Source organism: Lactuca serriola, chromosome 7 (genome assembly GCF_051521515.1).
Source record: "Lactuca serriola cultivar US96UC23 chromosome 7, Lser_US96UC23_V15, whole genome shotgun sequence".
NCBI lineage: Eukaryota > Viridiplantae > Streptophyta > Magnoliopsida > Asterales > Asteraceae > Lactuca > Lactuca serriola.
Window position 1 is genome coordinate 33,790,855 of NC_136414.1, and position 144,179 is coordinate 33,935,033.

The following is a 144,179-nucleotide window of genomic DNA, read 5'->3' on the forward strand; positions in this document are numbered from 1 at the left end:
TTTAATTGATCAGTTGGTCATTTTTCATGAATAGGTAATTGGTTGAGCTGATATTCGGAGCAGTGTCCTGTTCAGCTATCTTTTCAGACTGAGATGTCACACCCCGCTAAAGCAAAAACATGAAGGGTGATAGGCTAATGACTCACAACACAAGGTAAATAGGATTACCAACCATAATTATTATTTATTTTATGTTTACATCATATTCGAAACAATATTATATTTTAGTCCATACTGCATATTCCAGTAAATAACAAGATCAATAAACATAAATCATTGTGGCGTCTTAAACTGGCTCACTGACCATTTCCTGAAAAGCATGAAAAACAGAGGGTCAACTATAAAACAATTGGTGAGTTTACTGGTTTATAAAGGTACATCATTTCAGTAAGAAAATATAGATTTGTTCAACAAAAGTTCCAACTCAAAATGAGTGTTGAATGCCAAAGCACTCCATTCACAACCAAGCCTAACGACCGTTCATGCCCCATTCCATCCTGTCCATGGTTCCCATGATGCCAGATCATGGAAATATGCATTCACAGTTATGGGTGAGTGGGGACTGTGTACCCCAAATAACGATATCCATAAGACCATCGGCTCGAAATACGCTTTAATAGGTTGTAGTTCGGTTCTCAAGGACTTAACATACAAAGTTCATATCAAGAGTTCATAGCATAAGTTCATAGCACAAGTTCATAACAGAAAGTTCATAAAAGAGTATCGTTCAAAGTTCATCAAGTTCATAAAACAATATCGTTCCTAGTTCATTAAGTTCATAAAACAAGGCTCAGAAAGTTCACAAAATAGAGTTCAACAAGTTCATAAAACAAAGTCCCACGAGTTAATAAAATAGTACGGATAGCTCGTAAAACAGTAGCATTCTTTCAACCCTAAAACATGATAATAGTAAAAAAGGGCTGTAAATACACGTAAGGGAAAGTTTGCGGTTCACGTGTCGCGGTTTGAGGTCGCCGGGTTCGGTCCCTACTAGCGTCCTACAAAACAATGAGTTTCTAGTAAGTCATTGATCACTAGCCAACTAGTGATGTTAAAAAGTTCACAAAGTTTGTTCGGTTCATTATCGGTAAATATTGGATCGTGGTGCCATGTGTTCAAACATCCACAAAGACATGAAGATGAACACCAAAAATTACAAAAATATATTTTCTGGTTCTAACAAAGAGTATGGTTGTTCATAATTTTTATAGTAACTTTTAAAAGTTATTTGATATTTATTTGTAATTTAAGCCTAAATAATATGAAAAGTTAGAAATAAACATTAAACAATTGTAAAATTCCCAAATTAATTTGTACAGGCTCTAATAATAATCCCATAACTGGGAAAAATATTGGTTTGTGTATTTGAGTAATAAGACCCAGTTTTGTAAATTCATGCTCTAATTCAATGAAAATTTTGAATAAAATACCAACCAGTGACCAAAATGTATGAAAATTTAGGTGGCATCTTTATTTCGTACATAAATTTGTTCTATAATATTTCAAATTTTTATCTCATCTGTAAGTATTTATTTTTGAATTTTTAGCCATTAAATCCTTATTTTTGTAGAAAAATAAAGAATTTGTTCTAGCGCTAGGGGTTTTATAGAGCTGAATGGGGGTATTCAACCGCAACAAGTTATGAAATGTAGCACTAGAAAATACATAAGTTCCAAATGCAGCTGAAAGTTCAATAATTTATGTAGAAACCTATATAGCGTTTTAGTTCATCAAAATTTCGTTCTTCCGAGAATGATGTGCCAAGTTCCTAAAATAATTTTCTCCAAATTTATTGTGGGGTTTAAGGGTCTTGATCATGTAATGTGAAACTAGTGGTCACAGAAAAGTGTTGTTTGAGAAACTGTTTTGTAAAAATCGTCAAATATCGAATTCTTAATTTTTTATAGTGAGACCACTTGGGTTCGAAAGCTAACTCAGGGTGCTAGTCTTCAGAAAAAGAATATCGTGATTTAGTCAAGAAATAAGTAAGTTATGACCTTATAAACTCGACCAAACAAATCTTACAAAATATTGGAGAGTAAAACTCATGAAAATATAGTTCAAACTCCTATTTTACCTAATGATGTCGGTTTATTTTGCTTAGATTGAGATAGAAAAATATTATATTAAAGATATTCTGCAGAATACTTGTTTCTAACCATTTTACCTTACATGCAACCAAGCTAGAAGAGACTAAACTTTTTAAAAATCTATTTTTGGTGCTAGATAAGGCTTGCATGTGCTCGCCTTTGCTCTTGACTTTGGTTTGATCATGGATCATCACCATTTACATAAAATGCAAAAAAAATAAATAAATAAATAAATAATTGGTGGTGATCTACCAACATCAAGATCAAACAAAGGTTCTTTGCAAGAACATGCCTTAGAAATCAAATTTCAGAATGAGAAAGTGAGTAGATAAGGTGTCTAAGTCTATAACTATATTTGGTATGTACTTGCCCCGATTTAACATCGTCCATTTGGGTTTTCACTTCACCAGAACAATTTGGACTTTTAAGAAGAGGATATGTATGATTTATTAATATATTATAAGTTAAAATATATTAATATGAAATCATATTATTTAATTAGTATTGATCAAGAATTAATTTTGGAATTAATTTTGTGGTCAATGGAGACTAATTAAATATATAGGGATGGATTGTGTAAATCATTCATTCTTATAATGTGAGCTAACGATCCATGATTCCTTATGTTGGGCTTAACCCATGTGGTGACCCATGGATACTCCATGGAGGTTAAAACCCATGGATCATGAGGAATGTGGAAAGTCATGCATATTAGGGTTTACATGGTGTAACCCTAATGTAACCACACTATATAAGCAGCCCTTTGTTTCAAGAAATTGGTACCTAGATTGTTTGCAAGAGTGTGGTCGATTTTTGTGAGCTAAAGAGTCGTCTTCCAAGTTTCCAAGTGTTAGTGGTGATTTGTGATTCCACTTAAGGCATTCACATTATTGGTGCTAGGCTTTTGAAGCTCTAAGCAACAAGCTATAACAAAAGGTTTGTTATCTAACTTTTTTTTTTGATTACCCAAGTATCAAACTTTTGTATGCTAGTTAGGGTAATACCTTGGAAAATGAAAGTTTGCATGTATAATAGAGAAAACATAGATCCAAGGTTTTTAGGGTTGCATGAACACCTTAGGAGTGTTAGAATGCTCAAAACCCATCACACTTACCCTTTGATATGAAGCTTCAAGAAAACCCAAAATAAGGCTGAAAATTCGTGGTTGATGGGCTTATATTTAGAGAGAAAAAGTGAGGTTTCTAGAGAGAACGAAGATAGAAAGTGAGATTTTGTCTCTCTGGATAGATCATTTCTCCCGTCGTCTCTTTGGGGCTATACTCCACCAAATTTGTCCACAAAAATTTATTAATGTGAGTTAACTATGAAAAATGAAATGAGGAAATCTCTCACATAGAATATGTCTTTATGATCGGATTTACTCTCTCCCAAGGGCATGCAAAATCTGACCTCGATATTTTTCATAAAGAAGCAAGGTATAATGAGTGAGAGAGATTAAATGGAGAGGGAATAGCCTATGAACAAATTTTTGGAGGAGAAAAGGGATTAAAGGCTTCTTGAAAATTGGTTAACTTCATAAATATGGCCCCATTTAAAATTTTATAAAGATTGTCTTTATTTTTTATAAAAGTTCTAGATATATTATATAAACTTCCAAGAGTTTATTTCTTGGTTTTTATTCAAGTATTTCTTTTAAATAAGTTCATAGACTTGCATTTTAATTTATAATTATAGGAATTAATTATTTTAAGATTTAAATTTTATAAAAAAAATCAAATGTATAGTTCATATAAACGAAATAAGGGTTCATAATATAAGAACGTAGGATTAGACAATCCTTGAATTATATTTTTGATTCATAAATTAAATTATGAATTGCATGAACATTGTATCAAATTTAGAATTAAATCATATTATGATTTAATTAGTTCACATTTGTTTTAAATAGTTAAACCTATTAAGCATTTGGAACGTCCCAAGTGGACAATTAGGGTATTTAACCTACCCTTGAGCTTTGATCTACCGTACGTGGTTTGGTCTTTTGCTTTAAGGTTAAACTTCGGCACTTTATAACCTAGTTGATGCATTCACAAATCCATGTGAAAGTTCAGCGTAAGATAAGTTCCAACTAATTGTTCCAATGGATCTATTAAGCCACGACCTAGGCCATCTTGTGGCATCTAGAACCAAGTTATGCTCACACATAAAGATGGTGAGGTTCGAGTTGAGTACAATCCTGAGTTTTGGCAGATGTCACATGAGATGTGAGTTTTCCTCATTATACTTGTGGGTTGAAGGCACCAATGCTGACCCATTAGATTATGTATCCATGTATAGAGGATGTCGATATGTTATAGTGTATGATTAGATTTGTATCTTGGTAAATGGGATGTAGTATGCGGTAGTATTCTGTACATCTGTCTATTTGTATGTTAACTAATTATATGTTCATTTATTTGTTGGATATATGTTATATGATTTGTATATGTCGACATTGTATGCATGGGTTGAGGTAGTACTATTTTGTGTAGTAGCCAACAAACCCGGGAGCAAGCCATACGTAAGCTATGGGCCTGAAGGGCAAGCCAGACTTATGTTGTGGGCTCGGGAGCAAGCCAGACTTATACTATAGGCTCAGGGGTAATCTAGTCTGTTAGCTATGGAGCCAGTATAGGCCGTTATATGTTTATGTGGGTTGGTACTTTGGGTGAACTTACTAAGCTTTGGCTTATAGCTTTACTTTAATGTTTCAGGTATTTCGATGATAGTGGCAAGAAGAAGGCGTGATCACGGCATCCTTTGGTTTTTATGTTGTTTGGATTTTGGGATACTTTTATTATTAAAATACACTTTTGAAACAATGATTTTGTAAACATTTATGGATATGGGTTGTTTTTGAAATGTTGAAATTTATTATGATTTTTAGGACATTACAATAGAGGTTGGGCAATTTTCTGCATACTTTCTTCAAAACAATTACCTCATTAAATACTTCAGAAATTAACTGGAAATCCTTGAATTAAGGACCAGGAAACAACTACTGGAATTAAAAAAATGAAACTAAGCTAGTGGGTCCTATTATTATGCGTGGAAGGAGTTCATGTGGAGAAAAGGTCTTTTAGTTTAGAGTTGGTATTTCTAGTCGTTAATCTTCATATCATTTGGGTCTTCGAGTTGTATGCTTGGATCTTATAGTAGGGATGCTCGTATCATATACCTACTGTGTTAGAATTTACATCGTTATGTTAGAATAGTATTGTAGGTTAACAGTTTATTAATGATGAACACAAAATCAACACCAGATCATTCTGTTAGTATATGCATCAAATCATTATATTAGAATATTATAACAAAAACAATGTGTCATGCCTTATGTTTCAGAAGATTTGGGTAGTAAATAGTGAAAAAAAAAATTCGCATGTTCATAAAATTTGTGATGCAATTTAAAATGTTGATTATAGTTGATGTTAATATTCTTCATATTTTTCTAACAATCTCATAAAGCCAATAATGATTAAAGAATCCAAAGTTCATTACGAAATACCAAATATTTTGACATTCAGTAAGCCAAGAATGGTTTTATACATAGCATTAGATCGGCATTCAATAAGCATAGAACAATGATGTTTGGTTGTTCTCAATGAAAATGTGAGATCGCCAAAATAAGATGTTGGATTTTGTTGCTCTCAAACTTCATGTAAAATCATCATATTGTATTTTTTGTTCAAGTATTTTACTTCAATAATTTTTTTATGTATCCCATTCTTCAAGAATGAAACATATAAATTCTTATTCTAAGATTTTTTAGTCTTTTGATGTAGAGTAGTTCATAAAATCTAACTATTTCACATGTTATTTAGTTAAATAATGTTTTTGTGTATTATATTCTGTCAAGAATCAATTTGAAAAAAAATGATTTTTAAGAATGCACATCATACTTATAAACATATTATGTCAAAATGTATGAATTAAAATAATTATTACCCTTATAATTAGATTTTTAAAATTAAAAGAATCATTTATCACCTAAAATCATATTTTTTAAATCTAGTTTAAGTAACTAAAATAACATTACAATGTAATTTGTGTTATTATATGGTACATATTATTCCATTGTAATATCATAGACCTTCAAATCAAAGCCATTCATTCTTGTCATCTATTGCTCCAAAATCTTTCCTACGACCACACAATATTTGCTTCAAATCATAGCCATTCATTCTTGTCATCTCTAGCACTCATAAACATCAATCATATCCGATGTTTTGTTATCTGTTATATGTCGACGTATTGTGTTGGTTTGAGACTTTACTGCTATGTGTGTGAGTCAAAAGACTGGGGGTATTCCAATCCGATGACAGAGTGGGCCTACTATATATTGGTATTCCAGTCTTATGACTGAGTGAACTTGTTGTATATTGGCATTCCAGTCTGATGACTGATTGGGCCAGAGGGGTAATCCAGCCCGAAGGCTATGGACATGTGGGTATTCCAGTCCGATGATAGAATGGACATGTGGTATATTGGCGTTCCAGTCTTATGACTGATTGGGCCGAGGGTAATCAATCCCGATGGCTATGGACTCGTGGGTATTCCAGTCTGATGACTGAGTGGACCCTACATGCTGGTTTTTATATGATATGTGTATTGTGTGGTGGTACTTTAAGCAAACTCATTAAGATTTAACTTACAATTTTAGTTTATGGTTTCAAGTACTTTAGAGGATCGTGGGAAAGCAAATGTGTGATTGTAAACAACTTCCAGTTTTTATGTCTTCGGGTCTTGGGAAAACTCTGATTTGAAATAATAGTTTTGAAACAATGACTCTTTTTGTAGACAATATTGATTCATGGTTGGTTTTAAAAACATTTAAATTTATTGTGATTTTATGGTGTGTTACAAGTTGGTATCAGAGCTTTGGTTTGAGCAAATTGGAGGAACATCCATGTGAATCCAAACTCAAACTAAGGAACTGCAAAAGTTGAAAAAAAAATCAAAATTGTTTTTAAAAGTAACCAAGGAAGAATATGATGTGTACGATTAACCGAAGCCAGAAAGTATGCCCTAAGTTACATGTTATTTGATATGATGTTATGGTAGAATAGCATGCTAGTGATAGGCTAGGGATCTTCAAGAATTGCATGATATAATTGCTTGATATATGATGGCTGATAACCTAGGGATATTTCTTGTATGAAACTGACATCATTAGTGTAGTTGCTTAGTGTATGCATCACGATTATACATAACTAAAATCATATAGCCTGAGAATGTTTTATTTGGCCTTATTTCGTGTTCTTGTTTGATGAAGCGCTTAACGTAGGATCAAGTATTCGACTGTCTATAGGATCCAGTGTTATGTATGATTGCCATACACAAGTACTGCAAGGTTGGTGGAAGTTTATGTTGGATTAGTTGTCTAAGCCCATAACTATAATCGGTATGTACTTGACCCGATAGTAGCATGATCATTTTGGGCTGCCTTCACCGGAGCAATTTGATATGATGGATATTTGAGAAAGAGGTTATTTGTGATTTATTAATATATTATATGAATAATATATTAATTGAGAAATCATATTATTTAATTGGTATTGACCAAGAATTAATTTGTAATTAATTTAGTGATCAAAAGAGACTGATTAAATTTACAAGGACTGATTAGTTAAATCAGTAACTGAAGTACCTTATGGTTCAACCCAACCTGAATATGAGATAAAGGAGGTGGTTGGATATTCATCACATACACCGAAAGGATATCCAATTTTCTCTTACTTTCATCCTCTCTCCTCTTGTCTTCTAGTTGTTAGGTTTTTGGTACAAACCATTAGAAGCACAAAATTTTTGGTACTACGCTTTTTGAAGTGCAAAGGAAGGATCAAAGATTTATTTGCTATAACAAATCAAAGGTGTGTAAAATCTTACTCTTGAATTTCATTTTTAATAGAGTTCTTTTAAGTTTTATTATTTTCAAAGTATGTTTCCTTATTTTGAGAAGATATAGATCCTTATAGGTTACATATAGCATCTCAATTATTAAGTTTTCGATTTCCGCAGTGTACATGTTTTGTTATAACCTTTAAAACCTATCAGAAACGTATGTTCATGTTATATACTTGCTAAGGTTATGCTTTAAGGGTTGGAAATAATTAAGATTCGATAGCCATATAATGTCTTATTTAAGTTTATTTATTGTTCCTTGTTTTGTTGTGAGATTAGGGTAGAATCAGTAATTCGACCAACTATCCAATCCTGGATTACTTATAACTGGAATACACAAGGCGGCTATAAAAGGACCACATGAAGATCAAATGAAACAAAATATCCAACTATTTAACAATTGCCCAACTACAAGCTGAATTTCAGGACAAAATTCTTTTAACGGGGGAAGAATGTGACAATCGGTAAAATTAGATTATCGTTCATCAGTCTAAGTCACCGTGAACACTCATTATAATAGACCTAATATATAACATTCCACTTTTTTAATGCAATTGGAATTTTATTCTTGAAAATTCATGTAGAATACCACTCATCTCTTTGATCGATATAGATCATTGATAAAGGAACAATGTTCGCTATACGTAAGTAACAATGTAATACATTAAAAAATGATTTATGTATTAAGTAATTTTTTTATGTATAAATAACACTCTAAATAGATAGAACGTGGAAATATGATTACGTTGATATAAAGAACGTCGAAAATTGAGATTTTACACAAAAGTTACGAACATGTAAAGAAAGTAAATCAATAATATAATTGATTTTCCTGGAAATGAACGTTCAATCAAGTCGTTGAGATAGCTACACATTTCGTTAAGTATTTGAGACCATTTTTGGACTCAGAGTATACAATATTTGATTCCACCTTCGAAATTTTTCTATCACGAAGTTATAACACTTTCGCAAAAACTATCAAATCACGACAATCAAAAAATTACTAAATAAAAACTTCAAGCACATTTTTAACATAGTTACATATTTAGTTAGGAAAATATGTTTACATATTTGGAAACACCATTTCTGGGACATCTAATTAATGTGTTCGGAAAATTTAGGAGATGTCGTTTTTCGTTGAACTTTTGTACATGGATCGAGACAACACCACGTGTCACCATTTAAATGGTGACACTCGTCAAATTTATGATGGAGCCAGATGTTAAGATTCTAGTTATCGACATCTCCTATCTTAATATTACTAGAGATAGGTCTCTATTTTTCTCCATCACTTTCCGATCACCAGCTACCACTGCCCATAATCACCTAACTGCCGCCGACAAGTCCCCCAACCTCCGATCAGATCTCTCATGCCTTTCCTCTCTCTCGTCACAACTCAAAAACACCAAAACTACCGCCGACCGCCGGGGGTGTGACATAATGTGATATGAAAAGAATTTATGATTTGATAATAATATGAATGAAATCGTTTAATAAAATCTATATTCTAATTTTCAAAAATATCGGGTGGTATTTTAAGGATGTTGCAAGCTCAAAATCAAACGCTTCGAGAAAACCCCAAAGGCGTGTCCCGTCCACAAAAAGACGTGTTGCGTCTTACCCTGTCTATCTCATACATTTTGAATTAAACATTTAAGTCTAAGCCTCTAACTTTCAGATCTGGATCTCCTTGATGTCAAAATGGATAAATTTTCCAAGTTTATTCATTAAGACATCCTAAACAAACTAGATGTTAAACCCTAATCTCAAAAATGTCCAAGATTGTGTTTTTCTTTATACATGGAGTAAAGAAAGCCCTTGCTTGCACTCTCTACTCTAGCAACACATCATATATGAAGTAAAATATTACTCAATCATCAAGGAGTTGTTTAAACTCCATATATTAAACCATCAAAGGGACCAAAACACCAAATACTTAACTAAAACTATAATTGCTCAAAGATCCAAAGGTAAAATATAGTAAAGCAAAGATGTTTGCAACTTACAAAGGTCCAGAAGTAAGGAGAAAGCAAGGATCTTCAAGTTTCAAACTCCTAAGTAGCACCTTTCTTGATTCATTTACCAAAACACCTCAAATGAGCACCACAAGTGATTCAAGGAGAGATGATCAGCTCACAACACTCAAAGGATGATATGGTTTCTATCAAGGGGCGTTCTAGGGTTAATGGAGGTTGAGAAATGACAAATCCTTGGAGTTAACACACCTTAAATAGCCCTAAAACCCTAAAAACAGCAGCCCATCGGGCCGAAGACACGTCACACAATTGAAGAGGCACTTTGTGCCCTCTTCGATAAATTCCAGATTTTTAGATTTTCAGCAAATGCGAGTAATGCCTTCTCGCTTCGCCACATTCTTCTACTTTCCTTTGGACTATAAACACCCCCCCCCCTCCCCCCAAATTAAAGAATGGGAAAACTCCACCGGGATTAAGTTGTCACTTTGTTGTTATTACAACTCGTTATCTCTAAATGTTTAGTCTATGGTCTTATGAGTCAAATTGTTTATATAATGTTTCATGAGATTGTTCTGACTTATTTAAATGTAGAACATTTTAACATAGTTAAAAGAAATTTTAACATGGTTAAAAGAAAGTCATAAAATCTGTGAAACAATGGTTTAAAGCCGATTCAAATATTTGAAAGAGATGTATTATTGTTGAATCGTCGTCTTGGACATTTAGATGATAATTGCATTATCAAATATACACTTGGATGAGATTTTAAATTCATTTGACCATAAATCTTATGATAAATGCAAGTCTTATTCATCAAGATGTATAACAAAAACATTATAATATAGTACGAATATTTATCGGATGAAGAGGTGTATACATGCTTTTATTTATTTCATTTATTCACATCATCATCTTATTTTAACATAATATGTGTTCTTTGTATTTTAAGGGAAGTGGAATTATTGGTAATGTTGGAAATAAATTTGTCCTTATGTTTGACCACACTTGCTTGTGGAAGGTTCAACTATCTAGCTATGTTCTCCATCCTATGGTAGTATCCAATGAAGGAAACTAACAATCCTCATAAAATAAGTTTTGTTACAAAAACCAAGATTTCTAAGTGTTCCAATGCCAAACCCAATATTTATAACTGTGTACAGTAACTCTGCTCTCCTTGAGGAAACAACCGTTGAAAGTCTACAAATTGAGAATAAGTCTATGGAGTAGGGGAGGAGGGGGGTGTTTCCTGTACTTGTAGGTTAAGATCACCAAGATCTGTTCTGGCGCTAATGATCCTCTTCGACACTCCTGTTGCACCGTTAAATATTACTTCGGAGTCACACGGGTCCGTGTTGAAATTTGTCTCATAGTTAATTCATATATAATATATGATCATGATGTTATTGTAAAATTTCCTCTTCATTACAGGATTTACCCACCGACTATCGATCATGGAGACATCATACACACTGTTATCTATGATGCAAATAAAATGTCATGATAACTATGCAATATGCATACCCTACTTTCATATATTTTAATAGGTAGACTAGAATTAAAATTAAAGTAATGGTTAGTGCTTATAATGCCTTGGAGGAAGAAATTAAAATGAAAAAGATAGAGAGAAAAAAGTTTCACTAGAGGGACCCATGACATGTCTCCTCAATCGTAGACTCAATATGTGATCTTCATCTTTTTTTCTCTTCCTTCTCTACCCACTTTTATTTTACTATTATTCACATTGGATCATCCATTTTTCCCAAAAACATACAAGAATTTTCTCATCAAAACGCATCTTCATGTCAAGTAACATACCAAAAGATCCATCAGAAGGGTCCTCCCGATCTACAACCGTTGATCAGAGCCACCATCCTGCACCCTTAAGCCGTTATGAATCCCAAAAACGACGAGACTGGAACACTTTTGGGCAGTATCTAAAGAATCAAAGACCTCCTGTATCTCTTTCGCAGTGCAACTTTAGCCATGTTCTGGAATTCCTTCGATACCTTGATCAATTTGGAAAAACTAAGGTTCATTTACATGGGTGTGTTTTCTTTGGGCAGCCTGAACCTCCTGCTCCTTGCACTTGCCCTCTCAGGCAGGCTTGGGGTAGTCTAGACGCGCTGATCGGGCGATTAAGAGCTGCCTATGAAGAGAACGGCGGCGCTCCTGAGAAAAATCCATTTGGAAATGGAGCAATTCGGGTTTATTTAAGAGAAGTGAAGGAGTGTCAAGCTAAGGCTAGGGGAATCCCATACAAGAAGAAGAAGAAGAGGAAAAGTCAAATAAAGGCCGATGAAGAAGTGAAGGTTCCCAGGCTACAGGCTACTTGAACTTTCTCCATTCTCGTTTTCACCACGCCAAATGGTAACTCTCTTTATAGTTTTATTACATATATATATATGAAATATTTTCTAGTTAATTACATGGTGACTTGGAACCAACTTTTATCTAAATTAGTTACATATATGAAGTATTTTCAGTGAGAACCCTAAAAACACTTGAACCAAAAACCCTAATTTTGATGTTAAAACTTTTAAGGACACTCTATATAGTAAACCCTCCAAAGTATAGACGAAGGCATGATCAAGTTCGACATCTCTCTCTCTCTCTCTCTCTCTCTCTCTCTCTCTCTCTCTCTCTCTCTCTCTCTCTCTCTCTCTCTCTCTCTCTCTCTCTCTCTCTCATCATGCAAAACACTGTTTACGAATGGTGTTTAAATTAATATTTCTGGTTCAAATGTCTACTTTATATTTTGTTTTGTCCCTTTTTGGATCCGCTAGGATTTTGTGCCCCCTATGGATGACCATGTTAATATAACCCATCCTTAAATCGGACTTAAATCATAGAGCTGTCTGATTGTTTGACATATTAATTAATTTGAAAAATCAGCATCCCTCCAACTCGAAAACAAATTTAAAATAAAAAAATTATGAAAACAAACAAAAACAAACGAAAGCCAGAATTTTAGTCCTATAAAAATGAAATATTAATTAATATGCTATATATATTATCTAAAGAGTACTCGTCCACATCCATGCAACTAGGCAATGCTGTCATTTTATGCCTAACTCGTTCATAACACTACTTTGGATTGTAGTGAGACTCCTATCGGGTTTAAGAGTAGTCTTTGTGCTTATCATATTTTTAAAAGCACATCAATTAGAAGATTCCACAATAATTTACCTTGGCATGCGTTATATATTTTCCTAGCTCATTCATAACACTACTAATTGATTAACGTCTGTGTATTTTGATGTGGTGTGAACTTTATTCTTATCTGCATTCTCATCGATGGTTTACTTCATACAAAGTTACCAACTATTAACCAAATTCATTAGTTTTTACTTCAGAAATTGTAATGTTTGGTTAATAGGAATATGGTGGACTTATCATGTAGCTTAGTTCAGGTGCCTGAGAACATTAAACATCTACATATATAAATACGCATGCACTATTTAGCAAGAAACTAAAAGCAAAGCAGATCAATTAATGCAAGGGCGTTCTCAGAACTTCTCTTCGTAGAATAACGGTATAATTAGTCGCTCACTCACTCTCACTCTCCCTCTCCCTCTCAATATATTCTATTATTCTGACCTATCATCACTCATTCTTCTAGCATTATGGGTTGTTTCGTTGAGCTCCTCTTGAAACTATTTTATGTTAGGCTCGATATCTTAAATGTTAGGCGCAAGGGATCTAAAACTTATTTCTTGATTGAAACCGTTTACAATAGTACACAATGAGATACCTCATGTAGCTTTAATATTTTGTTCTATTTCACAATGTCAATAGTTTGATGATATAACCCTAAGGGATGGACATTAACGTTTCCTATTATACCAGAAGAAATGTGGAGTTTATTACAGGTTATTTAGAGGCTCCATAAACTTCTCATCTTCCTTAGGCCATGAGGTATGCTTCTCACAAACTAGGGATGGAAATCGGGCGGGTTTGCGGCAGGGCTGACCATCCATGTCTCCATCTCTGAGTGTCTAACATTGTCCTCATCCCCATCCCCATCCCCGACGGATGCAGAGAATCAAATCCCCTCCCCTTTGTGTTTTGGGTTTTTCCCCAACCCATCCCCGACTCACCCCCAATCTATCAACATAATAAACTCAACTTAAAAAAAAACAAGTTTAATAAATGATCAAAACCATATGTCATAATTAGATTTTGTTTACATAAATCATAAAGTTTAACAAACATCAAAACGAAAAGTGACAACTTGGTATACAGATCGTCGAACAAAGTGACGATTGATGAACTCTTGGAATTAGGAACATAATTTGCTATATGGACTCTATCTCTGATGGTCTAATATAGATCAATTCATTTTAGTGGACTTAATTCAAATTCAATAATTGATCGATATATATATATATATATATATATATATATATATATATATATATATATAGTCATCAAAGCGAGGGTGGGGCGGGTTGGGGATTGTTATACCCGGCCCCGACCTCATCCCCGGTTTTAGCATAATGAGGATCCCCAGCCCCATACCCGATACCCGTTCTGGCGGAGAATACCCGTCCCCGATTGGGACGGGTCAACCGGATTCTCCATCGGGTCGGGTGACATTTTCATCCCTATCACGAACCCCATCCGGGGCTAGGTGGCACAACCATCACGGTCGTGCACACCAGCTCAGCCACAGCGACTGTGGAGCTGCGTGCCATACACTAGAGTAGCAACAAACCAAAAGTTTTAATGTGTATTTATTCCAAGTAGCAACACATATAATTTTAAACATTTACCTACATTTCAACTAAAAATATACATATTATTCTACAAACTATTTCACAGTATTTTTTCTTTCTCTACTAAAGAAACTAAAATATATTCACATATAATTTTTTACTACCTACCACGACAATATCCAAACCAAACCACATTCGGAGGAAAATGAAGAAACGTATAGCTCATGCTTGGATCTCGGTGTCCGACAAATTCATAAATATAAGGAAAACCTTTTTGCAATCTTTTGAAAACCACTTCTACAACGATATGGGACAAGGTGTTTATCGGGATCACAATGAACTTTCGTCAAAATAGCGTTTTATGAGGCCAAAAATAACCGAGTTCAACTACATTAACAAGACACTCAAAACCACAAATCCATATATGAGTAATGGCTCCGAGGAGATTGATGTGATGCTGAGACAATACTAAGTGCCCCAACTTAACCATCAACCATTTCCATATATCAATTCTTGGTTTGAGATTCACAATTCTCGATAGTTTTGAAGATTAAAATTACTTTCGTAATAAGTATATTTTTTTTTAACTTAAATTAAGGTATCTTTTTTCTATGTTTGATTTTTTTTCTTTTGATTTTTGGTTTAATCTATGTAATGTTATATATTAATGAAAATCAAGTGTTCTATTTCATTCGGTTAAATAAAAAAAATATAATTTTTTTAATTAAAAAACAACAAATAAATTATTTTCATGATGTATAGTGGTGGGTATACCAATAAATGCAAAGTTGTATGATAGCGGTGATGACTATAAGCTTAGATGACAACACCTTTTTAGTGGTCAAGTTGTGGGTATACCCAAGCCTTAGATGACACAATCATCTACGTTTTTTATACAATCATCTTGATGAACTATAATTAGGAAGGAGATGGTATACAAGGTCCAATAAGACTGATAATAAATTAATCAATCTCGACAGGTTCTTCGTAAACCACAAGCTTCTTAATATGTTGATGGGTATTGTTGCTTTCATTCTCATAAAATAACTTTTGGATAAGTTTCCATTGCCAAAGAATTAGGAGTTGATTTTGGACCAGTGTCATTCAAATTGTTTAATTCTTGGATTGAAGATAAAGAGTTTGAGGGGTTAGAGAATGAGTTTTGGAACAAAAATTTTAATCTATAGGAATTGGGATTACTTAGATAAGATGCTTAAACTGATGGTGTTCAGAGAAAATTGGGATTTTGGATGAGAGATTGTTTATGTTCGGTTACACTTCAGTTCTCATCAATGGCTCTTCCAAACGGAGAGCTTAGACCTTCGACGAATTTAAGGCAAGGAGACCTTTCTCATTTCTTCTTTATATCATTAGGTATGAGATTTCTATATTATACGAATTAATTATAAGAATTTATATAAATCATTGTAATTAGACAGTGTAAACTCATGTAAGTAGCACGTTACATTTAGCAGAATAAAGAAGGAATGAACGGATTTACAATTGTCATTGGCATTGCCATTAATGAAAATAATGATGTGTGTCAATTTAAAAAATTCTAAAAATCCCAAAAATTAACATGTGTCAAATTCAATGAGAATGAATTAGCAAAGAATGTTATTGAAGGCGTAAATATTGACAATATGGTGAAGTGATTCCATAATAAAAAGATAATAAATATTTTGATTTCAATCACAAGGTGAACTAGTTCGTTTACAATTGTGGTTTAGGATTAAATGATTTTAATTCATTCCAACCTCGCTATGTCAATTCACACCTAAACCCTAAATCCTAATGTGTATTGAAACTAGCTAAAGAAGCTCTTAATTAATAATCTGTATTAATTAAATTCACAAGCTAAATAAGAATTTAGTTCATATATTTAAACAAACATTATGATTTAATAATCACCACATCTAAAAGAAACCCCAAAACTTGAAAAATGTAGCTAGTTTAGAGAACACAATCTTATGAAGATAAGTAAGGGTTGTAAACACCCACTTAAGATTGTTTGTCACTTGTTTGTTTATAAAATGAATTACATAATTCATAAAAACAAATAACAACATTTCCTTAAACATTTGAAATCAAAAGCTTAGTAAAAACATAAGAACAATGTAGAAGTTCAAAAGAACTTTGCATTCACGGAGTTAAACTGAAACCCATAACATATCCAAACATAACTAGTTGTTCAAGGATTTTCACCCAATATTGATCATGGAAAAATTAGCCACATATAGTTTTAAGCAAGATCTAAATTATACCAAACATTCAATCGAAAAATTGCTAAGTTTGTATCCATAAAAATATCTTAAAAAAACTCAAAATCACTAGAGAAAACTGCTTCAAAATTCTCTTATTCGATCTGAGAAAAAAAATCATACAACATACCACAAATAACTACCAAATGCAAAATGATGAAATTATCCTGATACACTTATATAGACCGCGTATAGCCTAATGCATTTACCTACACGGATCAAGTAGTCCTGATGCATATGCTGACTTCTAATATTTGTTTCAACCTCTTGTCCCTTTCACTGAGATTAGATATGATTTCTTATTGTCTCATTTATATCTTTGCACCAACCATTTAACCTAAATTTTGACCCACCCTTATTCGATTATTTTGGCACATTTCTTACCTTTTATTAGTCCAAGTCATTAAATCTTCAAGTCCACTTCAATTTCATCCAAGAGATAGCCCAAATTTCATCCTTTTGCATGTCATAGTTTTCTTTTCTTTTGTCTTCTCCTCTAATCCCAATTTGGTACACAAACTTATTAGAACCTCCCATATAGCTCATGTCTTTTAAATAATATGTCATTAAGCATAAAACTAGAAAGTACCAAAGTAGTGGTAATTATATTACAAAAACACCTTAATACTTGGAATGATAAAGAAATCTCGAGTGAATGTCGTTTAATGATGATAAAATCTATTTTGGAAAGCCTTGGCTGTTATTAGTATTCTTTATTCATGCTTCCAGTTGACATTATTAAGAGATAAGAAGGTATTGGTAGGAAATTTTTAGGGAGATGATACTACCAAGCACAAGATTCCATGGATTAACGATGAAGACAACTTGTTTTGGTTTGAGCGTTGGTGTAGTGACGATTTGTTGAAATACCATTTCCCTAGGAATTTTTCTTTATATTTGTAGGATAAATAGAGTGATGCTAAGCATTATTCAAATGGAGACTACATGTAGTGTTGGAGAAATGATTTTTGGTAAAGAGTCAAGAAGAAGGAGTGGTCCTGTTTGCCTAATTTTTTTGGTTGGAACTCATATCGAAAGTAGTAAAAGAGATAGTTGGCGGTGATTTTGGAAAATAATGTTGCATTTATGGTTCCATCTCTAAGAGTTCACATCGATGGCAAGATAATGGTAAATGACAAGCCCAAGACTAAATGGTTGAAGTGGGTTCCTAGTAAAGCAGTGAAGTGGGTTCTTGATATAATGTCTTATTCCTATTTTGTATGGAAGAGGTGGTAGAATTAAATTTTTTTATTATTTTCATTTTCATTATCAAGACTATTTGGTTAATATTAGGGAGATGATGGTACCAAAATTAGGATGATGTTAAAAGTACTAGGGAACTAAAAGACCTCCTTAGAGTAAATTTGTCTAGGGGTGCAAAGATGCCATGGATGATATCTTCTTGACCTATCTCCTAGAGCTTAGAAGGTTGTGTATTGAAGTGGTATTTAGAGGAAAGAAAGTGTGTAGGGAAAAGATGATAGATTGTACTTTAACTGATGGATCAAAGATATATGTAAAACTAGTAATGTTGACTAGTTGTTGTGGTTAGTTATCCTGTATATGGTGATACACTCTTGGTAATTTTTGTTTTCTAACCTTTAGCTATATTTCTTTTATATTTTTCATTTCTTAAAAAGACACATTAGTATAAATAGATTAAAAAATATACATATTTTATCGTGAACGATTAAAAATTCCTGATTGCCTTATGATAATTTATATAAGAGATGTATAGATGTTGAAACATTTGTATGTTCTATTTGTTCCAATACCATAAAAATGATTACTTTTGGTGTTTCTATGGTGACTTCGACTCTTTGGAATACATACTTTTTCTAGTGAAGCTTACAAAATCCATAATTTTCTTCTATCAAAGATATTAATTAGGTTCTTATTTTTCTTAGGTTTAACATCACAGTTTGGTTGGCACTTTTAATCGTGTTTTTTTGGATATTATATGATAACAAGATATAAAAAACCACATTGAGATTCCCTTTTGATGTAGTGTATTCATTTAGGTTGTGGATAGGGATAAAGTGCATCAAGTAGATTTGTTGTTTTTATTGTTGTGCTAATATTTGATGATTTCTCTATTGCAATGTTTATCTTGGTTTAAGTAACTTATTTTTAACTTTAAGTGAATTATTTTGTTCAAAATCAATCCAATCCTAACTTAAGGTTGCATAGAACCAGAGTTCATACTTCTTGGGTCTATGTTGGGCGCACTAGCTTCTTCAAGTAGTGTTATCATGAACAATATCTCAAATTCATCTTGATTCTTATTTGAAAGAGTCATTAATATTATAAAATATGTGATTATGAAATATATTACTAAAATGACTATTTTGTACTAAGCTTGGCCCTTATGTGTTGTGACAAATTGACTTTTTGTCAGTTTGGACCATCGATCAACAATAGCTAGTCGGTGTGTACCTAGTCAACTCGAATGACCTATCTCTTCCATTTTGAGTTAGCGGCCAGTTTGAGTGGATTAGTTAGCTTAATAAGTTCTAGAAAATGGTTGGATCAAGATTTACTTTATATTCAAATAATGAGATTAGGAGATGAAGTTTTTTAATATGAAATTGACATGAAGCATTCTTAGTCACTCTATGAGTACATTTGGGCTGGTATAGGCCAACTCACATCTAGTAAACGTAAGACAATTCCATGATGATCCATAAGGAAATCCGTATAACAGAAAGTATATATAGAGGAATCCACTATCATATACCAAATATATATAATATTATCTTTCATAAGGGGTAACTAATTCTATTTTGGTGATATCATCTCTATGAAATTAGCAGTTGTCTTAGTTAATAATTGTGTGTGACTTCATATATGCGACTTTTTCATCATATGGGACTAACTAAGGCATAAAAAACTATGACTAGAAGAAAAGAAACCCTTTCCCTTTAGCCATCACTATATATACTACGAATATTCCTAGAAAAATAAAGTAAGGAGATCATGTCTCACCTTTTTCTCCTAAGGACCTGATGGTGAAACAACACATCTTAAAAGAGGAGAAATGTTAGCACAATATGTTATGAATTTGAATCTTGATACTAATGAGGTATAACGCTATAACACGTTAACATATGACTCAACCATAGTGTAAGAATTGCCTTGTAATTTGGCACTTCCTTTAAAAGTTAATGCTTTAGGAGCCAAAACCTATTCTAATAAGAAGTTTACCCGAGCTCAATGTTCTTTCCAATAAAGTTAAATTGATACAATTATAATTCCTCCCACTCCCTAACCTGTACATACAAATAGTTTGTTGTTTTAGGCTTTCCCTAAGCTAACCCATCTAATGGATTAACTTTAGTATGAAACCACTTTGTTGTTATTTAGATAGCTTTAGTACTCTGTGAACTTACGATATAACCTTGATAACGTGTGATATAAAACATATAAGAGATTATAGTATTATGATTACTACAAACTCTTCTAAACTTTATAAATCAACCTTCAAGTCATTCTAATATTTGGAATCAACTCTTCAATATGTGAACTAAATCCTAGATATCCTCTAATCCACCTATATCTAAATTGTTTATGATAATTCTAAATGCTCTACTCATTTTGACACTTTTTAGTGTGTTCAAGCATATATTCTAACAAATAAGTTTGTGTTATCATGCTTTAAGCTTTCATAGGTTTCACTTGAGATCAAGTATCGACCTACAATGTTAACATGACAAAATTCACTACAACTGATCAACCTCTCGAGTTTCTATAAAATCTTATTTCGTTGGCCCTTTCATTATTAACGATGCATGTTAGTATTCTAAAATTATAATCTAGTTTCCTTTGTAGATTATTTTAAAAAATGATAAAATAAGAAAATTTGGGTGTGTTGAATAACTATATGAAGGAAGATCGGTTCTTACATTTTATAAACTTTTCCTTCTTATACTATAAAAGACCATATATGGTACTTTTATTTCCAAAGTTTGGATAGACACATCTATCGAGGAGGGTCAAATTATTATTTTTTTTCTTTTTTTAGGGAGGGGGGTATGTTTAAGATAATGAGTCTAATTAGCCCATGATCATTTTAATGAAGAAAAGTACATATTGCATGTATAACATCAACTAAAACTTCTTAAAAATAAATTGAACTCATATAGGATCTCTAAATGTTTGAGATCTTAGGATTCAAGAGAGATGGTTCAAAATCTCACATCCTAGTAATAAAGAACGGCACGTTTAAAGAAATGAACAATTAGATTTAATCCAAGAAGTCAAAAGAACCCCCACACTCTAAAGGCTTCCAATATATGTTTAGCAATGCCTTTAAGCCTATATTTACAAGCTAAAAAACTAAAATCCTAAATTATGCAAAGTCTCTAACTACCAAACAACTAGTAGTGTTTCTTAATCATAAAGAAACAAAGCAACTAAGTAACTCTAAATGAGAATTTAGCTCGCACTTCAACAAGTGCTAATCGTAAGGAATCATAAAACTCATAGAATTTGAACTGGTTATTGAATAAATCCAAATGAAAGTATTAATGAAAAGTTAGAATAGAATAACTTTGATGAAAGCTTCTTTTATAACTTATTATTATTATTATGGGTCTTTTAAAAATTCCTAAAAACATAAATTTAAAAAAAAAAGAAAAAAAAAACCCTCATGTCACATCTTTCATATCAAACATTTATTTATTTATTGTTATTTTATTTATAATAATTAATTAATGTGTATGTTTTTTTTCATTTCTTTATTTAAAATAAATAAATAATATAATTATTGTTATTTTATATTCTTATTTAAATTATTTCACATAATATTATTATTTATTCTTCTTTTTACTTAATTAATTTTTACATTTTGTTCCAATACAATGTTTTTTGTAACGTTTTGCAATTTTATTTTTGTAATTTAATATATCTTTTGACGTTTTTTTTATTTGAATATAATCTATATTATTTATTTATATTGTGTTTTTTATAGGCTGATCGTTTAACAGTTATACTATAAATTCATATGTTATACAAAAAAATCCAGTAAAAATGGTTTAGATTTAATCAACTATTTTTTTTAAATCTGAATTGGTCTCCATTTTTCTTATCTAAACGGTTCGGATTGAATTATAAAAATTTAAAATCAGTATATATTTTTTTCATTAAAATGAAAGTATAATAAATAGTAAATATAAATTATATGTAAATCTAATTCTTTACGTATGATTTAAATTATCTTTTCTTTTTGTACAAAGTGTTGATTTTGTAAATTTACGTGACTTTTATATTACCTTTTTACTATATAAATGGGACAAGAAATAGTTATAAAAACTCTCTTTATTATCGGTTTTGAAAAATATAAAAGTTGAATAGTTGCTACATGCAAAACAAAATATAGGAAAACAAGTTAGATTTCGATAATTTGCCAACAGTAATATATGTACAATATCTTTTAATTAGACAATGTACAATTTTATAAATTTTAAAACACGCGTTCAATTCTTGTATTTTAAACGGATTTCTAGTTTTTAATAAGTTACAGGATTTAATTTTCTGACTTTTAAAAAAAGTTATTTTTTAAAGAAAAGAAAATATAGAAACCATAATATAATAATATAGATATTAAGTAATTAAGTATTAATAAATAATAATAGAGATATTAAAAAAAGAGTTATATAAGCTAATTGATTAGACAAGTTTCCAAAATCAAATAATAAAAACCCTTAAATAGGGTTTCTTTTAAAACCATATGTTTTTATTGAGTATTCAATAGTACTGGACCCATAGTGTTTGTATTTCTTTTATTAATTAATCGATATAAATTAAGTAATCAATATACTTTTATTTTTTGTAAATCCAACCACTTTTATTTTAATTATATTTCATTTACCCCTATAACTATATTTTGGTTTAAATTTTTTTTTTATTTCTTTACCGATTAAGTATTTCTATGAAATATTTGATTGTCATTTATAAAATACAATTTTATAAAAATTATATCATTTTTTTCAAAGTTTTAATTTTATTTTTATAACTATAACGCAATAACTTTTCGTATTTTATGTATATAAATAAATATCTAAAATAGTTGAATTTATATTTTAATATTAAAAATGATTTGTATTTAAGAAAAAGAAGTAGTTAAATGAAATATATTTATATATTACTTTAAATAAACTTCTATAACAACGGTATCTGATATTGTTTTCTTTTCTTCAGGTGAAGAGTTCAAGTCTCACAGTAGACATAAGTAAATAATTTATGAGTATATATAATATTTACCGTTCAAAAAATATAGTTTAAATAAATGAAAATAAAATATTTAAACTTATTCAAAAGGTCAAATTATATAACAAAATAATAAATTTGACAATAATTTTAAAAGGATGGCTCACACATCCCAACACCAAAAACCCTTTGGTGGGTGTTGATTCTTGAATACTATTGAAGGTCTTTCTTTTTGGTGGACATATACTTCTTTTTATGAATTTGCTTGTTTTCTGAATTTTTAATTTTCATTCTCTTTATCGTGACTATATCTACCAGCGGACCCCAGACATAGGAAATCACGATAACTTCCTGGGTTAATTTATAAACTTCTCATTTTGTGGAGAAGAATTAATTAAGTTATGTACAGCAGACATGTTTAACACCGCTACTAGAAGCATCCACAACAAATTAAGTCCGCGAAGCAGTGTGGTAGTACTCCTTACTGAAATAATCTAGGAAACTGAGTGTAAATACGACGTTTGGAGGATGAACCTGATTATCCTCCGTAGTCTAGGATTCAATGACGTTGTTTCTAAGCACAAGTGCTCCGTTGCTTCACTCATTTAAGTGTGGATGCTAAGAATAGGAGGTTGGTATATAGCGAGAGAAAGACAAACATATTTTTCAAGAAGAGGAAAGTGATGGAGGGAAGGGTTAAGGGTGTAGGTGCAATAGGACATGTGAGAGGATGGTTGGAATATTAAATGGAATGGTGTCAGGATGATAATTTAGGGCCAATTATGATATGATATGGTCAAGGGAACACTACATACTGTTTGAAGGATATAACAGCATCATAGAAGAGGGTGTACTCTAGAGGATAGAGCCCATTGCACCTTGCGTTTCCAAATTTTACCAGTTGAGTTGCTTTTCTTGTACGGCACTTTGCCACGAGAAGCCAAGCCACTATTTTTGTCCTAACTACTCAAGTAAAATTAACATCCTTTTATTAGAATTAATGCATCATATATTAGTACTTATCATTTGTCATTTCTTGATTCAAGAAACCATGTTCAAGTGGGGCATATACACTTATACATAATTCACAAATATCCCTCAGGGTGAGACATAGTTACACCAAGCTGAGTGCATTTTGGAACAATAAATTTTTATTTTCATCTCCAACTTCCCTGTGCATATATACGACGAGTCTTGTTCATTGGCTTCGGGTGTTTAATTTTTATTACTTTTTAGTAGTATGTATCGTCTCCATCAATATTGCCTCAGTTATATATCTTCTACCATTTGCTTCGATACTTTTGGCACAACACTAAAATGTTTTTTACAGTATTCTATATATGGGTTTGTGTTGACTGAAATTTAACCCTGTGACCCGAAATGCAATCCCCTTAGATCATGTATTTGTCCTTGTTCATGTTCTATTTTCAGTCACATTTGCACACATGCATGAATGATAACATCAAATGCGTCAGGGTTTATTTGCGAAATTCATAGTTCACATACAACAGAGTGTTTCATCGACCAAAAGGTTGTCAATAGGAGTAACATTAATTCTGGTATCTGATCTGTTTCGTCTGAGTCCCTTTCAAGATTTCCGATGTTTTAGCCAATGTCATCCAACTATATATAGTCTGTAGTTAAAATTTAGTTTTTCAAAGATGGGTATATATATCAGGTCTATATTTTTATCATATTACCTGCCTTTTAATCGTGTTTTTCGTTAAGAGACGACAACTATGCATGATATGTTAATTAAGTATTAATTCAAAACTATAAACGGTTGTTTAGAAACATCAACAATTATCTTTTAGGTTTAAGAGACAATGGTACGTGTTGACTCTTGAGCGGCCTTTTCTTTGAAACGATGAGAACACATGTCATGTTATTGACAAGTCTCAAAGCTATAATCAGTGATTTTGAAGACACATTAAAATTAAAAGTAGCTAATATTACAAAACTAGGAAAGGCAGGTTTAAACAGTTGTTAATTTCCTGTATATTTTTGTATGATTATTCTTTTCCTCGGTGCGTTTGAAATTAAAAATAAATTGGTTATATTGTACGCCAGTCTTTTCGTTTTATAATCAACTTGTCCCCCTACTTTTAAAAATAGACAAGAAAATCGAAAGGTTATATAAATAAAAAAGTAAAAAGGTTATATTACTTTTTGCATGGGAATCCAACTACTTACAGTGCCGATTCAGAAACTTTTTAACGACATTCAAGTCCAATCCTTGCTTTGGTTTAAAAATTAGATGGAAATTTTTTAGCCTTAAATATTGATTCGTGTTGCAATTGATGTATTTTCAAGTAATAAATTATTTGTTCGATACTTGATTCTTTCACTATATAATTAACTGCTATTGATATTTATAGAATCAAATGGTTGCCAAATTACCTTTTACAATAGAAGCAGTATTTACATTTTACACCAAAAGCAAGTCATTGGAACGCAAAAACCAAATGGTTTGCCATTTTGGGATACATGTAATTCATGAAAAAAGTACAATTGATATTCCATGGCATTAAAGGTATATAACCAAAGGGTGAAAATCATTTTTTGATGAAGACATACGCAAATCACTTTCACAAAAGATGACATGCATATATGATTTTACCTGCTGCAAACATCTATCAAAATGAAAAAGGATATTTGAAATAATATGTTAGAAACATATATAGTATAACAAATATATATATATATATATATATATATATATATATATATATATATATATATATATATATATATAGGGTTAGGTTATTTTGTTTTTAGTATCTATTATGTGCATGTATGACTAATTCTGAACCAATCATTTTAGTTATTTTAAGAAAGTAATTAATGCATATTACATGTTCAAGATATAATGAATATTAATTACATCTTCAGCATTTAATATTCATTAATTACTTTCTTAAAATAACTAAAATGATTGGTCCATAATCAGTCATACATGCACACAATAGATAGTGAAAACATTTGAACCTAACCCTCTCTCTCTCTCTCTCTCTCTCTCTCTATATATATATATATATATATATATATATATATATATATATATATATATATATATATATACTAACTTATAAAAGAAATCCTACTATTTCTATATATAGATCCAATAAAATAATATTATTTTTTTAAGACGTTCAACTCTCTAAGCGTAAAGTACAACTAAACATGAATAAAATAATATTAAATTTAATCTGATTAACTTTGAAATCTTATCTCTTCCAAAAATTTGACCCAATCTCTTATCTAATTAAAATAAAACAAATAATCCATTATATAAGCCCTTTTATTTGTAATTTTTTTAAGCTTTATTTATTATTTTTGCACTCTAATTGAAATTGACCAGTCAGTTGTAAAATCAAATACTTTGTTTAATATTAAGAAAAAAATATATGTGTATGATTTATGACTAATAGAAAATTAGTATTCCATTTGTTATTCATGTTCCATGAAATATGGTTGTATTAATTTTATTATTTTCGGTTTAAAACTTTAGATAGTAAAGTGGATAATGGGATATATATCCGTTTAGACTTATCTGTATCAAGCAAACCGGGTTGTTAAGATTAACTTTGATTCTCCCTTTTATTAACTTTATCAATACCAATAAAGGTATAAGCAAGTCACTTCGTATGAATGTGTCCTGATTTCTAAAATAAAGAACTATAAACGTACACTACACACCAAAATATTTATTTTCTTTTATATTGCGAGGATTACATTTATTTGTTGCCGTAAAACCGATCAATAACAATATGTATATGTTTTGTGTTACTTGAAATCTAACATGTTTCCGTATAGAATTTATTGCCGAATGAGAAACTATTTTTCGCCGCCGCTTTGCGCGAGTCTACCGCTAGTGTATATATATATATATATATATATATATATATATATATATATATATATATATATATATATATAATCATTTGTTACCTACAATTATTGTGTTACTGTGTTACTATTGTAATTCTTATTAGAATTAAATATTTGCATTTCTATCTCTCTCGGTTACTTCAAGAATTTTTGTATAACAATTATACAAATATATATATACATATATATATATAGGGAAGGATTATTTAGAAAACAAAAAAACCCTAAAAATCATAAAAATACATAAAAAAATACCTAGAGATCACAAAACTTTTTTTTGACATTTTTTATGAAAAAATCGCAGAAATTTTGAAAAAATAAATTATAAAAAGAAAAACTGATTTTTTATTTTTTTTCAGCAAATTTTAATAAAAAGCTGCGATTTTTTATAAAAAGATTTGTGATCTCTAAGTATTTTTTATGCATTTTTATGATTTTTTGGGTTTTTTGTTTTTCATAAAACCTAAATATATATATATATATATATATATATATATATATATATATATATATATATATATATATATATATATTCTGTAAAAATGTGTATTTTTTTAAATACCTAAAATTATAGTTACATTTTTTAAGAATGGATATTGTCAAAAATATTTTTTCAAGAATGCATCCAATCAAAAAATGTAATTTTATTCTTTTAAAAAAGCAAATTCTAGATAAAACTAAAATTAATATACCATTTTTAAACATTCTTAAACTAATCTCGTGAAATAGACGTGTAAATATATGCTGGGTTTTAAAGTTTTTAATTTTTTTTCGTTTTTTTATTTTTTTTCGTTTTCTTAATAAGTATTATTTTTTCTTTTTTACATTTTTTGTTCTTTTTTTTTTAAATATCTATACTAAATAATACTTGAAGATACTAGTGTTTTTTTTTCTTTATTTATATTTTTATGTTTTTATGTTTTTATATTTTGATTTTTTTTTGTTTTTTTTTATTTTTTAAACTAAATATCGGTTTGAGTTATTAATGTTCAACAATTGTAAATAAGAAGAATATTAAAGATTATAATATTTTTCGTTCATACTTTTTTTAAATCATATTATTTTTCGATCATAAAATTTTGAATCAAATTATTTTGAATTGTAGTATTTTGAATCAAATCATTTTTAATCATATGATTATGGATAAATAATATATTCAATTAAATATAGTTTTTGTTCAAAAAAATTTATGGATCATTATATATTTTGAATCATTTAAGATATAATTAAGGATTATAAAATATTTGAGTCTAAATATTTTTAGATCATAACAAATTAAGGATCATAAACTAGTTGAATCATAAGTTTTTTTGAATCATAAATATTTTGAATCATTACATTTTGGATTATATTATGTTTAATATTTTTTTTAAAAACTAATATTTCTTAAAATTACAAAATAAATACTTCAAAAACTTGTTTTTGAAAAATTATTTTTACAAAGTCACTAGTATATTAAGTATAAGTTTTCTATGAACTGGTTCGTGTACAATGAATAAAGGATATTTGAAGATGTTTTCTATGAAAATTATTCGAGTACAGTTTTCTATGAACTACTTCATCGATTTGTAGATGTTTTGTGTTTCCTTAAATCATGTATTTGTCAAATCTATGCTCTGATGTTCTCTATTGAGCTGTTGTATGTTTTGGTGGTGTTACGACTAAAGCCTAGTAAGTTTAGTATGTTGGTTATAGTTATTGTCCTGACTTATTACCAACTACAAATAGTATTGATATAAAATTTCAATAAATACAATTCTTTATTTGGGATATCATGCATCCATCTAGCACCATGTTTTAGTAAAATATTTCATAAAGCATTAATATGCTCCTGACAACATTTTTTTGTAGTCATATATGCAGGAAGGTACATTGATATGATAATCAAGATTATAGAGGTGGAAGCTCTTCGCTTAGATCTAGAATGCAAGTAGAGGCTTCTCTCCAAGTATAAATTATAAGAAGAGACATTATAGTCGGGGTATACGTTTCAGATAATAAAAAAAATATGTTGTAGCAAATTATGTATTGTTAGTTTAATTACATAGACCAAGGACCTTATTTCATTAAGGGGTGAAAGTGTAAATTGCAGTGGTGATCGATCTTTTGACATCTTTATATCCCTTTTTTCTTCGTATAAGTAAAGAACATAAATTCATTTGGTTTGGGCATTTTAATTATCAACACTTGCTAGATAAGAACAACCATGTAATCATATTAGAGATGATTGGATATAGGTTTGTTGATGCATGATGTTCATGTGTTCGTGTGTCTATGTTGGAGTTTATAAGAGAAAAAAAAAAGACATGATTAGCTTAATAACTTATTAGGGTTTCAAATGACTAAAACATATCAGCGGTTGAACTATAAGAATAGATTGTCAATGAAAATTTAAAGAGAGAGGGTGTTATGTTAGCCCTCCCTCCAATCTATGCAACTCAAATGTGACTAGAAATTAAAAAAAAAAAAAAAAAAAAAAAAAAAAAAAAAAAAACAAAACAAAACAAAACAAAAAAAAAGCAAAAAAAATCAAAACAAAACAAACAAACAAACAGGTATTCTCTAGTTGATGTTGTACAAGAGAGAAAATAAGGAAGAAATATAATAGATGGAAACTTTACTTTCGTGTATCCAAAAGTTGTTGCATTAATCCAAATGCTAAAGGCCTTAAATAGCCTACAAACATCCATCGGAAACAATCTAAAATGTGACTACTAACCCTAGAACATAAGACACTAAAAGGAACAAATATACCAAAGCCTTTTCTCCGCTTTGAACTTGGTCAAATATCCTTTATTCAAACATCAGATAAAACAAACCATAGACTAACTATTTAACCCATACCTATAATTCAAATCAACCCACCCATGTCAAGATTACCCGACACTCACCCCTTAATCTTGAAAGTAGTCCGCTTGCTTAAAGTAGTGTTGACTCATCATCATCTTGGATCAAATTAGCTTATTCTTTCTTTGTTTCTTTCTTAGGACACTCAGCTACACAATGTCCCTATTCTTGACAATTTTAGCATTTAATATGCCGCTTATCTTAATACATACCTTGCTCTCTTCAATTTTCATAGCCTTGGAACCGGCCATCTCGACCTCTACCAGAACCTCTTCCTTGACCCCGGCCTCTTCCATGTCCATATTGATCTTGATTGAAGTTACCACGATTGGTTCTCTCTTCTCAATCCTCTTTGGACAGTAAAAGCTTGTTTTGATTTTGATCATTATAATCTTCATCAAGAGCTTTATTTCTCTCTCCATATGCCTTCAACCTCCCCACAACTTCCTCAAGTAACATATTCTCTATCTCTGAGTGTTGTTCGATAGACGCAAAATTCTACAAGAATTTCTTAGGAACCGAATTTAGTAATTTCCTTACCACAATCTCATCTTCCAAGCTAGAACTGAGACTCTTGAATTTTGTAGCAATCTCACTAGGTTTCCTTGAAAACTCATCAATCGTGTCACCATCTTTCCTCTTCAACATCTCTAGCTCGGTTCTAAGTGTTTGAAGTCTTGCCTTTTGAACGCTTTCAACTCCCAAATACCGCACACGTAGCACTTCCCACACGTTTTTTTGCATATGTATGCTTATCCACTTAAAGCAATATATCTTCGGGTAAAGTTTGAAACACAAATGCTCTTGTCATTAGATTTTTCTTTGCCTCGACCGCTCTTCATATTATTGAATCAATCATTTCCCACAAACTATATGTGACATCCCCATATTTTCAAAACCAATTATAACTTTTTCTTTACGCTTTAAGTTATTATGTTGTGGAAAATCCCAATTTAAATAAAACAAGTGATATAAGTTATTTCATTTTATTAAAATATCATAGATGTCACCATTAATATCCAAACTTAGGTTACAACGTAAAATAAAAAGGTCCTAAAATACTAATACATGCTCATCTCTTATTTCACTTAGTATCCTAACAAGATTGCAATAACCATAGTTACACTACCTGTGATGCATATAAACTGATTGTGTCCGATTTTGAAAACCTGGTGAGATGCATAGGGTTTTGAAGCCCATAATTTTTTAGTGATAATAAATAATAAAAACATTCCTACAAAAAACATTATAGGTGTATATAATCTGATGTAAAACCACCTACCCTTCCCAATTGGCTCTCACAAACCCTAATTCGACGGTCATCTAAAAGAATCACCTTACCTAATGAATCATCTGAGTAACTGTTTAACTACAAAGCTAGAAGATTCATTGGCCAGTGTAAGTCATATTAAGGCAACCAATTGTTAGGCGTGTCAAACCCAACAAATAAAGGGGTACAATAGACTCCAAATACACTGCTTTAATGCACTAAAAAGTAGTACAAGGCAAGCAGGGTCGAATCATAGAGACACAAGACAAAAGTCTATACTTCTTTGCGCAAGGTACTTTGATCACAAGAAGGGGGGTTTGTTTGCAAAAGTGAAATAATAAAATAAAAATTAACTTGGGAACATTCCAAAAAATGAAACAGATTTGTAAACAAGTTGTAAAAGTACTTCCAGTTCCAGTTCTCAATGTTGTTGTTCAACTTGATTATGACTTGATGTAATTCAAGATTGCTATTCTAAGTTGGTACTGAAAGATATTAACACGCTCTAATACCTCTCTCTTGCCAAATTATCTAACCAAAATACGCTCTTTGACTAGACCTAGTTTCACTAATTCAACCTAAAATGCTCTTAGATTGTATTGAAAAACTGTATTAAGTTTTGTACAAGCTTCCCAACAATGTTCATTTCTTCTCATACGCTCGGGAGTATGAACACATGTGATATATGTTTTACAATAAGAAAACTTATTTCTTGTTACTAATTATTAACTTAATAGAACAATTAGGTGCCCTAAAAGTTAACTAACTGCACAAAAATTCAATTCATGAAGGTGGCCAATCAAACACAAATCAAATTTAAGGGTTCTAGCTTAAACAAAAACATAATCACTAGAATAGAATCACAAATCTAACATCAAATCATATGCTTCAAGTCAAGCAATCAACATGTTTTGAACAAGAACTAGAAACTAGGGTTTCTTAGCCACACATGGCTAAGAACAAATCAAACAAGAATAAAGATGGAAATAATGTGCAGTTACAACTTACAAATACTAGAAATAATATTTCCAAATGATTACTAATCAAACCCTTGCAAAAACCTTCGAAATCCCCTCTCAAAATGTGTTCTGATATGATGTGTCTTTGTAAAAATCCGTAATATGAAAGATAGAAAAAACTGCCAAAAGTTGGTTTCTGGGTCGAACACGGCCCGTGTTGGACATAGAGTAAAACCGACACGGCCCGTGTTCATCAGGGTCAACAACTCCCATTTTGGTCAACACGGCCCGTGTTGATTTTGCAGTGTAAATCCAACACGGCCCGTGTACCCCTCTGACTCCAAATACAAACTTGATTTTTCCAACTTTTTCGTTCTTCGCCCGATCATCCCGAAATCTTTACCAATGCTTCCCGACACTTCCCAAAGCGCGTTCCAACCTCTGGTTTACCTGAAAAAGACATAAAAGTGTGCAAATAAGGTTGTTCTAGAGACTAACATGAATATGATGAAATGCAAGACAAATGAAGAATAATTAGGCTAAATAGATGTATGAAAGGGGACTAAAAGATGTGAAAAAATGTGCACAAATTGCACCTAACACCAATGTACAAAGTATTTGATAAATATGGTATCCTATTTTATCTACGTATGTGGGTTATAAGCCCACACTAGGAACGTAATTCACTAGACTGCCTAAAGGAAACTCACAATGCACTAAAGATGGCTTAGGGTTCGAGATGTGCACTTCAAGGGAAATGGAGGTTGTAAAGGTAAGGGACTTGGGGGACTTAAGGTCCTTAAATAGGGTGCAAACCCTAAAAACTAGGGTTTGCTTCAGACATGAGTACGCCATGTGTACACCACGTACGCCTAACATACGTGGTTAATAATTTGTTGTCAAGTTGTGGCTAGTACGCTAAGCGTAATCAATGAGTACGCCCCATGTATTAACCAAGGGAATAATAGGAAATGAATTTTTACACTAGGGGCCAAAAGGAAACTTACCAAAAACATGGATGTTACAGTTCTCCCCCACTTGAATCAGACTTCGTCCTCGAAGTCCGCTGCTCCAAATAACTCAGGGTAATGCTCCCCCATCTCGTCCTTCAGCTCCCACGTGCCATTGCACCTTAATCAGATTGATAACCTTGTTCTGCAAGTTTTTCCTCTTCTTGTCGAGGATCGTTACAGGTCTCTCAACTAGTTCAGGCGGCCATCCACCTGAATGTCCTCCAACAGAACCACTAGAATCATCAGTCAAACATTTGCGCAGCTGCGAGACATGACAGGTACTGTGAATCTAACTAAGTTCCTCCGGAAGGTCTATTCGATACGACACCCTACCCACATGGGCTATAACACTAAAGGGACCAATATACCTGGGGCCCAACTTGCCCCGCTTCTTGAATCGAATGACACCTTTCCAATGTGACACCTTCAGGAGAACCATATCCCCAACCTGAAAACTCCAAGTCTAATCGGCGTTTGTCGGCATATCTTTTCTGCCGACTATGAGCTATCTGAAGTTTGCTACGAACCTGTTGAATCAACTCGGTCGTCTTGAATACTACCTCGATACTCCCCATAACTCGCTAACCAACCTTGCCCCAGCATATCGGGTCCTACATTTCCTCCTATACATGTCGTGTCTTTCTACCACCCAGAGGGATTCAAACCCGGGTCTCCCACAATACATGTCGTGACTTTCTACCACCCGGAGGAGTTTTTGTGTTTTAATGTCTTACTTAAGATATTTAATGTATATTATGCTGGAAGAAATAAATAATAATAATAATAATAATAATAATAATAATAATAATAATAATAATAATAATGATATTATTATTATTATTATCATCATCATCATCATCATCATCATCATTATTATTTATGAATTATATATACATTTTTATACATATAATTCACGTGTTGGTTTAAATTCGAGTTTGTCTACGTTTCAACGTAATTTTTTTCTTATGTTTTCGTGTTCAATTTTATGTATGTTTCGTACGTATGAGTCTGATCACATATAATAACTTTTGTTCGTTAACTTAAATAAAAAAAAACATATTATATTCAAGTTTGTCTATGTTTCAACGTAAATTTTTTATATTTTGTGCTTAATTTTAGGGCAAATTGCAAGAAGATCACTATATTACAATAAAATTTTGATTTTGACACCGAGTTTTTTTTCTCAATTATGTCACTATATTTACATTTTTGTTGCAGTATCAACCAAATGACAGGTTCTTTCTGTTCTCCTGGTAATTACTTTTCCCGAACTACAATAAAGTCACTTAGTTTACCAAAATTTCGATTTTGACATTGAGTTTCAAATTTAAAGAAAGTCACTATATTACCACAAAATTTTGATTTTGACACCAAGTTTTTTTTAATTATGTCACTAAGTTTACAATTTTGTTGGAATGTCAACCAATTGACCGACTCAAGAGATGTTATTGTGGTTTAGAAACTCGATTTGTACAACAAATAACTGAAAGACATTCCAATGGTTCAAACTTAGTTACAAGTCACATAAAAGGGCATAATCACCCTTTCAGGAGATATTATTGTGGTTTAGAAGCTCAATTTGTAGAACAAATAAATGAAGACCCCTATAAGGTCGATGTTATTATGGATCGACCTTGTAAGGGTCTTTATTTACTTGTTGAACAAATAGAACTTCTAAAATAACATCTCATGAAAGGGTGAGTACACCCTTTTTATTGACGTTTAACTAAGTTTGAACCACTAGATTGACCTTCAGACGCGATTTGTGAAGAAAATACTCTAACGAGAATTAAACATTAAACATTATAATAAAAAGTGTCACCTAAAAGAATGAGTCTACAATTTTTGTTGACTTTTAAGTGATTTTGAACCAATGGATCGACCTAAAAAGACATGTAAAATTAGGTTCGATGCAAACCATATATTTAAAACTCAATCCTATCATATAACATCTGGTGTGGCTTCCACATCACAATATTGTTATGTTATTTATTTTGTAACCTGCTAGATTGATGGTAAATGGTCAATTGGATGACATTGCAACCAATTTTGATTGATATTGCAAATGGCATGTGAAGGCCAATATAGTTGTTCAAACTCACTTAATTTAGTGAAAATGGCATACTCACTTTTTCAGAAGATGTTATTGTGGTTTAAAAACTCAATTTCTACGACAAGTAAATGAAGACCCCTATGATGTCGATCCAATGGATGCTTAGTGAGTTTAAACCATTAAATCGACCTTGTAGTGGTCTTCGTTTATTTGTTGTACAAATCGAGCTTTTAAACCACAATATTATCTCCCGAAAAGGTGACTAGGTCATTTTTGCTGACTTGTAAGTGAGTTTGAACCATTAGATTGTCCTTATTTATTTGTTGTATAAATCGAGCTTCTGAGTCACAATAACATCTCCTGAATCGGTCAATTAGTTGACATTGTAACAAAATTGTAAATGTAATGAAATAATTGATAAAAAATATTCGGTGTCAAAATCGAAATTGTATGGTAATATAGTGACTTTCTTGCAATTTGAAACTCAGTGTTACAATCAAAATTTTGATAAAATTTACTAATATAACCAACCCCCTATCCCACACTTAATTCATGCAATGTCCCCATTGCATGTTATGCATGAAAAGAAAAATGCAAAAATAAAGAGGGAATTGGAACAAACTCTCATGAGATAGCAGTGATGAGGCTAATCATCTTCAATGTAGGTTCATCTTCAAATGACTTTAGACATGGGAACACTTATCCATGCCTTGGGTGTCATGTCTCGTGTGGTAAAACATCTAAATAGCTCCAATTATTATGGAAAAAGCTCTCAGAAATCTCCAGGAATTAATCTTTATGATAATATGAGTAAAAACTGCAGTGAAGTCTCAAAATCAAAATTATGTGGTAATATAATGACTTTCTTGCAATATACCCTTAATTTTATGTGCATTTACTACGTATGAATCAAATCACATTTAATAATTTTCGTTCGTTAACTAAAAAAATATATTATATTCAAGTTTGTCTATGCTTTGACATAATTTTTTACGTTTGTGTGCTTAATTTTATGTACATTTCCTACGTATGAATCGAATCACATATAATTTTCATTCGTTAACTTTAAAAAAAATGTATTATATTCGAGTTTATCTATGTTTCGACGTATTTTTGTTTACATTTTTGTGCTTAACTTTTTCTACGTTTCGACATAAATTTTTTTCATGTTATTGTGCTTAATTTTATCTATGTGCTTATCTACATTGAACGTATACGAAATCAAATTTATACCGACATGTATATAAACAAAAGCAAGTAAGTTCTTTTAAAATTACTAAACAAAAGTTCTAAATTTACGGCGAATATGTCGAAAAGTTAACCATCTTCAATTTATGTCGACACATACATAACAACACATAAAAAAATATTTTATTTTGAACTAAGGAACGAAAGTTATTATATGCGACCCGACTCATAAGTAGGAAACATACATAAAATTAAATACAAAACGTAAAAAAAATATGTTGAAACATAGACGAATTTAAATATAATACGTTTTTTTTAAGTTAATAAATGAAAGCTATTATATATGACCAGAGTTATATATAGGAAGCATACATAAAATTAAGCATGAAAACATAAAAAAATTACGGTAAAACATAGCCAAACCTTAACTTGAACCGACATAAAAAAACAAGTTTATCATTGCTCAGTATTAAAACACAAAATTGCGCCCAACTCGATGGTAATGTCAATGCCTTATGAAACTCTAGGTTGTGGGTTTGAATCCGCCAAGCTACATTCTTCCTCCAAAGTGATTAATTTTTAAATGAAACTCATGTTGCAGCCATGTCCTCATGAATACCCATTTAGCGTGCCACATAGATTGGGGTGACCGGCTGTAGGGATAAAACCGGGTAAGGGACAAAAATAAACAATTTTTCCGGTATGTCAGGACATTAATGAACTAAAAAAATACTTAAGATATAACCGGACATTTTGTGTAAAATTAAGGGCTTTATAGCAATAACCCAAAAATATTTAACTCTTCACCCTCTTTCACCTTTTTATCAAGGTTTTAAATGGGGTAAGACATGGTTTGGTGCCTCAAGTCATAACGAACTTTGACGAGCTGTAATGTTTTTCACGATGTGACAGTTTTATAAATATTAAAAAAAAATCACATTATTATAGAATTATATCAAATATTTCAAGTTTTAGAAATGTTATATTAACACTTAATATGAAAAAGTTAACAAAAACTCAACTATTTTAACCCCGATCAAAAAAAAAAACTTCAAAAAAAAAAACACGCTAAGATGCACCTTGACACGTTATTTTGGGTGTCGTGTCCATCAAACCTATTTCGGACGTTTTCATAACGGCTACACTATGCTTCGCGCCATGGTACACCTTTTAGAACCATGTTTTTTATTGAACTTTCATCACACATTATTTCTGTTAAACTGTTAAACATATTGTTTAGTTAAATATACACATTAAATGTATATGAACCTTACGCTAAAAGTATATGATCCCTGAGGATCAATGTGATCTCCGATGTATGAAAAAATCAAAGAAAAAAAACTGGTGGAAATTAGGCACTAAATTATTGAGCTTGTGCGCATTTGTTAAATTTTATTTGAATTGTAAAAAGTGATATTTGTGCCCGGTGGATAACAAATTCAGTAAACACTTTGAATAAAAAAAAAATTAACAATTTCAATCGCCTTTTAGGCTATACGGGTATCAATATGAATGTGGTTGTCGAGTGTCTCAGAGATTCACTATAGAAATTAGGCATTTTGTCGAGCACCTGGTGTGCGAAATCAAATGGTTATCCCAAATCTAGATAACATAAATTAGATAACCTCTTAATGCAATAAGACACAATGCATTTTCATTTACCACTTGTTGGGATTCGAGTTCACAAGTCTAATACATATCAAATACAAATCACAAGAAGCATGTAAAGAATCATTGCTAATTATCAGTTTAACTTAAACCAACAACAAACACTTGAATTTAAATACAAATCACAAGAAGCAAAAGGATTGTTCTGATTATCTGATATTCTGATTATCTTATTATGACTCTTTAAGAAGCAATGTTCACATTAAGAACACACATCCAAACACCCCCAAACTTTATATGCAATGAAATCACAAGCATTCAAAAGTGTGGAAGTACAAATATCTATACAGATGCATGATAAAGGGTCTTGATATTTCTCTACAAGATTAATTTTTTTGAACATATAATGCATATCAATGATCATTCAACAGTAGACAACAGGCAAAGTGTTAAAAACAACCATAGAATTATGCTATTGATAATTATCAAGAGACACCAAAACTCTAAGTTCTAACATAACAACAGTAATTAAAACGAAAATGTGTAAGAGATCAACAATCACCCTTTTGATTTCCAATGATCTTTTGAACATTTAATGCATATCATTGATCATTCAACAACACACAAACAGGCAAAGTGTCCAAAAACAACCATGGAATTATATGCTAATTATCAAGAAAATCTTGAATTCTAACACAAATTACAGTGATTAAGGAAAAGGAGTATGAGATGAATGATCACCCGTTTCAAGTTCAAGGTGCTTTTGGATCAGTCCCATGTTGCCAAACATAAGCAAATTCATCCCATCCAGTGCTTGCTAATAACCCTTCAACAAGAACACTCATATCAACCCCAACTGCAAATTCTGTATGATGATCATAACGCCCAATCAACGAATCCTCCACCATATAATCCCACAAACAAACAGTCATATCATATGAACATGACGCGATTACACTTGCTCTATGTGGTGAAAACTTAACTTTTCTCACTGCATATCCATGTCCATTCAAAACAGCTACAGGAACTCTGTAATTTCTTACATCCCATACCTTAATTGATTTATCAACCGATGAAGTCGCGATCACTGCATCATCGTATTTGTTCCAATCACATGATAAAATTTCAAATTCGTGAGCGGGGAGGATCATTGTTGATCCCGGCTCACGCACATCCCATATCCGGGCGGTGCAATCGCCGGACGCCGACGCAAAAACATCTGCGTGACGGGGGTTCCACGCGGCGGAGTAAACACAATACGCATGTTCTTTAAACGTACGGACGGAGGTAGGTCGATCGATTGTCCAGAGCTTGATGGTGTCGTCCCAGGAGGACGATAGAAACGAGTCTCGACGGACGGCGTTGTAGTCAACCGAGTGGGTTTCGCGGGTGTGTTCGGAGAGGGATCGGACTGGATTGGAAGTAGGTGGGAGGGAGAGATCGTATAGCTTGACCGAACCATCGGCGACGGCTGCGACCAAGAGTGAATCGTGAGATTCTGACCATGAAACGTCGTAAACACCATCCGCGGTATCGTAGGCGGCGATTTCGGCGATCGGTCCGGCGGGAGAAAGGTCGATTACGTGAATCCGTCCATTGCCAAGGATGCCAAAGTTTTGAGCGGTGGCGACCGCGAGTCGTTGCTCGTAAAAGGGGCTGAACTTTACGGCGTAGCCATTGAACGGGGTTTTGAACGCCGGCATGGTTGAGTTGGGGTTCCGGTGACGGCAATGGTACCCTTGGAATATGTGTTTTATCTGAAACAGTTTAACACCATCGGAATAATTGATAGACTAAATTACATTTTGGGTCCACGTGGTCTACATCTTTATCTATATGTAATTTTAGTCTAATTTGTTAATTTTTAACATAAATCGTCCATATAATTTTTAAAACTTGCACCGAATGGTCCCCGAGGTTGTTACCATTAGGACATTAATCCTCCTTTTTAAATGCTTCTAAATGACCCTATTACCTCTACTTTTTTTTTTTATCATGGTTTGACATGTTATTATGGACACCACACCACCAACCACCATCAACTTCACCATTATCCCTTTTAAGCTTCAGCCTCACCACCACAATCACCGATCACCTCCAACACCACCATCATCCATCTAAGATTGCTCGTAAAGCTAATACAAAAATAATAAGTTCCAAAAAGTTGAAAAACATAGGTTAACTAACCTAAATGAGAATTATCAATTTTGTTTTATTATGACCGATCATTACCATCGCCATTATGAGTAGTCCCAATGAATCCCTAACCAAAGCCGAGTTCGATAACCATTATGAGAATTAATCAGGAAAACCTAATTTATCACCACAACCAAATTGAGTTCCATAGCCAAAAACTAAACCAAATTAAAATTCTAACTTATAAATCAAATCAAATTCAGAAATAAGAAAGACAAAATATAAAAGTAATGGAAAAGATAAAACTTAAATCAAAATCAGAGGGATATAGGGATAGAGGTTTTGGGTCCTACCAAAAATTACACGCAAGATAGAGAATGAGGGTTTTAGCGTCAGCATCGGAGGCGAAATGTGTTCCGTTATAGGAAAAAAAAAAAGACAAGGTGGTATTGGAATTGTTAGCCACATAGTAGAGACACCATTGGAGTTATCGACAACATCAAAGCAAAAACATGTGAAATGGTTATCCCGGTTGTATGACAAGGATTTTAGGGCTTTTTTTCAAATTATTCAAAAATAGTCCCTTAAGTCTAAAGGTAGGGGTAGTGTGTGTCTTAACAAGCCATATTTTTGCATGCCACCTTAGCATAACATCATACTATGAAGTGGTGGTGTGCTATTTGAGTTTGAAATAAATAAATAAATAAATAAATAATAAGTACTAATCACAACATCTCATTTCTATCTCTCTTGTGTTTCCTCACACTATCCGTGCAACGAGCATTTCTTAGCGCAAACCCTTAGCACATGCTAAGGGGTAGTGTTGGCGAATGCTAAAGAAGTTGGTGAGAAGAACTTATAGCCATTCAATTCCATATATAGGGCTGTTAATCGGGTCAACCCGATCGGGTTTCAAGTTAAACGGGTCGAGTTAGTCGGGTTTTCACAAAAAATAATTTAACCCGACACCCGACCCTATTAAGGTATGGGTTGGTTGGGTTCGGATTAATCGGGTTTCGGGTTAATAGGGTCAGGTTGGTTGGGTTAATACACTAAACACTTAATTTAAATATAATATATATGGTTTTTTCAAGAATGCAATATGATATAAACTCAAACCATTTTTTGTATTTTTTTTCTTAACATCAAGAATGCATACAAACTGAAATAAATTAAAAATAAAATATCATGGACCTCATGATTATTACAACATACGAGAAAACATCCATACCACAATAGCTAAAAGAGTTCTTCCATTATAAATATTAAATAGATGAACTTTCAATCTCTAGTTAACGATCAACAACATATAGTTTATTCATGTTTATAGTTAGTTTAAAGTAGAAATAACCATCAAAATAAAATCTTTACTTTCTCAGCCGTTCCAATACTTTTGAGATGTGGAAGTTTTATATCTTTTTGGACTTCAACTTCACAAATGGGAGTTACTTGACCCTCGTATGCTTCTAGAGTCACAAAAATTTACATTTTCAAAGGGTTTGCAGCCTTTTTGTACTGTTCAAGTAGAGAGCAGTGAAATATGTAAAGGTTGTGAATTCCTAATCGAGTTATTCGGGTTGACCCGAAACCCGATTTTTCTTTTTTATAAAAATCAACCCTAAACCCGACCCTAACGACAAATCGGGTTATTCAGGTTAACCTGAATAACCCGATTTAGAATTGTAACCCTATTGAACCCGACCATAATTACCTTATTCGGGTAAGGGTCGGGTCGGGTTAATCGGGTTCGGGTTTTTTTGACACCCCTATCCATATATCTAGTTTCATCTCGCCTTCTAAGAACCATTTATAAATCCCTTTTTTTAGAAATTATCCTTTCCCTTTTTTATCATTATCACGCAACCTAAATCGATAAGATAATAAATGGATAAATTGGTTGGGCCGAATCGTTGCATAGAAATTGATTTGATTGATATAAATTCATACAATTTATTATTTATTAATATTTTTGTTTGGTCAATCGTTTAAAATCAACTGAAAAGGAGGAATCGTTTTGACAGATGCCACTCCTTGCGGTATAAGTTAGTAAAATCTCAAAATATCATAAAACACAAATATAGGAATATAAAAGTCATTTTAACTGTACTTAATAGATGAGAATTAACAATAATAACCTTAGGGACCACATATGAAAATTTTGAAAACTACAAAGACGAGTCATCAAAAAATTGAAAAGTATTAACACTACTAAACCACACCGAGGAAAACTATAATTTACTCTATTTGATAACTAATATAATTTATTATTTCAATCCTTGCACTTATCTTTGCATCTATTTCGGTTCTTGGGAATTTCAAGTCACTCAACTTAATATCACATCAGCTCCATTTATATTTTTCTCTCTCCTTTATTTTTCATCTTTTCCGACCCACAACACATAAAAATTGTATCTTTTCCATTAAACTTGGTTTCTTTTTATTTCATTAAAATCTTATATAATCATTTTTAGGTCGGAAAATCTTATATAATTATTTTTTAGGTCGGAAAATGAGACTAAACAGATTCAAGATCAAGGATGTATTTTTGTGCACATGAGATGGATGATATCGGATTAGATATTGGTATATGGTAAATATGCTTACAAGTATACAAAATGCTTTTAATAAAATTATTTTGAAATAAAATACACTAGCCCAAATTAGTCCATTCATGAGCAAATGAGAGTAAGGGGCTATATGATAATTGTTAAATAAGACATATATGATTGAGTCATATTGATTAAGTCATATCTAATTGAGTTAATATTTGATTGAATTAGACTCAGCCTCTTATCAGACCTGATAAAAGAAGACGTATTAGAGTTTATAAGACAGAAACAAGAAACTTTTAATTGTAATATCAAACAATCTGAATTTAATTGAATCAAACCTAACCAATGGCGTATCTAGAGCCATGTCAAACGGTTCATTTTTTAGTTTACTCTTTTATTTACTTTTTTTTTTTTTTTTTTTTTTTTTTTTTTTTTTTGTTTCGGCTGGCTATGATCGTGAACAACCAAGAGACATAAATGATCCATTAAAGTTCAATCCACATCCTATCTTTTATAAAAATTTCTAAGTCGTTGGGGGCACCTACCCCATGAGGCTCTTTTTGCATGTGCCTTTAAACTTAGTGTCTCCTTACTAAATAAGAAGCATATCAAATTATCAATTATCAAACACCTCCTAAATTGCCACCTCCATTTACAAATAAACATTGATTGCTTAGACATAGCAACCATATCCAAATCATTCAAATTAATTGACTAGCTACATTTGGTAACTCAAACACAAGTCACTCTTTAAACTATAAAGATAATATTTACATAAACTTTCTATCTAGTTTAGGCTTTTGAATGTCTTTTAAGCTTACATTTATTCATTTGGATGGTAAGAAAGCAAATCAGTTGCTATTAATGCAAAAATGTTTAAATGTTGTTGATCAAAATTTGAAGTATTGTACTTGTAGATCTTTATCCAATCATTGTGTTCATGTTTGAAACCCACCTGAAAACAACACATCACATCCTCTATAATACAACCAAATTACTAGAAATTAAAATAGTTTTCACGCAAAGACTTTGAACAATTTTACTTACAATCCAAAATATTAAATCAGCATCTCGCAGCTCATTAAGCGTGACAAAATTTCTTCACAGTTAGGTCGTTGATCTGGTTCTGCCCAACAATCTGAAAGAATATACAATATAAACTCAACTTACTGTTGTTTATTTTTTACATAATAAAGAAACAAGTCAAGAAGGACTTAATAGAGTAGATTTGTTTCTTAATTTTTTTTATTGCATACCTGATATTAGGTTTCCCAAAGGACCTTCAGGAATTTCAAGTCGTGTTCCATCATTACCAACTGCACGAACCACCTGTAACAAATATGTTTTAATCATCATTTATCCAGACAACATTTTACACAGACAGATTAAAAAAATAATAAGAAGAAGAAGCAAGGACATACTTGGGCTGATGGGACACCTTCCCATGGTCTCTGAAGAGTACATAGTTCCCAAATTATGACACCGAGGCTGAAAATATCACATTTTTCAGTAAAGGGTTGATTGCGAATGAGTTCGGGTGCCATCCACTCTGGAGTCCCTGCAGACGAACAATCTCTCATGTTTGCGGTTGTTAGTACCCGTGACAGCCCAAAATCACAAATCTTCACTATCCAATGCTTATTCACTAAGCAATTCGCACTTTTCAGATCACGGTGCACTATTTTCATTCGATGCATACACATTAGACCCCTATACACATGCAAGTAAACAAACAAACCATTGTTACGATTTGTTAGCAAATACCTCTATAGTACAAAATACATAGACCCCGTTTGTTATGCTTATGCATGACAAGATATGACAGAACAGGTTGTACTGTGTTTGACATGCATCGCACTGGGACCGAGACCGATGTCAATGAGACAAAATTGCATTTTTTGTCCCAATTAAGAAGCTGGTACAAGGTGAGACAGAGACTCGCTCTTGATCTCTTGTTTGTGAAAAAGACATAAATGCCCTCCTCATCCTTATCATCGAAAATAGCCCTAGAAAAGCTTGTCCCGTCTAGTTCGGTCATGTCCAGTGTAACAAACGCAGCGCAGCTGCGTTTGTTTCATAGGACTGGATGGAATTGGACAAGCTTTCTAGGGCTATTTTCGATGATAAGGATGAGGAGGGCATTTACGTCTTTTTCACAAACAAGAGATCAAGAGCGAGTCCATGTCTCATCTTGTACCAGCTTCTTAATTGGGACAAAAAATGCAATTTTGTCTCATTGACATCGGTCTCGGTCCCAGTCTGATGCACGTCAAACACAGTACAACTTGTTTTGTCATGTCTTGTCATGCATAACAAGGTGGGAATAAAAATGATAAAAAATGGAGGTTTAGGATCATACCTGCATATATCACACAGCATTTTGAGTCTCCTTCGCCAGCTAATTCTTTTTTTTAACCCACTCACATGAATCAGGTAATATAGTGACCCCATGTCCATGTATTCAGTGATCAATGAAAAGTGAGGAGGCGTTGTACAGGCACCAAGGAACAATATAACTGCGTTACATAACAAAAAAGTTTACATGAATGTGTGGTCATCAGCAAACAACAAATATAATATGCTAAAATCTTATCTGAATTAAAAAGAATGTAATACCATTTGGGTGGCGAAGTCGACTGCAAAAAAAGTAAAAAAAAAAAAATCAGCTACAGAGTAGACAATAGAGTTTTTGAGACTTAAGTTGAAGGAAAGTTGTGTGAAAGGTACCTTAATATGGAAATCTCATTGCAAAAATCTTCAATATTTTCCGCACTTACTTCCTGTTCAAGTAACACTTTAATAGCAACCTCTATTCCATTCCAAGTACCTCGGAAAACTTCCCCAAAAAACCCTACAAGATAACATGCATTTATGATGATGATGATGATGATGATGATGATGATGATGGTGATGATGATGAAGAGGGATGGTACCTATGCCAACACGTGAACCAACAGTGAGTTCAGAAAAGTCAATATTCCATTCATGATATGGAAACCATGGTTCATTCCCAATGGAGGAAGATTCAAGCAACTTATTCCATGCTGTGATCATATCGAAATTTCCTTCTAATTTTTCAGTTCCATTTTTATCAGAACCAAGAACACGAGTCCTATACTTATGAGGAGATGAAGGTAAAGAGATTGCTTTTGGACAACTCGTTTGCCTCCTATGGTTATGTGAACCAGATGCCTGAAATCATCATCAAATTCCATAAACAAACAAAAAGATTAAACATTAAAGCATCAGTTTTACTAACAAAAAAAGAAACACATACATTTTCCTGATGATCTGGACTAGTGCCATGTTCATCAACAAGTTCCCTTGGAGGATGATTTCTCTTCAAAGTATCATTCATTGCTCTCACAACCCTATTTTCATAATTACACCATTTATCAAAAAGTTGATATTTAAAAACCAATAATTATTCATAGATGATTAGATTCAGGGTTACTGAAATATCAACCTTACAATGTCATCACCAATTTCTGGAATCATAGTAGCACTACTTCTCCTTCGTCTTCTTCGGCTTCCTGTAGGTGATGCCCCTGCTGACCTGGAATAGAATATTAAAAACACAAAATTTAATTGACATTTTGCATTAGATTTAAAAAAAAGAACAAAAAAAAGAACCTTGATACTGTCATGCCATGTCCATATCCTTTGGGAGAATCTTTATGACCACCAAGCATAGATCTTCCATGCCCTCTAAATAAATAATGCTCTGGACTGAAAGTAAAACATAAAACAAAAACAAATGATAAAATAACAACCTGAAAGTAAACATGATTTGTTGATTTAAATGTTTTATAGTTTAAGCATAATGACGGAAATACCCTTGAATAAAAGAGGGGAAAGAGAGAACCTTGAACTGGGTGTGCTTTGTTCAGCAAGTGCATTTTTGTTGCGCCCCCATGTTGCATTTGCTGCATTAGGGTCACTGTAAAAAATTTTAAAAAAAAGTTTAACTACAAAAAGTAATTTTATATCACAAAACACAAATAAGGGAAATTTAAACTAGATGGGACTAGACAAGCTTTCTAGGGCTATTTCTGATCGTGAAGATGAAGAGGGCATTTACGTCTTTTGCACAAATGAGATATCAAGGGCAAATTTTATACTATTGACATCAGTCTCAATCCAAGTCCAATGCACACCAAACATAGTACAACTTGTTCTGTTTTGTGTAAGAAATGGTATGATACTGTAAAATTACTTTATTACCCTTCATCCGTGTTTTCTGCAGCACCATGTACAGGACTGTTGGGTTCAATAGGAGAATCACATGAGTCATTTTCTCCAGAATCACCTTGACCAATGACATACACATGAGACATGTATACTGCCTTTGTTGAAAAGGGTACCAAATGTCCTGGATACCTCACTATATCAACCAGTAATTCAGTAGAATTCAGCTCCACAATAACAGACACGTGCCTGTGTGAATCTGTTCTCTCTGATTCTGCTTCCTTTGGTAAACCCTGCAATCAGAAAAAAACAGAGAGAGAAATAATGATATACAATGAAACTACAAGGCTATTTCTTGCATTTAACACTAGATTAAGTGGCATGATATAACTATTTGATGATAGAAAAATGAAAAAAGGAGAACATACCACCATAACCCTACAGTCAAGGCCAACAGTATCTGCAAGAACTTTGAAAAGAATGGCACGTGGATGACAAAAACCATGCTTTATTTGACCTAGCATCTGAATACCTTGATTATGTACATTGTAGACTTCCTCCCAAGCAGTTTTTGCATAATTTAACTCCACATTTGGGAGTTTGTAGAAGTCACAAACCTACAAAAAGGACATATTATCATGTTACAATCAACTAATAAAACTTATGGTATGTTTGGTTGAATGGAATAGAAAGGAAAAGGAAAAGGAATGGAATGAATCACTCCATTTCTTTCATGATTCCATCATCATAACAAACACTACTTAGATAAATATTGGAAAGAGGTAGGTAGCATCACTTACCAATCCGCCTATCTTTTTAATTACTGCAGCTGGATTAGAAGTCAACCCTTTTGCCAAAGTCAAAGCCAGCTGCTGTAACATTGACACCTTCTTATCTTTATGCATATCAACAACAATAACATTGAGCCTAAATCCCTCTGATTCTAACACATGAAGCTCTTCAAGAGAAGGGATCATGTCATATTTCTCTTTGAGTCTTTTTTCCTAAAAAAGAATATGGAAACATGTTTAGAATGTTAGATGTGAAGTGAAGCTGTATTATGTGTATGTTTTAATGAGAATTTGGACACCTTACAGGTAAAATAGAATAGAATCCACTAGGAATTGGCTCATAAAGATTTCCAGTTGACCAAAGGGCTTGTGACACTCTTTGTGCTCCTCCTGAATCCGCCAGGTGGCGATCACTATGCATTCTTTTAAATTTAAGAGCCCCATCTGAAGAAGAAGAAGAAACAGATTTATTCCTTGATTCGTTTTGAACAGTGTCTGTTTGTGTTTCCTCCATCTCCTTGGCAATTCAAAACATAAGATCATTTTGCCCCACTTCTTAGCCCATAAACATTAATCAGGTGTCCTACTTGTTCAACTCCTTTCTACAAAATTCTTCAACGGGTGCTAAAGTTAGTCTTTCATGGATGGAGACATCATTTGGCCTGTTAATGAACAACATGATAAAGAGCTAAAAACTGATCTCAATCCAAAACCATTTTCATTGAACCATTATAACATGTAAGAACAAAACTAGAGGAACAGAAAGAAATCATGTAAGCCTTCAGTTTTTCAATTCTTTATAGGTATTGCATTTTTACAAACACCTGGTATGCACTACGCACCTTTACATTTCCCACAGAAATAAAACCAAAAACCCATTACCAAACATTACCAATATCCATAAGAAAGTATTCTACATATATATACCCGTCAATGGCGATGCAAATCAACGAGCAAAAACGCCCATAAGATTGTTAGATGATAAAAGAAAAGTAATGGCGGAGAAACCCAAAGCGAATATGCAATAGAAACAGGATAAAAGATCGAATGTACCAGTAAATCTCTAGGCATTTTGAATCGTCAAACAATATTTCTTCAAATCTGATCACTCCTCACTGTTCTTTTCCCTTGTAGTTCGTGATATATGCTTAATTTCAACTCTATTAGAGAGAGAGAGAAGTGTAAATTTTCTGTTAATCTTGTAAATCAGCCGTTAACGACCCGGTCGACAAAATTATAATAATAAAGATTATGTCACTTGGAGACTATCTCTTGTATTATTGAGTGTAAATTAAACAGTATGAGACACTGCGATCGTAAATATAATATTAAAATACTCTCAAATTTATTGTTACCCACGAGTCCACGACAAGCGAATCAGATCAGGCCTCAGTTTGGGCCTATCAATCGTCTCAAAATTCACCACGACTTTCATGGTATTTGGCATTTCTTCATCAAAATCAAGGAAAAAGTTCATTTTTTGGATTATATTATTTCACATATTTTAAACTTGTAAAGGAAAAAACAGTTCAACATTGACCATTCAAACACTGATGTGTGCTAATTTGGTACATACGCTGCTAAGCATGGCCTAGTCGCCAACTTGAGATCAAGAATTTGTAAATTCAACCTCTATATGATATGTTTTATAGTATATTTTTTGAACGGCATGTAGATATAATATGATTCATGTATTAATAAGCTAAAGAAGTTTTATATTTATAGTTGCCTAACCAACGGCGGAGCTAGATGGGGCGTGGGGTACTACAGTACCCCTAAAAAATTGTTATATATATATATATATATATATATATATATATATATAAACATGTTTCATGTTATTGTACCCCCAACTAAAGTGATTATAACATGTTTTTTAATGTCCGATATTTGATAACTACATATAATATATTGATTATGTTTGTATCACATATCAAAATTCCTAGTTCCGCCGCTACGCATAACCTTTAAACGTTATAAAATGAAATTATACATTAGAATGAACAACCTTTACAATGGCATCTACATACTTAAGGTTTGTTTGGGATTGATTATTTAATTGCTTATTGGTTTAGTGCAGTTTGGCACTACTAATAAGTATTTTTAAGTGTTTGGATATAATGACACTAAAGTCTTTATTGGCTTAAATATGAAGTTTTTGATAAGTGATTAGGTTCTAATTTACTTAGAATGTGTTTGGCAAAACTAGTTTGAAACTAATAGCTGATAGTTGGTAGCTGGAAGCTGAAAGTTGTAGCTTTATTTGTTATATGAGTGTATAGGATAAGTAGCTAAAAGCTTTTAAAATTTGCAAAATTATATAAAAATAATTGTTTAAAAATTTAAACATATAAATATATTTTTAAGCATAATTCGGAAAATTTATTAAAAAAGCTCAATAGCTTTTTTGTAAAGTTACATGAATTAGTTTTTTTTAAAAGCTATATGGAGTAGCTTTTAGATTTTGAGTTTTTTATTTAAACTAAAAGCTAAATCTTCGTAGTGCTCCTAAACGAATGTTTTTATTTAAATAGAGTTTTTTATTAAATACTAAAAACTATAAGTTCTCAAACACCGTTACCAAACACGCCATTAAACAACTTATGACTTATTTAAACCGATTTCCAGCTATTAAAAAACATATTTATACCAATTTACTGTAATACCCTATTTTATTTCTATACTAGTTTATAACCCGTGGAAGCCACGGTTACAAAATTAATTAAATATTCATAGTAAAAAATTCAAAATTATTAATCAAATATTTTATATAAAATTTTAAATACATTATTAATTAAGAGATTTTTTTATTAGTTATGTAAAATTATAATTATTGATTCAAATAAATATGTGGAATTAATTTATCATATATATTAGACTCTTTTTATTTGTGAACTAATGAAAACAATAATATAAAATTTAAAATTTAAAACAAAGAATAAATAGATTGACAAATAACATCACATTAATTAGGAGGTTTAATAAATTTAAAATAGAGAATTAATAGAATGACAAGTGACATCATATTAATTAGGAGTTCTAATATTATGACACTTGACAAAAGGACTACTTTTTTATTAGTATAGAGATTTGAACATATATCATCTCAAAAGATTTGCTTGCATCTCTAGGTTAAACTTTTGATAGTTAAATAATATATTATTGATGTTTTTAATATTTCTGGTTTAATTATGTTGGGTTATATTATTATTGTTATTATTTTGAACTGCTAAATATATTAAACCAACCATATTTTATGAAAAAATAAACATTGTAAAATGATAATATTAAAAAAAGAAAACATTGGGTTTTGACGTTGACTGACTCAACGTGCTTTAAGTTTAGTGTTTCTATACATACCACGTAAAAAAAAAAAAAAAAAAAAAAAAAAAAAAATCTTTTTGGTAATTATTCATTATTTGAATAAAATCGATTTTTTTTTGAACCGGCAAATACAAATATATTAATCCATTCCTAAACTAACACCTAATTCCATCTATGTCCACGACGGGACTTGAACCCTCGACCTCAAAGAGGGAGGGTACCACCTGATACCGCAGGGCTAGAAAAAAAAAAAAAAAAACTTTGCAGCCGCCACCCTTATAACACCTCACCTCTAGTCGCCGCCACCTCCACTGTTGAAGTCGGAAACCACCACTGAAAGATCGCCGCTACAACTATGTCGACGGGATTGAAGGCCAACATCGTTGTTGTTGTTGTTGTTGTTGTTCTCAGTCGTTGTTCATTCCTTCCTCCTAATTATCATCCGTCACGTTGCTGGTTGCGTCGTCGCCGCTATCGCCGTCTGTTGGCATCACCGCTACTTCGTTCTACCGTTCCTTTCATCGTCCCTCCGCCATCCTCCTCCTCCAAGATCGAAGTGCAACTGTGTGGTGGGTGTTTCCGCTCATGTGTGTGCGTGTTTCAGTATGTGTAGGTGTGTGTTGTTGGTCAGAAAACAAGAGGACCATCATGGCAACCAACCAAAACATTTTCCGACCAACAACACACACCAACACATACTGAAACACGCACACACATGAGCGGAAACACCCACTACACAGTTGCACTTCGATCTTGGAGGAGGAGGATGGCGGAGGGACGATGAAAGGAATGGTAGAACGAAGTAGCGGTGATGCCAACATACGGCTATGGCGGCGACGACACAACCATATGGTGATACCAGCAACGTGACAGATGATAATTAAGAGGAAGGAATGAACAACAACTGAGAACAACAACAACAACAACCACCACGATGTTGGCCTTCAATCCCGTCGACAGAGTTGTAGCGGCGGTCTTTCGATGGTGGTTTCCGACTTCAACAGTGGAGGTGGCGTCGACTAGAGGTGAGGTGTTATGGGTGGCGGCTGCAAAGGTTGTAGGGTTTGGGTTAGGTTTGAGGCTGAGTTTTTAAATGAATGCCAAGACAAGGGTGACAGGTTATCCCCCCCCGTCCATCTTCAACTTAATCCCATTATTCACTTTTAGTCCCTCCCCCAAAGTTCCTTTTCAATTTAAATCCACTTATTACCCAACAGCCCCTCCTCTAATAAATATTTTGCATTTCAGGTCCAGATGTTACAAAATAGAGCAAAATAGAAAAAAAATAAAAAGGTGAAAAAAAATAATATATAATATGAAAAGAAATATGAAAAAAAAACCAAAAAAAAAACTCTAATATACTCTATATATACACTAAAAAATAGAAAACAAACGGTAAAAAAGTTAAAAAAAAAAATTGTTGAAAAATAAAGTTAAAAAATAAAAATAAATAAAGTATATATATAAAAAGAAAATAAAAAATGTACATACATTTATAAAAAAAAAACCGAAAATGAATATAGTATACAAAAAACGAAAAATAAAGTTAAAAAACCATGTGGTGTAATTTTTTTCAAACCTTAGGGACTAAATTTGAACTTTTTAGGACTAATTTTGTAACAAAGTTAACCAACTTAACCATGAAACTCGTTAAGTGGGCTAGAGTGATAATTCTGCGAGAAAGTTGTGGCCACAACAATAATAAAAAAAATATCAGGGCTTTTTCCAATTACGCGTTAAAAATTTAGGGCTTTTTATAATATTAACCCTTTTTATTTAGAGAAAATCAAATAGATTTGAAAAAAATTCACCAAAGTTTATTATGTAAATGGTTTTTTTTCATGTGTTTTTATTCGGTTTAACCGGTTTATTTTGACCGGTTCAACCGGGTTTTTCTAAAAACCGGTCGGTTCAATCTGGTTCAAAAATCAATGTAAGACCGGTGATAGTTGAACCGCTCCATCTCCTGATTTCCAGTTCGACCGGCCGGTTCAAACCGGTTTTTAAAACATTGAAGGGAAGAGTGTGTGTGTGTGAGAGAGATTGGGCCTTTTTTATTTTTAATTAAGTAAACTCATTAACATAAATATAAAATTAAAAAAAACAAATGCAAATGGTATAATAGTCTTCTTCAAGTTGATAAGAATCAAATCACACAATGTATCAAAGACTGGACCGTTCGTACACCATCAGACTTTTTTCAGACCAAAATCATATAATTTTGATAACCACGTAACCACTTTTGTAATTTTGTTAGAAAACAATGCAATAGGATATTTATGAATTGGGTTCGAACCGATATACTCATATGTGGTGGTAATTTGGAATTCCGCAAAAAAGAAGAAATTGATATTAAAATATCTCACTTTTTTGGTGGCTTTGCTATAGAATTTTTAGTTTATTTGTCCCTTTTTACATATATTAGGGTGTCTTTTTCATATCAGGTTTAAACATGTTACTCATGCAACCGAGGAGCTAAAATCACATATATCGAAATTCACATTAAAAAAGAAAAAAATCACATTAATAGTGACGAATGTACATATGAAAACATGATATACTATTTGAAACTTGAAAAGTACATTATATAATATAATATTCATAAAAATAATTTTAAATTCACAGTGATAAAGTTTGAATTCAAATTCTATAAATCAGATTCATGTGATGTCACATTTAATAATTAGTATTATCTAAGTAGTTACCAGACTTAATTGATACCATGCCTTGGTAGACAACTTGTTCATTATATGCCATATGCAAATTTAATAGATCCTCTGTTGATTGCTTCATTATACTCAACACCCCCATAATGTATGGAATCCACATGCATAACTTGACATCACAAATACTATATTGGAACTTACACATCAAAGCAATTTAATTTCAACTGATAATATCAAATTCATATTATATAACGTGATATTCACATTATGAATTCTTTTTCTCGCATATACGAATGTCATTAACAAGCCACATAAAAATATGGAATTCACGTTGAAAAAATAACATTCATATTAACTAAGAGGAATTTAAAAGAGATACCATGAAATTCACACCTAATAACAATGTGAGTTAATATTATGTGACTATATGTACAATTTGAAACTTATATCATTGTGTATTGTATGTATTTTATATGTACTAGGTCTATGTATTGTATTTATTCGGACTTTGTCCTACAAGGACCGACTGTACTCAATGTATATATATATATATATATATATATATATATATATATATATATATATATATATATATATATATATATATATATATATATATATAGTTAGGTTCATGTGAGACGGCCTAATTTTGTGAGACCGTGAGACGTATTTTTTTATTTTTTTTTATTTTTTTTAGTTAATTCAAATTCCGAAAATAATATTTAAAAAAAGAATTTTTTGATTTTTCCATTTATTTTGCATTTTAAAATTATTTTTAGAATATGCACAGTGTAATATTCTATTTATAATATTTCACGTATTTTTTAAAAAAAATAAGATTTTTTTTATTTTATTTATTTTTTTAATTAATTCAAGTTCCGAAAATAATATTTAAAAAAAGAATTTTTAGATTTTTCCACTTATTTTTCATTTTAAAATTATTTTTTAGAATATGTCAGTGTAATATTCTATTTAGAATATTTCACGTATTTTTCAAAAAAAAAAACGAGATTTTTTCTATTTTTTTTAGTTAATTCAAGTTCCGAAAATAATATTTAAAAAAATAATTTTTTGATTTTTCCATTTATTTTGCATTTTAAAATTATTTTTAGATTTGGTCTCACGGTCTCACAAAATTAAAATGGTCTCAAATGAACATGAACCTATATATATATATATATATATATATATATATATATATATATATATATATATATATAGGGCTAGGTTATTTTGTTTTTACTAAGTATTGTGTGCAAGAATGCACAGATCTGGACCAATGGATGAAATTAATCAATGGACATGATTTGAGAGTGTATGATATTACAATGGGGTAACATGTACCATATAATCATACAATTTTTAGCAAAAGGGTATTTTGGACAATTAACTACATTTATAAAAGGAAATTTTCGGATTTTTAGGGATGATTAATTCTCCTAATTTTAAAAAAAAAATCTGAATTGTTTAATTAATTCAATTTCAATTTTTACTGATTTTATTCTGTCAGAATATTTTTTGTTAGAATGATGCTCTTTCAGAATTTTATTCTAATAGAATATTATTGAAGAAAAACAAAATTCTTGAATCAAATGTTGGAAAATAACAAACATTATAATATATTCTTATACATCCGAACTTAAAATACAAATTCATACATGTTCTTACAAACTAAACTCCTTATACATTTTAATATAATTATACATATTCTAAAAGAATATCAACAAAATGATTAAAATTCTTAAAAAATAACAACATTCTTAAAATGTGAGTATTATCAAACTTTATTTATTCTTCAAGTTATTCCTATTAGGTCTTCAACGCCTTCTTCCAGCCATTCCTATCACAAATACAACAAAAACCAATAATTGTTAAAAACATGTTACTTGCAATTAACAACACTTAATATATTTTGGTAGAATACATAGCATATGACATAATACATATAATACATTCTGGCAGAATACATCGATTTTATTCTGGTTGAATACATTTTGATAGAATACATAGAATACATTCAAAAGTATTGTATTTACTGCTAATATAATTTTAGATTTCAAAAATACAATAACGAGAGACAATAGAAATTAGAATTCAAAATCACAAATTAAACCAAAATAATACACAGGCAAATTAATTATCTTTTTAAACAATTACATAAAACATGTGTTGCTAGTAATTATGACAGAATGCATACCACAAGGTTAAATTCTATAAATTCTCTTTCAGACATTTCAACAAACACTTGTTAGGCATTATCATCAAACAAGCAAAAAACCATATTTGATTTACTTGCAATAGTTTACCTATAAACATAATTTCCAACAACATATTTGATTTAGAATGCATACCACAATTACATTGTTTTACTATGTAGAAGTATCAATGATTTTTTTCTTCCTTAAAGAATTTAATCAAATTCAGATCGAGATAAAACTGAACCCAAGATAATAAATTGGATTTATAGATAAATTTATTGATTAAAGAAACCAACAATATTGAGAGAAGGATGAAATAATAAACCTGTTATAAAATTTCGCATCATGTTGCAGACATAGAGTCGGCACCCTCTGTGAAAACATTGAGTCAACACCATCTGTAGGTCTGGCGGCAATAAGCGTCATCTTGAGGAGGCAAGGCGGTGGTAGATCGAGATTGTCTCTTGCTTCATATCAGGTACCAAAAATACCCTTGATCATAATACACTTGCCGAATGCGATTGTCTCCGATGAAGAAAGAGACGTCAATGGTTGTGATTTGGTGTTTGATGGCTGCTGTGGGGAAAGAACACGTCAATTATTTTTGTGGTATGGTGGTTTTTGTAGGGTTCAAAAACTTATTTGCAATTTTTTAGGGATTTGATTTGATTTTAATTTTGGAATTTATTTAATATACAAGCAATATTACTAATTTACCCTTAAATGATTTATTTAATTGTTTATTATTTCTTGAATTCTCATTGGTGCATTTAGGCACACAATACTTAGTAAAAACATTTGAACCTAGCTCTCTCTCTCTCTCTCTCTCTCTATATATATATATATATATATATATATATATATATATATATATATATATATATATAGTTCAATTAATGAGACCGATGATTCATAAGAAATACCCTATGTCATAGGTCTGGCAATCGTGTCGTGTTAGGGTTGGCGTGTCGCGGGTTGGCGGGTCAAAATATGTCAACCCAAACACGACCCATTTAAATATACAGGTCACAGGTTGGCGGGTCACGGGTCGGCGGGTTTGGAGCATAAACCCATATATGACCCGCCAACCCATTTATTTATACGGGTTTACAGGTTGGCGGGTTCGTGGGCTAGATTTGGGTTCGTGGGTCCGAATTTTAGACATTTAAGTCTTAAACATCCAAATGAAAATTAAAAACATTCATAGAAACATGTTACAGACTTAGTCTTATAGGTCACGACTTACGACCTTAGACCATCCACCACGAGTTAAAATGTCAAAACAGTCAAATGGTCTATGAATCAATGGTATATATTATATAATACTTATTAAATATTAATACTTGATACATAAATACATTTAAAAATAAAATAATTTTATTATTGAGAATATAAACGGGTTGGCGGGTCAACCCGTTTATTTTTTGAGAAACCTATATATAACCCGTTTAATAAACGGGTTGGCGGGTTGGCGGGTTAGCGGGTTGAAAAACTCAACTCAAACCCATTTATTTCGTGTCGTGTCGCGTGTCGTGTCGAGAATTGCCAGCCTTACTATGTCACATGTTATCAGAGAGTTGTAACAATATTTTCCAAAAGCTTTTGTAACGTTTCGAAAATTACAAAGAGATTTTTCAATTTTAAAATATAATAACTAATTAAAAATTTTGTTTCAAAAACCATTAAGTAACATTCGTTTGATTAAGACCATACAATATCGGAGTTAAGTTTACAAAACTGTGGAAATGAATGTCTTCAATGCGTGTGTAAAGTTTAAGCAAATAAATTTAGTGAGTTCTCTAGTATATCACATATTTCATTATACATACAATGTATCATATTAAATCGTTGTCAGGCACAATTTAAGCAAATAAATTTATCACTACTGGTTACACCAATGGATAGTACAGGGAAGCAGAGTCGAATCCTCAGGAACACACCCTAACATACAATGTCTTTTAGCGTAAGGCACATTCTAGTCAAAATAGAAAATATAAAAAGGGGGATTTGATCTTTAAATAAAACTAAAATTGCAGTGAAAATAAACTTAATTAAACTTAGTAAAAAAATGATTTCAGCTATGGTGCGACTTTCCTAATCATGCAGTTAGCCCAGATCTGGTTATTCAGAATGTGTGCTATCTAAGCTGGTACTAAGAAAAACTAATAAGCTCTAGTATAATCTCTTTTACCTAGTTAAATTAACCAAAACAAGCTCTTCAGTTAACCCTAACTTTTTATTGTCTAAATTAAAAAAACTCATAATTAAGATCAGAAAAGTTGTATTAAGATCCGCATAAACTTCCTAACAATACCCAATACTTCTCACAAGCTAGAAAGCGTAAAGGTATGAAATTTCAGTTTATATCATAGTTAAATCCCTAACACGGAACCAATCTGATACTTGTTACTCATTACAAGTTGACAAAAACAATTACGGATAATACTAACTAATTAACTAGATTGATAAAACCTTAGCTAGATGATCAGACTAATAAGAATTTAAAATCAAACATTCATTAAGTTCAAAACTAAAACAACTAAATAGAAACACACAATGAAAACCAAATTTGGTAACTGGTCACATGAAAAATACTAGTCTATGTAGAACTGAAAACTAGAGTTTTAGCCAGACATGGCTAAAAACGAATCTAAACTAATAAAAAGAAAAACGAACTGATCAATCTTCTAAACTATGATATACGATTGAAGTCGCTAAACGGTATCAGAAATCGCATTCAGAAGGATTTTCCGTTGTCCGAAACCATATTTCCTTCGAATCTGATCAGGAGGGGGTCATATTTATACTCAAGACAGAAACTTCCGGAACAAGTTTTTAGAAATGTGATCGCAGATATCAAATATGTGATAGCAGGTATGGGGATGTTTTTTAGATTTGTCAGTAAATGATATACGATGCTATTTCTGAAGTTTCGGGAGCTACGTCACAAAAATGCGATCACAGAAGTGAATATACGATTGTAGAAATTGATTTTTTCTTCTAGATGACTTTTTTCGACCTTGCAAAACTTCAACCAACAAATGTGATCGTAGGAGTCAAAATGTGATAGCATTTTTGGCTTTTTTTGCACGTTTCGGTCACGATTCATCAGTTTATGTAAACACGAAAGTTGTCTGAAATTTTGTCTTCTTTTCGGGAAATTTTGAATCTCGTCAATCGGAGTTACAAGTCATGAGATATGGTCAAAATAATGACAGGGAGTCAAAGCTGCCAACAACATCCTTTAGGCTTTAGAATGTTGCAATCTATCTTCGTAAAATCAATTCGATCGAATGTTTCTTGACCAAAATAGCTTCTAAGCATTCCTTATAATCTTGCATAAGTTCCAAGCTCCATTTAACTCCAATGCTCCATCAAATTCATCCAAAGCTACTCCCAAAATACTGCTCCACTGACATAAAAATGCTAGCGGTTCGGGATTTCTAATATAAAACGTGAGCTGAACATTATTTAAACTAATGACATGCAAATGTACAAATTATGATGCTAAATGCTAATAAAAACTACCCTAAAATATGCATAAAATGACATCTATCAAATCTCCCCAAGTTTAAACCTTACTTGTTCTCAAGTAATAAAAAGATTAAACATTATAAACAAATGGAAAGACGTAAATGACCTAAAAAAAACTTAGAATAAAATAAAGGAAACTAAAAACTTGAACTAAAAATACTTCACTCTTTTTTTCACATGATCAGACTTAACATTGAGGAAAACTCCAATGAAGTCACTACCTAGACAATCATCACAATACCTTCAATTTTTCACAGATTCCCAAAGTCAGGAAGAAGCTTAACAGTGTGAACCAATAACCAACTGCAACTTTATTTAAATGTTATACCTTAATTAGCCTTGCAAGCGAAAATAACACATTTTAGAATTTCATGTCCTCAAGACTACATAATTAAGAACTAGAATCGGCGTATCCTTAAGAACCCGGCACAGCCAAATCAGCCTTCGCGGAAGCAGTAGGCCAACCCGTAGGGGCCCAGCTATTATGCTTTCACTTTTTTGAGAGCAGTAAATATCATATCACACAATTCTTCATTCGTGCCAGATTTAACTTTGAAATGGCTTCTAATTTGTTTGAACTTGACTTTTGAATCTTTGACTTTAGCTTGAGTTCTTCAATCAACTTTTGAATTTCTTGAGATTTCTTCGAATAAGTGCTTGAACTTTAACTTGGGTATCGGATATGACAATTAGTACCCTTCTTTCTTTTTGACTGTGTGGATCTGATATAAGGCTCTCTATTACCGCAAGGGTAACACGTGTCAACAAATAGGACCATGTTCTGTAGGCTTAGACTTGTTGATAAAGATTCTTTTTAGACGTTCATAAGCAAATCATTTTGAACTGTTATTACTGCCCAAAGAGTGTTTCGGTACGACATTTTGTTTATTTTTACAGTCGGCATCTCAGATCACGGTGTTTTGCGACTCCTAGTTATGGGAACTATTACTGAACTTACCACTATCAATCTGATCGCGTCAGACTTTCATTTTCCATTTATACAAAGCTATCGAATTAAAGATTATCATCATATCATATAACTTTTTTCTTTTTTTCTTCAATTTTTTATAATTGCTGAAAATAAAAATCGTTTTGGGTTTTTTTTCTTTTATAATGATGCAAAAAAATAAAAACACAAAATATTTTTTTTGGGTTTTTAAATTTTTTAAATGCAGGTGCAATGCAGAAAATAAAATTTAAAAATTTTAATTGAAAATTTTTTTTAAAAAATTAAATAAAAATACAAAATTTTACACTAATTCCATCCCCAAGTTTAAAATAATGCATTGTCCTCAATGTTCAGAGATGAATGAACAACTCAATAAGGCATACAAAAACAAAAGGGTGCAGCTAGGAATGAATGTACCTAATAAGTTTGCAGAAATTCTGATTTTGACGAAGATATGGCTAAAAATTTGAATTTCAGCATCTTTTAAGATCCTCTAATTTTCCCCAAGCTTTCTTGGAACTGCGACCATCTCTTTATTGAAAGCATAAAAACTAAAAACTACTCATCGGTTGCCTCGCGAAAGACGCCCTTTTTTTAAAAGTCGTTGGCTCGACTTTGGCTAACTAGATATATTAACTGATTTGGTTGGGACTTCCTTTCAACTCAATCTTTTTCTTTGTCACTCTAGATCCCTTCAAATATGGCAAGATTGGTGGATCTAGAACTTATGCGACAAGATGGAAAGACTTTAGATTTTTATCAAATAAATTTGTCTTCTAATTTTTAATTTTTTTTATTTTTCTAATCCTCCTTTTTCCCACAAGCCCATCATTCTCTTAAGAGTTTTCTTCTATTCAGATTCGTATCAGAAATCACCTTTCCTACATTTTCTTTTTCCGAAAGCATTTTTCGTTTTAGTTTTTTTCTCTAACTTCTCTTCAGGAAACATCAGCTTCTCCTCTTCTTCCCCAATTATTTTGTTCCAGATCCTTCTCTGATGTGTCAGATAATTTTTTTGTCTACAAATTTTTCTTGCACAAAAACATTAGAAAACTCCAGCGGTCCTTAGACAAAGGACTGCTGATATCCAAAAAATTAACAAAAATATTATCAGTTGGAAAATCATCACACTTATTTTAAAATTAATCACTTCCTCGTCAAACTCCATTGAAATTGTGCCATTAAAACATCTATTTTCGTTTTTACAGTTTTCATGAATGGTCGGCCTAAAATAATAGAGTTTGCATCTGATATGTCTAAATTACCCATGCCTAAAATATAAAAATCAGGGAGAAAGATCAAATCATTCAATTGGACAAAAACATCCTCCAGTGCACCTTTTGGGTGTACAGTCGAGTGGTCAACCAACTAGATAATAGTCCCGGTCTTTTTTAAAGTTCCCAATTTTAATTTTTCAAAAACAGAAAAGGAAAGGACATTGACTGAAGCTCTTAAGTCAAGCATGACTTTTCGAAAATTAAGGTCACCCAATTTACAAGGAATCGAGAAAACTCCCGGATCCTTACACTTTAGAGGTAAACCCTTTGCAAAATAGCTGAAATGTTTTCACCAGCTTTTAATGTTTTGTTAGTTTTAAAAAATTTCTTTGAAACACATAATTCCTTTAAAAATTTGGCATGACAGGAATGTGTTTTATAATATCTAAAAGTTGAATATTTACCACAACCTTACGAAAGATTTCCATTATATCCTCATCCTCTCGCTTGCGCTTCATACTCTTTAGTCTTGATGGGAATGGAGGTAAGAGCTTGTACTCCTTTAGATTCGACTTCACTAGTTTTGGAGTTCCTATTCCTTTATCTTTGTCAACTTCTTTATCACCCAAAACTTCTTCAGATCCTTCTTCATCCTCTTTTTTTGGTTTAGATGTTCTTGGGTCTTCATAACTCTTCCCACTTCTCAAGGAAATAACACTCACATTGTGCTTTGGATTATTCTATGTGTGCCCCGGTAACTTTCCTTGAGATTCCATTTGACCCACAAAAGTGGCAAGTTGAGACACCTACTGTTTCCAGATTCTTGATACTAGCTCTGGTTTCGTTCTGGATGCTTTGGCGCTCGTGGCAAGACTCTTTACAATATCTTCTAAGGCCACAATTGAACTACTGGCTTTTTTATTCGAAGGCTGGTTCTGAAAATTTGGGCTCTAATCATTTTGTTGCTGCTGATTCTAAAAGTTTTTTTTGAAAGGCCGACTGCTGATAATTTGCTGCTGATGGAATCCGGGTGGCATTTGATATTGTTGTCGTTGCTGAAAATTGACAGCTTTTACCATAGCATTGTCTTCTTGCAGTAATGGACAAATATATATTGGATGTTCATTCTTCAAGCAGATTCTACATTGCTTCTTCGCAACAACTTTTTCCTTTGTTAATAATAAAACAACTTTCGTCAGCTCTGAAATTTGGGACTCCATATGAGCATTATTGACTTCTTTTACTCCCCTTGGTTGATCTGCATACCACTCGTCTTCAGTTGTTGAATGCTTTGACTCTATTGCAAGCTTCTCGATCAACTCTCGAATTTATGTTGGTGTCATATCGCCTAGAGATCTGCCACTTGAAGCATTTAACAAGCGCCTTTATATAGGTGTAATACCTTCACAGAAACAATTATAGAGCTGTTAGTCATTTATCTCATGTTGTGGGCACCGAACCAAGAGCTTTTTGAACCTCTCCCAGTAAGTGTGTAAGGATTATCTTCTTCTTTGTTTATTTACCAAGGATTTCTCTTCTGAGACTCAAAACTCGCATTTCTGGAAAATATTTCTCTAAAAATAATTTTGGGAGTTCTGTCCAGGTAATGATCGATCTAGATGGAAGCTCATACAACCATTCTTTTGCTGAATCTTAAGGTGAGAAGGGGAATGTCGTTGACTTTATTTGGTCTTTAGTTATCGCATGTGGCTTCATTCCGTAATACCACATGAAATTCCTTAAGGAATTTATGTGGAGCTTCGTTTTCCGAGCCTCTAAATGTAGGCAGGAGATGTATCAGCCCAGATTTGAGTTCGAAATTATGGGCTTCTAGAAAAGTGATGCAGAGAGGCTGTTGATGGACCTATTGGGTGGCCCACTCTCTGAGAGTCTTTTTTGCGTCGTCTCCACTCATGACTGATTTTGTAAAGTTGGGTTCTGAAGGTTCTGGTATACCTGAAATTTCAGAGTGGTTTTTAGAAGAGTTTCTTTTCTCGAATATGTTTTATAAGGGCTGCTAGAAGGAGAAGTTGGGGGTACTTTCAGAAAAAATGGAAAAGTCAAGTCTAGTTCAGTCCACAAGTGACTGCCTTATAGTGTGTTGATTTCTGGTGGTACGGAAAATGATGACGAACCAAAGAAATTAGCTGAAATTTTTTTATTTGTTGCTTCTTTCTTCCGTTTTCTTCCAGTGCTTTCAATTTCTGGATCAAAAGCTAGAGGTGTACCTATACGAAAAGTTCTTTACATAAAAACTATTAGAAGCAGTGTGTCACCGACAACGACACCAATTTGTTAAACTGTTGTTGTGCACGATTTAATCAAATAAATTTATCACTGTTGGTTGCACTAATGGATATCATAGGGAAGCAGGGTCAAATCCTCATGGACACAGCCTAAAAGACAATACCCTTTTGCGTAAGGCACATTCTAATCAAAAGAGAAAATATAAAAAGAGGGATTTGATTATTAAATAAAACTAAAATTGCAATGAAAATAAACTAAATTAAACTCGGGAACAAAAATGATTTCAGCTCTGTTGCGACTTTCCTAATCATGCAATCATCCTAAATCTGGTTATTCAGAATGCATTCTTTCTAAGTTGATACTGAGAAAAACTAACAAGCTCTAGTATAATCTCTTTTACCTAGTTAAATTAACCAAAACAAGCTCTTTAGTTAACCCTAACTTTTTACTGTCTAAATTAAATAAACTCTTAATTAAGATAAAAAAAAAGTTGCATTAAGACCATGTAACATTCCCTGCAATACCTAATACTTCTCACATGCTCGTAAGCGTAAAGCTATGAAATTTTAGTTTATATCAGAGTTAAGTCCCAAACACGGAATGAATCTGATACTTGTTACTTATTATCAGTTGACAAAAACAATTATAGATTCTATTAACTGATAAACTGGATTGATAAAACCCTACTAACAAGAATTTATAAAATATTCATTAAGTTCAAAACTGAAACAACTAGATAGAAACACACAAGGAAAACCAAATCTGATAACTGATCATATGAAAAGTACTAGTCTATATAGAACTAAAAACTAGGGTTTTAGCCAAACATGGCTAAAAACGAATCTAAACTAATAAAAAGAAAAACAAAGTGATTAATCTTCTAAACTAAGTGTACGAGATGATACACAACCTTTAGATCTCCAGAAGTCGTTGAAAGGTATCATAAATCGTCTTTAGAAGGGTTTTTCGTCATCTAAAAACCATCTATCTTTGCAAATCTGATCAGGATGGTCATATTGATACGCAAGACAGAAGCTTTCGGAACAATTTTTCAGAAAATGTGATCGCAGATATCATATATGTGATTGCATATATGGGGATTTTTTTTTCAGATTTGTTAGTAAATGATGTACGATGTTATTTCTGAAGTTTCGGTAGCTACATCACAAAAATGCGATCGCAGAAGTGAATATACGATCATAGAAATTGATTTTTTTCTTCCAGATGACTTTTTTCGACCCTGCAAAACTTCGACCAACAAATGTGATTGTAGAAGTCAAAAACGCGATCGCATTTTTAGCTTTTTGGCACGTTTCGGTCGCAATTATTCAGTTTAAGTAAACACGAGAGTCGTCCGAAATTTTGTATAGTTTTTGAAACATTTTGAATCTCATCAACCGAAGTTACGAGTATTGAGTTATGGTCAAAATACTGACCTGAGGTCAAAGCTGACAACAACATTCTTTGGGCTTTAGAATGTAGCAATATATCTTCGTAAAATCAATTTGATTTGACCGAAATAGATTTTAAGCGTTCCTCGGTATCCTTCATAAGTTGAAAGCTCCATTTAACTCCAATTCTCCATTAAACACATCCAACACTACTTCCAAAATACCGCTTCACTCGAATTATTTGAAAATAACATAAAAATGCTAGCAGTACGAGAATTCTAATATAAAACATGAGATCAACATTATTTAAACCTATGCAGTTATTGCGGTAAAAAATTCAATAGTGGTCACAAGGCGCTATTTGAGATCGCGGTTATCGCGGTGGTATAGCGGTGATATAGCGGTTTTTTAATATTACTTATAATTTATAATTTTATATTATATTTATATAGAATTTATATATTTGAGTATTAATACTATAAGTCTATATGGAATTAATATCATCAAACCTAAAAATTCATAAGAAAACACAACATAATATTCTATTATAGTAATATGGAAACTAGGTAGTGTCAAAGTGTCAAATAGAGTTTAAAAGCATTGCATGGGTTCAATATCATATTACTAGGTCTTGGTTGATTTAAGGAGTTAAGTCCCAAGTCATAACGTCATAGGTGTGAGTCGATTTACAAAAAACATTAATGAAGTCTGACCATAGCACCTCAAGTCTTCATGAGTACAGAAAGAGATGAGAAAGAGAGTTATTGGTAGACGTAGTTGGTTTGAATGCATTTAATTATGTTAGTTGTTCGGGATTTCTAAAATGAAATTGTAGTGGGATCATTAAAACTAGCTTTTCATTGACAAAGTAACCAAATGGCCCAAAATATGAACGAAAATGGAATAGCGCCCGTAGCGCCGCTATAGCGCTTATTGAAATAGCGGTAAATAGCGCCGCTAATAGCGGTACCGCGAAATGAAAACGCTAAACTGAAAATAGCGGTTCCCGACCTCCGCAAAACGCTATAGCGCCGCTATAGCACCGCTATAGCGCGCAATTGATAGCTTAGATTTAAACTAATGAAATGCAAATTTACAAATTATAATGCTAAAGGCTAATAAAAACCACCCTAAAAGTTGCATGAAATGACATCTATCACATCTACACAAGATCTCGGTCCTAGTGTCAAGCACCCAAATCTCCTAGCCATATACATATATCTTACATAACAAGCTCAGCCCAAGAGTTCATGGGCCCAACCCAACTCACATAACAGTCCCTGCCCAATTTTACATAACCGACCCTATCCAACATAACAGGTCCTGCCCAACCATACATAACGGGTCCCACTATGACATCCTCATTTTTACGGCCAATTTACAAATTTTATTTATGCTTATTTAAATTCAGAGTATAAAACTTATTGCGGAAATTGTTCGTAAAACATGATAATAACACTATCAAAGAATTTCCAAAGAAATGTATTTTATTTATATTTAAAAACTATGGGATGTCATCGTCAATATAGATACATATGCATAAACAAGTCTTAGTAGGCCTTACAACATTTATTATACATACTACCAGCCTACAATTTCCTCAAATCACTCATCATCCAAGTGCCTTCGTACCACTACTTGTGACACAAAGAAACTTAGTGGGTCAAGATTAGGGGCCCGATGAGTACATATAATTTTTAACTCACAAGAATTAAGTTCTTTAATTATATAAATAACATCAAATAATTTACCCGATTATCTATTCTCGTTATTCTCACATATTGATCCTAAAATATTGATCTCAAGGGACCTATCCTAAGGATCATCATCGTCAACGGGTAAACAATACTGCTTGGGGGATTCCTTTAGCAATATACGTCAATAAGGCAACCATGGGGGGATAGAGTACATCAAAAGAACATATAGTTCATTAACCAATATAGGTTGTGAGCTTGTTAGCGTTCCATTAGGTTATCTAGAATAGTCAGTGGTTGTCATCTATACTCTGGTAGATGACAGGTTCATCGATAGTTAAATCCTCTCATCATCATCTTATCGTTTTCATCACCCATCACTACCTAATATATTTTATATAATATATGAAAATACATATATGATTAAATCAAGTAAAAATCATATAATTATTTTAACACATATATCAAGTAATACAGATAATCGGCACACAACATCTAATCATCTAGATATTTATATCTATGTGTAAGCTAAAACTAACTATGCACTCACTTGTTAAAGTGGGTGTCTGGAAAGTTGGGTAGCGCTTCGCTTCAGCACTTGACCTTTCCTTTAACGTGACCTATGTTCCATTATCACTAAGTCTTAGTTTAAGATTTCTTATGACTAATTCAATAGTCTAGATTATTTAACAATCCCAATGTCTACATCAAGATCTATCAAATAATGAACAACCAGGTAGAATCATATCATAGGTAGGGTCCGTTTTGGTTTACAGAGTATACTGTATGGAAATCCCACTTTAAACACCTCACTCAATCCAACCTAAACATCATCCTCGTAAGTAGATCAATCAGTATAACAACTTGGAATTACTGATAAATCTTATTTATAGATTCATAATAACGACTTTGAATATAAATATAAATTACATTAAGATCAAGTTGAGTGTAATTTAACTTACAGAGACTTCCTAAACAAAAGTCCATAAATTGCACTAGAAAAACTCTAGCCTGCTAGCTACTAGATATTGGACACTCAAAGACCCCATGGTTTCACAAAATACCCTAAACACTAAGAAAATTCAGGCCAAATGCAAAGAGATTTAAGAGAGAAGTATGTAAGAGTATAGGAAATGAAAGGAGCACTATATGGTATTTATAGGGTGAGTTTTCAGGAGGCGCATCGTGCTTAGACAAGAGGTGCGTCGCGCCCTGGCCTGATCGGCCCTTCCAGTACGTGACACATGTCCTGCATGTTGTGGTGTGATGTGGCTACTTCTAAAAGGTGTGCGATGCGCCTTATTTGCGTGAGATGCACTCGGAAAACTTCAAAAATTTGTAACTTCTTCATACAAACTCTATTTTGACGTTCTTTATATCTACGCATAGCTATCGACGAGATCTACAAATTTCATTTAGACTCTATCGTCTAATTCTCACTTTATGTTTTTTATTTATTATTTTAGAAGGCTTAAATGGCTAATCTTCGTTTAAAACTCATATCTTTTTCATACGGCATCCGATCTCGACTGTCTTTATATCAAAAAAAATCCAATTAACAAGATCTTCGACTCTCGATTAGATTGTTTCAGCTAACAATCAACAGATCTAAAACTCGATTTATGTGTCTGCACTGCTACACTGAAACTTCGAAAAATCATAACTTCCTCATATGAAGTAAGATTTGGACGTTCTTTATATACACGCTATTGGTTTTACGATTACGACGACTTTCGTTTATATTACTTAAGCTAATAAGCAACCTATCTCGGAATCATTATTTACGACGCTCGGTGTCGTATTTGGTTGGACGCAAAACTTCAAATGATCATAACTTCTCCATACGAAGTCAGATTTAAGTGTTCCTTATATCCTTGGAATCCTCATCACGACTAATTCTTTTTTCATCAAGGCAATTTGGTATAATTATTATTCAATTTAGGATGTATATTATTTCAATTTTATTATGTCGCTTTAAGCATGTATATTACATGTAACTACACATAATACTCAATAATTCTCTTTATTTACTTCATATAAAGGTTACAATTGCTGACCATTACAAGTATATCATTATATTAATGCCTAACGAGAAATGCGGGCATTACACACGCCTAGGGATTAAACGGGCCCAACCGAACCTCCACTGCAAGGAGCCCCCTCTTGGTCTTCCATACAAGACATAAAGTCATATGTAGTCATGAACCAAATAGACAGTCGAATGGATGATCTACCCGAGAGTGAACAATCAGACAAGAACATCACAATTAGGCATTAGATCAAGATTTCTCAGGCTATCCAACTTAGACTACACATAACCCGAGCTATCACTTCCACACAAGCATATAGCATAAACATATTCATACACTAACATAGTACATTCCTTTGGCAACTAGCCTTCCCTAATTACCCTGTCATTGACTACTTCTCAATTAAGTCCTTCAGTGGTAATTCCTATATAATCTTGATAATTGACCCACCTCAGTTATCTTAACGAAACATAACTCCTAACATAATTATACGATCAACAATCAAGACTCTACCAGTATATCATACTAAAGAACCAAGTGTTCTAAACTACAAGGCAAATCAAGAACTTACCCTAGGCCACAATCATACTTGTACTATAACGATACCTTTATCCTACCATACAAAGGATATATATATAATGGGATACGTGGCATAGTGCGAAACTCACTTGAATACTATTGAAATTCCATACGCCTTGAACGCGAGTCAACAATAGAAAAATCATGAGCACATACCACAAAAGTCCACAAGATTCACAAGAAGCTAAATCTCTTCTGGAAAAACTCAATCAAGCTCCAAAGAATAGTGAACTTCCTTGAACACTCTCAAAATGGCACCCAAAATAAGCAAAAGGATGGAGGAAAGGGAAATAGAGGCTAGGGTTTCAATCTTTAGAGGATAGAGGTTAATCCATAGAAGCCCTAAAAGTTAGAGATCCTTAAATAGTGCCCAATCCATGAATCTAGGGTTTTTGTAAACAGCAGTGCTACGCTTAGCATAAAAATACCTATGCTCGACGTAGCTCACCTACAGTGTAGGAACAATATTACTAACATTTAAGATAGCTCCAACAAGTCGTTCAGTATTACTAACATTTAAGCATATGTCTCACTTATGTTTGACTTGGATGAACCAAACTATGATTTTGAGACTTGTTTCCTCACATTCAGTGTGGCTAATCATTTCTTTAATGTCTTGACGGAACCCTCAAACTCATGAAAAAAGCTTGATTCACTTGTCAAGCTATATATATATATATATATATATATATATATATATATATATATATATATATATATATATAGAGAGAGAGAGAGAGAGAGAGATAGATAGAATCATAAGCAATGTTCTTATATAGATAATCCTCAAGAAGGTACTGATGAATCGTAATGTCTGGAAAAGCCGTGAAGACTTGTTCCGCCATAATAAAGACGGTTGAGCCAGGAAATCAAGAAAATTATCGCACACCACTCTCATCTGTGATCTCATCATGAACGACTATTATTATGAAATTAATGTTGGATTAAGGTGTCTAAGCTCATAACTAAATTGGTATATACTTGAATTAGAAGCAAATTATTTTTTGGGTTGCCCTCATAACTGGTAACTGAATAAAATGACATTTGGAGAGAGAAGCTGATTTATTGATTTATCATATGATTTATAAATTGTAATAAATGATTTGTTGATATATTATATAATCAATATATCAATTAGAAATAATATTAATTAATTGAGAATTAATCATAAATTAATTGGAATTAATTTTGGGATTAATTAGACTAATTATTAGTAGAGGACTGAGCTGTAATTATTTAATTGTTGAACAAGAAGGAAATCCAGAGACCTTCCAAAGGCTTGGAAGGTTTTAAAGGGATCAAAAGACGATCCAAAATATTCCTTCAATATAATTTGGAAACTAGATAAATAACCAATTTGAAATAATATTATATTTCAAATTAGGGTTTTAGGGTGTTCTTATTAGCTATAAATAGGACCCCTTGGGTGCCTCATTTATTACCACTCCTACTCCTTACAGAGTAAATGAATTTCCTATCCCTTCTGCTCTCTTTACTTGTCTTTTTAGTTGCTAGGGTTTGGGTACAAGCCATTAGAGGCACTAAACTTTTGGTGCTAGCTTTCTGAACAAGCAAGGGAAAAGGATCAAAAGAATTATTTGCTATAATAATTCTAAGGTATGTAAACCCTACTTTTGTAATTGTTGAAATTCATAGGGTTTCTCTACGGTTCTTGATGTTCATTGTATGTTGCTATCAATAAGAGAAAACATAGATCCGTATAGGTTGCATGTGAACTTAAGAGTTAAGATTTTCTGCTTTACATGTTTTTAATAATATATAAAACCCATCGGTGGTATCAGATTCATTATTTTCTATTGATTGTGCATGAGGTAAATTGATCAAGATTAGGGTTTATTGAAAATAAACCCCATCCTTTTGCAATTTTCGACTTTTGCTAGGGTTTCTTGAAGGGTCTAATTAGCGGTTTGGTCTAGGCTTTCTATGTAATAGGTTCTTTTGAGTCAATTTATAGCTTTTGGTAGATTGTGTGTAGTTTACGGACCAACAATGAGTTTACGGCCGTAAACCCAAGACCGGGCCAGGTCCAGTATATATAGAGGTGTGCTAGGTCTTTTGTCTGTTGTTGATGCCTCAGAGTTCACGGCTGCTTTCACCACAAGTTGTATTAGACGTTATTCCTAATAGAAAAGCGTGTGCAAGCTTGTTTTCATTCTTAATTCTACTTGTTCTTTATTGTTAATTGATTGTGTTTGTTATTTGATCACTGGTAAGATCCGTTTCGGACCTTACAATTGGTATCAGAGCGAAACCAATGTCAAGGCATTCTACAATCGAAATTTTGACCGTGTTCTTTTTTTGCGACTGAAGTTGGTGTTTGCTGCGAAAGGGTTTCAAGCTTAATTCACAAACTGCATTTTTCTCGAGTTTCTGGGAGATTACGGCCATAGCTTATGGCCGTAAACTTAGATTACAACCGCAAACTCACATCAGTTCTTGAACCGTAAACTTGGTTCTTGGGCCGTGAATAAGGATTTTTCAACAACCGGAAACTTGGATTCTTAGACCGCAAACTCCTTTACGACCGTAAACTCCGGACCGTGAACAAAGTTTACGGCCACAAACTCCCTTTTGACCGTGAACATAGTTTACGGCCGCAAACTCTCCTTTGACTGTGAACATTTGTCTGACCTGAAACTTAACTTATTTTTTTAATAATTTAATTTCTATTTAATATTAACTTAATATTAATGGATTCACAAAGTCAAACACACCACCACAAGCTGGACTCTGGAATGGGCAAAACCACTAGAATTCCAAGATTGCTGTCCGCTGAAGGTTTCCCTGAATGGAAGTACAGGATTGAGAAGTACATCAAGATGAAGGACTTCAAAATCTGGAGAAGCATCATAAAAGACCCTATCAGAATAACCACCACTGTTGCAGGGCAAGTGGTTGACAAGAAGATTGAGAATTACACAGATGAAGACTTCGAGAAGGTTGAAGTGCAAGAAAGGGCATTGGCCACTCTGACTATGGCCCTATCTCCTGATATAGCTCAAGGTTTTAAGGAGTATACTTCTGCTAAGGCTTTGTGGGAAGCCATGATCGAGGTTTATGAAGGGAATGAAGACATGAAGGAGAGTCGCCAAGATATGCTGCGACAACGGTTTAACATGTTCAACTACGTTCCTGGAGAGACTCTTGAAGTATAGCTGCAACGATTCACTACTCTAACCACTGAGATGACTGTAGCCGGGATCTTTTACACCAAGTCTGAGATAAACAAGAAGCTACTGAATGCTCTTCGAAAGTCATGGGACATGAATGTGGCTGTTATAAAGGAGACTAAAGATCTAAGCCAACTCTCTCTTGCTGAAGTGATGGCAGTCATCAAGGCCTGTGATATTGATGACAAGCAGCGGAAGATAAATCATGTGAATTCATACTCAGCTGCAAACCTTGGGATCTCTTTTAACAATGCTTTTTCATCTTTCACTTTTTCTTCTACAGGTCAACCCTTTGCTGCTCAGCAAGCTCAAGTTCAGTCTTTTTCCACTCCATCAGCTTCTTCTCTTCCTGTTGCATCAGCCATGCCTCTCTCTCAGAACCAATCATTCGTAGCTGCTCAAGCTGCTTCTTCTTCCAATGTGGCTTCCTCATCAAAAGGAAAGGAGGGTGATGAAAATCTCGCTCTTGCTACAGGGATTGTTAATTGCTACAATGCACTTGTAGCTGGAGATCTTCCGCCCCAACTGTCATTTGCCAATCTCGATCAGATTCACCCTGAAGACGTAGAAGAGATGGATATCACATGGAAAATTGCCATGGAAGTTTTCAGGGCGAAACAGTTGGCCAAGAAGACCGGAAAGAACAACTGGGGGATGAGTGCTGACAAGAAGGTTGGGTTCAGCAAGGGAAAGCTGCATTGCTTTAACTTCCACGAGCCAGGGCATTTTGCTCATGAGTGTTCGCAGCCGGATAGAAGATTGAATAATGACCGGACAATGGTTGTAGTTGGAAACAATCGAAGCGGTGCTCAGGTCAACAGCGAGAAGGCCATGGTTATGCAATCGTTTGACTGGGAGGATCAGATGCAGGCCCGAAATATTTCAGGACCTAAAAATGCTCATTTGGCACAGGTTGGTGATGATGCTCCCGCAGAGATTGTTGCAGCTGAAGATCAAATGATGGAGCTGTAGTTTGCGTTGATGGTATCATCTTCTCATGAACCAAATAAAAACAAGGTAAGTCTACCCTGATGCTCTCATGCTTGTATTTATTATTTTAAAATTCTTCATGAGGAAATTGAGACACTAAGTAGAGAAGTAGAGAACCTTATAATTCTTCGTGAACATAATGACTTACTCAAAAGGGAAGTAGAGGACCTTAGGTATGAAGGTTACCAACTTAGAAAAGGACAAAAACATCTTAAGGCCTAGTTAGAATCTAAAATAAAGGACTTTAGGAGACTTCAGGAAGACTATACTCTTTCCTGATGACTTTTCAACTGAGTTTGTGGCAGAGTCGTCTGGCGCGCTCAATCAGCAAATGAAGGAGGTGTCAATATTTACAATCTTCCTGTCTTGCTTAATGATATCATCCAGGAAATACCCTCAAGGATTCAATGTGATCATCCGATCGACAACATCATTTGTCAGCTGGGCGATGGCGTTAAAACCAGAAGTCAGAGTAGAGATGTCAATACCTGTCTTTACTCTTGCTTTATCTCTCAAATAGAGCCCAAGAATTTTGAAATGGCTCTGAATGAGCCCAGCAGGGTAGATGCAATGCATGAAGAACTACATCAATTTGAAAAACTCGGGGTTTGGAAGTTGGTTGAGTTGCTAAAGAGCAAATAGTCTCTTGACACACGATGGGTCTATCGAAACAAGCATGATAATTCAGGGGTTATAGTGCGAAATAAAGCTAGATTGGTGGTTCGCAGGTTTCGACAAGTCGTGGGTCTTTATTACACTGAAGTTTATGCTCCAGTGGCTCGCTTGGAGGCTATTCGTATCTTCCTTGCATATGCCTCTTACATGAACTTCACCGTTTATCAAATGGACGTCAAGACTGCCTTCTTGTATGGCAAGGTGAAGGAAGAAATCTACGTTGATTAGCCTCTTGGGTTCGTTGACTCGAAGTTTCCAAATCATGTCTACAAGTTAGACAAGGCATTGTATGGGTTACATCAAGCTCCTCGAGTGTGGTACGCGACTCTTACAAAGCACTTGCTCGAGCATGGTTACTCTCGTGGCACTATCGATCAAACTTTGTTTATCAAGCATGTTGGTAGTGATCAGATTCTGGTTCAAATCTATGTTGACGACATTATCTTTGGGTCGACCAGTCCGCAGCTTTGCAAGGAATTTGAAGGTGTAATGAAAAAGAGGTTCGAAATGAGTTCATTGGGGGAAATGACCATGTTTTTTGGGCTTCAGGTCAAACAAAATTCAACCGGAATCCTGCTACATCAAGCCAAGTATGTGGAGGATATTCTTGAGAAGTTCGGGTTTCACGATGCTAAATCTGCATCGACGCCAATGGCTGAAGGACCCCTTCTGACTCCAGATCCTGATGGCGAATCCATAGATCAGACACACTACAGATCGATGATCGGATCGTTGATGTATCTTACTGCAAGCTGACCTGACATCATGTTTGCAGTTAGTCAATGCGCACGTTATCAGACTAATCCTAAACTTTCACATCTTATTGCTGTCAAAAGAATTTTTCGGTATATCAAAGGTAGCCCAAAATTGGGTCTTTGGTATCCGAAAAATCTTGAATTTGATTTATATGCTTTTGCTGACAGTAATTATGGAGGCTGTGAGCTTGACGGGAAATCTACTTCAGGAGGGTGTCAATATCTTGGTGAGAGACTAGTGTCATGGCAGTGCAAGAAGCGACACACTGTCTCAACCTCAACAGCGGAGGTGGAATACGTTGCTGCATCTGCTTGTTGCTCTCAAGTTATCTGGATCCAACATCAGCTGTTGGACTACGGTTTGAATTATTTAGAAACCGCCATTTACTGTGATAATGAGGCTGCAATTCAAATTGCCAAAAATCTAGTCCAACACTCTAAAACCAAGCACATCGACATTAAAATTCATTTCATCAGAGATTGTTATGAACGTTCTTTAATCCGGCTAGAACAGGTTCCCACTGCTAATAATGTGGCAGATCTGTTCACTAAGTCTTTTAACAAAGCTCGTTTCGATGTGCTTGTGGGATTTCTGAAAATGATTCGTTTTGAGGATTAAGTTTTTCCGTTTTATTTTTTTTCTTAATTCTTCTTAATTTTTAAAATTGTTTTTGTTTTTGTAGGTAGGTTAATTTAAATTTGCGCATTTTATTTTCTTTTATTCTTATTCTCACCCATGCACAAATTAGGGGGAGAAATAATCAAAATTCCAAAAACAATAAAAACTTCAAAAATCCAAAAACAATAAAAATCCAGAAAATTAAAAAAAATTGTTGTTAATTTTTGTTTGTAGATGTTGTGACGGGAAATGAAATTACCAAGTGATAACGGGTAATCTGAATCTGCATAATGTACCTAAATTGAATTGTCTACGCTCTGTGCTCGATGTGCTGGTAGGGACGAAAGATTTTAAATGGACTTGACTAGGAAGAGTTAAAACTTAAGAAATTCAAGGACTTGACAAACATTGACCTAGTTAAATCCGTTTAGCCTGACAATACTACACTCAGATAAGTTGAGCAGGGAGATATACATGAGAATCTACCAGTCACATTAAATGAACCTGTATCTAGAACTGTGGATTAACTTTTCCTCGATGTGAGGATTCTGCCCTTAATTTTGGTTTGATGGGGTGACTGGGGAATTCCGATAAATTAGGTCTGTAGAAAGTTATTTTCTTTCTCTCTGTCTGTTAGCCATATGTTGCATCCTATGCGTGATCGAGAGATCCGACTTGGACTGTAACATATGCAATTCTATCTCTCTGCATCTTCTCTCTATGCAATTCTTTCTATCTGTTAGCCATATACCGTCTCCTTTGCGTGACTCAAAATCCGACCTGGTACACAGTATATGAACCATTGTCTTCTCAATCCCTCTAAAAAACTTCAGTTAGTCATATGTTTCATCCTTTGCGTGATTGGAAGAGATCCGACCTGGATGTAAAACATATGCATTCTAAATCTATCTTCTCTCTTAATAATTGTCTGCTCACCCGGTGTAAGGAGTATTTTGAAAGTCCTTGATGGTTGGAGCATATCAGGAAGTGGGAAACACGTTCTAGTACAATTAAAATTGAACACATACAAATTATCTGTAGATCTCGCTGTTCAATTTAGGTGGACAACAATATCCCTGGTTGTCGTCAGCTAAGTGGTCCCTAAGAAATTTATTTAAGAATAAGGGCTAAAAATGTCATGTTATTGGTAAATTGTCCAAAATTATGTCACAAATGTTTCGTGCTTAAGTGGACCACAATACTGGCGATCGATCAGACGAAGCTGTGAAAATAAGGGTACCGAAAAGTGGAATAGGGCTATCCAACAACTTTGATCTCAGCATCACAAATTTATTCTCAGTAATTAAATTTTTTAACTTGTAAATTTTATTTGATGTTACTTTATTTTTAATTTTAGCTTTTAATTTTAATTTTATTTTTATGTAAGTAACTGTTAAAATTTAACGATTATTTTTAATTTATTTTAAATTTTGTAGATTAATTTTATTTAATTTTATTTTTTGTTAATTTTAGTTTTAATTTTAATCCTAATCCTAAAAAGGATTTGTTTTATTTTTTTTAATTTTTGAAAAACTTGGACTGTGTCTTACACTGTGTGGCCAACAGGTAATGGGTTCTTGGGTATTTAAGGAGTTTACAGCCGGAATCATCCTCATTTCTCTGATTTCAGCCGCAAACACCTCTCCTCTCTCCCTCCTCGATTTTTTTATGTGTTTTTTTAGTGAAATTGCTCCGATAGCTTCAAAGGTATCATGATTTCGACCGTGAATATGTGTTTCTTTCAGTGATTAACCGTTTTTTGAGCTTGAAATCGACGAAAAAGGATGTGTCGGAGTTTACGGCCCAAGCTTACGGCCGTAAGGAGCTTACGACTATAAACTCAGTTTGCGGCCACAGGCTTGCGGTCACGAGATTATGGCCGTAAACTCCCGTTGACCGTAAACCAGTCGTTGACAGTAAACTCCTCACTAACCATAATTTTTTTTTAAATTAATAATTCACTCTTGGGCTCAAAATTAAATTATTTAAAACATTATTTGATCAAGTTTCTCTCTTGTCTTACTTGGTGTGTTTTAGTGCAGATAAAATGGCAGCTTTAAAATTTGCGGATATGCACAACCTGGCTATGGTTCTCACTGATCCTCCATTGGCCCATGGGGACTTCAAATCGATGATTCACGGATTACGAGAATGCTGTCTGGCCTCTGCCATCACTATGAACACGATTGTCTACCAGAAAATCATTCGGGAATTCTGGCAAACTACCAAAATGACAAGGGACGATGATGGATCTGTGACTGTGAATGCGATCGTTCAGGGATGCAAGATTGTTATCGATGAGACTTTTATGAGAGAGACCCTGCTGATCAACGACCTTCCGAGCTTTCCCACGGAGATTGGTATTGAAGATGCTCAAAGAATATTAAGGAAGATGGGGTACGAGGGTGATTCTCCGCCAACAATGAAGAAACTTTTGCCGCCCTATTGGAGATTTCTAGCCCACGTGTTCGTGAGCTGCATCTCCGGCAGAAGGTCCGGTGCTGATGAGATATCCCTGAGAAACATTGGCGCTATTGTTTCTCTCGCTGCGGGGATCGGCTTCAACTTTTCTAGGTTTATCCTGGACGAGTTTGTGGTTAACATTAATGCCACTACTCGGGATACTTTCCTAATGTAACCTCGATTCGTTCAGCTCTTCATCAATAAGCAATTTCCCAACTTAGTAAAGGATGGAGAAACACTCGACATGAAGTCTTTGGTCCCTCACACAATCGGGCTCATTAAGCAAAACCGCAAGGGGAAGGTGGTCTTTCAAGGGCTATATCCTTTGGTTTAAGTTCGGACGATTTGCTGAACCGAACGAAGCCACCGAGTCACATGGATCTTCGGATAAGATTTTATCGAAGCACACTTCGTCAGAAAATGTAATCTCAGAAGGAGATGTGATCATCGTGTCGGATCAAGAAGGAGAAGAGACTGCTGCTCCTGCTGTGTCGGTTGCAGAGGAGCATGACCTACAAAATGTTCAAGTGGAAGGAGATTACAATGAAGGGTCTTCTAAGAACATTGCTGAGCCTAATCAATTTGAAGACCTTGATCTCACAGGTTTCGACAGAGATGAGATTCCAACTAATTTTGGAACTAATGATGATTTTCTGTCAAACGTCAACCTCAACTCACTGCTAGATAATCTCAGTGATGTTGCTCACACGACAATGGAGAGTAGGGATTCAGAAGATGCTCTCGAATCAACCCCATAACTACATAACAAGTGCCTGTCTCTACAATTCCAATGGTGACAGTGTTAGGGATTCCTCCCCTTGGTGTTGCTTCACCTACATCTGAGCCACTTCAGGGTGATTTCTCAACAGACCAGACTTCGCAGCCTCCGTCCAAAAGAAGACGACGAGATCCTAAGTTCGGGCATTAGGGCTTGCCATTCACTCCAACTACCACTCCTGCTATTGTAACTACAAAACCTTTTCATGAAGGCCTTAGCACATTCCTTGAAGTCAGTGGTTCCTCTATTCCACCAGGATTCTCTCCTCCAAGAACTGATCTTGATGCAACCTCTGTGCGTTTGGCCCAACATCTTGCTCAGAACAAGCTGCTGCACCTTCTTCTAAGGGCAAAGGAATTGCTTTTAGTGAAGGTCAGCCAAGAGAAGATGAATCCGTGATCGATGAACTCCAGAAAAGAGTGAATGTGTTGGATCAGAAAAACATTGTGTTCAGCATTCGAGTTGAAGATCTCTTGAATGAGAATACGAATTTGAAGATTCAAGTTTCTGATCTCCAAGAAGATGAAGCAATCAAGTCCAGGAAAATCTCTGAGCTCCAAGATAATTTCAATCTTTTGACCTCCAGCTACTTCAATCTCAAGAAGAAGCTTGAAGAAGACTTTGATGATCAGTATAAGACATCTACAGACGAGCATAGAATCGATCTTCACTCTCAGGCTCATCCTATTGTTGTGCCAACTGCTCAGACTTCTCGTGTGGTGAATCGTTTTGTAGAAGAGCCTGCGCATGCCCCTCATGTTGCAGAGATTATTCGAGATCAACAAGCCAAAGCCGCCGTGAAGGGAAAACTCTTGTTCAATAGGAGTTCTGACAAGAATGCACCAGGAAATCCATCCACAATCACTATTACGGATCTCGAAGCCACAAGGTTTAGAGACATGTATGGTGATCGGTCAGGAATCATGTCTTGGGGTTTTCATGATCCCCTAAAAATGTGGATTGTTCACAGAAAGAGCGGCAATACGGAGCTCTATAAAGACTGTCACGATTTTAACTCTTGGACCAGGGTGGATCTCTCAGAGTTGTCTCAATCTCCCTTTTCAAACCCGACGGATAATCAGCAAGCGACTAACTTCAAACACTTTCTGGAAGATCAAGTAAAGAAAGGTTTTCCATCCATGCAGACTGCTGAATCTATGCTAAAGCAGTATCTTGATGTTATTGATCCCAAAACTGGTTATCCACTCCAGGTGGTGATGTAGCCTGCTACAAATCAGGTCAAACAAATTCTCGTGCTTCAAGATTACCCGGATGGATCCTTAAGCTCTATGATCTACTGGGTATTTGATGAAACCACAAGATCTATTGTCATCAAGCTAAAAGAGGGATGCATTCGCTTGTATGATAAAAGGGATTTGTTTCAATTTAGAAAATGGGACATTCATCACTTAAGCCATTATCAGATCAGGGTTGCTGAGGAGATATTTGAGTCAGCCGCGAAAGAATACACCACTATGGTTGCTTAGATTATCAACAAGCGGATGTGGAATGGAGCTATGAGGCTAGATGATGTGATGATGGTGGACAAATATTGACTTCAAGCTAGCACCAAACCAAGGGGGAGATTGAAGGGTCTAATTAGTGGTTTGGTCTAGGCTTTCTATGTAATAGGTTCTTTTGAGTCAATTTATAGCTTTTGGTAGATTGTGTGTAGTTTAAGGCCCAACAATGAGTTTATGGCCGTAAGCCTGTTTACGGCCGTAAACCCAAGGCCGGCCCAGGTCCAGTATCTATAGAGGTGTGCTAGGTCTTTTGTCTGTTGTTGATGCCTCAGAGTTCATGGCTGCTTTAACCACAAGTTGTACCAGACGTTATTCCTAATAGAAAAGCGTGTGCAAGCTTGTTTTCATTCTTAATTCTACTTGTTCTTTATTGTTAATTGATTGTGATTGTTATTTGATCACTGGTAAGATCCGTTTCGGACCTTACATTTTTTGAAACCTTAGCCACCATTCCTTATTTTCGAAATTTGACTAGGGTTTCTAAAATCCTTATCTTGTTATTTTAAATGCCTTAAAATTTGAACAATTGAAACTTGGTTACCCTAATCCTAATTTTTGAAAATTAGAAGGATAAAATGAAATTTGAATTATGGATTTCAACAAAAACATTTAGATCAAAAATTGTAACTAACAAAATCAAACAATTTGTCAATGATCTAATGAAACTCATAAGTTAAGATAATTCATATCAAACAAGTTTCAAGAAATTAGCCTAATCATATAAACTAATACAAATCATGAAACTTTGAAAATTATCTTTTATTTGGATGAGAATAATCATTTTAATATCAACAAAATCAGATTTTATGAACTAAAACATTTTTCGGTAATGATTGTAATCCGAAACAAGCCAAAAAAAAGTCGAAAATCTGCCCACTGGAGCACCAACTCGGCGAGTACATGAACTGGAGTCATCAAGTTGGACCTTTTTTGAGTGGACTCGGCGAGTCACCTAGTGGACTCGGCATGTTCACTGTCCAGAATGCAGAAAATCAAATTTTTAACTTTGAAAAATATATTTGCATCAAATATAATACAAAACAATCCTAGGCTCTGATACCACTGAAGGGTTTTGGTATACTCCAACATCCTATGGTGGACATACAACCCTAAATGCTTTGGATCTATGTTTTCTCTAATTATACGTGAAATATTGTTTCCAAATCATTAAGCCTACAACTATCATACAAAATGATATAAACAACATAAAATTGAGTTATAGAGTTACATCTTGGTTGTGGCTTGTATAACTTGTTGTGTTTGGCCTTTAAGAACTTAGTACCCCAAGTGTTACACCTCAGATGGAATCACACAACACCACCAATAATGGAGGACTTGAGAGAGAATACTTGTACTCTAAAATCGGCTATAGGTATTCCAAGAACACTAGGGTGCCAATTTTAGGAACTAATCAGTTTCTTATATAGTGTGGCAAAACTAGGGTTACACCATGTAAACCCTAATGTGCATGACCTTCCATATTCATTAGGTTCCATGGGTTTAAACCTCCATGGATCATCCATGGGTTGTCACATCGGTTTAGCCCAACCTAAGGAATCATGGAGCATTGGCCCACACCATAAGAATGAATGATTTTACCAAATCAACCCCTTATACTTAATTAGTCTCTTTTGTTCACAAAATTAATTCCAAATTAATTCTTGATCAATACTAATTAAATAATATAATTTCATATTAATATATTAAAACTTATAATATATTAATAAATCATGAACATCCTCTTATCAAAATGTCCATCCTTACAAATTGTTCTGGTGCCATGCAACCCAAATGGACCATGCTACTCTCGGGTCAAGTAAATACCAATTATAGTTATGAACTTAGACACCTAATCCAACAGGAACCTCCAATATGGGTCCGCCATGTCGCACCTCATGAGGGAATTATCAATAGAATCAGTTGAGTGACACGCTTCTTAAACAATTATAAAAGGACCCTTCTTCCTCACGAAGAAGGGGACAAAATTCTATTTTTCCTGTGATCTATTATATGCTCACTCAGATCTCATACTAACTTGATCGTCGAAGCTTCGTCCGGGAACTCCTCCTGGGCGTCGACTAACAGTCATCTCTCTCTTTTGCACTGTGATAACAGGAGAAGATACCTGCACGGATCTCCCCTGCAGTTCCAACCCGATCCTCTCCAATATATCACACCAATATGCAAGTCAGAAACTTCTAGAATAAGAAAAACAAATCCACAATTGCATTTATCAGAAAATGCGATCGTATTTATCATAAAGTGCGATCACATTTATCAGAAAATGTGATCACATTTTTTGGCTAAATCTTCCAAAATTGTCGGTTAATGAGGTACGTTTCTATTTTTGACTTTTTGGAATCTCGACATAAAAATGTGATCATGGATATAGGAAAATGTGATCGTATTTTTTTCATTTTTCTTCTAGACTTATATTTTCAACCAAGCAAAACCTCGACATGTTTATGCGATCACAGAAGTACAAAAATACGATCACATTTTTGTCTTTTTGTTGCGATTCGGTCGTAATTCTTCAGTTTAAGCAATCCAAGTCATTCCTCAACATCCTTCTTCAGTTCCAACTCCAATTAAGCTCCATTGTGCACCCAAAGTACTGATCCACTCAAATTATCTGAAAACGACAAAAAAAAAAACATGATCAGTACGAGAATATAACGCTAAACATGAGTTGAACATTATTTAAATGAATGACGTGAAAATGTGTAAAATATGATGCTAAATGCTAATAACTACCCTAAAGATGCATAAAATGGCATCTATTAATAACTCTTCGATATGAGAATAAAAAGTATGTTCTCGAGAAGCCTTTTGTTAAATCGACGAAATGACTGCTCCTCCTGATGAAATCGCTTTCTATAACAAACATCATGATGACGCCACTAAGGCCGCTTGCATCATGGTTGCTACCATGGCGCCAGAACTCCAAAAGTCCTACAAGGACTACTAGCCATATGAAATGAGCCTTGATCTTGTTGGAAACTTTCACAAGAAAGAGAGACAAGACCGCTATGAAGTGGTCAAGTCTCTCGTGTCATGCAATTTGAAGGAAATAGACTTTGTTTGCGCTCATGTGCAAAGGATGCCAAGGTACGTGGAACGGTTGGAAAATCTTAATGTGTCGTTTGACCAAGAGTTGGCCATTGATATGGTCCTTAACTCTCTGCCTCCTAGTTATGATCAATTCATATCGACTTGTCATTTGAACAACACAAAGATGACATTGACCCAACTCCACAACTTGTTGCAAACAACTGAATCGGGAATGAAGAAAAATCATGTCTCTTCTACGATAAGTGCTCATGTTCTGGCCTTTGGTCAAAATAGAAGAAATAAGAGGAAAGAAAACTCTCAATCAAACTAGAAGTTCAAGTCCCATGCTGGAGTGTCTAGCAGTGGGTTAAAGACAAAAGCCTAACTTTGATGTTCCTACTGTTAGTGATCCAAAGGAGGCCACTTGTTTTCATTGTTGCGACAAAGGGCATTGAAGAAGATGTTACCCAAAGTACCTTCAAGAGTAAAAGGAGAGGAAGAGCAATACATCTGGCTCCTCATCAGGTACACAAACTATTCAAATCAATAACACACAACTTTCTCATTCTTGGGTCCTTCAAACAGGATGTTGTTTTCACATTTGTTCTTATATGTATGGGAAAAATGAAAATAAGGAATTGGAGCATGGAAAGTTGAACCTGATCATGGGGAATAGGCATTCTTCACCTGTTACCAAGATTAGGACATATGGTCTTGTGCTTGATAGTGGGGTTAGGTTTGATTTGATTAATTAATGTTATTCATGAAAAAGGACAAGAAACATTATTTCATTTCATGTATTGTTTAGACAAGGTTTTTGATATTCATTTGATAATTACAATGGTTCGATTGTGGTTTATAAAAATGGAGTTTTTATGTTCCAAGCTTTGCCTTGTAATGGTGTGTATGAAACTGTGATGTGTGTTGATAACTTAGGCAATAGTGTATTCCATATTGATTCGTCTAATGGTATAGACAAAACATGCTTGTAGCATTGTCATCTTGGGCACATTAACAAGAAATTCACCAACCAAATCCAAAAGGATGGAGTGTTGGAATCATTTAACTTAATGTCAGATGATGAATGCGAGTCTTGTCTTTTGGGTAAGATGAAAAAAATCACTTTTCACTGGAACATGTGAAAGAGGTGAAATATTGTTGGACCTTATTCATATGGATGTGTGTGAGCCCTTCAGATATGCTACAAGGGATGCCAATCGATACTATATGACATTTACGGATGATTATAGCAGATATGGGTAAATCTACTTGATTAAACATAAATCAGAAACTTTTTAAAGGTTCAAAGAGTTTAAGCACGAGGCCGAGAATCAATTGGGTAGGAAGATAAAGATGCTTCAATCTGACAGAGGCAGAGAGTATCTTATTGTAACACCCTGTTCTGAATCGTTTCCTAATTTGAGGTTGTGACCTGAAGATCGGTTATCATAAGTCTTAGGGCCTTTGGGAAAGAGAGATTTTGACCCATTTGGGTGTGGGTAATGTATTTTAGATGATCTAGGTGTTCGGTTTATGTTGTGGAGCCATGGGGTATTTCGGTAAAGTGTTAGTTCGGGCTTTTATGAATGTTAGATTTTTTTAGGACGTTTTAAGGCTAGGATGAGTTGATAGAAGCGTAGTGCTTCTCGTTAACTTTCCATGGATATAAAGATCATTGAAATTGGACTTAGAACGAGGAAGTTATGGCCTCTGGAGGTTTGGTGGTATTAGGGTTAAACCTAGTATGTGGGGCATACATAAGAGTATGATGGGCATACTAGTGTTAAGCCTAGTACGCTGGGCATACATAGGAGTACTTTGGGCGTACCAGAAGTACGCAGGACGTACTCCAGTCAGACCCAAACCCTGATTTAACATCTTGGACCTTATTTAAGCTCCTTAACTCAACACCAAACCCTATTATCTTTAGCCTCCACCCCTCTAAACCCTAGAAACGAAACCCTAGCCACCATTTGAGTGGGTTTTGAGCTTTTGGTGGTATTTCGTGCATTTTGGTGATCTTTGAAGAAGAAGGATCTTCTTGGAAAAGTGTGGATTACGTAGAGCTTTTGCATACAGCCTTTGTGCACTTTGGTCTATCTTCTAGAGGTATAAAGTTTCTATATTTATCACTCTAGGTGTTAGATCTAGTTTAAAGAGTATTTTGGGTTCATTTTGGTCTTTTGAGTCATCCTCGTGAGTATGGGCTACTCCAAGAGCTTTGTATGCTGGATCTTGACTTTTAGGAGGTCCCTTGTTCATAAAAATGTCATCTTTATAAGTTGTGTTGGACCATGCATGAGTTTGGGTAGTTATTGTGGTTTGTATTAAGGTTTTGGTCCCATTAAGCCATGAAAAAGGAGTAAAGTTACCAACTTTACATGTTAAGACATCTCATTAGGATCATATCTAAGTTTGGAAGTCATTATGTTAACCATTAAGATCTTATTGTTGATTTTTGGATCCCTGTCGAGTACGTTGGGCGTATGTGGAGGTACGCTCAACTAGGGTTGCAAACGAGCCGAGCCGAGCTCGAGCCTGACCAGGCTCGGGCTCGGCACGTTTAAATATTTATAGGCTCGATCTCAAGCTCGGCTCGTTTCGAGCCTTGTGGTACAAAGCTCGAGATCGGTTCGTTAAGAATTGTACGGGCTCAGGCTCGGTGTGGGCTCGGCTCGTATACGGTATACTCTAATTTCCTAAAAATGGTATTTATGAAATTATTATTTATTTTAATATATAAAATAAAATATTTTTTATTATATATATGTAGGCTCGTTTAGGCTCGCGAGCATAATCGAGCCAAGTAATAGAGGCTCGAGCTCGAGCTCGTTTAATAAACAAGCCTAATATTAAGCTCGAGCTCGACTCGGGCTCGTTTAAAATCGATCTCGAGTCGAGCTTTTAACGATTTGATCTCAAGTAGCTCATGAGTAGCTTGGCTCATTTGCACCCCTACGCTCAACGTAGTGCTGAATTTTGTATCGATTACTTGTACTTCGTGCTTCGAGGATGTGTACGTGGGACGTACTCCCCCAACAAGTTGATTTTGGACCTTTTAAGGTTTAGGTCTTGTTGCGCCATTGGACTTCTGACTTTGGGCCATGGATAGTCTGTGGGCTTTGTTAGTATTGGTCTCATGATGTTTTTGGGCCATATTGGGCTTTGGATTGTCATTTAGAGATTTGGTCTTTTTGTGCTAATGGGTTGGATTTTGGTTTTGGGCTAAGTAAGAAAAGGTTAAAATGGTCTTTTACCCTTTAAGAAGTTGGATTATGGATTGGGCCTCAGATTTTGAGTTATCGGGTTAATTATTAATTAGGGTTGTATATATTGTTAGTTGGTGCGAGGTTATCTGGTTCAGCGACCCGATCAATTAGTGGATTATCAGCGGTTTGAGGTGGGTTTTCCTTTGCAGTAGCCGTGGGTCGAAGGCACCAAGGCCGACCCACTAGTTTATGTTATAGTGATATGATTATCTTTGTGATAATTGTCAGTTCTATCTGTATTTGCTTGATGACTCTTTGATTGATGTTATAATATTATGTAGTAGTAGATGGGGGTGAAATAGACCCGACATCCGGTTGAAATAGGTTGAAGGAATAGGCCAACACCCAAATATTCTTGGCAACATCCGGTTGAAATAGACCAAAGGGGTAGGCCAGCATCCAGATATGCTTGGCAGTATCCAGTTGAAATAGAGTGAAGGGGTAGGCCAACACCCAAATATGCCTGGCAGTATGATTGTTTAGTATGTAGTATTTTGGGGAACTCACTAAGCTTTGTATTTACGGTTTTCAATTTATGTTTCAGGTACTTCCAGTTTGAAAAGGAAAGATCCCGGCTTGATCGCATCCCATCCACCCATGTGTCTGTATCATGATGATTTTGGGATTGTACTCTGATAACTGTTTTTCCTATAAAGTACTTTTGAATATGTAGAAAAGGATAATGAATGTTTGGTTTATAGATAATTAATGTTTTGTTTGAATTAAAAATGAAACTTTTACCTCATAATTTTTGGGACGTTACATTTAGTATCGAAGTCCACAACTATCTAAAGGAATGAGGAATCGTTTTCACAATTGACTCCTACCAGAACACCACAACTTAATGGTGCGACTACGAGGTGTAATCGAACCTTGCTTGATATGGTTCATTCCATGATGAGTTGATCTTCGCTTCCAATATATTTATAGGGGTATGCCTTAGATATAGCCACCTATATACTAAATCTTATTCCTACTAAGAAGATTTCCAAAGCACCTCAAGAAATGTGGACAGAGAAAGTAACATCGCTCGCACATATGAAGGTCTGGGGTTATGAAGCTCTCGTGAGACGAGAAACTCATGAAAAACTTGAGACCAGAGACGAGAAGTGTATTTTCATTGGCAACCCACAAAATTCCTTTGGATGTTGTTCTACAGACCTAGTGAGAACTTGGTCTTTGTAGCTAGAAGAGGAGTCTTTCGTGAGATAGAGCTCATATTCAAAGAGGATAGTAGGAGTACTATTGATTTTGAATAAATTGTAGAGTCATCCAATGAAGGATACTTAAATGACGCGAGCTCTCAACCAGAGGATGAGAGGCCTATTGAGCTCATTGAAAAATCGTTACCTCTTCATCGGTCCAATAGGGTTAGCATGCCACTTGATTTCTATGGTTTTCATATTACTGCATATGGATACACGTTTGTCAGTGATAGAACATTGGTGAATTTCGATAAACCTGCTAACTACAAGGAAGCGATTGATGGGTTTTATAGGTTATCAAAACATGTAAAGTGGAAAATCTTAACACTTAAGTTCACATGCAACCTATAAGTATCTATGTTTTCTATAATTGATAGCAACATACAATAAACATCAAGAACCCTAGACAAACCCTATGAATATTTTAAATTGCAAAAGTAGGGTTTACATACCTTTAGATTTATTATAGCAAATAAACCTTTTTATTCCTTCATTTTCACTTCAAAAAGTAGCACCAAAAGTTTAGTGTCTCTAATGGATTGTACCCAAACCCTAGCAACTAGAAGAAAAAAGGAGAGAGAGGAGAAGGGATAGTAAATTCGACTGTTCTTTTGAAGAAAACAAGTGCCCGAAAATAGGTACCCCAAGTGTCCTATTGATAGTTTCTTAAGGCGCCCTTGGAAACCAAAGAGTCATTGAATGATTAATTCTAATTAACCCAAAATTAAATCCATATTAATTCTGATTAATTAATTAATCATTACTATTTCCAATTAATATATTAATCATATAATATTAAAAAAATGTTTAATTAAATTTCCAGTTAGTTTATTATTCGTATGATAAACTAACAAATTATCGTCTCTCTATCTCTCTCTCTCTCTCTCTCTCTCGCTTTCTCTCTCTCAAAATGTCATTTTATTCAGTTAGTAGTTATGAGGGCAACCCAAAAAGGACTTTGCTTCTAATTCAAGTATATATCAATTTAGTTATGAGCTTAGACACCTTAATCCAACAGTCTCCTACTAGGATAAGTCTATAACTATAACTACAAGTATAACCTTGAACCAAACAGCAAATTGTGCTTTCCAAAGCAACTTCCGAACTCTGATTCAAATCAAACATTGGCCCTAAGATAAGCGATCAGATATTTCTTCATTCTACAAGATATCGGATGAACATGAGGCAGGAATCTAATCATTCTCATTGTCCAATTTTTTTCCCAATTTCCCGATTTGTGATGACGTCATTAGACTATCAATTGAACACATCAATTTAGTCCTGGATGGGCCCAACACTATAATGTCAACATCAAATCACTGAGGGGCCCAAAGATATCATTTTTCACATTAGGGAAAAAGTAATGAATAAACTTTGACTATATAACTATGACATTTAGTTACCAAATCATACATGATACTATGTTTTATAACATGATGTCATTGATTTGGTTCCGTAACAACAATGTACAACTGATTTGTAAATCACAAATTATATATCTCCGTTTGAAGAATATAATGTATTATTGTCTTAGAATTACTTGTGATTGAATCCATGAAGTAAAATCTAAGCATGGGTTTATCCAATACTCAAAATCCCTATTTTCAAATTACTCATGAATATTGCAACAGTCCCATGCAATGCCTAATCTACATAGAAGATATACAATCGATTCTTGACAATCTTAAATCACTACTTACTTCCAAAAGTATGAGCTATTATGGAATTTGAATAATAAAATTATTCAGAAAGTAAAACATGCAAAGTGAAACACAATAACAAATTAATTAACTATGGTATTATACCCATTATATATAAATAAATAAATCCATATTATTTAATCACCATAACAATTACAAATTTATTCATTGTATATTGTTTCGAGTAATCAACTAAGCACTTGAATTAGATAACATTAGTTATGCCATTTTATGAACATGCATACTATGCCTCTCGAATGCCCTCCCTTTATGAACAAATCAACTGGACATTACTCCAATGATGCTCATTTCACAATTCTAAATTCTTATCACTATCTAAGATGTAGTGGAATTCTAACTTTACATGGTTTTTTTATTCTGTGGTGTCAAGGTTCTAAAGTCATAGAGACTGAGCCTTTGAAATTACAGACTGTTCCACTAGAACTTGTTACTAGAAACAATTCCATTTTTATGAAGTCTCAAATTCAAGGTACACTCTGATGAGTTGAAAACTCTAATGATCGATTAGATTCAAACAAGTAAAAGCAATCTAAAACATAATATGAATCAAGAATGTGTCGAATGATTATAAATCACAACCTCAGAAGAGCTCGATAAAGAACTGCTACTGTAGAGGTGTGTATGGTTTACAATGACACGATTAAACAATACACGATGCATGAATGCACCTTAAATAGTAAAACCATAATCATTAATCATGGGTGGATAGGCCCAACCCGGATACACAAAACACTAAACAAAAGGCCCAAAAGACGCAACACTAAAATACTCAACAATCTCCCCCTTTGCGTCGATTGAGACGAGAGTCCTTCACTGCTGAGATCGCTTCTGCACTTCAAATACTTTCGGAATTACGCCCAGCAGAACCTTGTGAACTTAAAGATACTATTGAATCATATCTAAAAAAGCACTTCTTGTCACCTTTGTTGTTATCCTTGTGCTAGTTGACGAAGTCCAAAATATACTCCTGACACGAAGTGGAGAATAAGTGTTTGTTGTCGAGAAAGAAACAAACTTTGTGAAAGTCTACATCAGTTCGCTCGTTCAAGTGAAAAGCTACACACCATCCATCCTTTTGTACTTTCCCAAGTTTAATTTTGTCGAAACCATTAGGATTATCTTTAGGGAGTACACTTGGCTTCCTTCGCAGCAATCTCAACATCCATTTGGCTAACCTCATGAATGTACGAAATTATCATTTGCTTAAGGTGAGCAACAACGGGCTCATATTTCTGTCCATCCCTCAACAATAAGTTATACAACATGATCCATCCATAAGGATTCAGACATGGAAGATCGACAAGAGTAAACTCATGCATCTGACTCGTTGAACCTCTAGCAACCATGAATTTTGCATTTGGGAAGCTATCGGTTTCATGTGGACCAGTGACCTTCACAGCCGTAATTTTGCTTGCACTCCAAGTCTCATACTGCGGCTTCATATGCTTAAGGTAGAACGAGAAAAGCAAGTGGTCTGCACCACAATTTGTTGCTGGGGCATTCGCAACTTTCACAAAGTTGCGAAACCTGAAGGCTTTCGGAGTTATCGAAAGGTCTAACTGTGAATCTTGTGTATTTTGAAGATTGAATAACACAACTGGATCCAAGCAATACTGACTCGACATATCAACAATTTCACTCAAAATTTGCTTCAGGTTCCATACTGGAAACAAGTGCTTTCAGCTTTCCAGCGTGGGCTGAGCTTCACGTTTGACTTTTTCTTTATCTTTAGCCTCACGAATGATTCTTTGATGCTCATCCATCTGAGCCTCACAATCTTTTCTTCTTTTCAGCTTGTGTTCGTCAGGCTCTTCATCTTCACTATTATCATCTACTAGTTCTTCACCGAATAGCTTCTCTTTGCCTTTTGGTTCTGTTTCACTTTTTGGCTTGACAGTGGGTTTGACCGAAGGCTTTGGGTTTTCCTTCTTGGATTGTTTCACTTCTTCTCCCCCTTGTTTCAGAATTGAGCTTTATTTCGGAACACTTACCAGGCGATTGAGCATTGCGAACACTGGTCTGAGTTTTTCAGAGAGATGCTTCTTGACTGTTATCGTGATCATCGAGTCGCGAGTCTCAATGATGTCCGAAAGCAGTGCATTCACTTTTGCTACATAAATTTTCATAACGGCCCTTTCGGACAGCAGTTCAATGATTCGTTTTTCCGCCTGCTCTAGATTAACTGTTAAGACATTCACCTTTTTTGTCATTACAAAAAGAGCATCCATTATCTTTCTCTCAATTGTCAGAGGAACGATTTCAGACTTGGTAAGCGCTATGATGAGCGGAGAATACCTCAGGCACTCGACGATTGGTTGGAGAAAAACTTCATATTTCGTTGGGTCAAGATCAAGAATCAAGTTTTGATTTTCTTTCAGGTTGAGGTTTGAGGATTGGGCCACGTTTTCTTCTACTAAAGGTGTCTCTGATGAAGCTGCCATTGAAGCTTGATGAAGAAGACGATGAACAGTAGAGAATAATCGTCGAAGGATTTCTTTGCTTTTTGAGAGTAGTAATTAATTAATGAAGCGTCGAAATCCTTTTATACGGAGTACTAGGTGAGAGAAATCCATCGATTGGTTGCATCGGTTACTGAAAAGGCGCCTAAAAAGGCATGACTGACAGCTGTGACATGTGTCAGGCGGCGTGAAATAAACGTCGTTTCAAATTTGCGCGCCCAATCTTATCCATTAAGATGCTGCGTCAGATACGCACTTTTGCAGTAGATTCATTTATGAACTTTCGCAGTGAATGATCATCAACATGGCTGAAAAACTAAAAGAAAATATAAGTGCCACGAACCAGACTTTGGAAAATCACAAGGATCTTCGTGCGAGAGTGTGCCAAAGATAACGAAATAAATCAAAATTTTGTGGGATATTAGTGATGTCTTATAAAGACACAAAGCAGTGGATCGCGGGCAACGATCTCTTCCTTTGGAGTCAAGAGAGACTCCAAAGTGTCTGTGTAGTTTCCCGTTGAATTACGATCACAAGTTTGTTGAGAAACTGTGAAAGGAATATTTTGATTATGCTTTAAGGGTGGTTTGATCTTCAACCAAACTACGAAACTTGATATAAGTCCGAATGTTTGATGAAGTACTTGTCTGACCAGTGTATCCATAAAAACAAGTATGCTTTGGAATTAATTTAAGTGACTAGGATAAGTATAGAAATCACAAAAAATAAAAAATAAAAACTGGTTCTATTGGGAAGAAATTTCTTAGGTCTAAAACGTCTCGTTAAGATCACACACAAAGAAAAAAAAGATTTCCTGGTACTGACCACGAAAGTGGACATTCGTTAATTCCAAGGTGAAATATCTAGAACATGTATATTGTTCACCGTTAATTCATATATATGTGTTAGATTTTGGGTTTCACTCAATTCGTGGTTATAACGAATTTAAGATCATGAACACAGAATTGGTTGTAACCATAAACCTCAACGGTAACTTCTGAGAGTCTAAAGGGTTACATTTATGAATGAGAAAGTTGATGGAGAAATGGTATTTGGTGGTTTCAAAGAAAGACTATACCTCTGCTATGCAAAAGTAACAAAGCAGGTAATTTTTAACTTGATGTGAGAAGAGTCAGGTAGCTCTTGACTTATGTGAATAAACAGCCTTATTGGGAAGAAACAATTGGTGTTATGGAATCATTAAGGCTTTTACATAGAAAGTCTTTGAGGCTTTGGTCGACATGCATCAATATGCTTCTAGGGACACTTAACTAGTGCAAAGTTTCGAAATTTATACCTGCCCCATCATTCGTAATTGAGATCACCAAGATATTTGCCTTAAAAGCTTGCTCAGTTAGCTAATATTTGGTATTTAATAATTTTATGACAAAAATAAATGATGAAATAAAGAAAATATTTTTGTATTTTTGTTTTTCTGAAAAAAGAAATAAAAATAGAAAGAAATAAAATATTTTTGGATTTTTGATTTAAAAGAAAACAGAAAGAAATAAAATATTTTTGGATTTTTTGATATTTCTGAAAAAGAAAAATAAATAAAAACAGAAAGAAATAAAAGTAATAAAGAAAATATACAAAGGATATGAACAGTTCCAAACCACGAATGAACAGTCTACTACGAGTCACTGCGAGCATTCACACCAATCCACGGTGTGAATAGCTGGTTGCAAGTTACTGCGAGCGTTTGCACCGATTCGCAAGACAAAAAGATGATTGTGGGTCACTGCGAGCGTTCGCACCAATTCGCAGGCCAATCAAAATTTATAACTGCGAAGGTGGTTTTGAAACAAATTCAGCTGCGATCATTCCTAAGCCTTGAAGAATGCGATTGAATGATTTTTCAGGTAAGGCTTTCGTGAAGATGTTGGCTAACTGATCAGTGGATTTTACAAAGTGTATCTCGACGTTTCCATCTTCCACATGATCTTTGATGAAGTGATACCTGAGTGCAATGTGTTTCATATTGGAATGTTTGCACTGGGTTGTGACAAATGCGAATGGCGCTTTCAGAATCGCAATATAAGGGGATTTGTTTCATGTTGATGCGATAGTCACGAAGTTGACTCTGAATCCAAATAACTTGTGAAGTGCAAGATGCAATGGCTATGTACTCTGCTTCAGCAGTCGATAGGTAGACGTAAGTTTGCTTTTTAGACTTCCAACTGACGAGTTTTCCATCAAGAAATTGGCATCCTCCAGTTGTACTTTTGCTATCTGGACCGCAACCTCCAAGATCAGGATCCGAAAACGCTTGAAAAAAGAAACCTGAACCAGAGGGGTACCATATTCCTAATGAGGATGTTCGCTTGAGATACCTGAAGATGTTATTAACAGTTGTCATGTGGGATTTGCGATGATTAGCTTGAAACCTCTCACAATAGCAAACAGAAAACATGATATCTGGACGACTATCAGTTAGATACATCAATGACCTTATCATATGACGATAAAGAGTCATATCAGCAGTTGGTTTATCCAGAGAAGGTATTAGTTTCATTTTGAATGTCATTATAACCTTCACTTTTGAATCTCCCACCATTCCAAACTTGGAGAGTAAGGTCTTTGTATAATCCTATTGATTGATAAAGATACCTTCTTGAATCTGTCTTATATTCAAGCCAAAAAAAAAAGTTAATTGGACCCATGGAGCTAATCTCAAATTTAGTTTCCATCAACTTTCAGAATTCAACTGTTAAGTTGGGGTTAGTAGATCCGAATATGATGTCGTCAACATAAATATGGATGATCGTCACCATCTTTCTTGCGAAAGAAGGTTGGGTCGACTGATCCTTGTTTAAATTTAGCCTGTTTTTGAAAACGAGTTAGTGTTTTATACCAGGCCCTTGGAACTTGCTTTAGACCGTAAACTGCCTTGTCCAGAATGTAATAGTGGTTAGGATACTTTTTGTTTATGAACATTGGTGGTTGCTTAACATACACTGTTTCTTCGATTTCCCCATTTAGGTATGCACACTTGACGTCCATCTAATAAACTTCAAAGTTCTTGTGTGTTGCGTATGCCAGAAAGATGCAAATAGATTCTAACCTTGCATCGGGTGTGAAGGTTTCTTCATAGTCGATGCCTGCTTCCTGACAATATCCCTTTACTACGAGTCGTGCCTTATTTCTTATCACATTGTCTTCCTTGTCCTTCTTGTTGCGAATTACCCATTTAAGACCAACAACGGATGCATCCTTTGGAGTGGGAATAACTCTCCAGACCTTGTTTTGTTCGAATTCATTGAGCTCCTCCTGCATTTCTTGCACCAAATCAGAGTGATCAAGAGCACTTTGAATGTTCTTAGGTTAAATTTTGGACATAAACAAATTGAACATGCAAAATTCCACTTTAGAGAATAGTGCAGTTCGCTTCGCCTTTTGTTGAGCTCTCGTAAGAACGCCTGAAGACGAATCTCCTATGACTTGAGTTTTTGGATGATCTTTGGTCCATTTAGCCAATGGAGGATAATTTTGATCATATGTTGGATCCAATTCTGCATTCACTTCTTCAAACTCTGATTGTACATCTGAATCATCATTCACGTTTCCATTCTCCCCCTCGAATGATGTATGAATATCATCTTCTAAATTCAGATTCCCCCCTGGAAAGGTGGCTCTAATATGACTTCAAGGGTTTCGTTCTCCCCCTGAACAGGTGTATCAGATGAGGAGGTTGAAGTAGAACCCTCCCCCTGCGATGTAACATTCACATCTGTAGATTGAAGTGGAACTTTAGGATCTTTCGTAGTGGTGTGTTCCTGTTCCAATTCTTTAGAAGCATTGTCAATGTTTTTCTTCAATTCGTCTTCCTTGTCATCTGCTGCTTTAGATTCTGAGGAGATTTCCTTTTCTGGCTCATCGAATAAGTTTAGGAACTCCTCATAAAGGTTGGAGAGTGGGATGGTGGTAGGATTCGGTTTAGGGAAGATACCCTGTGTTGGACTGTCATTCTTCTGAAACTTCTTCATGTAATTATCATTGAAGGTAACATAGTAGTTTCTTCAATCCTTTTGGATATTTTGTTGAGAACTCGGTATGCTTTAGAAGTTAGAGAATAAAGGATACATTCGTCAGCCTTCACATCGAATTTGTTCCTTTGTTCCTTCGAGTTAAAGAGAAAGCACCCAGAACCAAAAACATGGAAAAACTTGACATTAGGTTTTCGATTATTTATAATTTCCTATGGGGTTATAAAGAATCGCTTATTGAGGATGGATCGGTCTTGGTAAAGCAAGCAGTTCCAATCGTTTCCGCCCAGAAGTAAAGTGGCATATTTGCGAAAGACAGCATGGTTCTTGCAGCTTCGCACAACGAGCGGTTTCGTCTTTCGACTACCCCATTTTGTTGAGGAGTATAAGGAGCTAAAAAATTGTGAGTTACCGCGAACATTATGAACCAGCTTTCGTAGTTGAAGCTCTATCTGCTTGATGAAGTCCTTGAGCTTAGGAGTGGCTTCTGATTTTTGTATAAGAAAATGCACCCAAGTGAATTTGGAAAAATCATCTACAATTACAAGAATATATCTATTACCACCAATGCTTTCAATTGTAGAAGTACCACAAAGGTCTATATGCAAGAGTTCAAGTGGTTCAATGACTTTCGTGTACACATTCGTTGGATGACTCTTCCTACTCTGTTTTCCCATTTCGCAGGCTGCACAAATATGTTCTTTGTCAAATTTCAGGAGTGGTAATCCTCGCACATGATCACCAAGAACAAGCTTGTTGATATCTTTAAAATTGTGATGCGAGAGTCTCCTGTGCCATAGCCAACTATCATCAGTTGAAGCTTTCGCAAGTAAGCAAATTGTCGGCTTCCTTTTGATGGGATTCAAATTCAGCGGATACATTTCGCATTTTCTTTTTGATATCAGGAGCACAGTTTTGGACTTCTTTTCGATTATCTCTGATCCTTTGTCGTCAAATGAAACTTTCAGTCCTGTCCCCACTACCAACTGCGAAACACTAATGAGGATGTGTTGCAGTCCTTCCACATATGCGACCTTGTGAATTGAAAACTCTCCATTGGTAATCATCCCACAACCTTTGATTTCACCAAGTGAATAGTCATCATATTTGATTCTTCCTCCATCCTTTAGTGCTCTGAACTCTCGCATTTCCTACTTCCTACCTGTCATGTGACGCGAGCAGCCACTGTCGATGCACTATTCATAGTCAAACTGCTCGTCACATATTACCTGCGAAAGTTAAGCAGATTTAGGAACCCAAAGTTGTTTGGGACCTCAAGATTTTTTCACAGAAATAAATAGCAGGATCAACTAGAAAAGTTTGTTTTATTAAGGTTGTTTTATCTTTCTTTGTGATTTGAAAAACAGTAATCCTATTGTCTTTTGAGTTCTTATCCTTGGAGGATAGATTCTTTTGTTTATTTTGGATTTTTTGTTTAACAATCTTTTTATCAACTATCTTAGGATTAGCTTTAGATCTTTTGAGAGGAATTTTAGGCTACGAAACTATCTTTCCTTTGCCTTTGACATCACGTGAAGTCTTGGCAGAATGCGAAACATTCTTATCAGGAGAGAAGTGAGATTTGGGTTTCTGCTCAGGTTTCGCACGATTTGGAATAGATGGTTTTTGAAAAACTTTTTGATTCGAGATTAGTGGAGCATGATTTTGTTGAAAATTCTTAGGCTTTGCGGATGAAGAGACTTTAACATTTGGATTGACTTTTTCTCTATGAACGAAGTTGGGATTCAAAGACTGCTAGAACTGCTTCCTTTCCTTGAGATTTTTTTTGTATCTAGAGTTCCTTTTGTGTTTTTGAGCTGCAAACTGCTCAGAGGATTTGTGAATACTGGCCCTAGGTTTTAGCTTTCTGGTTGGGGTTTCGATCCGAAATGACGATGTGTCATTTGGAACGTTATTAGTCCCACTTGGACTACCCTTTTCATAGCTTGAATTGACTTTGTTTAGGGGTTCTGCTATGTATCGGCTCTTCGTGTTCCACAAGGTCATTTTTAATAGACCTTTGGTTTCATCTGCATTGTCGATTGGAGCAGACTAGATGAACTCGTCATTGCCATCTTTGTTATCATCTTCGACCATGGACGTTAATTCAACTGTTTGATTTTTGTTCAGTTCGTTAGTTGTAAATACTTGGTTAGGAATAGTTTGAACTTTTGGGAAAATAGTTGATTTTGCTTTTAAAACTTTAGATTTGTTTTTAGAAACACGTGGGAACCCAACTGAATATTCAGAAATTAGGAGTTTCCTAGGTACAGGTTCGTTTTTAACTAACTCAGAGCAGTCAACCTCATCCTCTACAGAGATTTCACTCATATCACTTTCATCGTCGAATTCAGAAACGTTTTCAACATCAAGTTTATTTTCTACATTTAACTTGGTGCATAATGAGTCAAACTTCTGCACTGTTTCGGATTTAATGTGCTTTTTGTCCTTTTCATCTAAAATTTGTTTAAGCATGTTTTTGTGATCTTTGGACTTTATGAAACATTCATTTTTGTCCAGTCCTACTCTGTATGCATCTGAAGCTTCGTCTGATGAGACGATGGATTCGCACCTGTAACACTCTACATCGATTTCGTCCTCTTTCAACTCAAGAAAGGGCAAAATTATCTTGTGAATTTTCTTTCCAATCTCACAATTTAAATGCAACTGAGTAATATTAAAATAAAGCTTTTTGGCAAACAAACAGAAAATGTTACGCTGTTTTAAAAGACCTAAATGATCTCTCTGCAAATAAATAGACTCATCCCTAGACCTAGATAAATCATAGTCCAACTTTTCAATCCACATACGTCTCTCTTTACTCTTTGACGAAACCCTGCCGAGTTGATCGGTTAAGTTAGAGTTTGTTAAGCGAGTTTGCTTTAAGAAATCACTGAAAATTGAAAATGTGTATTTTAAGTCGTTCAATTCAGTTTCATATCTAGACACGAGTATATTTAAAGATTCGAGAATGGATTTTACCTTGTTGATCACCTACTTGCACTCACTTATTTGCTCAGGAACAGATTTCGCATCGAAACAGCTATCGTCGCCACACCCCCATCAGTTGCATGCTTAGCCTCTCATCTCTGACACTTCACTTGTAACCATCAAACACCTTCCATGGAGCTGCGAACCTTCATCCTTCGCTACGAAACTCCTTCCATGACCGGTCTTCGAACCTCTTCATCTTCAGTGTCAGTCGACCAGACCTTGACTCTGCCAAACTCATCTTCAACTTCGTTTTCCTGCACAATCAAAGCAGGCATAGTGTTATCAACATTCTTCTTGTTTTTGATCTCCTCCAACTTTCAAAAATAATAAGCTTCATCATCCTCTCCCTCCTTCTTCTCGTTTAATCTTCTCAGCATGCACTTCTTGGCCATATGGTTTTTTTCCATGACAGTAATTACAATCATAGCCAGAGTCCCCCATAAGCTTTTTATCCTTCTTCGCTTCTTCTTTCTGAGATTTATTCGCACTCTTCTCCTTTACCTTTTCAGATATGTGACTGCCCTTCCAGTTTCAGTTCTTGTTATTTGCGAATCTCTTTGTATTAGGTACCATCAAAGTGAATTCCTCCTTAGAAAGTTCACAATCGAAGAGATCAGACTCTGAACCATCACCATCTACAACCTTTTTACCCTTCGCAACGAGGGCCAGTGATCCCATCCTAGAAACTACCTTCCCTTATTTCATCACTTCATCTTCATGTGACCTCAGTATTGTAACTAGCTTCACCAACATGTAGTTCTTGAACTGCTCATGCGCTTTTACAGTCGAAACGACAACATTCCATTCAGATCTCAGCATGTTCATGAACATGACCTTTTGCTTGATTAGTTCATGTCCAATCTTGTGCTTTATCATCCTACTGGGAAGATGATTATAGCGATTGAAAGTTTGATCCAGACTCTCTTTAGGATTTTGTACAAATGCTCCAAATTTAGAAAGCAATAATGTCTGAGTGGAATACTCAAGATCAGCATGAGTTGAATACAGGTCTTTAAGCCTATCCCAAATGGCTTTTGTTGTGTCGTATGAACTAACCAAATGAAAAGTTTCTGGTGGCAGAGCAAACCTAATGATTCTCATTGCTTTAACATTACTTATCAACCTATCCTTCTCGTATTGTGATACGTCTTTAACATCAAGAAGAAGCTTGTTATAGTCAGCTTTAGTTTTGATTTCTCTTCTTGTTCCTGTATGAGTAGATTTCTGGACAGTAATGGCTTCCCAAATCAAATAGCCATTGTCTTCAAGCCCAAGGACGTAGTCTTCAAAATGCAACGTCCACACTTCATAATCATTGGGAAAAAGAATGGGAATTCTGGTTGTAGATCCAATGCTGCTTGAAAGATTTATTGAGTTAACATATGAATCGTCTATCATGCTTAGAGATCGATAAAACCTTTATGAATTAGATGTGTAAACTAAATGGTGTTTGAGTAATATCAAGATCAAAGATCAACGTTGACAATAATGATGATGGCTGAACCAGATCCAATAATAGTGGAAACCCTAAAAACTCTTTCAATAGAAGAAATGTGTATAGATTACACAGTCTCATGCTCTGATACCAATTGATGAATTGAAAACTCTAATGATTGATTAGATTCAAACAAGTAAAACCAATCAAAAACATAATATGAATCAAGAATGTGTCGAATGATTATAAATTACAACCTCAAAAGAGCTCGATAAAGAACTACTATTGTAGAGGTGTGTACGGTTTGCAATGACACGATTAAATAATACACAATGCATGCATGCACCTTAAATAGTAAAACCCTAATCATTAATCATGGGTGGACAGGCCCAACCCGGATACACAGAACACTAAACAAAAGGCCCAAAAGACGCAACACTAAAATACTCAACACACTCCTTGAACACTTCTCTTGCATTAAAGTTTCCAACTCACATGTAGATTCTACAAGCATCTTCCATTATGGAAACATTTCCATATGGCCATCAATTTTGACCCATAATCATCTCAATCCGAAACATGTCCCTATGGTCCTTACCAATAATATCATACTTCCAACTGTCCAAAAGCAACCAATTTTTGGTAAAACCTCATGATGTTCTTGACAGTTTTCTAACAACTTTAGTCACACAAAATTCTAATCCTTTTCACACAATTCTAAAGGAAATTGAAAATTTTAAAATAAACGAACATTATACCACTTGTGATCGATCCTATATCTGAAGCATATGGGACTCGATTTATTATGTCCTACATAAAGACTTGATATCTGTTTAATCTCTTACTATAATATTTCCATATGCTGAATCTCCCGATTGAAATACTCCAGCATGATATTCATATATTTCTTTGAGTAAGTTCTATTAAACCATTCAATCTAAACCTTTAGACTCTAAAGGAAGTACGAGTGCCCTCTCCCTTAAGTCCACCATAGCGAATCAATTCTAAACTTTACAGTTTGCAAATTGGAGACATTTTCCCTATGAATAGTATTGTCAACATCCAATACCAACACAAAAAATATGCTCCTATTAGCTTTAGCATGTACATAGGACTCATCCTTACTCCTAGAGAATCCAAAATCTTTTACTTTCTCAAGGAAGCAAAGAGTCCAACTGTGAGATGCTTGTTTCAATCCATAAATGGATTTTTCAAGCTTACACACTCTATAAGGGTACTTGACATGTACAAAACCATCTCGCTGACTCATGTAGATGTCCTCAATTAATTTCCTATTTAGGAAAGCAATTTTAACGTCCATTTGCCATACATCATAGTCACAAAAGGCAGTTATGGAAAGCTTTCCTACATAAGTGCATATATCTATTACGCGATGATTTGACAAGTCTCTAACTAGACTTATTAAGCTATAAACCATAGTTGGATAGCATATGTGTGTGTTTAAACCTTTCAAGACTTGATAGATATATCTCAAGAAGATTCAGACGATTCCTTGCCATTCCTCGAAATTCGAAATATGAAGAGGGATGTTGTAATCATATTGTGAATTTGAGAATGCAATTAACACAACCAATATCCATATTGATCTTTATAGATCTTTAGAATCTATTAGCGAAAGTGTTTCCTCATAATCATTAACATGAATTAGAGCGAAACCTTTGCCACTTAGAATACAAGGTGTATACATTCCTATCCATGTGAATCTATCATTTCCCACCTACAGTCATAAGACAAGGTTTAGGTCAAACCAAGTTCAAACTCAGTTTTCCTTCATGGACCGAACTTCGTTGATTCAAATTTCTTGCCTTCTGACAGCACAAGGGCTTACCAGTCCTTCCATATTGTTAGCGACTCACCCATGCTGACCAGTTTACTTTCACTAACCAATGTGCTTTGCTTTTGCATTTAAATGAAGAACATAGAATTTATAATCATTTCCAACTTAATTGGATGTGCACAAAAATCATAACGTGTCAACACAACATGTTATCAACCTCAGGTCGCGTGCTAGTGATAACTAAAAGGTTCATTATCGGTTGACTCTTGCAACTCTCAAGATCAATACGAATCCTACTAACTTCTTGACATATAAGTTTTTTCTCAAGGAACATTCCTTGATGAGCTAAAACAAATATTCAAAAGTTCGTGTGCATTCCCACCAAGAAAACATTTCATAGAATATGACTCAGTTTGTCTTTTGTTTCTCAACCAACGAAAACATCACAACTCTGGTTCTAAATGTGCTAGAGTAAGAAAAGCATTATTACTCCACATATTACGATGTGTTATCAACCTTCTTAGTTTTAAATAAGTTTCAAGATACGATTCATAGTTACTAGAGCATGACTCTAAAACTTGACTGGAATAAAGTATGACTCATATATCATCGAACCATTTCCAAAAATGTTTGATGCCTATTCTTAGTTATACAATTGCACAAAGATGTTTTTTGAGGATTAATTATGATATAATTCCAAAATTACTAAGATGGTCATAAAACACGATACTAATGCACTCTCCTTTTTTTTCAGATTGAAGAATATTTTATCTTCATGCCTAATAGATTCTTCTATTTGATTTCTTACTCTTTGAACCCTTTAAAAAGTATTAGAATTATGTTTAATCTTATAAACATACTCATATTTTTTGAAGCATCAGTAAATCATGATGAATAGAGTTATTGTCCGTTGTGCTCGATCTGAAGAGTCCATATCAACATATACTAGATCCATTAGTCCTTCACTTACATCACATAAACATCTGAACAACAAAGTAATCATAATTTTCCAATGAACAAGAGTCTCATGCATCATGCAATTAGAATTGTATGACTCCAAGTTTTTATCCAATTGAGACTTGGTGATGAGATTTCTTTTCACTTGGTCAGTTATGATAGTACCACAAGCACGTTCTAGAAGAATCAATATCCATTATTAATGTTGCTATTATTAGAAACATAACCAAGACTTTCATTAGTTCCATTGCAAGGAAAATTAAGGCAACTTCATAAACTAAAACTTTGTTTTATTTCTAGAAGAAAATTGGAACTTTTCCTTACAATGCATAAAATGAAAAACTATATTTCTAGACATCTTTGAAATGTAATAGAAATCTATTAAACTATCCTAACTCCTTGGTAGTAGCTCCAAATTCTGGCCATCGAACCATACTTTATTTCCCATGATCAGATTTAGCTCACTTTTGCTTAAGCTTCCTCATTTCTTTTAGATCCTGCAATACCATCAAAATGTGATCATCACATCATTCATTAAGATTCTAAGAATAGGAACTTATAGTGGAGCAAGAGAGTGGATGTACCTAAAGTAAAGTCACATAAATTTACTTTACCATCTTCAAGATCTTTCAAGTACTTTGGACAGCTTCGTTTCCAATTTCCTTTCAATTGGCAGTAGAAACAAATGGACTTATTGGGGTCAACATTAGGAATGATCTCAGAACGAACCTTTCTCTTTACTATGCGATAAAACAGTTTGAACTTGGACAATCCCTTTCGATTGGGAAGAGAAATCGTTTCTTGATCACCATTTTTACCTTTGTCAATGTCCATGGAAACCTTGGGATTAAATCCTATGAGGATTTCTACTTCAGTTATGTTGTTAAGCATTTTTGCTCAACTGTCAATATATGAGTCAGATTAATTAGGGTCACATTGAGATTCCTCATATGAAAGTTCTCAACGAACTGACCATATGACTTAGGAAGTGAGATAAGATCCAAAGCAATGACTTGCTCCTTTAGGAATACGATACCCATTTTCTCCAATTTTTCAATGTACGATTTCATTTTCAAAACGTGCACACACATATAAATTTCATCTTCGTATTTACATGCCAATAGGGATTTGAGTTGTTTCATATCTTTCAACTTGAGGAAAATATGACGTTGGGAGAGTCAGTGGAGGAGGACGTGGAAGAGTTGAATAATGATGATGTCCAATTCCACCATTACACAAGGAAGGGAAGACAATTTCACCGTGACTCGAATGTGGAAGACCATCTCCAGATGATTGAGGAAAAATATTTCCATAAAAATGAGGAAGTTCATTTCTATCTTCATAAGACATTTAAAAGTGTGAAAAGAGTTAACTCAAGTTAGTTGATTTTAATCCTTAATTATTAACCCAAATTTAAATTAAGGCTAGGATCTGTATTTTCATTTTGTAATATAAAGAGGGATTCTGTAGTTATATCACAAAACTATTTTAGGTAGGTAGAAACATTTCACCAATTTCAATCATATGAAACTCCTAGATATTTTGAGATCCATTGAATCTAATCAATGACATGTTTAATCTAAGATTATGCTCTTACCAATAGTGACGGGGATGCCGAGGATCACAATTAAGATGGGAATAACCATGCAAACCCACTCGACAACCTCAAAGTCATTTATCATCTCAAACTGATGCGTCGGTAAACCACACATGCTCCATCAATAATGATAATTTTTGAGTTTTTCCTCATCTCAACTTTATAGTCCCAAATTAGTGTGTTGGTTATCCATGCACGCTCCACTAACGACTTATAAAGAAGGGTGTGCATCTTCATGGATCAATATATATTTCACATTTTTCCTAAAGTGACTATAGTGGGATTTTTAAATGTTCTAATAATTTATATCATTATACTTTTAATGAGATTATGTCATATTGAAACCGCTCGGCTAACGACCCTCCACCACACAGGAGCGATGGGTGAGAAAGACACCCATTCAATGGTCATTTTATAGATTGTTTCCTTATACCCCCTTTATAGCATGACTTTGTGAATGAGGCCTAATATTGATTCAACTGAATTTTTTTTATACATTTAGTAATTAAACTTTTAACGATATATATATATATATATATATATATATATATATATATATATATATATATATATAAGGTGTATTTTAAGACCTTTTTAAATACAAGGTTTAAATATTAATTATCTAAATTGATCAATTTAAACCAACTTGATTTAATATTTATCTTTTAATTAAACAATTAATTAAATTAATTAAATCATTTATGAATTAAATAACTATCTTAATTAAAACATCAATTAAATAATTCAAATTTAATCATAATCTTCTAATTAATAAGGCATGGAAACTAGTGTTTCAAGAAACCTTAGCAAAAGTCGAAAATTGCAAGAGGATAATGTTTATTTTCAATAAACCTTAATCTCGATCAATTCACCTCATGTGCAATCAATAGAAAACTTAGCTCTAATACAACTGATGAGTTTTATAGGTTATGAAAACATGTAAAGCGAAAAATCTTCACACTTAAGTTCATATGTAACCTATAAGGATCTATGTTTTCTCTAATTGATAGCAACATACAATGAACATCAAGAACCTTATAGAAACCCTATAAAATTCGAAAATTTTCAAAAGTAGGGTTCACATACCTTAAGATTTATTATAGAAAATAAACCTCTTGATTCCTTCCTTTGCACTTCAGAAAGCTAGCACCAAAAGTTGAGTGCCTCTAATCGCTTGTACCTAAACCCTAGCAACTAGAAGACAAGATGAGGGATGAGAGGGGATAGTAAATTTGGCTATTCTCTTGAAGAAAACATGTGCTCGAAAAATAGGTACGCCAAGTGTCTTATTTATAGTTGCTTAAGGCACCCTTGGAAACCAAAGAATCCTTGCATGATTCATTCTAACCAAAATTAAATCCAAATTAATCCTAATCATGGTTGTCAAAATCGCGATTCTGATCGTAGGATCATACGATCCTACGATCCTAGGCATGAAAAACGATCCGGATCGTAAAAGGATCGTATTTGGGGTAGGATCGTAGTAGGAGTGAGCGCGGTGCAGTTCGGTGCGATTATTAGCTAAAACCTCACCACTAACGGCAAATGTGGTTAATCCATTTTCAAAACCGCTTGGTGCGGTTATTTTTGCGATGCGGTTAGGCGGTTATTTTTGCGGTGCGGTTTTGTTTTTTTTTTTTGTGTTGTGGTTATTAACCGCATGGATTTGGTGCGGTTATTTTGTGTGTTTTTTTAACCATAGTTTAGATTTCAAATAGTTTTAAGAGTTCAAACATATTACTTATAATAATAATAATAAAAATCATAAGGTATAAGACTATTATCTTAAATCACAAACAACTAATATCTTATAAAACTTCAAATCAATAGTTTTTAACAATAAATATCTTAAAATTGTCTAATTTCACCATTTTTCAAAGTTAAACATAACAAAAAACCAACACTTTTGTTTTCGAGTATTTTATCCATCTTTCATCCATGAAACTTGTCTTATTTTTAATATTTAATATATTAATAATTAATAAAAAAATTGTATATAATATATGCGGTGTGATGCGGTTTTTTTGCGGTTTTTGAAAATTAATAACCGCACTGCACCGCACCACAAATTTGCGGTTTTTGAAAAATAGAAAACCTTACCATCGGTTTTTATTACAGTTGCGGCTTATGAGTTGCAGTTTATGCGATTTTTGCGGTTAATTTTAGTTACGGTGCGGGTTTTGCTCACCCATAGATCGTAGGTAGGATAGTAGGATCGAGATCCGATCCGATCCTACCTTTCTTTAATTTTTTTTTTCGCAAATGAAATTTTTTTTTTACCACTTTATGTCTTTTACCCTTTACCAATCTACCGTTTATCATTTTTTATTGTGACTTATGACTAATATTTTAAAGTTTTTACAACTTTTGAATGAAAAATTAAATGTTTAAAATATTTTTCATGATTAAATATTATAAATTAAAATTATATTCTATTTTGTGGGATCTTAGGATCTCGATCCCGATCTTGCAAACTCAAAAACAATCCTAGGTAGGATCTCGATCTTGACAACCTTGATCCTGATTAATTAATTAAGCATTACTATTTCCAATTAATATATTAATCATATAATATATTACTTAATCATTTATTTCAATTTCCAATTGGTTTATTATTCATATAATAAACTAAAAAATTATCCTCTCTCTCCAAATGTCATTCTATTCAGTTACTAGTTGTGAGGGAAACCCAAAAAGGAATTTGCTTCTAACTCAAGTAATATACCAATTTAGTTATGATCTTAGACACCTTAATCCAACAGTGATGGCAGGCCCTAAGGATGCAAAATAGAAGTAGACGATGGATAGCGAGATCCAGTCCATGTATGATAACCAAGTGTGGAACTTGGTTGATCATGAACCTAGTCAAAAGATAGTAGGTTGCAAATGGATCTTCAAGAAGAAGACCAACATGGATGAAAAGGTACACACATTCAAGGCTCGACCGGTTGCAAAGGGCGTTACTCAAACCCAAGTGGTTGACTATGATGAGACCTTCTCACTAGTGGCTAAGATCAAGTCGATCAGGATTATGTTTGCCATAGCTGCCTTTTATGAGTATGAGGTATGTCAAATGGATGTTAAGACGCCTTCCTAAATGGGATGTTAACTGAGGATGTCTACATGGGTCACCAGAAGGTTTTTTATATGCCAAGTATCTTTATAGTGTGTTTAAGATTGAGAAATCCATTTATGGATTGAAACAAGCATCTCACAACTAGAATCTTTGCTTCCATGAGAAAGTCAAAGAGTTTAGATTCTCTAGGATTGAGGATCATTCATGTGTGTATGTCAAAGCTAGTGGGAGTATAGTAACTTTACTATTGTTGTATGTTGATGACATACTCCTTATAGCAAACTCTTATCCAACCTTGTAGGAGGTGAAGTCTTGGCTTCAAAAGTGTTTCTCTATGAAGGACCTAGGGGAAGCGAGCTATATTCTTGGGATAAGAATTTTTAGGGATTGAAAGAATTGTTTTATTCGTCTTAGCCAGAGTACATATTTGTATAAAATATTGAAGATTTTTAATATAGAGAACTCCAAGAAAAGGGATTTACCCATTCATTATACTGTCAAATTGAGTAAGACTCAAAGTCCCAGTACCGAGGAAGAAATAAATGACATGAGTCAAATCCCATATGCTTCAGCTATAGGATCGATCATGTATTATATGGCATGTACTCGCCCTGATGTGACTTATGCGTTGAGCATGGTTAGTCGATTTCAGGTAAATCCAGGCAAAGCCCATTGGAAAGCAGTCAAGACTATTCTCAAGTAATTATGAAGAACCAAACTAGTTCTTGGCGGCAGTGATACGTTGACAGTGAGTGGTTATAGTGACACCAACTTTCAAACAGGTCGTGATAACTTTTGTTCTCAATTTGGATGGGTTTTCTTGTTGAATAGTGGAGTGGTGACTTGGAAAAGTTCCAAGCAGTCAACAGTGGCTGATTCTTCTTGTGAATCAGAGTACATCTCAGCGAGTGAGACATCAAATGGAACAGCTTGGTTGAAGAACTTCATCAGATATCTCGGAGTAGTCTCGACCCTTTAAGAGCTAATAAAATTGTTATGTGATAAGGAAGGTACGGTTTCTTTGACTAAAGAACCCAAAGACCATGGCAAGTCTAAGAATATCGATAGAAAAGTACCACTACATGAGACATAGGGTTGAAGAAATTCATCTCCTGGTGAAACGAGTATCATCAAAAGATAATCATGCAGATCCTTTGACAAAGGCTCTGAGTAGGGTCAAGCACAACCAGCATACTAGGAACATTGGCTTTAGAGATGATATTAGTTTTAGTAGTTAGTTGATAGTTTGGAACTTTGTAACAAAAGTAAATCTAATTTATTTTGGTAAATGAATAATAGAGAATTATTTATGAGTATAATATTGCCTTCTTCAATTATTTATTCTTATGTTTCGCTTTGCATGTTTGCTTCCTGAGTAATTTGATTATTCGGAATTTTACAGTCGCTCATATTTTTAGAAGTAACTAGTGATCTAAGACTTTCATGAATCTATTGTAGATTGTCTACAGAGATTAGATATAGCATGAGATTGTTGCAATATTTATGAGTACTTTGAAAATAGAGATTTTGAGTATTGGATAAACCCATGCTTAGAGATTACTTCATGGACTCAACCACGAGTAATTCTAAGACAATAATATCTTCTATTCTTCAAACAAATATATATAAGTTGTGATTTACAAATCGGTTGTACGGTGTTGTGAAAACGCATCAGTAACATGATGTTACAAAACGTAGTATCATGTATGATTTGGTGAATCAAGTTCACAGTTATATATTCAAATCTTATCCGTTCCTTTTTTGTTAGAAGGAAAAAAGATATCTTTGTGCTCCTCGGTGATTTGGTGTTGACATTATAGTGTTGGGCCAGCTAGGACTGAATTGATGTGTTCAATTGGTAGTCTAATGATGCCATCATAAATCGAGAAATCTTGAAATAGAATTTTGGACAATGAGATTGACTAGGTTCCATGTCTCGTGTCTATACGATATCTTGAAGAACGAAAGAGTATTTGATCACTTATCTTAGGGCCAATGTTTGAATTGAATCAGAGTTCAGCAGTTGCTTCAGAAAGCACACTTTGTTGTTTGGTTCAAAGTTATACTTGGAATCGTAGTTATAGACTTATCCAAGTGGGAGACTATTAGATTAAGGTGTCTAAGCTCATAACTAAATTGCTATATACTTCAATTAGAAACAAAGTCCTTTTTGGTTGCCCTCATAACTAATAACCGAACAGAATGATATTTGGAGAGAGAAGTTGATTTATTAATTTAGTATATGATTAATAAATTGTAATAAATGATTTTTTGATATATTACATGATTAATATATCAATTAGAAATAATATTAATTAATTGAGAATTAATCAGAAATTATTTGGAATTAATTTTGGGATTAATTAGATTAATTATTAGTAGAAGAACTGAGTTGCAATTGTTTAATAGTTGGACAAAAGGGAATTCAAGAACCTTCCACTGTTTTGAAGGGATCAAAAGAGGATCCAAAATATTCCTTCAAGATAATTAGGAAACTAGATAAATACCATATTTGAAACAATATTATTATATTGCAAATTAGGTTTTTTAGGGTTTTCCTATTAGCTATAAATAGGACCCCTTGGGTGCCTCATTTCCGTCCACTCCTACTCCCAAGAGAATATCCAAATTTGCTATCCCGTTTCCTCTGTTCACTTGCCTTCTAGTTGCAAGGGTTTGGTTACAAGTCATTAGAGACACTAAACTTTTGGTGCTAGCTTTCTGAACAAGCAAAGGAAAGGATCAAAAGAATTTTTTGCTATAATAATTCTAAGGTATGTAAACCCTACTTTTGTAATTTTTTAAATTCATAGGGTTTCTTTAGGGTTTTTAATGTTCATTGTATGTTGCTATCAATTAGAGAAAACATAGATCCTTATAGGTTGCATGTGAACTTAAGAGTTAAAATTTCCCATTTTACATGTTTTTGATAACCTATAAAACCCATTAATTAAGACCCTCTCAAATCTACTTGCCAACATCAACTAACTAGTCCTAATCTTATAACCTACATGATCAACAGTCTATGGGACAAGTTTGACCAAGTTGCGGTAATAATTCACCATTGAGAGCCACTACTATCATTCCAACAAATGAGAGCAATGAAGTTACTAGAAGACTCTCACATTAAGTAACATTATCCAGTAATAGGTGCACTTCGTGATACACGCTCTTCTCTGGCATTTTTTCATGTCGGACATCCCAACACCACCAATTGTGGATATCGCGGCAATCCTCCTCGAAATAGGTCTTAGAATTAGTCCCACAACAATAACAATGGTCACCGCTAACTTGACTAACACATACGATGATTGGACCGTTGCCTTCAAATTATTGCTCCACTATTGTTATATATTACTAGTTGATGACACCTATTAAGGCCCACCTAGTAGATAGATTCATCCATCACATAAGACCAACATTATCACCACCCCGGCAAACTGGTCTGGTCCTCCGCACTTGCAATAGTTAAATTGGCCCCAACGAACCGCTGGACAACCTCACTCTCAGCAGAAGTTTTTGGCTTACTGCATCCTTGGCGTTCATGTCTTTAACATGCCCAATGCAGCAATGGGAGTGGACCACTGCAGAATCTAATAAGCAGGTCACTTAGTTTCCCTGAGATTTCAATGACATGACACTTCAAGACACGTCTTTACCCTCGTGGCTCATGGACACTAGTACTAGCTCACGCCTCGAGTACGACTCAAGTAGCATAAGATTGGTTTCTAATGACTGTGTTGTACTGACTATCCTTTATTGTAATTTTTCCCATTATACCCATTACTAACATGAGTAATAACATTTTCCCCACAATTCATGATACCCATCACCTCAACAAAGTCCTTGTCACTCCAAAAATAATTCAAAACCTTGTTTTTGTATGCTAAATCGCCTGTGATAACAAAGTTTTAATTGAATTTGAGTAGTTCGATTTTTCTATGAAGGAATTTAAGACCAAACAAGTTCTTCTTTGTTAAGATAGCACTGAGGAAGTCAAATCAATTTGCTTTACTTTCCTTAAATCCTACCACATGGCGCCTAAGATTTGTTCATTCTGGGAATAAAGTGTTATAGTGATATAGTCTTTAGTTTCTTCGAAACTTATTTCATGTAATTCAATAAATTTGGATTTTAGTTACCATGCATATCAAATTGGCAAACATATTCGCCTTTAATTTTCTAGTTCTAGTATCATTGTTAATTCTTTGTTTGATGTTATACATTCTAACTTGTGGACTTCACATATCTCTATTAATAATGGTTTAAACATTATGTCACTTTTAGACCATTTTACACATTACACGTAGATTTATCCTCTTCATTTAAAATACGATGGTTTATCCAAATTTTTTCACTTTCGTGTGTTTTACAAAACCTAATTTAAAAAAGAAATCAAAGTTTTTCAATGTGACCATGGTGTTGAATTTGACAACAATGACCTTCATACCTTATTTGACCATCACGAACTCCACTTTTGTATTTCTTTCCCAAAAACTCCACAATTAAAATATAAACTCAGAACACATGAATCACTTATTATATAATTTTGTTCACACTTTACAATTCCAAACCAATCTACCACCATCATATTAGGTAGAATCTTTCTACAAAACTACCCACCTCTTAAACATTATTTGTAACATCCCAAAAATTAAGGCCAAAAATTTCATTTTTAAATAAGTAATAAAGAAACCATTAGTGTTAAAAACGTTCATCGTGTCCTCCCTTAACAAAACCAAATGTCAATAATCAAACATGTCACAATAAAATATCATCCGATTATATCTCCCAATAATCTCATGTGCGGAATAATGGTGTGATGCGTTGCAATCATGTCGACTCCTTTCCCTTCGAAGAAGAGGCACCTGAAACCAAAACTGAAAAATGTAATTACAAAGCTTAGTCATCATACCACATAATCATACATTGTCAGACATATCTGGGTGTCCGGCCTACCCTGTCAGGCATATCTAGGTGCCCGACCTACCCTGTCAAGCATATATGGGTGCTCGACCTACCCTGCCATACATATCTAGGTGCCTGACCTACCCTCCAATTTATTTCAACCGGTTACGGGGACTATTTCACCCTATCACTACCACATAATAACATAGAAATAAGCACATAAATCATAATAGGTAATGACATACCAAATAATTATCATGAAGACAATCGTATCTACCATAAACAACTACTACTGGGCCAACATTGGTGCCTTCGACCCACTCCTACAGGAAGGTAACTCTCCTCGCAAAGTTGAATGCAGACTCTCACGGTAATAAATCTCTAGCGTTAGCTCTGACGACTCCCCGAGCTATCATTACCACAATAACACTTAATCAAAAACTAATAATCCTTTTTAGGGTAAAATGACCATTTTACCCCTGATCTAATTGGGCCAATGCCTAGGGTCCAACAACATAACATGAAAGGCCCCAAATCTAAATAGTATTCCCAAACCCACAAGTTGCCCACCAATGGCCCAATTTTCTGAATTGGGCCCAATTCAGAAAATGGGCCTTATTGAAAGCCTAATAAATCCTTAGCCCAAAATAAATAAATTCGAATGGCTCATTATAGCCCAAAAGGCCCAATACCACCAATCTCAGATTTAGGCCTAGAGACCTTATTCCACAGTAAGCCATGAGGCCCAAACTTCTAAGGCCCAAAAATCCATATATGCCACCCTGCATAAGTACGCACGACGTACCTGGCATGTACGCCCATCGTACGCTGGCCATGACCAAAAGCGGGAAGTTGACCCAGTACGCGCAGCGTAGCAGGGTGTACGCCCAACGTACTGGACAACTTCCTTATGACCCCTTTTGTGACTTAATCCATTAAGTAGTAACGTCTAAAACATAGATCCATGTCCTTTAAGACATCCTAATCATAAAGTTACAAACTTTATGTATTTGCATACATAGATCAGGGTTAAAACATGAATTAAGTCCTTAAACTAACTTTGTGATCATCAAACACTTGCATGGTTGTGGCTTAACCATCAAGGTCCGATTTTTATGACTCTAAATGCTTCCAAGAGCTCAAAAGGATAGCTCTTATGGCCTGGAACTATCAAGATACAAGTAACCTCAATAATGGAGTCAAAATAACCCATAAAAAACCCTAACACTATAACTAAGCATGCAATGGTCAAGTTTGAATCTTGATACCTCAAATGAGTCAGAAATGGTGCTAATCCCCTAGATCTACAAGCTCTCTTCATGTCCTTGCTCCTTCTTCAAACTCTTTCTTCTTTTAAAATCACCAAAGTTACACCAAAAACTCAAAGTAAGCTCCAAAATACGAACAAGAGGATTAGGTCCGGGTAGGGCACTTAGAGGGCAAGGGAGGCTAAGAGGATAAGGGATTTGAAGATTATAAGTTGTTTAAATAGGGTGCAAACCCTAAATTTTAGGGTTTTAGAGACTGTGTACATACGCTGGGCATACGTGCATGGCATCTGTGCCTTTATCTCATGAGTACACCGAGAGGACATGGAATGGTACGTCGTGCATATGACACTTCTCAGCCCAATGACAAGGATCCAATGGTCCAAGCCTAAACCAGTTCAATTCATTAATCTTATAATAAGATAATTAATACCTTTTAAGTCCCGGATGTTACATTATTCCATCAAAATCTATACAAAATTCCATCACATTTACTAACCTTTATAGCAAAAAATCATCATACTCCTACCTTTGTACTTTTGGATTCCTTTACTACCCTCAACTATATACCTCTTGTAGAATACAACTAGAATCCAACCCACTAATCTTTCTAAAATATTTGTCTCATCATCGCATGTATACATTCTTCGACCTCTACAAAGAAAAAAATATTACTTTTTCATGTCATTTTCAATAAGTTAGTCTTCTTGTATGTGTTAGTGTCTCTAAAGACTCCTCCTTGCTATGCATTTTATGACTTAAATATTGAGCTGAACACAATACCTAAAACACTTCACCTCCTAGATCCTTCCGAATGTGACCGAACCACTTCCACATCCACTCTCTCATTTACAAATTCTTCAAACACCTATCTTCTTCCTTAACCACCTGTGAAATACCATTTTAGTCCCTTACCACCCCAACTGACCCTTATTCCTCTCCCTTTTCAACCTTTGGCATTCTACCCTTAAACTTACTTGTTTCTACCCTATGACATCCCATTCCCATAAAGGCATCTCTAAACTTGTTCAAAATCTTAATCTCCACACGACCCACATATCTCTTATCCCTCGTTCACATATAATATCTCTTTACAATCCTAATGGGCAAAAATATATGCTAGACAAGTACAATGTTTTTATTAAAAATAATACCCGGGTACTTTTCATAAACCTAGAGGTGTTAACATTGTTTGATACATGTGGTTATTTAAACACAAACATAATGCCAACATGATACTAATTTGGTACAAAGCATGACTTGTTGCTAATGGTCGAAGTCAACAACCTTCCATCGATTATAGTTAAACTTTTAGCTCGACTGTCAATCCTACGACTATATGCACGGTTCTCGGTTTTATGGTATCCCGCTAATGGATTGAACATCAACTAGATGTAAAGAGTGCATTCCTAAATCTACATCTTTGGAAAACCTTGTACATACATCAACTTACAAGTTTCCCTAACACAACTCGACCATCTCATGTTTTCCGCCTCTAGAAGTCACTTTATGGTCTTAAACACCATGAGCATGGTTGCAACACTTTCCATATCACTTGATTTTGTACATTGAAAAAACAGATTCATCCTTTTTTGTGTTCAAACACGATCATGATTTGGTATACTTACTTTTTTACATTGATGACACCATATTTAACACTTCCTCCTGGACTCTTTAAGCTTGACTTATGGTGACTCTTAGCTGAGAATTCTCAATTATGGATATTGGTTTTCTAAACTTCCTTCTCAGTAAATTAGTGACTATAAATCATAACAATATTTTCTTGTCTTAGATGAAATATCCTACGAATATTTTAGAGTGTGCATACATGCTTAATTGTAACACCACCCAAACCCACTCAAAGCTGACAAAAAACTGCTTACTACTAGTAAACTTGTTACCCATTCTACCATGTATCGTATCCTTGTCGGGGAATTTCAATAGTTGACTTTCAGTCACACTGATATCATATCCGCAGTCCAACAAGTGTGTCTATACATGTATGAGCCATGAGAACCACACCTTAATGCACTAAAACACATTCTTCGTTATATATGTGGCACAGTTGATCATAGTCTCCATCTTTACGCCTCCCTAACCTTGTCTATCACAACATATTCTGATGTTGACTGGGTGGGTGTCAGACCACCAGACACTCTATGTTCGGATAATTTGTGTTTTGCGCCGATAATCTTATGTTCGTCAAACTTCCCCTCAAATTGCGGGGACATATTAACATGTATTGTATTAAATGTACTTTATATGTACTAGGCCCATGTATTGTATCTATACGACCTTATATAGGCCCGACCCTTCCTATGTTGTACTTAATGTACATATAATGTTCAATTAATGAGATTGAATATTAATAGGAAACACACTTTATAACACCTTTTACAATTTACAAATATACAAACTAACCACTTCATATTAAGAAACATTTATGCATAATACCAATTGCTTAGCTTGCTTTCAAGGTGATCGTTTCATTCAACATCTTTTTAGAAGAGGAACTTCAAAAAGTGAAAGCAACAAAAACTAAAAACAATGAATGCAAGAGGAGGACATGTTCCTTCTAAATGAAAATGTAACATAATTCCTATAATTTAGCAGGTTACCATTCTTAACTATCTTATTTTTTAGGTTAAAAACCCATATCAAATGATATCCATTTGATGAAACAAATGAAAATGGCTTTTATGTTCTCATATAAAATGTATCCGTTGAACGGAAACAACTTTATATTATGGTTCTCAAAACAAATTACTGAAATTAGGACTATATGAAAAGGATAATTTCCTAGCTTCTTCCTAAATGAAAAAGAAAAATAAGCACCGTTTTAAGAGGGTGTTTGAGATTTCATTTTGAAGTTAAAAGGGACTTTTAGATAAAATGCTTTTATTGACTTATGATTTATGAAGGTGGGAAAAAGAGTTTTAAAAAAAATGTTCGTATTAGCTTTTATAGTTACAAAAGTCAATAAGTAAATAAGTTGGTTTTTTGAAACGTTTGACTTAACTTATACATGTAAAAGGACCAAATAGTTAACAAAAAGTTGTTTAAACCTAATAAGTTATAAGTTGTTTCAAGAAGTTAGAAATCCCGACTTCTTAAAATCTAATTTTCAAAGATTTAACAAAAAGTTGTTTTAAAAGGCCTTCTTATGTACTCAATCATTTTTTTTAACTTATTCACTTTTCAAGAAGTTAATAAGTTAATAAGTCACTTTTAGATGAAATCAACACCCTCTAACATTTTTTTATATGGAAGATTAGGAGTAGGTGTAAATATGTAATGCAAAAAAGTGTGATGATGTTTTTACCTGAAAATACTATGTCACGTAGGCGCCACATAAGAATTTAATATTTCTATAATTTTTTTACCTATGATTAGAGTGTGGTGATGTTTTTGTCTATGAACATTTTTTAAATTAAAAAATATATTTTTTTTAATAAAATCATTAATATTAATTAAAACAAAACATAAATTTCATTAGAAAACCTAGAAAAAAAATAACATGAAATTACAAATTACATTAGAAAACCAAGAAAAAAAATAAAATAAGATTAAAATTTCATTTTTGTTGTAGATTATATTTTTCCCAATCGACACTTTGACCGCTTTAGCTGCTTCTTGATCTTAGGGGTTGAGGTGCCTCATGTCCTGATCTTTGGGAGTATTTGAGTTTGAATAATTGAAAGCATTTGGGTTGTTGGAAGACATTTTGTGATAATGAAGTTTGTATTTTGAGTGAATTGAATGGTAAATGTGTGTATATATAGTGGTAATTTGTTAAAAAAAGGAAAAAAAAGAAATTAGAAGTACGCTCCAACATCAAGCTTCAAACAATCCATTTTTAAGTGGTGAAAGGGTGCCTCCAATGAACTGTTATGACAACCCGAAACTTCTACCTGGTACATCTAGTCAGTTAATCGAAGTTAAACGCGTTCCTTTTAACTCCTAACACAAATTAAGGGTTCATTTAAGCGTTCTAAACTTGAGTACAACCAAAGTTTGAATTAGGGATGGGTTGGTTTAAGATTTAGGGTTGCAAAAAGGCCAAACACTCCATCAAAATGAGTGTGTGGCCACACATATGAGTGTGTGGCCACACATATGAGTGTGTGGCTGCACACCCGAGTGTATGGCCGTACACATGAGTGTGTGGCCGCACACCCGAGTGTATGGCCGCACGCCCATTATCTATATATAGATGAGGCTTATTTTCACTTCATTTCCCTCTCCTCAGCCTTACAAACCTCTCTCTCTCTCTCTCAGGCTTCTTCAACCATAAACCCTCCCAAGACTTCAAAAACGTGAGTAATCCATCCCTTAGCTTGTTGTGCTTGAAGAACCAGTTAATCTAAGCCTAGGATCATTGATTCCCGTCATGTTCTTCATCTCCTTGAAGGAGTGCGGCCACACACCCACACAAGGTGGCCTCACACTCCTAAAAGACCCTCCAAAGTGAGAGTTGGACTTCCATCTTCGAGTTAGACATGACCATAGCCTTGCAGCACCATAGAATTGGCTTTTTGGACATCATCATGTAGGGTGTACGACCGCACACACCCTTTTGCGGCAGCACACTCCTGTGTGCGACCACACACACACACCCTAGGACCACAAACCTACTTCTAGGACCCTTAACTTGCACTACAATCGAGTATAGACCTAGAACACTTCATGGATGCAAGTATGGACCTTGAAAACACCTCAAAAGCACCTTCTATCATGAGTGTATGGCCGCACACCCATAGGGCCACACACCCATGGCCGTACACACCTTTAAGGTGGCCATACACCTCCCTCATGCAATCCTTTAAGGTTCTAGCACTTAGTGCAAGTAGTCCCAAGTTATTAGAGTGGTTCTCCATCACATTTAGTAGATAAATACCTTCATTTGACTCCTTTATGTGTCATTACATGTTATTTAGGATCAAATCGTGCTCAAGGCTTCACTTGAACATCCTGCATTCCGTATCGATCTTTCATTCAAATCGCCCGAGGTGAGTTCATACCCTTATGCTTTTCCGAGTTTTCATGTTTTCAGGGGGGGGGGGAATACAAGAAAAAGTACAAGGAAACTTGTGCTCAAATATATTATTTTTTTTAAGATAATCATATTTTCAGTATGCTTTTAACACGGAAAATAGTTTTACCAAACGATTAATAAATCAACTCGTAGAAACAGTTTTCTAAACTAGAGCAATGAAATTATGAATCATGTAGCAAAATGTATCGTTTTATAAAGGATTCATGTTAATCACAAAAGGATTTTCTATATTATTACTTGTAAATTTGTTAGTCTAAGTTGGAGACACGTCCTTGGTAACACTCACCACAAGAAACAGAGTGTAGGACTAGCACTTGTGACCAGAGTCTCTTGTAGGGAGAGCGTGACTATTGTGTATAGATCTATACGGGACTGACAATCCCGCACCTTGTTGCTAGCTATAGTCGGACCGGCAGGTCTACGGGTGACAAATTCATAAAGGATATTGGTCGTTGCGGGCCATATCCACTCAGTTATGGTCATGAAACTCACAACCTAGATAGCAGAGATTTACTTTTGTAATAATGAATCAAGTGAACTAACCTCAAAGTAATAATCGATTTCATTACTGTAGGGTATTAATAGTACCTTCAGGATTTAGTTCATCACGTTTTCTTTTATTAGTTTTATTTATAAAATAGGGCTAATATACCTCACTGGGAGTAACCAGGGTTTTTAAAAGAAAACTACGTTTACCGATCTAAGTATGGTAGATACTTGTACACCTCAGTTTAGAACGGATAACCAACCATCAACTTTTAGGGAAAATATAGTATTTTCCCGGGATAACTCGGCTATTCATAACCAGGATTGTTTTTACATGTAACTAACGGATATTCATATTCATTCCACGACTCCTTGGATTGTACATACCTTGTATGAATCTGGAAGTCATGGAAGGAGTGGTTTTTCAAACACGTTTTTTCATAAGAAAATATAAGATTTTCTTGAGGAACACTTTTCAAAAGGATTCAAGGAAACATTTTCCATAAAAACTAAATGCTTATGAACTCACCAGCTTTATGCTGATATTCTTTCAAACTGCTTGTATTCTCAGGAAATTAGTAAACAGGTACTTCCAGGACTTTTGGAGAAGTCGGCGCGTTGGAGTCACGTCTTTCTTTTCTACTTTCGATAAGAACAAAACTTTGTATTAAGACAGTGTAAACCTTTTTCATATATGTATTCAATGTTTGGTTGTGTTTACTATGCTTGCTATGATACAACTGTTGTGATACTACGTGTGACGTCAACCACCCTCGAACGTTTCCACCGTTTTAGTTTGGGGGTGTGACATCTGTCGCCAACATAATTCCAATCGGGGGAGGGGAGGGGGCGTATAGCGCCGATAATAACTTCCACATAAGCATACCGATAATAATGTTGTCCCGACACCATTAAGTTTTTATTTGGTGGTTATATTCTTTCTAAAGTTTTATAACATCAAGAAAGAAAAAAAATTAAGTTTGCCAAAGACTCTACATGACTTCGCAACCCCGAATGTGCATCCCTAAAAAAATATATTTTGGGGGAGATTTTCGAAAAATCATAAAACCTACTATTAAAAAAAAGAATTTTCATATTTTTGAAACATTTCAAAGGTTGTTAGCCATTATGGGTGGACAATGAGTCATTTTTTTTTTTATTAATACCAAAATTAATATGTATTAAAGATATGAAAGTTAGGAATAATAAACTTCGTAAGTGTTAGGGAAGATTGGTGTTTGCTTCTCTTTTTTGTCAATTTTTTTTTTCACTTTTGGTCCTCCAACTTATGTTGGTTTTCAAAAACTACTTACACCCTTTACCTTTATGTTTTTGTTCACAAACAACCCTTTCACTTTCGTTTAAATTTTTCATAACCCTCGCCTTTTGTTACATATTATTAGTATTTAGTCTTTTGGCAGAAATGGTCCCTGATTATTATTATTATTATTATTATTATTATTATTATTATTATTATTATTATTATTATTATTATTATTATTATTATTAGACAAAATTACACGATTGGTCCATGTGGTTTACCAGATTTAACACATTGAGGACAACGATGAAAACCGAAATCACTCTTTTACTCCTAATCCTTTTTTTATTAATTTATATTTCTCTTTTTGGTTTTAAATTAATGTTTTATTTATTAGAAAATATCCACCAAATACCATAAAGCCACCCACCGGTTGCCATCATCACCACCACCACCACCGCCGCCAAAATTACATAAATGGTCCATATGGTTTACCCGTCGTCACAAATTCAGTCCATACTACCTTAAAAGACCAAATTACCCTCATATTAACGGACAAAAAACAACGGTCTATATTTTCCGGATTGGTTTTCTGGCCGCTTTCATACATGGCAATAAAGTTCAATTTGTGAGACCATTTCTTTATTTTCCTCATTTATTGCAAGAAATAATGATTTAGATTTCTTTACTTATGTAATTAGATGACATTGTTTATCTTCCTTTACTAGATTATCTCAATGCAAACATGCTACTTTACTTTACAAAGCAATAGTTTCCGACTCCGTCAACGTCGGTGAATCTTTTCTAGTTATTAATTAAATTCATAAGTGATTGTACATTTATTAAAGATAATTTTTTTTATGTAAAGAGATAATAAATTGTTAATTAGTGTTTTTGGATTGTTCGATTATTATTTTATTAGGTGTGAGCCCCGTATACTATATGATTTTATTAAAAATTAAAAGTTTAATATCAATATGTAAACATTAAACATTTTATAAAGTAATTAAAAAAAAGTAAATCAATGAGTTTGTAACATTTATGTGAATTTATTTTCAAATTAAAAAAAATAATAACCTTACATGAATATGAATATAATGAGAACCTTCCATATATATAACCATAAATTCTGAAAATTTAATGTAACAGTGAAAAACCTTAAAAAATGACAAATGAAAAATAAGGAAATAAAAAAAAAAAAAAAAAAAAAACCACATGGCAAAATGAATGAGCAGAAGACATGTGGCAAAAAAAACCTTTCATTTATTAGAACTGATAAACCAAAACCAATTGAAAATCTAAAATAATAATTTGAATTATCCGAAAACGATTCCAAATATCTTAATATTCGATCAATATAGTTAAATTCAAATTGTAACAATATAGTTAAATTCAAATTGTATAATTGAACTATTCAATTTTATCCAAATAATGAAGAGTCATAAGAAAACTAGTTGTTAGTTGATAAAACTAATTCATAAACTATATAAAAAATAAAAATAAAAAGTAATATATATTTAAACAAATACATAACATATTTAATTAACCTATAATAAGTGCTGAACAATAGTTGTCCGAACGTTTATATTTATAAGAGATATTTGCAATATCTGAATACTTGAGGAGGAAATAAAATAAAGCTTTTATCGAGTAAATAAGTCGTAAATTGCTATAGAAGGTAGCAAAATCGAAGTTGCTTAAAATGACAGATAAAAGAGGTACACTTGCTTGCATTCCTAGATAAGTGCAAGTGTTGCTATTTAGTCAAATTTGTCTTTTATTTTAGTTTTAGAAAAAGTAAAGCATTTGCTTCAACACCACTCGCTTATTTATCTTATGGATTCATATCCGATGAATATAGGATAACACAATAAAAATAAAAATATACTTGGATTCATCTTATGGATCACATTAGATATAGTCATTGGCGATGCTAGGTATAATTTGGGTCTTAGTATCCATCTAAATTTTTTAATTTATTTAAAATTACTATAGAAATTTTTTAGGGATATACATTAGAAAAAAAATTTAAGATCTGCCTTACCTATAAAAATCTTTAAATTTATATAGAAAAATGTATATACAAATATTAATGAACCATATGATTTTTTATTTTAAACTCGCCATCCGTGGGGATTGATCTTAAATCCACATTTTGATTCAAAATTTCAATATGGATCCATTTTAAAATTAAACATGGGAGTTAACTGAAGCAACGATCGAAAGGAGGAGAAAGACATAGTAGCAAGGTTGTAAAACTCGTTACTTGGTACCTGTTCGGCCGACTACCGAGTAACGAGTACTCGGGGAGTACTCAGATTTGGAAATTTGTGTAGAAATATTTATAGGGAAATTATATGTCAAAATCATAATAAAAAATTAGAATAACCTCTTCAAATGCATTTTTTTTTGTTCTTCGAATGACTCTTTTCTGTAACATCTTCAAACATTAATATTTTTTTTTATTTAAATGCCTTTTTAGTATTTATTCATTTTAACTACAACGAAATACAACAAATATTATATATATATATATATATATATATATAGAAAGAGAGAGAGAGGTAGATAGGTTCAAATATTTTTCATATCTATTGTGTAGTAGAATGCACCAATATGAATTTAGTATTAATTATATGTATATTAAATAATATCCATACTTATAACTCATTTTTATGGAAACTAATTAAATTCGTCATTAATATCAACAATAATATTCTTTCAGAATAAATTCATATCTAAAAGAATGAGAGCGTATTATAGCAGAATGATAGTGTATTCTAGTAGAATACACTCTCGTTCTTCATATTTCATATAACTTTATTATATTTTAAGTGATTGAGTCTTGAAACAAAGTACGAACTCATATATAAAAACTTAGATGCAAATTCATTCTGAAAGAATGTTATTGCTGGCATTAACGACGGATTTAATTAGTTTCCATAAAAAGAGAATTATAATTATGGATACCATTTAATATACATATAATTATGGAAATCATTTAATATCTATAATTATTTAATTAAATAATTATTTAATTTACTAAATTTCTATTGGTGCATTCTAGCACACAATAAATGTAAAAAAACAAAATAACCTAGCCCTATATATATATATATATATATATATATTATATATATATATATATATATATATATATATATATATATATATATGTTTGTGAGTGTTAATTAACATAATTTTACTTTTATTTTTTTATATTAAAACACATTGTTTAAAAAATGACCAAATAATCATTTTGTCATTATAATACAAAATAATTTAGATAGACGTATTAATCATAATATAACGTCAGGTAAAATAAATAAAATAAAAAATGGTTATAAAATTTAAAGATTTATACATTAATATATAAAATTCGATCTATATTTGTTAACTATTTATAATAAAATCATAAAAATAGTATGTTAAAAAAATATTTTTTATAGAAAATATTGATCAACAAAAAAAGGTATGTATGATTTCAACATTTAATCTCTTAAATGACTTGAAATTTAAAGTAATTTGAGTTTGATGGAACATTTTTGTGTTATAAAACTAGAACTTAAATTTTAATATTTAAAAGCTATTTTAAGTTTAAAAAAATTAGTTTATTTAAATTTTATCATATTTTAGCAGTATACAGACATTAAAAAACACCCAGTCTTCTTCTTGCACACTATAGACGTTTGGTCCACATCTTCTACTCTACTGTAGATGTTAATAGATATGGTCCGCAAACTGCAGACATTTTGCTTCTGAAAAATAAATAACATTGTACGGCTTTCCCATCACAAGACGACAAAATGATTTCAAGTGCATGGCTTTCATTGGGCGGGATGGTGTTTTCACACCCACCGCATAACCATCATGCGATGGATATAAACCCTTTTGATATAACAATTGTGAATCTTAATAGGACATGATGAAGACTAAATTCATTAATATTTTAATAAATTTACATACTCCTTAAAACATTCATGTTATATTTTCTAATGGAAAAACGTATAATATGCTACCTCCACATCCAAGAGGCAGAGAGTTCGATCTATCTACCATTTATTTTTTCGTGCTTGGGTTGTGGGTAATCAAACTCGAATCCACACTATCCAACAACTTGTCCTAAACCTGGATCTGATTATGCCCCTACGGACGTTTTTTTATTAAATTATGACCTAAATTTTGATTTTTTTGGACAATTTTGCTTGAAACGTTTTTTGTACGTTTTCCTCATATTTTTTTGAACTTACTTTTATATATTCTTACAACTTTGTTTCTTTAAAGATTTTTTTTTTACTTCTGTTACTTTTTTTATATTTTTACTATTTTGTTTTTTAGTAGTTCGTTTTCACAAAATTAATTTTTTACAAAGTTATACTTTTTACATATTCTTTTTTATAAATATTTTCTTTTTTGGAATTTTTTTTTTCAATTTCACATGTTAACACATGGCATTCCTCTAGTCAATCTGTCGCAGGGTAGGGAGGTTCTTTTTTAGTTCATAACCTTTCTTCCAAACCTTCCCCCGATTCTACTTTTGGCAGAACATGGCGCGAATAAAAGTTAATGGGTTTTCTCCTGCTTATTTATTAGGGCGAGCAGAAATGAAAGATGAAACATAAATCATGGATCTCATTGTTTGAAGTCTCCGACGAAGGAGATAAGGGCGAGGGACTGAACATGTTCTATCCTCAACCTCCATCCATGAATTGATCGATATATTTCTCGAAACAAACAAAAAGGAACGAAAGATGAAACATAAATTATGGATCAACTAAGCCCTTTTGGGGAATTTCTTAAGAATAAGAAAGAAGGACCTCATGTAAATACCATGGAATAAATTTTGATCCTATTCATGGAAATTTCATAAATATTCCAATCCAAAATGGAAACAATTTGGATTTTTTTTTTAAATTGGATGCAGTTACTAATTTCACGATCTGACCTGTACATAATGAAAACTTCACATTCGCTAATGTTCGACTAAGTCTTGATGTAACACCTATTTTTTGTAACATGTATTATTTTGAAAGATGTAAAGTGATGTATGATGAGTAATCGAGATAAATCATAGAATTGATTTAAATTGGATATTCACTGTTTAGAAAAATGGAGATGAGAAAATGATAGATCTTTTAAAGACGAACGTGTAGATATAAAGATCGTTGAAAATGGAGTTCGTATGAGAAAGTTATGACTGTTTGAAGTTAAGATGAAATTACGTTGCTATTTTGAGAAAGTCAACGAAAGTCATAATCAACGGTCAAACTCTTGATCACTATGACATGGTGATATGCTTTCTACAACGTGGAAATGAAAGAGTCATCAATACACACGTCAACCGAAGAGCGACATGTGGTGAGACAGAGTCTATTCGATCACCATAATATGGTAATAAATGTACCACGACGTGGTATGAGGCGAGTCACTAAGACACGTGAAAGGAGAGTATGACACGTGGTGAAAACGAACTTTACTTGATCACCACGATGTGTCATGATTATGGCCACGACGTGACACACCCCAGTGTATAAATACGTGAGTTTTGTGTCATTTTGAGAGGTTTTGGCATGCATGATCGGAGATGTTGTTCGAGAATCGTTCTTTGGAGATCATGACAGAGGAAATATACTGTTGTACAGGAGATACGGGTTCGAGTACGAGATTCGTTGAGGTATCTTTTACCCCGTTAGTTTGTAATTATGATATGTGATAAATATTGAGACTTGATAGACCGGAGTATATGTTACACGTGTTCGTGATATGGACTATTACGGCCCCTTGGTGAGATTGTGAGCAAATCTTACGACTAAAGATTTAGTCGAGACTGTAAGGGTTATAAACCATAATATTTGAGAAATATCCATTATAAGAAATTTAGCTAATAGATTACGAGTTAAGCCTACTATGATTATATTATGAGATTTGATTATTGTTGAGACAAGAGGTCACATGTTATAACTAGTAGTGAATTGTGTCAAGTTTTCAGAAACTTGTTATTTGATAAATAGGTGTTACCATCATACCATGTGACAAGCTGATAGGCAACGACGGATTGAAACCAAAATTAGAATTAATCTGCTGACTAACCAGGTGAGTAGCACTACTTTAACATCCATTAATGTGTAATGTGTAATATACATTACATGAATTATATTAGTAATTATTATTGAGTAATCGAATCATATTTGAAAGATTGATTGTTTTGAGAGACTAACATTTGATTGAAAGATTGATTATGATTAAGAGATAGATTATTAATTGAAAGATAACTTATAAATGAGACACGTTTTTGTTTAAGATAGATTATAACAGAGAGGTATATCACATTGAAAGATAGATCATATATGAATAATTGTTTATATTAGATTTGTGATACACACACACACACACACACACACACATATATATATATATATATATATATATATATATATATATATATATATATATATGATATGTGAATTGTATAGAGATCTAAATAATTTATTATTATTGCGAAACTATTCATTACTGAGAAATAGATATTATCGAGATCATGAGTGAGGAATTGATCATATTGATAGATAGATTATAATTAATAGATTGATCATGGTTGATAGATAGATTATGATTAAGAGAGATAGATCGTGATGGAGAGATCGATTTCCATTGAGAGAGATAAACATTGATAAATAATGTGATTAACTTTGAGAGAGATAGATCACGATATATAGATTTATTAACATTCAGAGAGATAGATTATGATATAGAGAGTTTGTGAATAAGAGCCTTATCATGATTCAGACATATCACGATTGAGAGATTGATTATACCAGAGAGAGATCATTACTGAGAGATATATCACATTGAGAAAGAGAGGGAAAGAAAGAGAGAGAGAGAGAGAGAGAGAGGGGGGGGAGAGAAATCATTACTAAGTAATAGATCATTATTGAGAAACTAATTATTATTAAAGCTTATAAAAGAGTATGAGAATACCACTAATTGTGGTAATTTAATTGTTACATATTAGTAATGATTACTTGATTGCAATATATATGATTATGTTATTGTAGTTGTTATTCACTAAGCCGTGAGGTTTACGTTTCTGTAATAATTATTTTGCAGGTAGATTATTGTAATGCCCGGATCGATTCTGTACTTGAAGCCAGTACGATCCTTGTGATAACTTTTGGTATACCAGAGTGCCAGTGTACACCAAAGTTATTTATAAATTTTAAACGAGAAATGAAAATTTTGGGGTTACCTAGTATGAAAACCTAGGCGTTACACTTGAACCTTTGTGGTGACTATTCGCTTTCTCAGTAGCAAAAGCACTTCTCCTTGCTCTTTAAGTAGAAGGACAAGAAATATATTCTTGGTTTTCTTTCTCCTTCCTGCTCATCAAGCCACCTTTTCTCTTTGGGAGGTGAATGAGCGGTTAAAGCGTACATACCGCATCTTTGGGTTTTGGAATAAACGATCGATCTATACATGAAAGGATAAAACATGAAGAATGAAGACCTTAATGCCTTATCAATGGAAAGGTCTTCGAAACTAAGAATCTTTCTTCTCTTCTCCTCTTGCAATTAGGATGTGTCTAAGGATGCTACTTCGAGCGGGTGTGCTTCTTTATATGGGGGCACACCCGAGATATTTTGTATGAATGGATATTTTTTCTATATATCTAAAAAATATCTAACATAAATATCAAAAAATCTAAATATAAAAAATAACATAACTAACAAAATAACACGAATAAATAAATTTTATTTGACTCTACCAGTTCAAGTGATTCAATAAGATAGACTAACCCATTTCCAACTTCTTAAAGATTCTAAAGGTTTCAGAGATAGATAGAGGATCAAAACAATGGAAAAACAAGGGAACGAGGCGATCGAAAAGAGGGTTTGGTATGGTAGTGAGACCAATAGGAAAACATAATAAATAGAGAGTATGTGAAAGATCCATTGACACACGAATGTAGAATTCAGGTATATATTACATAACGTTCTTTACTTGTTAGTTTTCATATATGTATGATTTTAAAACAGTGGCGAATGTATATATAACCAAGGTGGGGCATTTAACCCACCTATTTTTTTCCTATATATTATTACATTTGTGACCTATCTTAGATAAATCTAGTGAACTACCCTAATATCTTTTGCAAAGAGAAAAAAACAAATGCAACTCATATTCTATATTTTAGTAGGTCAAATTTTTTAAGGTATAATCCAATATGAATAGCCTACTACAAGTTAAATTAAAAAAAAGGTAAAAATGAACAATAATCGTTAATCAGTATCCAGTCTCAACGTCGTTTCCTTATTCAAACCTTAATTCCCGCTACACAATCGCTGATCACTATCCGGTGCACTACATCACAATTGACGATCAGCCGATCAGGTGTGTCAGTTGCCATTTGCCACTTGCCACTACTAACAGCTGCCCCTCCGCTACAACGTCTAGTAGTCATCCACTCCCCACTCTTTCGTTGTCAGCCTATTTGTTTGATACAATTGTAATAACTTAAAAAAATTGTTTATACGATCCGATCCGAACCCGTAACTAGTATTTTTTGAATTTTTTCCAATTTTTATCAATTTCATTTAAATAGTGAACCATATGGATATATATTCTCGACTCGCCACTTTTTAAAACATTAAAAAATCATAATAATAATAATAATAACTAGAAAAGATTCCCCGGCGTTGCCGGGGTCGGAAGGTACTGCTTTGTAAAGTAAAGTAGCATGTTGAATTGCATTGAGATAATCTAGTAAATGAAGATAAACAATGTCATCTAATTACATAAGTAAAGAAATCTAAATCATTATTTCTTGCAATAAATGAGGAAAATAATGAAATGGTCTCACAAATTGAACTTTATTGCCATGTATGGCAGCGGTCAGAAAACCAATCCGGAAAATATATACCGTTGCTTTTTGTCCGTTAATGTTATGGTAATTTGGTCTTTTCAGGTAGTAGGGACTGAATTTGTCACCATGGGTAAACCATATGGACCATTTATGTAATTTTGGCGGTGGTGGTGGTGGTGGTGATGGCAGATGGTGGGTGGGTTTATGATATTGGGTGGGTGTTTTCTAATAAATAAAACATTAATTTAAAACCAAAAGACTAAATACTAATAATATATAATTAAAGGTGAGGGTTATGAAAAATTCAAACCAAAGTGAAAGGGCTGGTTGTGAACAAATGCATAAAAGTGAAGGGTCAATGTTGTAAGTTGGAGGACCAAAATTGACAAAAAAATGCCAAAATCTTTCATAACTTTAATGTATATATATATATATATATATATATATATATATATATATATATATATATATATAGGGGATAGGGAATATACATTACAGCTCCACCTAAGCTTAAGTACTAAACGTCTAAAATATGTCGTTTTAACATGCTAAATATACCCGGTTTAGTTTCACTTGGTAATATATCATTCTCCATAACATTTCTTTCTTTCATTATCGTTTTATCATCTCCGTTTTCTTTCCTCAATTATCGTTTATTACTTCATCCAAGTGAACATTACTAAACCCTAAACCTAAACCTAAACCCTAAATTTAAACCCTAAACCCTAAATCTAAACACTAAACCCTAAACCCTAACCCTAAACCCTAAACCCTAAACCTTAACCTTAAACCCTAAACCCTAAACATAAACCTAAACCTTAAACCCTAAACCCTAAACTCTAAACCCTAAACCCTATTGTGTCGATCTTGAATTTACATCTTGAAGTATTAATCGTGAATCTATTAACCGTAATCTTTATATAGTAAAAACAATGTATTTTCAAAAGGTTTAGTATCTAAGCTTAGGTGGGGCTGTAATATATATCCCATATATATATATATATATATATATATATATATATATATATATATATAATAATAATAAATTATGTATTTTTATTGTAAATACATAAATTTTCCGTAACAAGGTACGAATATATCACCCTACTTGATAACAAAATATGAAGTTGCATGGTGACTTTTTTTCTTATCCAGACAATGATTGTTATTTTCGATTGTAGTAATTTTGATATACAATCAATTTGATTATTTTTACAGTTTTTTATTCTAACTATATATACTGCTTGCTATTTTGAAATGTAAAATTGAAAAAATAAAAGGTCTATAAACTTATTGAAATACTAAAAGACTAACATATAAACTAACATATGAAATATTTTTTGGATACCAAATATAGTAATGAAAAGACATTGGAGAAACTTGTTAGTTTATATACTACCCATAACATGTTAAACATAACCTAATATAACCTAAATGAGTGATATATATATATATATATATATATATATATATATATATATATATATATATATATATATATATATATATATATAGGGTTAGGTTATTTTGTTTTCACTATTTATTGTGTGTACGTATGATTGATTATGGACCAATCATTTTATTTATTTTAAGAAAGTAATTAATGCATATTACATGTTGAAGATATAATGGATATTAATTACATCTTCAACATTTAATATGCATTAATTACTTTCTTAAAATAACTAAAATGATTGGTCCAGAATCAATCATACATGCACACAATAGATAGTGAAAACATTTGAACCTAACTCTCTCTCTCTCTCTCTATATATATATATATATATATATATATATATATATATATATACATATATATATATATATATATATATATATATATATATAGGGTTACGTTATTTTGTTTTTATTAACTATTGTGTGTCAGAATGCACAGATCTGGACCATCGGATAGAATATAATCAAAGGTCATGATTTGAGGGTCTATGATAGTAGAATAGGATAACATGTACCATATAATCACACAAAATTTAGCATAAGGGCATTTTAGTCAATTAACCTATTTAAAAAAATGAAATTTTCGGATTTTTAGGTTTGATTAATTCCTTTATTTTTTAAAAATCTGAATATTTTAAATTAATTCAAATTTAAAAATCCGATTTTATTCTGTCAGAATGATAGAATGCCAACCATAAACTAGTAAACATATTTTTCGATTTTATTCTGTTAGAATGATAGAATGTCAAACATAAACTAGTAAATACATTCTGAAAGAATACACAAATCAATTCTTGAATTAAATAATATAACAAATAATTACATTGTATGATTGTGATTCATTGAATAATAACAACATTCTGAAAAAAAAACTAAAAAAAAAAACATCAAAATCTAACAAAAACACTAATCTATTCTGAAAGAATATTATTTTTAAGCAACACTTTATACATTGTAGTATAACACATTCTGGTATAATACACTTTTGTTCTATATGTTTTCTTCCTTCTCCACCTCAATGTTAGCCTCTTTAAAACCTGAATCCATAAAGAAAAGATAATCAAGTTTCAAAAATTAAACAATTCAATGCATTCTAATAGAATACAACAATAAAAATTCTTATAGAATAAACTATTCTTGCAGAATGGTTTTGAATATTCTTTACCTTCTTCATTCTGAAAGAATAGTAGCCTTCTTCAAGGGAGGTGTGTAAATCAAAAGGGAGGTGTGGGTGTATTACTCGTGATACCCAATTAAAGATCTTTTAACAATAAATACCTAGTATTCCTTTTGTGCACACATCAAAACTCAAATAAATTTATATCACATATATTGGAACTAGGATAAGCCAATAAACAATTGAGACGCGTTGAAGGGAAAATGAGCACATACCTTGGTTTTGATGTGTTATTGGAAAAGTAGAGATGTGATTCTTAATTTATTAGAAAAGAGGGTATATGATTCTTGATTTTTGTGTGATCGACAACATCTCTAATCCCCCGTTTTCTATTTTCTTTAGAAATTAGAATTAGGCGATGGTTTTTTTCCTCGATTCACTCTAAAAAACGATCACATACCTTGGTTTTGATGTGTTGTTGGCCGGTGGCTATGAGGAAATAATAAGTCAGTGGCGGTGGCTATAAGGACGGAGGATGGTGTCGTTAGTGGCTACGTCTGATGGTATTGACGGAGACGAAATCACAGATTTGGTAGATGAGGGTGTACGTGCGTATTTGGAGAAAATGGTGGTTATGAGGACTTTCGTGATTTAGGGTTTGATTCTTGATTGATCGATTGTAGAAGAAGAAGCAAAATCGGTGGATTAGAAACAATGGTGAGTTCTATTTAGGGCTAATGTTCTAAATTTATCTTCGCAAGAATCAGGAATATTAATTATCTGCCATAATTAACTATGCAAAGATTACAATAATACTCTTAAATGATTTATTTTTTCCTAAATTCCTATTGGTGCATTCATGTACACAATAATTGTTAGAAACATTTGAACCTAGCTGTGACATCCCCAAAATCTCGGCCAGAAAAGACCGATTTTCATTTATGCTTTTAAATATTTTCAGAGTAAATCCTTTTGATTTGAAAGAGTTGCGGAATTTGTTCCCAAAAACAAAACATGATAAAACAATGTTTACCGAAACATTTCATAAAAGAAATGTATTTTCATTATAATCAAAACTCGGGGTGTCATGTTCCAATACAGACCAATAAGCATAAACGAATACATTACAAGTCATATAACAAATATAAACATATGCAGACTTGTAAACAAAACAACTTGATGGTTCATCCATCTCATGCCCTTCCGCCACTTCCTGTAATACAATTTAAAACTGAGTGGGTCAGGCTTGGGAGCCTGGTGAGCATATAGGGTTTTCAACCCACAATAAATATCATATTTAATTTTCACCAACCAACAATAACCCAATTACCCATTCCCGTTATTCTCACTTTAATGTCCCTAAAACAACTAACATAAGGGACCTAGTCTAAGAATATTTCATCGGGGCGACAACACATGCTTCGGGGGTACCTCAGCAATATAAGTCAAATAAGGCAACCATGAGGGGGATGGAGTACAGCGAATGAACACCCAAGTTCATTAACACCTACAGGTGGCGAACCTGCTAATGTTTCCACAAGACTGTCTAGAATAGCCAGTGGTCGTCATCTAAACTCCGCTAGATAACTCAATCAAACAACAACGAGGCCTCTCATCTGTTTATTACACACCAACTATCTACCCATGTTCTACCCAACATATTAGTAGATAAAAATATACATTTGTATACATAGTTTAAAGAAAACCTGTATAGCATGCTTTAATCAACACATATATCACATAACAGATGAGGCACACACACACATAACACATATCTCATAAAGAAATAAGCAGATCTATAAGATAGAAGTGAGTGAATACACATTCACACATAACACAACCAAATATATACACATAGCACGTATTTTTATATAAAATACTTCGTATTATTGTATTAGAAAGAAAATAACTACACACTCACTTGATCAGAAGATGATCCGACAGCACTACGGCTTATAGAAGTAGTATTCCTCAGCAGATCTGGAAGATCTCCTCGAAAATCGAACTTCTCGCGGGCAGAGCTTCGACTCGGGAACCGCACTTCTCGGGATCTTCGGGATCTCGGGACTTGCCTCGGGGCTAGAGTATGATACCGGGGCTTCGGGGTATCTTCGGGGGTAAAAACGCAGAGCTTTGGCACAAAGATGAGAAGAAATGAACAAAACTCTCGGCTGCCTTCGGATCCTTTATATAGAGGCTGGAGCCTCGGAGTACGCGGGGCGTACTGCCCAAAACGTCATTGCTTACGTATCCGAAGCCACTTGCTGCGAGTGTCGACACCTTCGGAGTACGCGGGGCGTACCTCGGATCAGATCGGTGACTCCTTCGGATAATGCTTCCGAATTTCCAATTAAATTTAAATACAAAATATTAAATAAACTTCGGAAATTCATATCTTCTTCATACGAACTCCGTTTTCGACGTTCTTTATATCCACGCGAAGGTGAGACTACGCTCTACAACTTTCGTTTAGACTCCGTCGGCTAATTTTGACTTTATTTTATTATTTATTTTTAATAGGCCGCGACAGAAAAACTTCGTTATAAATTCATAACTTCTTCGTTTGACGTCCGTTCTCGCCTAACTTTTTATCGCTTCGATACCAACAACGAGACCTTCGATCCTCGTTTAGATTGCTTCGGCTAAAAACCGCTTGATCTCAAATCGAGTATTTCGGGCTGCACACTGCTAAGCCGAAACTTCGATAAATCATAACTTCCTCATACGAAGTCAGATTTGGGCGTTCTAAATATATTCGGAAACCTCGTTTCAACTACTACAACATTATTCAAAGATATTAAGTTTATTTTACACTTAAATTTTGACGTTTATTTTTATTCTTAATTAATCAAACCACATAATTAAGCAATTAAGCACAAAACACATAATACTCAAATAATACAATCTTATTATTTCAAAACGGGTTACAGAGGTTAACCTAGACTATTACATTGCTAAAAATGGCAAGCCTGAAAACACAGGCGTTACACTAGCTATATATATATATATATATATATATATATATATATATATATATATATAACTTAATATAAAATTAATAACTTAATATATATATATATATATATATATATATATATATATATATATATATATATATATATAGTTAAATTAATAACTTAATATAAAATTTAAAAGATAAAAAATGAGATATGACCAAAATGTTTCATACCACGAACTATTTATTTAAATATTATATTAAAATAATAATTCATACTATTATTTAGGCGTTAATGTAGTAATTTGTTGATGAGCATTACGAAAAAAATGAATTGCCACTTATTGTAAAGATAATATTATAATAGGTAAATTTTCAAATCTCTAAATATTATTAAAAGAGAACCTTTAATTCACTAATGAAACAATCAAGGCCCTTGATTGTATTTCAATCATATGATTTTCACCATTAGATCAAATTGATGACATTATCTTTTCAAAATAGAATTCAAACGTTTAATTATAGAATCTTTAAATTTACCAATTACATTTCAAACACAATTACATTAAATTATAGAATCTTTGATTATAGAATCTATTCATATTTAATTATAGAATCTATTCATACTTTCGAAAATATATTTTACAATTCGGACATAATTACATTTAATTGTAAAATATTTAAAATCAGCAATTATGTTATCAATTAAAACATATCATTGTATTTATATATGAGACATCGGTTTCTCCATAAATCTGGCCAAACATATGAAGAATCGCCCCCATCTTTCTCCTCTATTTTTTTTCTCTTAAACCAGAATTCCCTAATCCTCTTCTTTCTCATGTCAATGGTTATGCTTCAATTGGTGTTTTGTGTGTTCATAACAGAATGTAGCACCATAAGGTGGTTTCTTTTTCTCATGTATTCTTAGAATTTGCGTATTGTATCTTCCCTGCATCTCTAATTACCACACCTCTGTTTTGGCTTCACACAAATCTCTACAAACTGAAGCAAACATCTCCTTCAAGACATCTTTTGACGATCTATGTCATCATTAACCCTAATTAATATTGTTCATAATTTTATTCCATTATTTATAGTTTTTGGCTTCAAAATTTAAACCTGATTAGTTTTTTCTTTTTAAAAAACTCATTAAATAAGCATATCAATAATTATGTTATCTTTAATATATATTAAAACAAAAATCATATGATATCATCTGAAACAATCTGGGTCATTGATTGCATTTCAATCTTATGTTTTCCACCCTTAGATTAAATTGGTGACATCATCTTTCCCAAATGGAATGTATTTAATTTCAATAAAAACTTTCCAATTGTCAAACAAAATTAACTTAACTCCATTGAAATAGAATGTATTTAATTTTAATAAATTTCCCCTATTTTAAATCTTGAATTTCCAGTTATAAAGGTTTTAAAATAGCCAACTTTAAAAACATATTACTGAAAACCATTTCAATTAAGACATTAAATATCAACCATTAATATAAATCCGTTTATATTAGCAAACCATTAATATAAAATCCATTTTTATTAGGAAACCATTAATACCAAGAAATTAGATTCAAATTATCATATTCATATACGATTCAACCTTGAATTTGCGGCTCACACTTATTTTCTATCGTTGCTTTTCTTCAAACTTTCTACTACAACTTCATTCTTATTGTTTATCACTTCCATCATCATTATCTGCTTCAAACCTTCATTGTTGTGCACTAAAAGGTCAGTACCTTCTTTCGCTTGTTTATATTTTTTTCGATTATTTTTTGTTCACGTATCAAATATACGTATTCATAGATATTCTGATATTCTTTGTCACAACTTACATGAAATCGATTAACATCGTTCAGTCTAGATTAAGTCAAACAAAACAAAAATGTATAATTTTTCATATTAAATTCTTAACCTATTCACTTGGACTCGATACTCAACAACCTCTACAAATTACAATAACTATGTGATTTTTTTACAATTTATAGCAACATACTTACCATGAAAAAAGAACTTTTAATTTAAACTACAACTTAGTTTTTATCGGTAACAACAATATACAATACTTAATATCAACATCATTCCTACCGGTTTCTCTAAATATTAATACATGAACCATATCAAAAGTAGGCCAAGAAGTTAGAATCTAAACTAAGAATAATCTTATTTCCTTGATTTTAGAATCAAATTGCATAATTACAATTAACATTGTTTTTATTAAACTTTGTATGTAGGTATGAAACAACAATAAGTATATTTTTGAAGGAACATTGTTCAAAATAATTTGTATAATCTAAATACATGTTAATTTACTTCATTTCTATACTTTCCTGTAACATTGGATTTTTTTCATGTTACATTCAAAATATGGGTTATTAGAACAGACATCTTAGGTGTTTGATGAAATGTCTCAAAGAATCTGACACAAGTTCTCTACTCACCTCACAACCATGTATAAATTTTGGTTTTTTTTTTCTAGATTTTTAGCATCATGTGTTTTTTATGTTTGCAACTTTGTAGTGTTACATGTTTTTTTGTCTCATCCTCAGGTTTTTCTATCTCTGATAGGGCTTCATTTTTTATATTTATAGTAAACTATCGATTCAATCTATGTCACTTTGTTATGACTTTTATCAGCGTGATAAGATTCTAATAAATTGTCCATTTCTTGATCTTTTAGAAAAAGATGTTATAACTGAATTATCATCTACAACCGTGGTATTCTATTTTGTTGATGAAACGATCTATGATTTGGCCATGATGGCTTTTACGGATTATGTTTGGACTGTTAATTGTTCTCGTCATCAGAAAAATACATCCAGCAAAAAGTGAAAGATAATTTTTTAAATTAATACCATCATTTAACTTTAAAGGATTTTTTTCAACTTTGATGGAATGTAACAGAGTTTTGGCTGAAATTTTCAATTTTGTCGGAATATAACAAGTTATGACTTAAATAATGATATTAGATATTTGGGTAATCAGGTTTTCTTCGGTTCTTAAATTATTTTGCAGAAAGTGGTCCAATTTGGTATTATTGATCTCACAAAAGACAAGTCTCATGTCTCTTTTAGCATATCCATTGAGTTTAATAGTTTATTGTTCATATTTGTTTTTAAAAAAAAAATGTTAAATCTTGTTTTAGTGAATGCAAGTCAGTAGGAAGTAAAGGTGCAAGAAGATAAAAATACTAAATATGGAATGATCATGGTTATTTCAAGCCAAAATAAAATTCTAGAGTAACAAATGCTAAATTTAAAAGATAAACACTTGTAATGCAGAATACATATTATACTTCCCAAATAAGTAACCAAAAACTAGCCTCATCTCCAAATAAATTACATATTAACTAGCATCAATAAATTATGATTATAGTGTCTTGATTTTTAATTATACATTATAGAGATTCGGTTAATATGTAGTCATTATTTTTATATTCGTATTGGTTTTGAACTACAAAAAGTATATTCAAATAATAAAAATGAAATCTGACATATACTATAGTAATAATGCAAAAATAACCTTCAAATTTGGTTTGATACAAAAAATAGTCTAAAACTTATTTCTAAAAGCAACAAGAAATAACAATGAACTTTCAAAAAGAAATGAGAAATTGCAACGAACTTTTAAAAACTATCAAGTATGTATAATATAGGATGATAATAATGCTTAAAAACACCGAGTTTGGTCTGATGCGAAAAAGTAATTTTATATGAAAGTATGATTGCAGTAATACTAAAAGAACCTATATGTTTTTTATCTGATGCAAAAGTGGTCGAAGCATACTTCTAAATTGGCAAGAAATAGCAATGAACTTTTAATTCATCTTGAATAACCATCTAATAGCTATATGTGAAAGATATGAATACTCAGCAGTTAAGACCATAGACCTTACTCAAACGTCCACAAATGTCTTGAAGTAAGCATTCATTTTTCCATTATTTTATCATTGTCATAAAATAAAAATAAACAATCATCATTTGTTTAAATTGTTTAATTTGTCTTATAATAACAAGTAAGTTGTGTGCAAATTATGTATTTTGACATTTTCAATGTTTTTATAATAACAAGTAAGTTCGAGCAAGCATAAATGTTTTTATGTTTCTTTGTTAGAGTTTTTTTTATTTATATTTAATATTGTATGTATATATATATATATATATATATATATATATATATATATATATATGTATGTATGTATGTATGTATGTATGTATGTGTGTGTAGGGGGGGGGGGAGGGGGTTATGTGGTTCATTTCAAATAACATAAATAAGTTGTTATTTTTTAAAATAAACAATTCTATTTCGCAATATAACCATAAAATGACAATGTATTTTGAAAGTACATTGTCAAACGTTGGATTATACTTGCGTAGACCCATTTTTGCACATGGTTAATTATATGTAGTTGTTTCCGGTGTCATAAGTAAAAAAAAAAGTTTGAAGGTACTTTGTGGCGATGAAGGTCGTTCAACGAATAAAACAAAAAATGTTGTCTACAAAGAGGTCCTTCAACGACTATATATGTTTACCAACTTCAGTATATGTTATACACATTTCAATAATATCAATAACTTTGATTTTTTTTTTTTATAATTATTCTGCAATATCTATATATACATTTATATTTTATTTATGCGGTCCCCGCGTTTAACACGGGTCATAATCTAGTATATTTATAAATACAATAAATATTCTGTAAATGTTAATAATTTTGCTTAAAAGCAATGATTTAATTATCTATTTTTTAGTTGAACCAGTCTAATGATTAGTTTCCGGTTCGATTACTGGTTCAACCGTCGGTCTACATCTAGCAGTGGTGTGCGTCACCTTCGAGTTATATACACTTTGAATAACCTAATCAATCAAGTTATTCATTTAAAAAAATGATTGTTTTTTAAAAGACTAAATAAAATCCAACTATCTAAATTCAATAAACCGGATCAAACGGTGTTTTAGAGGTTCTCACACCAATTCAAGGTGGTTTTTGAAGCAATTATCTGGTTTAATTTGGTCTAATAATTAACATAAAACCGATCATTAATGATCGCTTCTTATCTTCCTACCAGTGCAACAAGCTGATCCAAACCAATTTTTAATACAATTCTTATAAATTTGCGGCTGACCGGATATTTTAGTATTTAAATAATTATAATTATCCCATAATAAAATATCAACAAAAAGATTCTCACCATATGGGTAAAGATTACAAATGGCAATAATTTCGGATCTAGAATGGAGCATCACTGCTAAAACGACACATTACGGCGTCGTCCCGACAAACCTTGGTTAAAGGGCCAGGCCAGCCCCTCCATCTAGAATCTTATATCCTGTTGAAGTGTTGAGTGTTCTCTCTCCCTCCTCTCATATATAAAAAAGAAAAAATAATTACTTTTTATATTTCAATTATAGGTAAATTAGACTTTTTTGGTTTTAAAAAATAAAAAAGAATGATTTTATAGATACAGGTTTGACCGATTCATATCACGTTTGATTCGATTTCAATTTTAATTTTAATATGACCTTTTTAATCAATTTTAATTTTTATCGGAATTTTTAATAAATCATAAAATATATATATATATATATATATATATATATATATATATATATATATATATATATATATATATATATATATATATATATGATATTACTGTGATAGTAGATGTATTTAATAACACAAAGCATTCATAAAGACTAATGAGTATTATAAGAAAAGTACATAAAAATGAAAATCATGTTAAAGATAAGTATTTTTAAAATATGATTTTTTTTCTGTTATTTTTAAATGTTTATTCTTTAAAAATCTTTATTGTTTGATGTACTTTTTTTAGAAGACTTAAGTAGTATCACGAGTTTGAATAAATATTCTCTATTAAAAGGTTTAATGTTCGTGTCTGAGAAATTCATTTAGTTTAGAATTAGATTAAAAGCTGTTAAAAACAAATTCTTAAAGAATAAAATTAAACTGTATTCATTCTTTGTTGAGTGATGAGACTTCTTGGGTTGAAGTAAAATGATGTAATTTGTTCAAATTAATATTTGTTAGTCCAATAATGGTCATACCCTGATGAAATTATTTAATATACATGTACATGACAAAAAATGGAAAAACATGTGGAAACTACTTATGTACAAGGCAAATGAGAGCTAACAAATATGTAGGACAAACCACAAAAAGTAACGAAGAAAAGATGTTGTCATGTAGATTCATCACACCTTAATGTTTTAATCATATCTTACACTCTAGTGTTTCGATTGACATGATTCAAGGTGTTTTGATAGGAAGAAAAAAAAATCTACAACTTTGGTGTTTTGTATTTCAACTAACTCTTCGATTTTCATCACCAAAATAGCCTAGAAAGTTGAGTGTCGGAGGGGACGTCATGGGATGCCATATGGGATGTCCATGCATTTTTAATGTTCAAACACTTCCAAAGCCTTGGGGAACAAGTTTTATTAATTCTCGTTGAAGATTTGAGCATCGGTTCATCATGTTCATCATTCATAAGAATGTACAACTTATTTGTGATGTATACCACCGGAAAATATATAATTCTTGGTACATTAAGCTTTTGATCCTTTACCCCACCAATCCATACTTTCCAGAAGACTTTCATACTCCTAAAAGATCATTAACATCACAACTTTATAGTCATGCATGTCCAATGCATTTATTGAACTTAAGTTAGGTTAAAATGGTGTAAAATGGGGTTAAGATCTCATGTGAGAGTTCAAAACTCTATCAAACTTCAGATCCATCACTTCTAGCTACAAAAGGACTATGGGGATCTATTAAATTGGCAACTTTGTGGAATCCCAACACTCTAACTAGCCTAAACATGAAGAAAAGCACATGAAAACCTAGATATAATCACATAGGGTAACAAAGCATGGAGCTTGAATAATAACAAAGGTCCATAGCGAGTGCACAAGGATGGTGGGGAGAGTTGTGTGCTGAATTAATGCTCAAGGAACCCTTTCTTATTCTTCAAAACACCAAAAATCACTAAAATAACTCAAAAACTTCAACAATGGAGGTTAGGGTTTCAATGAGGGATGAAGGGAGGTGATGGAGGTTGAGGGTGTGCAAACCCTAATATTAGGGGTGAGCAATAACCGCACCGCAACTAAAATTAACCGCAAAAACCGCAACCGCAATAAAAACCTACGGTGAGGTTTTCTGTTTTTCAAAAACCACAAATTTGTGGTGCGGTGCGGTTATTAGTTTTCAGAAACCGCAAAAAAACCGCACCACATCGCATATATTATATACAAATTTTTATTGATTATTAATATATTAAATATTAAAAATAAGACAAGTTTCATAAATGAAAGATGAATGAAATACTAGAAGACAAAAGTGTTGGTTTTTTTGTTATGTTTAACTTTGAAAAATGGTGAAATTAGATAATTTTAAGAAATTTATTGTTAATTACTATTGATTTGAGGTTTTTAAGATATTAATTGTTTGTGATTTAAGTTAATTGTCTTATACCTTATGTTTTTTTTTATTACACGTAATATGTTTGAACTCTTAAAATCGTTTGAGCTCTAAACTGTGGTTAAAAATCACACAAAATAACCGCACCAAATCCATACGGTTAATAACCGCAACACAGAAAAAACAAAACCGCATTGCAAAAATAACCACCTAACCGCACCGCAAAAATAACCGCACCAAGCAGTTTTGAAAATGGATTAACCGCATTTGCGGTTAGTGGTGAGGTTTTGTCTAATAACCGCACCGTGCTCACCCCTACCTAATATCATATTCCTTAAAAGGGGCACAAAACCCGAAAATTAGGGTTTGATATTAAATAGATTCCACGTCGTAGCCAATAGGCTGCCACACCGTGGCACCCACTTAACCTTCGCGCTTTCTCTGTCCATTGCCATATCGTGGGAGGTCATTCACCATGTCGTAGCCACCAAAAATCCAAAACTTAAATAATAAACTTTTAAGGACATACCAGAAAATTGGCGTTATAATTCTCCCACAATTGAACTAGATTTTGTCCTCGAAATTCTCAACTAAAAACATATATGGATAATGCTTGCGCATCTCCGACTTGCGCTCCCATGTCCACTCGGAACCCTTCCGATGCTGCCACTGAACCTTAACTAGGGGTACCACTTTGTTGCACAAGGCCTTCGTCTTCCTATCCAGAATAACTACCGACCTCTCCACATAATTCAATCGCTCGTCGACCTGAATGTCATCTAATGGAACATCCACCGCATCATCAACCAAGCACTTTCATGTAACATTCAATAAATTCTCAAAATATTTAAACTTTTAAATTTACTCAAAAACCATCATTGTTTACATGTTTTCAAAATAAGTTCAACATCATAGAAATCCCAAAATCGTGAAATAAAATATGAGGAGGTGCATGATCACGCCTTTGCCTTCTCGCTATCCTCTGAAGTACCTGAAACATAATCCAAAACTGTAAGCCCAAAGCTTAGTGAGTTCCCCCAAAATACCAATACATAGCAAACAACACAAATATACTAACAACATACTATGGGACCAATCAACCATCGGGTTAGAATACCCCAGGCCCCTCAACCATCGGGTTGGAATGCGAACATACTCTGGGTCCAATCAACCATCGGGTTGGAATACCCCCGACCCCTTAACCATCGGGTTGGAATGCCAACATACCATGGGTCCAATCATCATCGGGATAGAACTGTTGGATTAGTGTCTAAGCCCGTAACTATATTTGGTAAGAACTTGACCCGGTTGTGCATGGTCCTTTTAGGTTG

General features: G+C 33.4%; 3 protein-coding genes and 1 pseudogene across 7 annotated transcripts; 1 reads left to right on the forward strand and 3 right to left on the reverse strand.

The window, feature by feature from the left end:
* Positions 1 to 11,589: 11,589 nt before the first annotated feature.
* On the forward strand, positions 11,590 to 29,199 carry LOC145062454 (protein LIGHT-DEPENDENT SHORT HYPOCOTYLS 10 pseudogene; annotated as a pseudogene). Its single transcript, XR_013687569.1, has 2 exons — positions 11,590 to 12,334; positions 28,893 to 29,199. The product of XR_013687569.1 is annotated as a protein LIGHT-DEPENDENT SHORT HYPOCOTYLS 10 pseudogene (transcript).
* Positions 29,200 to 38,483: 9,284 nt separating this feature from the next.
* Positions 38,484 to 39,780, reverse strand: PEX7 (peroxin 7). Its single transcript, XM_079010551.1, has one exon. The coding sequence runs from the start codon at positions 39,680 to 39,682 to the stop codon at positions 38,732 to 38,734; it is 951 nt and encodes a 316-aa protein (XP_078866677.1). The 5' UTR covers positions 39,683 to 39,780; the 3' UTR covers positions 38,484 to 38,731.
* Positions 39,781 to 43,287: 3,507 nt separating this feature from the next.
* Positions 43,288 to 48,935, reverse strand: LOC145061744 (serine/threonine-protein kinase CTR1-like). 4 transcript variants are annotated; one of them, XM_079009299.1, is made up of 17 exons: positions 48,700 to 48,935; positions 47,951 to 48,248; positions 47,656 to 47,859; positions 47,284 to 47,472; positions 46,892 to 47,148; positions 46,533 to 46,607; positions 46,301 to 46,396; positions 46,134 to 46,223; positions 45,945 to 46,038; positions 45,601 to 45,859; positions 45,395 to 45,518; positions 45,284 to 45,303; positions 45,027 to 45,183; positions 44,089 to 44,377; positions 43,924 to 43,996; positions 43,715 to 43,805; positions 43,288 to 43,622 (listed from the first exon to the last, which is right to left on the reverse strand). In XM_079009299.1, the coding sequence occupies exons 2-16, from the start codon at positions 48,158 to 48,160 to the stop codon at positions 43,726 to 43,728; spliced, it is 2,217 nt and encodes a 738-aa protein (XP_078865425.1). In that variant the 5' UTR covers positions 48,161 to 48,248; positions 48,700 to 48,935; the 3' UTR covers positions 43,288 to 43,622; positions 43,715 to 43,725. The 4 variants fall into 4 exon arrangements, with proteins under 4 accessions (XP_078865425.1, XP_078865424.1, XP_078865422.1 ...); XM_079009298.1 differs by having other exon boundaries at positions 47,951 to 48,258; XM_079009296.1 differs by having other exon boundaries at positions 47,951 to 48,308.
* A 45,133-nt stretch (positions 48,936 to 94,068) lies between these two features.
* On the reverse strand, positions 94,069 to 94,701 carry LOC145063856 (secreted RxLR effector protein 161-like). The gene has a single exon (XM_079011430.1). It carries the CDS (start codon positions 94,699 to 94,701, stop codon positions 94,069 to 94,071), a length of 633 nt encoding a protein of 210 aa, XP_078867556.1.
* Between the last annotated feature and the right edge of the window lie 49,478 nt (positions 94,702 to 144,179).

Bases quoted from the DNA above. Each gene is read 5' to 3' on its own strand.
- PEX7 (XM_079010551.1), bottom strand. From the start codon at position 39,682: ATGCCGGCGTTCAAAACCCCGTTCAATGGCTACGCCGTAAAGTTCAGC.
- LOC145061744 (XM_079009299.1), bottom strand. From the start codon at position 48,160: ATGGAGGAAACACAAACAGACACTGTTCAAAACGAATCAAGGAATAAA. The intron at 46,608-46,891 runs GTAATAAAGTAA...AATTTTTTACAG, and splicing joins GCAGAAAACACGGATGAAGG to TGACCCTAATGCAGCAAATG. The intron at 45,304-45,394 runs GTACCTTTCACA...CTTTTTTTGCAG, and splicing joins AATGAGATTTCCATATTAAG to TCGACTTCGCCACCCAAATG.
- LOC145063856 (XM_079011430.1), bottom strand. From the start codon at position 94,701: ATGACATTCAAAATGAAACTAATACCTTCTCTGGATAAACCAACTGCT.